The 126,268-nt window shown below is 44.1% G+C and overlaps 1 protein-coding gene across 1 annotated transcript; it reads left to right on the plus strand.

Moving 5' to 3' along the window:
* The first annotated feature begins 31,628 nt into the window (after positions 1–31,628).
* Positions 31,629–121,636, plus strand: ABCA12 (ATP binding cassette subfamily A member 12). Its single transcript, XM_014951949.1, has 54 exons — positions 31,629–31,697; positions 35,936–36,029; positions 50,304–50,451; positions 52,990–53,078; positions 54,502–54,611; positions 55,354–55,539; positions 56,853–57,031; positions 60,218–60,330; positions 61,440–61,536; positions 61,665–65,819; positions 66,450–66,565; positions 67,242–67,348; positions 68,813–69,066; positions 69,175–69,287; positions 69,703–69,827; positions 70,771–70,944; positions 71,839–72,003; positions 73,224–73,425; positions 74,015–74,154; positions 74,733–74,852; positions 76,017–76,107; positions 77,426–77,605; positions 79,118–79,433; positions 82,268–82,382; positions 83,707–84,036; positions 85,019–85,088; positions 85,190–85,324; positions 86,030–86,185; positions 86,914–87,091; positions 88,654–88,872; positions 89,533–89,729; positions 90,111–90,271; positions 92,239–92,463; positions 93,728–93,866; positions 95,381–95,633; positions 97,008–97,094; positions 98,408–98,501; positions 99,999–100,126; positions 100,958–101,045; positions 102,435–102,540; positions 106,070–106,124; positions 106,569–106,746; positions 109,101–109,216; positions 109,846–110,005; positions 111,207–111,475; positions 112,122–112,332; positions 114,277–114,386; positions 115,516–115,660; positions 115,807–115,941; positions 117,322–117,425; positions 117,690–117,782; positions 118,228–118,333; positions 119,072–119,209; positions 120,873–121,636. The coding sequence occupies exons 1-54, from the start codon at positions 31,629–31,631 to the stop codon at positions 120,990–120,992; spliced, it is 11,964 nt and encodes a 3,987-aa protein (XP_014807435.1). The 3' UTR covers positions 120,993–121,636.
* Positions 121,637–126,268: the final 4,632 nt, after the last annotated feature.

A 126,268-nucleotide genomic window follows, 5' to 3' on the forward strand; every position in this document is an offset into this window, starting at 1 on the left:
TTCTGTTTGCACAGGGGCTTGCGTGGCCGGAGGGTGGTCAGGGTTTATGTTGTGTCCTCTCTTGGATTGGAGTCCAAGAAGAGGTGTTCTGGCTGTGTGCTAGAGGGGTGTATGGATTTGGATGTGCAGATAATATCCCGGTTTGGGGATGGCCACACAGGGAAAAACAAACAGTCTGCCTCCCCAAATGTTTAGTTTTGCTTTACAGAGCTTAACTAATTAACTAGTCTTGGTGATGTTTAGAGGATATTCAAATATCCTGTGCTCTACTCTTGTCCCATCATTTATCCAATAGGATTGAGGTGTCACTGGAGTTTTAAACCATTGCAGAAGCTCATCTTGAGTCAAGAATGCAGTAACATTATATTGATAATCATGGGAAGAGGTAAATACTAGGATTATGAATACCAGATAAGGATTGTTTTTAAATCATACCAGGGCCTACATCCAAGAAAGAAAATTCAGGCTTAATTAGCACTGTACTCTGCTGCATTAGTAAAGAGAATTAAAAGGGGGTGAAGCTGAATAGAGACATACAAAAGGGATGGCGTTCCTGGTTTTGCTGTTGTCAAGAGAATACCCTAGATTCCCTTCTCTTGACACCGTAGGGAGTAATAGCAGTGCTTTCTAGCTTGGCTGTGAGTGCCTATTGTAAGTTTGTTCTCTTGTTCTTTTTTTTTTTCCATGTAGCACACCAAGAGGAGTGTAGAGAAAGCAGGTTAATTTGGCTGTGTATTAATTTGTTAGGGTAGGAAGTCAACAAGCTAGGTGCTTGCAGCTCATAGTGCAGCTGCTTGGGGTCTAGCAGAGGGGTGAGCTGGGCCTGGCAGTTGACCAAGTCGACCAATTTAAGCCTTGCAGCTGAAATGTAGAAAACTAAAGTGCAAGTCCCTGTTTGGTCTGGTTTGAGGCAGCCTTGGCTTAAGAAATGAAGTGTCATTGGCAGTGAGTGTTACAGCAGTGGGCTGATCTGGATCTGCCCTACCCTACTGAATGGCATCTCATTGCCATGAGGCTGCTTTGGAAAAGCATGATTTTTGTGGGCATCTCTGCCTGTATAAAAACAATCTTCAGCTTTGAAATTCTTCTTCATTCTTCATATCAATTTGATTTTCCTTAACCAGGCCCCCATATACCTCCACATGCCCTATTCATATACAAACATCCCTCAGTATGCTGAAATTTAGCATTATGTAAGATAAATACATACATTGCTGTCCTACACGAACTCCTGTTTTCTTTAGTGACAGTTATTTAAATGGGAGGCAAGGAATTATAAGTGAGAAACACATTACATTCACATGGGGCACTGCTGTCATCTGCGTTGTGCTGCTATTGGCCATCTTCCTTCAGGATGCTATTTACTAGACACTGGGCCTCAATTTCTCCAGTCTTACAGAGACTACAGTCTTGCCAGTGTTGTATATACCCCTATGCTTACTATTTTGGCATGACTTACTGCAAAGTTGAGTATTCATGAAGGTGCATGCTCGAGCAGGCTTCAAATGCCCTGTCTCAAATGCTACACAACAGTAGAGAAGGGAGTGAAATTTAATGCAGGCTATTTCTCAATCGATAGTGCTGTATCCAGTCTTTGGGTTTATCTGCTTTTTTGCTTTAAGAGTTCCTGAGAGCTGCAGGGTGAAGTCTTTTTGGTGTATTCCAGGAGAAAAACAGCTGCTAAGTATTGCTGTGTTGAACCTTGTTTGAAAGCTGCGTCGCACTGCCCATGCCACTTGCCACCAGTTACCAAATCTCTGGGGTAGCTCCAGCAGCTGAGCTGATGAACAGGCTAGCTGTGAGTACTCCACAATAACTGAGACACTCAAGAGCTCGAATGCATTTTGAGTTTCTTTGTCAACCCTTATCAGCTTGGAGCAGGCTTTTGTTTTACTGTGTTCCTTGGAGGTCCCGTTTGGATCACGTTCGTGGGGCTGGCATGCTGTCTGTCAGCTGTCCTTGTAAATCCATGATCAGGGTCCCATGTAACAGCAGAAGCCTATTAGCTAAGGTTCAGAGACACCAGAACATGTACAATTTGACTGGGGGTTTGAAAGTTACGTCCCCTGTTCAAACACCAACATAAGCGGTCAGTTTCCCCAAACCTTTGATATCACTGACTAATGCTTTTCCTGTGAAAGAAACAATTTCCATGTAATAGAATAAATATTGCAGATTTCAACCTGAGTTATTCTCGTAAAGCTCTGGATTATGAATGAGACCCAAAGGTGCATAAAGCGAACGACAATTTATTTTCTGAATGTTCCCGTTCCTTTCCTCACAGAGGCTTGTTCCTATCCAAGCATAGAAAGAATAATAATAATAAAAAGGTAAGAAATAGGTTCTCCTGTTGGCGAATTGGTGCCTACTCTATTGTCTGAACCCCCGTGCAGTGAGACAAGGAATCCCAGAGAATGAAGCCCTGTATTGGTGGGTGAGGAAGCAGCCTGTGACCTGTAACAAAAGGGGTGTCTTACAGAAAGGTTGGGTGCCCTCAGAGTAGCCTCAGCTGAGCAAGGTGGAGGCAGTGGTGGTGGTATGTTACTCGTGAAGGGGATGCAGGTATGGGAGGAAGATGATGCTTGAAGGGTGTGACTGAACCAGTCTGTTTGTACTTGCAAATATGGGTTTTGCAGTTTAAAAAAAAAAATCTCACCCACTTTGATTTTCTTCTGGTGCTGGGAGAGCAGCCCTGCGGGGATGCTGCTGCCGAGCTGTGCAGGGGACGGGCTCCCACTAGAGCGCGCTAGGACAGTTAAAATGGGGATGTTTTTCTTCTGGCATCAGAGCAGAACCATCAAAATGCCTATGTAAGACATGGCACCTTTGTTTTTAAAGCAGGGAATCTGGCTAGCTTCCCCGTCTTTTGGCCACGGTTTCCTCGCGTGAGGCTGAACAGCTGTAGCTGCCTGAGTGTGCTGGGGCTTCGACTGAGCCATGTGCTCTGAAAGACCCTGTGGAGGGCTCTAGCCTGGGTACAGAGGTCAGGGAGAAGCTTTGTTCTGAAGCCTTTTATTTCACAAATCACAGAATGGTTAGAGTTGGAAGGGACCTTAAAGATCATCCAGTTCCAATCCCCCTGCCCTGGGCAGGGACACCTCCCACCAGACCAGGTTGCTCCAAGCCCCATCCAGCCTGGCCTTGAACTCCTCCAGGGATGGGGCAGCCACAGCTTCTCTGGGCAACCTGTTCCAGTGCCTCAGCACCCTCACAGCAAAGAATTTCTTTCTGGTGTCTAATCTAAATCTCCCCTCTTCCAATTTAAAACTGTTCCCCCTTGTCCTGTCACTGCACTCCCTGACAAAGAGTCCCTCCCCAGCTCTCCTGGAGCTCCCTTCAGATATTGGTAGGCTGGACTTGTCTCATCTCACTTCTCACTTTGTATTATCTCATATCTCCCTTGTTTTAGCTTATTGCTCTGTATGACAGGGGAAGGGCGCGTGCTGGGTGAGTGTGAGGGGAGGCGCGAGGGGAGCGCGGGTGGGGCTGGGCTTCGCTGATGGGAAAGAGAACATACCAATCAGGAGGCGGAGGGGGCGTGGCCAGAAGCCGCGCGGGAATTTAAAGACGGGAAAAGGAGACACTCGCTTTGTCGCTGGGGCGCCGCCATTTTAGAGGGTCGACGCCATTTTAGAGGGTCGACGCCATTTTAGAGGGTCGACGCCATTTTAGAGGGCGGCGCGTGCTGGGTGAGTGTGAGGGGAGGCGCGAGGGGAGGGTGGGCTGACTGGAAGGAAAACACCCAGAGGAGGTCTGTACTCCATCTGTAGCCACAATGAAAAGGAAATAAAGTGCTGGAGCATTTCCAGAGGAGAGCCACCAAGCTGGTTGAGAGGTCTAGAGAACAAGTCATATGAGGAGAGGCTGAGGGAACTAGGTGTGTTTAGTTTGGAGAAGAGGAGGCTGAGGGGAGACCTCGTTGCCCTCTACAACTTGCTGAAAAGCCTCTGGTAAGGCCTTTGACACCGTCCCCCATGGTGTTCTCCTGGAGAAACTGGTGAATCATGGCATAGATAAGTGTACCCTTCACTGGATAAAAACTGGCTGGATGGCTGTGCCCAGCGGGTTGTGATTGATGGGGTGAAATCCAGTTGGTGGATGGTCACTAGTGGTGTTCCCTCAGGGCTCAGGTTTGGGATGAGCTTGTTTAATATCCTTATTGATGATCTAGATAAGGGGATTGAGTGCACCTTCAGTAAGTTGGCAGATGACACTGAACTATCTGGGAGTGTTGATCTGTTTGAGGGATGGAAGGCTCTACAGAGGGGTCTGGGCAGACTGGATCAATGGGCCAAGGCCAATGGCATGAGGTTTAATAAGGCTAAGTGCTGGGTCCTGCATTTTGGTCACAACAACCCCAGGCAATGCTACAGGCTTGGGGCAGAGTGACTGGAGAGCTGCCCAGCAGAAAAGGACCTCTGATCACAGTTTGATTTATAGGATACCGGGCCTGTTCACAAAGGATGGGAAAACCCTATCCTGAAAGGGGGTGAGGGTAAGTTAGCAAGGCTCATGGACAGAGCTTTAAACTAGAATTTAAGGGCCCTCTGACAGGTCTGCCCTCTGACAGTTCTGTGATTCCATGATCTTGCAGGCAAAAAGCTGGGAAGTACAAAATGAGTGCACCTGGCAGGTCCAGAAACTTGGCTGTTTTGATTTGTGAATCTCTGGGCTTGGGCAGTATTGTCTGTGTAGGAAAGAGTCAAGCAAGGAATACTAAACACACTAAATAAACCCAGTATATGTATTAGTCTTAGTAGCAGCTAGTGACAAGCAGTAATAAATTACTGTTCAGAAGTGTGGCTGGGGCCAAATGAAAATATACTGTTAAGTGGTACATGAGCGCTATCATTATGAAAATACACACCTTTGAGAGAATAAAAGTTGTACAAAGAGTGCAGCTCTGTACAGCTGAGGTGGGCTTTGGGGATGATTAATGTATGTGAAAATGAAAAATTCGACAGACCTCTGCATATTTATCCAATGTTGGAGAGCAATTGTGTATTCTGGTACAGCGCCTGAGAAGCTAAGGCACAGCCTGCATGCTGTGTGTGAAAGCAGGGCCTTTTGGGATGCTGCAGAAGCTGTGTTGAGCACGGGTGGCCGTGTTGGCCTTGCCCAGGAGGACGGGGCCACTGCTGCTTTCAAACAGTCGGAGGGACATTATCCACGTAAATAGTGGTATTTGTTTTTTCAGCTTTTCCACAGTTTGTTGTCCCTTGGCGTGTGAGACGAGGATTCTGTTTGCACAGGGGCTTGCGTGGCCGGAGGGTGGTCAGGGTTTATGTTGTGTCCTCTCTTGGATTGGAGTCCAAGAAGAGGCGTTCTGGCTGTGTGCTAGAGGGGTGTATGGATTTGGATGTGCAGATAATGTCCCGGTTTGGGGATGGCCACACAGGGAAAAACAAACAGTCTGCCTCCCCAAATGTTTAGTTTTGCTTTACAGAGCTTAACTAATTAACTAGTCTTGGTGATGTTTAGAGGATATTCAAATATCCTGTGCTCTACTCTTGTCCCATCATTTATCCAATAGGATTGAGGTGTCACTGGAGTTTTAAACCATTGCAGAAGCTCATCTTGAGTCAAGAATGCAGTAACATTATATTGATAATCATGGGAAGAGGTAAATACTAGGATTATGAATACCAGATAAGGATTGTTTTTAAATCATACCAGGGCCTACATCCAAGAAAGAAAATTCAGGCTTAATTAGCACTGTACTCTGCTGCATTAGTAAAGAGAATTAAAAGGGGGTGAAGCTGAATAGAGACATACAAAAGGGATGGCGTTCCTGGTTTTGCTGTTGTCAAGAGAATACCCTAGATTCCCTTCTCTTGACACCGTAGGGAGTAATAGCAGTGCTTTCTAGCTTGGCTGTGAGTGCCTATTGTAAGTTTGTTCTCTTGTTCTTTTTTTTTTTCCATGTAGCACACCAAGAGGAGTGTAGAGAAAGCAGGTTAATTTGGCTGTGTATTAATTTGTTAGGGTAGGAAGTCAACAAGCTAGGTGCTTGCAGCTCATAGTGCAGCTGCTTGGGGTCTAGCAGAGGGGTGAGCTGGGCCTGGCAGTTGACCAAGTCGACCAATTTAAGCCTTGCAGCTGAAATGTAGAAAACTAAAGTGCAAGTCCCTGTTTGGTCTGGTTTGAGGCAGCCTTGGCTTAAGAAATGAAGTGTCATTGGCAGTGAGTGTTACAGCAGTGGGCTGATCTGGATCTGCCCTACCCCACTGAATGGCATCTCATTGCCATGAGGCTGCTTTGGAAAAGCATGATTTTTGTGGGCATCTCTGCCTGTATAAAAACAATCTTCAGCTTTGAAATTCTTCTTCATTCTTCATATCAATTTGATTTTCCTTAACCAGGCCCCCATATACCTCCACATGCCCTATTCATATACAAACATCCCTCAGTATGCTGAAATTTAGCATTATGTAAGATAAATACATACATTGCTGTCCTACACGAACTCCTGTTTTCTTTAGTGACAGTTATTTAAATGGGAGGCAAGGAATTATAAGTGAGAAACACATTACATTCACATGGGGCACTGCTGTCATCTGCGTTGTGCTGCTATTGGCCATCTTCCTTCAGGATGCTATTTACCAGACACTGGGCCTCAATTTCTCCAGTCTTACAGAGACTACAGTCTTGCCAGTGTTGTATATACCCCTATGCTTACTATTTTGGCATGACTTACTGCAAAGTTGAGTATTCATGAAGGTGCATGCTCGAGCAGGCTTCAAATGCCCTGTCTCAAATGCTACACAACAGTAGAGAAGGGAGTGAAATTTAATGCAGGCTATTTCTCAATCAATAGTGCTGTATCCAGTCTTTGGGTTTATCTGCTTTTTTGCTTTAAGAGTTCCTGAGAGCTGCAGGGTGAAGTCTTTTTGGTGTATTCCAGGAGAAAAACAGCTGCTAAGTATTGCTGTGTTGAACCTTGTTTGAAAGCTGCGTCGCACTGCCCATGCCACTTGCCACCAGTTACCAAATCTCTGGGGTAGCTCCAGCAGCTGAGCTGATGAACAGGCTAGCTGTGAGTACTCCACAATAACTGAGACACTCAAGAGCTCGAATGCATTTTGAGTTTCTTTGTCAACCCTTATCAGCTTGGAGCAGGCTTTTGTTTTACTGTGTTCCTTGGAGGTCCCGTTTGGATCACGTTCGTGGGGCTGGCATGCTGTCTGTCAGCTGTCCTTGTAAATCCATGATCAGGGTCCCATGTAACAGCAGAAGCCTATTAGCTAAGGTTCAGAGACACCAGAACATGTACAATTTGACTGGGGGTTTGAAAGTTACGTCCCCTGTTCAAACACCAACATAAGCGGTCAGTTTCCCCAAACCTTTGATATCACTGACTAATGCTTTTCCTGTGAAAGAAACAATTTCCATGTAATAGAATAAATATTGCAGATTTCAACCTGAGTTATTCTCGTAAAGCTCTGGATTATGAATGAGACCCAAAGGTGCATAAAGCGAACGACAATTTATTTTCTGAATGTTCCCGTTCCTTTCCTCACAGAGGCTTGTTCCTATCCAAGCATAGAAAGAATAATAATAATAAAAAGGTAAGAAATAGGTTCTCCTGTTGGCGAATTGGTGCCTACTCTATTGTCTGAACCCCCGTGCAGTGAGACAAGGAATCCCAGAGAATGAAGCCCTGTATTGGTGGGTGAGGAAGCAGCCTGTGACCTGTAACAAAAGGGGTGTCTTACAGAAAGGTTGGGTGCCCTCAGAGTAGCCTCAGCTGAGCAAGGTGGAGGCAGTGGTGGTGGTATGTTACTCGTGAAGGGGATGCAGGTATGGGAGGAAGATGATGCTTGAAGGGTGTGACTGAACCAGTCTGTTTGTACTTGCAAATATGGGTTTTGCAGTTTAAAAAAAAAAATCTCACCCACTTTGATTTTCTTCTGGTGCTGGGAGAGCAGCCCTGCGGGGATGCTGCTGCCGAGCTGTGCAGGGGACGGGCTCCCACTAGAGCGCGCTAGGACAGTTAAAATGGGGATGTTTTTCTTCTGGCATCAGAGCAGAACCATCAAAATGCCTATGTAAGACATGGCACCTTTGTTTTTAAAGCAGGGAATCTGGCTAGCTTCCCCGTCTTTTGGCCACGGTTTCCTCGCGTGAGGCTGAACAGCTGTAGCTGCCTGAGTGTGCTGGGGCTTCGACTGAGCCATGTGCTCTGAAAGACCCTGTGGAGGGCTCTAGCCTGGGTACAGAGGTCAGGGAGAAGCTTTGTTCTGAAGCCTTTTATTTCACAATTCACAGAATGTTTAGAGGTGGAAGAGACCTTAAACATCATCATGTTCACCCCCCCTCCCTTGGGCAGGGACACCTCCCCCCAGACCCAGGTTGCTCCAAGCGCCATCCAGCCTGGCCTTGAACTCCTCCAGGGATGGGGCAGCCACAGCTTCTCTGGGCAACCTGTTCCAGTGCCTCAGCACCCTCACAGCAAAGAATTTCTTTCTGGTGTCTAATCTAAATCTCCCCTCTTCCAATTTAAAACTGTTCCCCCTTGTCCTGTCACTGCACTCCCTGACAAAGAGTCCCTCCCCAGCTCTCCTGGAGCTCCCTTCAGATATTGGTAGGCTGGACTTGTCTCATCTCACTTCTCACTTTGTATTATCTCATATCTCCCTTGTTTTAGCTTATTGCTCTGTATGACAGGGGAAGTGGAAATCTGTAAAGCCCTGTGTTGCACTTCAACATGGACAGGAGTCCATCTCGAGGTCCTGTTAATGGCTTTCTACTATCCTTTGTGCATTTCAAAATGACCCCTAACAAAATTACCCATTGTCACACAAGAATTTTCTGCCTCAGCCAGCACTTGAACCCAGGCTCCCAGACCCTAGCCCTTGTCTACTATCCTCCTTTGCTTCATGTTTACTTAATTAGCCAGCTGGAGTGTAACTCCTTTCATGATCTACAGCCTAATACATAAAGATGACAGTGACATGAATCTTGGCTTAGGATTCAATTTGCATGTTAATTCTTTGTGGTTCCCCAGATATTTGGAATTTGCTCCGACAGGATCTGAGAGATGCTGAAATGCTGCCCGGATGGGTGTTCTCCTGTCTCCCAGCGAGGGCCTGGAGGGATAGGTGACATAGTTTTGCTGTCCACCAGGCATCATCTGCTGTGGAGCATGGGGCGTCAGCAGTAAAAAGGAAAGCAGATTGTCATCGAGGAGTTCTTTTTACTACACGATACAAAGAGAGTCAAGGCTGATTGTAGAGTCAAGAAGCATCTGGAAGTCAGTGAAGCCTGGCGAGAGAGCCTGCAACAGATTGAGTGCAGGCATTTTGTATAGCAACTCAGCCTCAGTCTTCTTTGGTTCACAAAGCCCCTGGGACACTTGTCTGGGCAAGAGAGAGGCTCTGGAGACAGGGAGCAAAAAGTAATTCCCTGAGTGGAAGGCTAGAGCATGTTGGCTCTGAAGGGTTCAGGCACAAACCCCATCACTCAGTTCCATCAGACTTTCTGCTCATTTTTGTATCTAACATCCCGGGGCTGGCTTACAGGGAAGGGCAAATGCTGTGAGGTGTGTATTCATTTCCAGCTCCTTGGGGGACCAGCCTCAGAGGAGACCTGATGGCAAATGTGGGCAGAGATGCCATTTTGCAACTTGCCAAAGATAGCACAAGGAGGCTCTCCTGGAAAGACAGTCAGAAGTGGTTATTTATGGGTGTTGCAATAGAGATCACTGTGATCCAGACCCCAGAGAGCCAGGATATAGGATAAAAATGGATCTTGCCACAGGACCTGTGAACTTAATAGAAATCTTGGCCAAATAGGAGCATGGAAAAAGATGGAGAAGTTGTGTGAAGAGACATGTCCAGCATCCTCGAGCAGTCTGTGCCACAGCCAGTGAAGGCTTGGAGCAGCCTCTAACTGGCAGATATTTTTATTCTAATAGATGTTATTAGTTGAAGAAAATAATCCATTTTCAGATTTTGCTGATTTTACACATGGTCTAATTTTAACAACAGCATCAAAAAAAAAAACCAACCCACAAACAAAAAACAAGGAAAGAGAGAGTGAAATATTTTTTCATAAATCACTTCTTTTTTTTTTTTCTTTTTTTTGTTCCCCTCCCGAGAAACTGGCCTAGGTCACTTTATTTTGGCCTTAGAAACATGGATAACATTTTAATGAAGAATTGTGAAGGGGGGGAAAAAAAAGAAAAGTTGTTTCTTTTCTGTGTTCAAAACTCGATGGCTTTGGAATCCCCAGGAGTTTCTTGTGCTTTCTGAAAGGCTGTTGTCCTGTATGCCCTGCATTCATAATCACTTGTGGCTCCTTCTTTCTGTTCTGACCTTTCTCTTTCTCAGAGTCTCCAGTTGCAACAGGACAAATTCTGGCTTTTCAGAATAATCTCACTGAAGTTCTGAGGCTAGGGATGACTGGAAATGGAAGGGGTTTAGTCCTCAGAAAACAGCATAAAATCAAACCCTTTTATTTTTCACCTCGATCAAAGCCAAGTTTTTCAGCTTTTCTTTAAAAAACAAGTATTTGAAATTGATCAGGAGGCCTTAAAATGAACACTTCCAAGTTCTAGAATAAACAATGTCATTTTTCCAGCTAATATTTTTCAGGCAGATAGGATTTAGTCCATTTAGTTCCATTAACCGGGGTCCCCAGGAAAACTTTGGAGCAGGTTTTTGCCCAGCTCCGGACTTGGGAAATGCAAGTTCTGCTTCCTGCATGATAATGGTGTGCAAATTAAGCGTGGGGTGTTTGTGTTTCCCTGGATGCAAACAGGGCAACACCGTGTATGTGCAGTGCAGTTGAGAGCTATTGATGAAAAGCCCCGGGCAGGACTGAGTTACATTAATCGTAGGCGCAGACTCTGCCTGTGTGGATGTGGCAAATCCACCTGTAAGAGGGAGGGAGCCTTCAGGATGAGGATGACAAATACCACCCTTCATTAGGCAGAGCTGAGGCAGGTACTAATTACCCCAGAGCTGCTCGTGTTTCCTGCCAGCGTGCAGGCTGTGTCCTGACTTGCTTGTTGGTTCCTGCGGATCGGCAGCGAAGAGGGGGGGCTGGGTCTGACCCCTCTGGGGTGAGAGCAGGATTAGCGTTGGCTTTGCAGTATTGCACCTTTCCTCCACGCTAGCTTTCAGTTGTCTCTGTGCATTTCAGGTATTGAAACTGTGACTCTGTGGCCGTCTTGGCTCAGTGGCTCTTGTTCTGGAATCACTGGAGCTGTCAGGCATACTTAAATTGTGTGGAGAGTGTGGGGGGGGAAGCTTTATAATATTCATTTAAAGAATATTTGTTATGTTTTTCAAAGCGAATTTGTCTTTGCTTTTCTAGAACCTGATTTCTGTACTTTGTGTATCAACAGGCTGTTGTAGATCAAATTTTGTGGGCGTAGGCACTCGAAATTCCAGTGGCAAGGAGGAACAAGAGGGGGACAGAGTGGAAAACGGGGCTCTCAGAAAACAGCCATTATCATCCAGTTTTATTTTGGCGTGGATCAGATCATGGGAAATGTACATGTCAGCCCTCAGCCTCAGCAGCAGTCCTTTGGCAGGGTTCAGGGCAGTCACCTTATGGCTCCCCATGGACTCTGTCTCTCAAGCAAGAGAGTCTCTTAATGAGACTTCCTGCACAACACAACTACAGACTTTCAGCTGTGTTCTTCAATTTACCTAATGTTTTCTCCAGCCCTGTATTTTAATTAATGATAATATCGTTAATCGCATAACTATGGACTCATCCTATTGTCTTATAAGACTTGGGTGACTAATAAGAACAGGGTAACACTTCAGTTTATTTTGCTGTGTTTCATTAACTAATTTGATGTAGTTGAAAAGAAGCAAACATACTGGGGACAGAATTCCCAAAACATAAAATTTTGCTGATGATTAGCAATTATCCCTGGAGATTAGGATTTATTTTTTTAGTTTACACTGTTTTTGACATACACACCTTATCAGAACCTGGAAAAAGACTTGCTTGGGTCTGATCAAGTCCATTTAACTCATCTTACAAGCACACATCGGCATTATAACAAACATATTAGAGAATAACAATTTCTCCAGGCAAGAGGCAGTTTAATCACAATGGGTCAGATAAAAATCTTATAAATGTAACATGGGGAGTTCTTAGGTTATAGATTAATTCCTGCAAGGGGCTGAAATCCCAGTGTTAGGCAGCATCAAATCCCACTGATGCCATAAACCGTAGCAAGAATCACACTGAGACTAGGAGTTAAGAATACATGTGATGGAATCATGTGAAATGTGTTTCACTCCTGGCTTAATGTTAGAGACTGGGGTCTAATGTTATAGTTTGGGGAAAGGATGGTTAATTCTTCACATCCTGTCTTTTTGTTCGGTTTTGACATTCCTCTGCCAAAGTCCTCCTTTACTGATCCACTGTTCCTAATTCTACTGGCTCATCAGCATCATCCCATCTGGAAAGAAGGCAGCTCTTTTCTTCAGAGATTTTTAGGCTAAAGAGATCCTCTTCTAAGCCTTTTGGGCATAGGGAAGGCCCTGAATGCTGAACTTCATGGGCTTCCTTCTATTCCTAAAGAAGCAGGGATAAATGACAAGGTTGCAGTTAAGTCCAGCGTTTGAAGTTTGATCTCCAAGAAAATACACTCTGTTGGTTTTCTTCCCCGCAGGCCAGTCTGCCAGTCTGAGTTGGGCAGAAAAGGATCCTGCTTAACGAGGTGTCTCAAAACTGCTGATCTATGCACATCTGCACCAGCCACCACTAGATGAGTTCCTTCCAGTGCTTTCCCATCTTGAGATTTCACTTTCACTGCCATCAATATTTATGGCCTCCTCCGTCCAAAGATGGAGTTGTTACTTGGTTTGCAGCTGGCTTTTGCTGATTTGCACCAGCCACCACTAGATGAATTCCTTCCAGGGCTTTCCCATCTTGAGATTTCACTTTTTCACTGCCATCAGTATTTATGGCCTCCGCCGTCCAAAGTTACTTGGTTTGCAGCTGGCTTTTGCTGATTGCATGATTTCACTGCAGATCTTGCAATAATTGGTGGTTTGGATTTTTTTCTGAGGATGATGACTCTTTTGGTATGTCTTTTGGAATTTATTTTTTTGTCCAGAAAACAAAGCTCTAGTTCGGTTACTGCAGAAAATTGAAAGTTGCAAGTGAAAGTTGCATGGAGGTTGTAAAGTAGAAGGCAGACATTCAGAATATATGGAGTGTTATTTATAAATCTGTTAATTTTCAAGCCAGTTTCACAGTTTCCAAGCCTAACTTGAAAGTTTTGAGTGTTTGGGGTTGGCAGTGCTACACAAACAATATCCATTTCAACTACATGTGCAGTCCCAAGCTTCTCATTGTTGGCACTGTGAAAACAGTTCTCCTACAGCAGTACCATGTAGTATTATTTTTGCTAGTTTGAGCTGTGTTGTGCAGTGCACCAGTTCTGTTTTCATCTTGCTACTCATTTCTTTTACTTCCATCTAGTAGTTGAGATACTACAGCCCTCTGAGCTTGCTTTACCATTTTCCCCAGATTTTCAGTTGTGCTCTGTCAGCTTTGCAATCCTTGCCTTTCCCTCTTGTTCTCTTCTCTACGACATCATCATAATTTGTTTGCACAGGATATTTATGAACTTCTGCATTCACTAATGATGGGCCAACTTGTATTTTGATATTTTCCTCATCAATTTTCCACTTTGACGTCTTTTGCAGCCTGCCATTCCTTAGCATCAATTTCTTTCACTTCCCCTGAGTCTCCAGGAGGAAATTCTGATTAAGGAATAATTGCTGGGCTATCCATCATTTTATGCCAGTCAGAAGTTACCTGGTGCTTCTCAGCTTATAAGGCACAGATTGTTCTTAATCAACTGAAGTGAGCCACTGGTAAAAGAGCTAAAGACCTCATTTCCATTGCCATCCCTTCTCGATCCTATCTAACACTACAGAAGAATGGCAGAGCCATTGTAAGTGCCATGTAAGGGTGCAGCACGGCAGATTAAAAACCTGCAAAGCTGAGGTGGTTTCACAAAAGTCCTGTCAGTCAGCCTTTATTTGATTTCAGGTCTTATTTTCATTTATTTACAGTATCGCCCATTATGTGTAGAGTGTTTGCTAAACACTGAAGAGTAATGGTCCTGTCCCACGTAGGTGACAGCAGAAGGGCTGACAAAGGGAAGGAATGCAGTAAAAGTGGTAATTTATGTATGAATCATGCTTCCCAGCCAGCTGTGCTGATAAAAAATGGCCAGTTTTATGGGAAGGCTGGAAAACAACAACAACAAAATTACCTTTATGAAAAAAACCCACCCCAAAATATTTGGACCAGCGCTTTGATTAAAGATGACTTATTGCTGACAGCACAGGGAAGGGAGTCCTGGAGAGATGTTTAGATTTATCAGATACAAGCCTTGTAGGGGAAGATGTTTCTGGCATAGACACCTGCATTTAAGACAATGTGGAGACGGCAGCAGCAGATCTTGCCTACGGCACAGAAAAAGCTGATAAGGAAGCAGGAAAAGAGGAGATACTAAGCGTGAGAGATGAGAATTAATAAGGCAGGAGCGGAGTTATGAGCTGAGGGAAGCTGGTGAGGCAGGGGATGAAGTTATTTGAGGTAGTTTTGGGACAAATTGCTAAGTAGTCCCATATCCTCCTGTCACAGAATTCTGCAGGAAGGTTTGTGTTTTCATCCCCCAGCATGATTTGGGGGATGGCTTTGCTCCGCTTAGAGGCAATGACAGACTCCTATTGATTCATGGGAGCCGTAGAAATCAAAGAAAACTTGCCGTAGCGACTGGCTAATTCAATAAAAGTATTGATTTCTCTGGCTGGACAATTAAAAAGCACGAATGCAGTGTAGCTGATTTCTGTCTCTGAATTAATGTAACAAATGATCATTGATTGAAGTGAGAGGGAGCTTCCCAAAGGAAAGGACCTTCCATACTGAAAAATTCCCCAGCCTATGTGAATTGTTCCTCAATGTGCCACAGATAGAGCTCTAGTTACTGTTCACGGGGAACCCTTTGCCTGCATTTCCCTACAAAACCTGTCGCTCTGTTGTATAACACCCTTGGGTTCTGCATCGACAGCCAGGGAAGAGCCTGGGGTTTGTCTGAAGCACTGACTTCAGCAGCCAGCATTCCTGTGGAGAGTTTGAGAGTCGCTCTCTTGTACCTGCAGAGCAAAAGGCAGCTTAGAGCCATGCTTGTCTGTACTTGGCACAGCTAAGCTGTCTGTGCCTGATGTTTATTGTAAAACAAAACCAGTCTTCACGTTCATACTTTCATTCTTTTAATTCTCCAGCAACTGAGAAAGGGTTTCCCTCAGCCACAGCACAGCAGCACCAGTCTACAGGGTTTTTTTCAACCACTTCAGAAAACGGGGGGAGAAAAACCTCTGCATCTTCTCTCTCTTTCCATCTTACACAGTGCCTGGTTTCTCATGCATGTAAAAACAAATACTGTATCTGCATCCCTACTGCAGCTAATGTGACCAGGCACCTGGACACATTTGTCCCGGGGCAAATCTGAAGGTGACTCATCTCTGCTCTTTGCAGTATGCACCTGTGTTGGTTAGTGGGACTTAGGGGTTGGTTGTCTGGATCCTCCTCGCAGAGCAGCTGAGGTAAAGGCAGGCACATAGGGACAAAGATGACCCCAGAAAGGGGATGCAGGAACCCATGGAGTTCAAAACAGGTAGTGGGAGTGGGGAAGATGCTTTGACCCCCACATCAAAGCCATAAAAAAGGAGCTTTTAAAAGCACTCATGGTACCAGAGAATGGGCCCTGATATTTTCAGGGCTGCTAAGCAGTTGCAAGCTTAGGTTACAGCTTCATGCTTTGCTGCACTGACTCAGAAGTCAGTGTCTGATGCAGTCTGATGACACTTCTGTCTTAGACAACTGATTTGCCACTGTCCACTTGTAAACCCTTTTTTCCTGTTGAGATTAGCTTTAATGGTTTTGAGGCACGTGGCTACAATTTGAACTAACTGCAGCGCAGAAGCCCTGGCAGATCAGACTGCAGGCATCTCACCCACCAAGGGTGACTACCCTCCCAGCAGGGAACGCATCCCGGTGTCCCCAGCTCCAAATTTGCAGGCTGGCTAGTGTATATGGGCTGCCAGTGGAGGTGGGTGCCATGGGTATGCTGTGGCACTGGCACAGAGGCACAGTTGCTTCTGCTGTTCCCTGCTGGGGATAGTCCCTTGGAGTGCAGAGGTAGGATATTTTGTGCAGGCAGTGATATTTTAACAGCTACCCTTGTTTGCGTCAGCGTACGAGAGTCAGGGCACTGACCTGGGCAATGTCTCTTTTTCACATTGATCCATGGACTTTGATGTAGAGCAGACTCCCAACACACACTGACCTGCCAGAGATAAACATCACCTTGCAACAATAGGCCACTGCTTCTGTGCTTGATGTCCTGTTTTTCTTTTTTTTTCTTTGTAGCTTGCACCTGCAATAGAGATGTTCTGAGAGGCCCCAGAAGACACAGTGCTCCTTCTGCTCTTCACCCCAGGAACAGGACTTAAGAGGTGTGCTAAGAGTTGTGGAGCATTAATGGAGCAGGATGCTCAATGCTAGAGGGGAGGAGGGATGTTTTGATCAGCCACCAGGATACAAGTTCAGGTGGTTTGCAACACAGTCTGATAGAAAGTAGCTGTTAGAAAAATGTGGCCATTTAAAGGTTAGGTGTGGTCTTGTGTTCTGCTCTGCTCAAGCCGGTAAATGATACATAATGAATACCTTATTAGGTTAATTTTGTCTATTTGGGGTCACCATGAACAGCCCACTATAAAATCACCGTTTTCTCAGAGGATGCCAAATTGGTGGTTGTTAGTATTTCTGCAAATAACACTGAATCTGTAACATATTTGGAAGAAGCTTATTGCAATATCAGGCGGTCAAATGTGGATTGTTAACTGGATAGATAGCTACATATTATGCTCCTCTTCACTGATCATGGGAGCATAACCCTTAGAACCCTTGCACAAGCCGGTAAATGATACATAATGAATACCTTATTAGGTTAATTTTGTCTATTTGGGGTCACCATGAACAGCCCACTATAAAATCACCGTTTTCTCAGAGGATGCCAAATTGGTGGTTGTTAGTATTTCTGCAAATAACACTGAATCTGTAACATATTTGGAAGAAGCTTATTGCAATATCAGGCGGTCAAATGTGGATTGTTAACTGGATAGATAGCTACATATTATGCTCCTCTTCACTGATCATGGGAGCATAACCCTTAGAATCAAATTTCTCATGTGCAATGGGCAGAGGAAAAACCACAAGTTCAGTTTCACTATTCCAAACCATTAAAAAATTGTGACATCTTTGCATTATGTGGTCTTTCTGATACCTGTCTTTTTAGGATTAATGCTTTTCAGCATTTGTTGCAGTTGTGAGGGCTGAAAATGGTTCTTTTGCTTTAAGGAAAGACACTTAAACCCCAGATCCTGGAACCAGGAACATTAGGGAAAAATGAAATACCTGAGAGCACCAAACCACAAATGTTCTTTCAGAATAAAACACAGGATTTTCTACCAGTAAACTGTCAGTGCATCTGCTGAAAGTGTAGAGTGCTTGCTGAAAAGCTCTATGAAAAGTGCCAAACAGACTTCTTTAAAATTTCAGATACACATTTACAGACTTAGAACTTTTTCCCCAGTAGTAACGTAGCTCCACTCTTGTAACTGCTGGTAGCTGTCACAGAAGCTTTTTGTTTCCTAGGAAAAAGTACCAGAGGCAACAGTGGTACGTTGAAGAAAGCTTTGATGCAGAATGTTCAAAGGCGAAAACCACAAGGTCAGTTTCACTACTCCAAACCATTAAAAGATTGTGACATCTTTGCATTATGTGGTCTTTCTGATATCTATGTCTTTTTAGGATTAATGCTTTTCAGCATTTGTTGCAGTTGTGAGGGCTGAAAATGGTTCTTTTGCTTTAAGGAAAGACACTTAAACCCCAGATCCTGGAACCAGGAACATTAGGGAAAAATGAAATACCTGAGAGCACCAAACCACAAATGTTCTTTCAGAATAAAACACAGGATTTTCTACCAGTAAACTGTCAGTGCATCTGCTGAAAGTGTAGAGTGCTTGCTGAAAAGCTCTATGAAAAGTGCCAAACAGACTTCTTTAAAATTTCAGATACACATTTACAGACTTAGAACTTTTTCCCCAGTAGTAACGTAGCTCCACTCTTGTAACTGCTGGTAGCTGTCACAGAAGCTTTTTGTTTCCTAGGAAAAAGTACCAGAGGCAACAGTGGTACGTTGAAGAAAGCTTTGATGCAGAATGTTCAAAGGCATGATTTCTATTCCTCTCCAAAGCCTGGGCCCCAGAAGCCTTCCTTGACCTCTTCCAGGTATGAAACAGTCCCTTGTGGGCTTTGGTGCTCTTCTTCATAGGATTCTTCCATGTCCTCCCCACATGCTCTTTGCCAAACAGAGAGCTGAAATGTTACCAGCAAGGCTTTGTTCTGTGGATGGGTTTGTTATTATTAATGAGATGGTCCGGAAGAATGGGACTATTTCACGTCTTGTCAAAACAGCACAAGTAGGATGCTGCTTTTATGAGACTTGCCACTGTCCCTCCCTCCTCTAGATCATCTCTTTCATGTGCCTGAGCAGGACTGAGGTGATACTCAACATCATGGAAAACAGCTCAGGAAGCAGTTTACGAACAGCAAAGAGAAAACTCAGAATGAAAAAGATCAGAAAAAAGAGCTGATTGCTCTTTTAAGTTGAATTTCCACTAACTTCCAAGTGGGCATTCCAGTAGGAGTACATTAAATTCACATATTACTCAACAGCCAGGGCTATTTAGCAATAAAGACCTCTGGCACTGAAAGAGACTCAAAACAAATCTTCCCAGCCAGCAATAAAACGCAAGGAGTGTCAGGCTTAAGATCACTGGGTCGCATAACTTGTTAAGGCAAGAGGCTGAAGGCTGATTTGTGCAATCGCTGCAAATGATGTTGTCCTGTGACACACTCACTGTCATAGATAACTGCTTTGGAGATTAAATACAGTCCTACAAATGCAGTTCTGTAGCCACAGTAAATTTAATTGTGCACGCACACACAGAGAACACGGGTGCTTTTTGAAACTTGATCCAGGCTACGTTTGCAATTGGTTTTATAGCTGTTGATTGGTGTCTGTGGAAAAAAAATAACTGCAAGCAAAGCTTGTTGTGCATCCCAGAAAATGAGAAAAGGAAGGCTCAAAGCCAATGCATGCAACAGAGTCTTGTCTGGAAGTCCCCAATTTCCAGTCCAGGGCAAAGGAAGAAGGCAGTGTGGGGTTTTCACATTTTCTCATATAAAAATGAGAACCTGCTGAGAAGCTTGCCCAAGATTTGAATAATGAAATAGCTCTAACTAATGTTTATATTAAGGTTTGACTTCTGTGGTGCTTTGCATTGCATCCATAGCATGCAAAGTGCCTTCCTGTCATCAAGGAGAGGCCTCTGGATCCATAATCTTGGAGCCCCAGGCTTGCAAGGATGCCATCACAGCCTTTTCTTACTCTATATGGGTAGCTATTCCACATTAAAGTTGTCTGTGGAGTTAAGTATGTGTATAAATGATTGTCCAGCTTTGGAGTCCTCATCACAGGAAGAACATGGACCTGTTAGGAGTCCAGAGGAGGGCCACAAAGATGCTGAGGGGGCTGGAGCACCTCTCCTATGAGGAAAGGCTGAAAGAGTTGGGTTGGTTATCCAGTAGAAGAAAAGGCTTCAGGGAGACCTTATAGCAGCCTTCCAGTCTCTAAAGGGGGCTACAGGAGAGCTGGGGAGGGACTCTTTATCAGGGGGTGTAGTGATAGGACGAGGGGTAATGCTTTTAAACTGAAAGAGGAGAGATTTAGATTAGATATCAAAATCTATCTCCCTTTCCCAAAACATTGTTAACATTAAAAAACATTGTTTAACAAGGATTTTTTTTAAATTAAGATTTGAATCGTTTTTTCCATGAAATTTAAGATACTTCATTGTCAAAAAGCAGTGGACCACTTGTAAGAAATTGCATCAAAATGTCATGAATACATTGGGACTGAGCGAGTCTCTGTAAATACCAGTGGTGTAGGAACACTGTGTTTTACATTAATGGAGCCCCAAGGCTCTTGCCTGTCTCAAAATGATGCATTCTTGGGCAACCCTTGCGCCCCAAAGCAATGTGAAAATAGCCATGCAGCTCAGAATTGCTTGCAATATTTTATTCCATTGCTGGCCCAGCCTTTTTCTAAATTAATCTGTGCCTAACTCGCTTTGTGTAAATGCAAGAGACAATGTTTGTTCTGCAATAGCTGGAGTAGTCATGCAAGCCAGAGTGTAGATATCCCAGACTCCTCAATACTACTGCTTTTGTGCTGAGGGGAGAAATTTTTCCTGTGGGAGATGGCTGATCTGTTGGTTGATGATTTCTGCTATTACATGTTATGTTATTTGCGCACTCCATGAACCTGTTAGGAGGAGTCCAGAGGAGGGCCACAAAGATGCTGAGGGGGCTGGAGCACCTCTCCTATGAGGAAAGGCTGAAAGAGTTGGGTTGGTTATCCAGTAGAAGAAAAGGCTTCAGGGAGACCTTATAGCAGCCTTCCAGTCTCTAAAGGGGGCTACAGGAGAGCTGGGGAGGGACTCTTTATCAGGGGGTGTAGTGATAGGACGAGGGGTAATGCTTTTAAACTGAAAGAGGAGAGATTTAGATTAGATATCAAAATCTATCTCCCTTTCCCAAAACATTGTTAACATTAAAAAACATTGTTTAACAAGGATTTTTTTTAAATTAAGATTTGAATCGTTTTTTCCATGAAATTTAAGATACTTCACTGTCAAAAAGCATTCATCTGGACCACTTGTAAGAAATTGTATGAATACCTGGGACCGAGCGAGTCTCTGTAAATACCAGTGGTGTAGGAACACTGTGTTTTACATTAATGGCGACTCAAGGCTCTTGCCTGTCTCAAAATGACGCATTCTTGGGCAACCTTTGCGCCCCAAAGCAATGTGAAAATAGCCATGCAGCTCAGAATTGCTTGCAATATTTTATTCCATTGCTAGCCCAGCCTTTTTCTAAATTAATCTGTGCGCTTTGTGTAAATGCAAGAGACAAAATGTGTGTTCTGCAATAGCTGGAGTAGTCATGCAAGTTGTCAAAAAGCAGTGGACCACTTGTAAGAAATTGCATCAAAATGTCATGAATACATTGGGACTGAGCGAGTCTCTGTAAATACCAGTGGTGTAGCTGTCAAAAAGCATTCATCTGGACCACTTGTAAGAAATTGTATGAATACCTGGGACCGAGCGAGTCTCTGTAAATACCAGTGGTGTAGGAACACTGTATTTTACATTAATGGAGCCCCAAGGCTCTTGCCTGTCTCAAAATGATGCATTCTTGGGCAACCCTTGCGCCCCAAAGCAATGTGAAAATAGCCATGCAGCTCAGAATTGCTTGCAATATTTTATTCCATTGCTAGCCCAGCCTTTTTCTAAATTAATCTGTGCGCTTTGTGTAAATGCAAGAGACAAAATGTGTGTTCTGCAATAGCTGGAGTAGTCATGCAAGCCAGACTGTAGATATCACGGACTCCTCAATACTGCTATTTTTGTGCTGAGGGGAGAAATTTTTCCTGTGGGAGATGGCTGATCTGTTGGTTGATGATTTCTGCTATTACATGTTATGTTATTTGCGCACTCTAGTGCGCCTACAAGTTAAACAGCCTGCACTGGTGAGAAGGTTAATGCCTTGCTATGTCATCCGACTGACACTGGGTATTATCTCCACGTTCATCCTCTGATTTAACTTCTAGGAAGGAGTTATATCCCAGATAAATACCATTCTCCAGTTTCCCCTCAGAAATCCTTACTGCTGCCTTAGAGAATGGCACAAACTGGGGCTTGTTCATCCATTTCTAGTGAGATACATGTATATATGTATGTGTATTATAGTTTGTCTTGAAACTAGTTTTGGAAAAGGTGGCATCAGCTAGTTCCTTTCAAAGGGTTACGTCGGTGAGTCTCTATGGAGAATGCATTCTTTCATGGTACTTTTTCCTCAAGCAGACATCTGGTGCTACTTCTGTTTTCTTGGAGGCCATGAATGTTGCTTCCAGTGCATCATGAAATGTCTCATTATTAAGTAATTAGAGAATGGTTTTTATAAGCATTTTTTTTTTACTGTAAAGAGCCCCAATTAATATTATTATTATTACTACTACCTTCTGGCAACGGAGGGGAAGACACTGATGAATCCTCCTTTGATGTCTGTTGAAACAAGCTGAAGAAAAAGGGTAGACCTTTTGACTCTAAACAATAATACAATCCATAAATAATAAAGCTCTTCAGGGCCCTTTGCAGACAGACTGTCACTTCCTGCCAAAAGGTATTCATCTTCATGCACAGGCACAGTGTCTGTCCTGTGCTCCTTTCTTACCAGTGGTTCAGCTGCATTTCATGGCTATAAATTTCATACAGAACACATTTCCTACTCTGGTAGTTGTAATGGCATCCGAAAGGACACACACTTGGGGTTTTTTTCTAGACAGAAATTTTGTTCAGGCAAGGAAAAAATCCAAGAAGCAACAAACAAGGTCATTTGTTTGCAATTTCCAGACGTCTAGACTCCAGAGATGACTACAATCCTGCCCCAGTTCTGCAACTTGGTAGCTGTGAAACCCAGCATGTCATTTGGGATGTCTTGGACTTTGGACTAAGGAGCCCAGACTATAGCCACCAAAGAACCTTGCTAACGGTCAGAGGGATCTGCCAGACATCCAGAGGTCCTGGACTAATGTCTCTAGAGAACTTGCTTCTCAGCTTTGTGGTGCACATACAGTAGGACCAGTACAACCAGGACCTGTCTGACCTGCTGAGCAGGTTCTGCATGGTGGATCACTGTATGCCCACCAAGCATGGTCTGTTTTGGATGTGATGGAGTATCTGTGGCTGTCCAGAAGATGCTGGACTTGCTGTGCCCTTAGTGCAAGGCTGTCCAACACTACTTGAGTTTGACTTCTCTTCTTTTTCTATTCCATACCCAAGAAAACATCCCTGTGAAGGAAGCAAAGTCACAATATCAACTCTAGACTTGGTCTTGCTGTCATTTCTCTATGAAAAATGAAACTGCAGCACGGTGTTAGGTAATTCAAGTGGTGAAAACTCTCTGAGGTATAAATCTAGAGCGGGGTCTTGCCCATTTGGTCACCCAGGGATGGGCACATCACAGCTAAAGACCTCTGTGTGTATCAAGGGCAACTCCCAAGATAAGGGCACATCACGCAATCACTGCTGGTGGCAGACAGCTGGGTAGCAGCAAACTCTAGGTGTGCAGTTGTTGAGGCCCAGGTACACAGCAGCACATCTTACAGCAACTCCCAAGGAGCTGCTGTCTTCCTCAACACGTGTTCCACACCTGCTCCCCAGCTCTCCAAGGTCCACCCTGCGTGCCTTGTGCTCGAGCACATACAGATTTTGAAATACGGGCCATAAACTCAGAGCGTGCCTTATAATAAGCCCTTCTCATGTGCACTGTGCTGCTTCCAGCTCAGTGAATCAGATCAGAAACCTTCCTGAAGGACCACATTGTTTTCTCCCAGGAAGGGTGCCGGGATGCTAGTCATTAGGGAAAGGAGGGGTGAGCACTCTCTCCCAGGCTGATTACTGAGCCTCGGGTTGAGCCACCCTCCCTCACCCATTCAATGAAGATTGCCCATCTCTATTGTGTCAGTCAGAGAATCAAACCCTTTTTTGGGACACCTGTCTGTTATCAATGACCTGAAGAGGGAGAGGGGTTCTTTAAGCTGTTCTTTGCTAGAAATTAAGGAGCTTTCCAAAACAGCCTGTAGGTGAGCAAGCTTCTCTCTGTGCTTCTCCATCACTGCAGTGCTTGTATGGGATTGTTACAACACATATTTTTCTTCTACAGCAAGCGAGTTCCCAGCTACAGGAGGCTGACAGGCCTTGTGTAACTTGTCATTACTCATCAGCACTCCCTATGCTCGTTTAGATCTCAGGGTGTGGCTTTAATTAGCTGATTTTGTAATAACATCCAGGTGACTTGGTGATGGATAGACACCCTAGAAACCTATTAAATAGGAGTGTAGAGACTCTATGTCCTTAGAGTATTCTCTCAGATTGTTATTTGCTTCTAGAAATTGAGTCTGGGATGTTGTTTGTCCATCCTTCTCCATAGCTTCCAAAACTGCTGGCTGATTTCTATCAGGTTACGCTGGTGGATAAATCCTACAGAAATTGTAAGACCTGTAGGTATTTCATAGAAATGCACAACCTGGTGGAAGAGAAAGAATAGGTCAAGTGCCTGGACTAGGAATCCTGTGCTTATTTAGGTAACAGAAAATCCATCTGGGAAGGAGCATTTATGAATGCCCCAGTTATGGGGGGGGATGATTGGAAACTTTGCTTACAACTCAGTTACTGAATCTGAGCAAACCAGACTGTAAATAGATTTTATTATCCTATAATAACCTTAGTTTATGCATTCTTCTGTTGCTATTTTTAAGTTCTCTTATCTCAGTAGCTTAGTGATGTCTTCCATTTTGCTAGGCTTCTGTGGTCCTCAGCATGTGTCAACCAAGTCTCATGGGTTTTTGCTGAAGCTGCCTGAGGCTTTGAAGTGGTCTGCCATCAAAGTATGTTGGCCAAGGACTTTTTAGTATTTGATATCAGATACAGTCAGCTTTGCATATCCAAAGACTCTATATTGTTTGGAGCTAAACAAAGTTGTGCTTTGGTTTTCTTTATAACACTGGGTGGGTTTTTGGTCTAGTTGGCTGCCTTTTGAAAAACTTGTAAAATACCCTTTGTACAAGTTGAACTTTTGCTTTACCTCTGTTTTGGTGGGGTTTTATTTGATTGATTTTTCAGTGGTATCCTTAGATCTGAAATAGCAAGCTCTTCTCTAACCTTATGCAGTCAAGACCATCAAGTACCTTCCTAAGAATGTCTTGCCCTGTGTTCTGCAAGTTAGACAGCTGTTTGGTTACCTGCACTCATCTATACTTGACCTAGACACATATTTTGGGTCTTTCAAGCCCACTCTTTCAGGCTCTGTGGAAAGATGTCTGTCCCAACATATGCTACCTGGTCCCATTTTAATATGGGAGAAGCAAGATGAGGTTTCTTTTTCAGTGCTGGTGATCACTGCTCTGTTGATGCTGGCTTCATGTTCTGTGTTGCAATATCTATAAGAATATGTGCTCTTGGTGCTACTTCTTTCTAGTTTTTCAAGGCAACCCGTGTGAAACCAATCTTGCATTTATTACGTAACAAAGAAAAAAACCTCATTTCTAAATCCCCATGTTTGAGGGTTTATCTTCCCATTGTGTGCAGATGACTATAGTTAATTTTGACCTTAATATAATTTTAATCTTTCAGAAAATGTGTTTCCATTGCATACAGAACAGCACACTCATGATACAGCCTGTTGTCAGAAGTGGATCTTGCCTCTGCTGTTTCCTTATCCTTGCAGTCTGGGTTTAATTCTTAAATTAATTCTTAATTCTGCAGTCTCTTAATTTGGAAGCTGGTTTGTTGGGAGTTTTTTTGGCAGCTCTGCTGTCAGTTTCATTTGGAAAGCATGGTTGTCCCCAGCCTTGGAAATACTCATTGTTCTTTGCAAAGTCAAATCCATTTTTCGCAGTGGCCTTGCTTTGACCTTGTTATCAGTCTTACCATAAATAGTGTGATCTCCAATTAGTCCATCTGTCAGCTGTCCAGGTTCACGTGACAGGACGCGAGCGTTGCCACGCGGATTGGAAACTACCTGAATGCACAGAGAATGATATATGTCAGAGGGTTTGGATGCTGGTAGCTGTCTCATGTCTCGTTGCAAGCTTTGGCATTAGATCTGGACTCAACATTGTAAAAAATCTGGAGGAGGGGCTAAAGGACACACTAATGAAACTTGCAATGATACCATCTGCTTGCTCTTGAGCAAAGTTTGCATTGCAAGAGGCATGCCAGTTGTCACATCAGGTGATGCCCACTTGAAAGATTCAGTGGGTTTGTGTGGATTGAAAGTTAGGCCCTGGCCCCAAGAATAAGGATATTGAGAAAGGGTGTTGATTCAGGGGGGCATTACACATAACTGAGCAAGTAAGACCCCAAATTAGTGGGCTTGAATACGCACTCTGAAGATCTATACATTGCTGGGCTTATTTGATGAACAAGAGGGTGGAATATAAGGGGTGCGTGGCTCTGCTGGTGAACTTTTACTTTACCAGGGAGAGACTAAAATGGGTTTATTGATGGCTGCCAGGATCTATCAGGAGTAGCTGCCTTTCACTGTCCATCACTTGTGCCCACAGCTCTTTTCTGACTTATCATTCACACACAACACTGAATCAGGACAAAAAGTTATCCCAGGATTTTGTAACTGGTGGAAAAGGGGCAGTGTGAAGCCTGCAAGCAGCCTGTGGCAAGGTAGGTGTGCATGTGGGAGCCTCACAAATAAAACCCTCAGCTGCTGGGCGTGGTGGGAAATGATTCATGGACCTGTAGGTTTGCTAAAACCAGATGTAGATGAAGGTGACCTTACAAGCACATGAGTAGGGTAAAGGGCTGGATGGTTAAGACTCTGCTTCTGAGCAGACACCATGGCTTTAAAGACAGAAGTTGCCCTTCTCTAAATCTGCTCCTGCAGAATGTTGTTGACATTAAGAGGAAAAAAATCCAACAGTGAGCTCTTCTGAAAATCCTATCCCAAATGTTTTCAGCTTGTGGCACCTTAAATTCACTTGCAGGAAGCTCAGACATTTTGATTTTGGTGCTTGACTTCTCTGATATCAGAGTATCACAAAACTCGTACTTTATTTGGGAGCTTGTGCCTGGAAACAAGGCTGCTCTGTACAAATAAGCAGTTAATATCCAATGGCTTTGAGCCAAAAATCAGCAGCACAGTTCTCCTTGAACAACATCCTTGTATTTCCAAGCTCACTGATGACTGTGGACCACCGGAAGGAAAACTGTTTCCAGTAGAAGCTGTTTTGTAAATGCATTTTAATGGGGGGTAGGAATTGCCAGTAAATTGTGAAAGTGTCTTTGCTGGTGGCAGAGTGGTACAGTGGTGATGCCACATCACCTGCATTTTCCATAGTGGCTAAAAATATTGCTGCCCGTTTTAGGTTTTTTGAGGGCTCTGATTTATTTTTTTTTTCAAAAATGCTGAGTGAGCATCTCTCTAAAAACTATGCCTTGTTCAGGTGCCTGAAATTACGCACCCCGGAAACGTGGGGGAATTTACATTTATAGGCTCCTGCTGTGCCTTTGGAAGGAATTTGGAGCAACCCAGGGTGTATGTGCAGTCTCTCACTGGGGAATGCTGTGGGCTGCTCAACAAAAGCCTTTTTTATCATTTAGCAAACGGTGTTCCCGTTTGCACAAGTGTCTTATGCCATATCAGCATCATCCAGCACTGTGCAGCATGTTGCCTAATGCTGTCAAATCCTCAGGCAACTGCTTCTCTACCTGTGAGGAAGGCAGTTTTTTAAGTTGGCTGTAGACTTTTAACTTTTACCTTCCGTGGTGCTGCAAGGGCTTGTGAATTTCTGTGATTCCTACTCATTCTGGTTTCAGAACATCCTAAAACTTAGACTTGATTTGAATGCCTGCCCTTTGATAGAGGGCTACTCCGTTAAACTGAGCAGCTAGGGGCTTTGAGCTGAAAATCAGTTGGACCTATTGCATGAAGATTTTTTTTCTTGCTCTGTTCTGCACCCGTGTCTCTGTTCTGGTAGAAATGGTGACACTGGTATTTTGTTGTGCCTTACTGGTGTGTGTGACCTTAGCAAAATGCTGTCTGACAGTAGATGCAAGCGTGCACTTACCTTAGAGCAGATAGATCTGCTCAGCACTGGTCTGCCAGTGCCCTACAGCCTGCAGATAGGAGCGTGGGGCTGAAGTCTGCTCACTCAGCAGTCCTTGGCCTGGCTTGGTTTGGGGATAAGAGATGACAGCTAAAGTCTACGCGTAGCTTCTCTGAGATCTACAAGGAGAGCCTGTCAAACATTTAGTCAGTATTATCTTACACAAGCCATGAGGAAAGCCCAACTCTTGTACAGTCCGGACTTGCTCCTGAGCTAAGTTTGGTAACTGAAGACACTGCAAACTCTGTAAGAGGAAAGTACCAAATTGAGAGTCCTGCCTCCTCATGAGTCACGGCGTTACCCCATCGCTCCCCTTGCAGATCTCCTTCGGCTCATTCCGCTTTGCCTGTGGTTCTCTGGTATAGCAGCTAATCTGGTTCTGCTTCTTTGCTCACTGCTGGTGTGATCTCTCCTCCTCCAGGCCCCTGAGGGCACCTAACCACCCTTCACCTAGGTACCTCTGGAAGTCTCTCCTGTGGGTTAGTCTTAGCATGCACAGTCACTGCAAGATTAGTGTTTTGGTTTGTTGGTTTTTTTTCCCTCATAGCCAGCAGAATAAGTTTTGTCTGTCTTGTCTGGCACTGACTTCAAGGGGGGTAAATATTCTGCCCTGTCAGATTTGATCCAGCAACCCCTGCATTTAAAAGCCAAGTCAAGAGTGCTAATGAGCAGACAGCTGCTGACTTTTTATGGTGCTGTTAGCTTTCTGGTGTGCGAACTGGTTGTTTTGAGGAAGAAACAGGTGAAACATTAACTGTAAGGCTGGCCATTTCTTCTCATCCTCCCGGTGTGTTAGATCTGGAGAGAGTTCCTCGTGCCCCTGGCGTGTCCCTGTGCAGCAGTTGCTCCACAGGACACTTTTCTCAACTCGTGGGTCCCTTCCTTGCATTGCACAGTGTTGCTGCCTGCGGCACACACAGCTGCTGGCCCTGATACATCAGGACCTATGAGGGCATTTCCTCCTGCAAACATGTTCCCAGCACTCTTGGCAGGTCCTTCCACTCATGGACTTCATCCTGTTCTCTTACCGCTTCTGTCTTGCATCACTTCCCTAAGCTTTAATTTCTCATAGAGGTAACTCAGCACACCTGGGAGGCATGAGTGCATGCATATTTTTTTTACTGAAGTAAAATCTCATCTACTTGAAAGAACATCCCAAGGAAAGGTCTCAGTTTGTGAGTTCTTGGTGCGCGGAAGGAGTTTTGTTTGCCCTGGAGGGTGCAGCCCCTGGGGTTTTTGTGAGCTACAACCACCACTGCAGTGCATGCCATGAGTCGTGTCTCTAAAGACCTGCATTGAATGAAATCACAGTTCAGAGCTCCCCTGAGGGTTTCCTCAGCTTCACGGTCACAGCAGCAGATTCTGCTTTTCTTCCCTGTGATCTGAACCAACAATTTGCCCTTCAGCCCAGAAGAGTCCTAGTTCTTCAACCAGAGGAATAAACCGAGGATTTACTGGAGAAGAAAGAATTTGGCCTTTCCCTCCTCTTCTCCTCTGTCCCTGGGACATATGTCCATTCTGGTCACTTTGTCCAGGAGTGGCCATGTAGTTGCACAGCCTCCTGTGCCATCTGCAGGAATTGTTAAGTAAAGGAATTAAAAAACAAAAAGGTATAATGGCTTTATAAAGTTCTCATCTTGTTCTCGAACTGGAACAGTATAGTGGTTGGGGATTTGAGTGCAGGTGCTCTGAGAGCCAACTGACATAGAGTTATTCTGGTTTTACAGTGGTGAACTCGAACAAATTACCCTTTGGGTACTTCCTAAGGGGAATGTTTGTTGACTCAGTTCACAAAGGAAGTAAGGATGTGCATTTGCTTGGGAAAATTATTATCCAAATCACAATGTTCTTTTGAAACAGTTGTTTGACTGAATACCAAAAAGCAATCAGACGCTTGCCTTAAAAGACCTTGGCAAAGCAGTGAATGGTGAAATTATAAATTTCTTCTCTCTTACCCCCTCAGAGCAGAATTATCTATATTTGGATTTCTTTTTTCAGCCACAGAGAGGAAGTGAATCAAGTTTGCAAATGCTGTTTGGACCAAATGCAAAAAATCCGGCTGTGCCTCTTACATAGAGCTGAACTGGAGCAGTGACCCGAGGAGCAGGGCTTGTTCTCAACTCAGACCCAAATGAGATCCTTCTCTCTCCTAAGGACATTAAGTAGAAAAAAATGTGAATGTAGAGCTAGGAGGTTAGCTGTTTGGGTTTCTTCCCATCACCAGGGAAGCATTTTAGGTTCATTTTAGCTCCAGCTCCTCTCCCTCCATTGGAATGTCCAGTCTATTTAGGCTGAAGTTATGTGGGGCAGCATCTCTGCTGCTCTTCCCACCTTTGAAGTATTTCTTCACCAATCCAGAGAAGCCCTTTCTCTTCACAGAGTACCACATCTCTCCCTTCCCCTTTCTTTTACTCTCAGTGCTTTTCACAACCCTTAGATTGAAGCTCCTCTGTTCCAAGATCATTCTGGATGGCAGGGGTGTGGCCTCCCCTTTTGTCCCTGGGTGAAGTTTGACAAGGCCTCATTCAAGATGTTTTTCATTTTTGAGGCACAAAGCTTATGGCTGGAAGAAATGCCATGAAGGAGAATCTTTTTTGATCTCTTCTTTGAAATATGCTGAGAGCAGTGAAATCTTCCGTGGCTTGCCTAGGTACTTTGGAGATGATCTCAGTGTTAGCAGATGGGATACCTGAGTGTATGTGCTGCTCTCCCAAGGGGGACCAGAGCACTTCTGGATGACCAGAGCTCATTAAACAAGTCTGTATCTGGTTTCAAAAATCAAATTTATTATAGTCCTTGCTGCAATGGGCAGTCCTCTCTGCTGTCATTGCTTCCCTCTGTACCTGCAGTTTACTCTTTCCTTTCATCCCTAGCTGGTTTCTTTAGATATTTAACTTGAAAAATTCAATGATCAGTTGAATAATAACAGTGTTCAAGCTACGCTAGTGCTCTGAAATCTTTGGGGGGGGTCTGATCCTGCAATCCCATTCCCAGTGGATTTGATGTGATACATTGAATTGGTGAGAACCCTAGAACTGATGTCCTGGAGGGAAGGGAAGATGCAGGAAGCTGAGCAATTAGATCAATCTCTGAAATTTTCATATATATTTTTTTAAAACTTTTTTTTTTAAGCTCTGGATGGGTGTAGGTTTAATTGAGACATTCAGAAGTGTTAAAAAACCCCCTAATTCCAAATCAGGAATGCCAGGAAGATGCATGCTGTGGATACTTTCTTCTTCCCAGCTGTTCCCTGTGAACTTGGGGAAGTTGGACTGGCCTGGCAGGTGGCCTAACTCCTCACTGTTGATGACACCTCTCCAGCAGAAGCGGTGTGTGGGCAGCCAGGTAGTTTCATCATGGGGAGGAGGAGGAGGCATGCATCACCTTTTGTTTAAGCAGAAGCATCTTTTTGGAATGCTATCCATTTTATCGGTTAGGGCTTGAACGGCGAGCAGCCAGGAGAGGCTGGATATTGTAATTAGCACAAGTGGAGGCAGGCTTCTGCGTCTGCCTGCCTGCCTGCCTGCCTGGAGAAGAAGAACCTGTTGAATTTGCTAGGAGCTATTGCTGTGAGGACAAGAGCTACAGTTCCTGGGAGTACAGCAGCCACAAGTGGATGAAGTAGCTGCTTCAGAGCTATGCTGTGGGGAAGAGGCAGAGGCTTGGATATCGGACACTGGATGCCCCTTTGGGTTAGAGCCTCTGCTTTTGCTTCCTAAGCCTGGGGAGGAAGGACACGCAGCCCCTTCGTTTTTGGTTGGGTGAGCCAAGGATGGCTGCGCTCTCTCAGCACTTGAGGATCCTGCTGTGGAAGAACTGGCTGAGTGTCAAGAGGCAGCCGGTGAGTGTGAAAACGAAGTGGTAGAGGAGGGGGAAATCCTGGAAATCACAGGAGCTGAGGAGCAAGAGGGGGCACTGCAGGAGAGGAAGGTCACAGTGTTGAAATAGAAATATTTGGAAGGCTGATGATAGAGGCAGAGGGAAGGAAGGGAATGGCATGGAAGTGAAGGTGGGTCTTTTTAATCCAAAGCGATTGGGTCTTGCATTGGAGCTCATGCATGAGGGCTTAGGAATCCAGACTGAGTACCAAGGATGCCACTGTTGTTCCCTCGGGGCAGTGGTCTGTGCAGACAAAGCTATGCACAAACTGATGGGCAGATCTGAATTAAGGCTGCAGTTCTGGATCTGCTCCCATGGGAGCAGACCCCATGGTCAGTTTTACAGCCTCCAAGGGGGTCCCTGGGGGACCAGGAGGGTGCTCTGGTATAGAGCCTTTTGTAAAGGATGGACAAAGAAAAAAGTAGCTCTCAGAGATGTAGGTAGGAGAGATTTCCAGTGCAGTCCAGTGTGTTGCAAATCAGACACCCCACGTAGTCTTTTTCCAAAAGATAAACCATTGTCATCAACGTCCGGAGAGCAGTCTGAACTGCAGCAGCATCAGGGAGGCAAATGTTCTTTTGGGTGGCATTGCATGTACAGGCAAAGCATTCTCAGAGGTTTGTCCCAGGCTGGTTTCAGCTGCACTGTAATTTTGGCAGAAGCATGCTGCCGGTCATGGACTTGTGTTTCAACCTATCTTGCTAGGAATCCAAATACAATGTTTTTTCAACTCTTGTGTTGAATGGAAGCTTTGGCAGGTACAGAAAATGCCGACAGAAGAGAGATGGTGACAGAGGGTGTGATATGAGGATGGAGTGAAACGCCTCGTATCACCACGTGCTTCTGCAAGCTCTGTCCTGCCTCATAGTTTTGGAGCCTGATGATGGGTTCATCTGACTCCTTGTGATCCTCTATGGGAGCTGTGGATATGCTGTGCAGTTTAGAATAGTGTATCCTTCACTGGTGCTGAAGATACAGGAGACTTTTTCTGAGATGCAGAGGAATCCAAATAAATTATCTCTGATTTCTCAAGAGAAATTCTAGCAGCCTTGTTAAAAGCAGAAAGCTTGGGTCTCTTCCAGCTCTTCTGTACCCAGAGTAAATGGTAACGTAAACCCTGCCTGTACTCCTGACCATACAGTCTCACTTGCTTTAATCCTGGTTTCCTGTGGAGTTGAAATATCAGTTCTGTCAAATTGAAATGTCCATTAAATTGATGATGATGACCACAGACATCCCCTGCTACCCTCCTTCATTTTCCTCTCTTGCTCCAAACTGGGAAGCTTGCTCAGTCTGGAGAAGGGTGTGAGGAGGAAAACAAACCCAGATCTCTGCTCACAAACACCTCCTGATTTCCCTGTCCCCCTGCTTGTGGTTTTTCACCTGTGTAATCTGACTTCATTTATGGACCAGGCATTTAAAAAGCTTTTTTCTTTTTTTTTTTTTTAGTGTTCTTGTTTTGTGAGGGAAGCATTCTGTTGTGCTTCTCAGTTTTTGATAACCTATGAAGGTGGTTCCTGCCACCGCAGTGGTGTTGGCTGTCCTTGCTGGGCCTGATTGCGATGTCACCGAACGGCCTGACACCGGGCAGCCCCCATCCTCCCCCCTGCAGACCCCACTGCTTTCCTGCTGTTTATCAGCCTCTCCAGGGCTGGTAAACAGATTTGCTTCTGCCGTTTTGCTTTACACTTTATTTCCTCTGTGAGCTTTCTGCAGAGCCCCTGGAGAGACTGCCTCTACCTGCGCAGCGTGGGGAGAGCTACAGCTTGCTTGGCTGTCAGTTTGTTGAAATCAGCTGAAGCTCTGCATCGAGGCATCCTGTGTGCCTCAGAACAGGTTATGAGGAAGGAATGGTCATGAGTTTAGGTGGCAGCCTTCTCAGGAGCAAGGTTTGGCCTGTGTGCCAAGGGGTACCAAAAGGGGAACTGGAGAAATTGGTGCCTCTTGCACTTCCATTGCTTTCCATCTGTCACTTCCAGGCAGCTTGATTATTTAAACAGAGGCAGGGGGGAGAGAAGGTGCCTGCATCCAGAGATACTAAGTAAGGTCTGAGCAATTAAATGTGCTTTTAGCAGTGAAATAATCCAACAACCAAAGGATTTTGTACTTAATGTCCCAAGAGCCAAACTGAGGTTGGTTTTTGCTCCATTCAAGTCACCATGTTCCACCTCCAATCAGGTTGGCCAGGGTGGTTGTCTTGTTTTTGTTAACTAGAAATGCCTGGGAGAGTGGGAATGCTGTTATGTTGCAACTGATGTACCCAGCTACTATTAAATCCAATTAAGTCAAAGGACAGAGATACTAAGGGAAGAGCTGTCTGGAAAGCGTGGAGTAGAAGCACCATTTTAGATCCAAATGGAGAGCTACAAAAATTTCCCTAAGTAGAGACAATCAGTATTCATTTCTTCCCCAAGAATATGACAGATCTCTTGCCCTTCCTTTAGGCAGCCTCTGACTAATATCGGTTTCTGTGCTGTTACCCCATAATTTTACTTTAGCCTACGTGGTACCAAACAAGGAGTATATGTTAATAATACCGTTTGCATGTGAATTAATCAGAGTTAAATAGAGTGTTTGGGGACTGATTATAGGGAAAGCATGTGATATAAAAAAAATTACAAAAAGGTGTTAGTTTCAGCGATGAATCTTGTTACAAGTTGGCCGTGTATATATAAAAGGCAGGAAGAGTACTGTCTGTAAAAGCTAAAATGCTGCTGAATGCTGAAATTATAGGAGTACCCTCTCTGAAAGGATGCGTGGGGAGGTGCCTTGTGGTTTGATGTCTGTCAGTTTCCCATTTTGGGGCATGAATGTTGCTCCTGCTTTCACGGCTGTGTCATCTCATCAGGGCTGATGGGGATGGAGTTGCTGTAAAACAACCATCTTTAAGCTGAATTGCTCTCAGGGATTTGTTTGTCTGTCTGTTTGTTTGTTTTTATGTTCCAGTAAGAGTTACAGGAAATGAAAACCCTGTTACGGGCTTGGAATTACTTTGGGAAAAATAGGTTTGGGTAATACGTGCTGATCTGAAAAAAATAGCAACACAACGATGAAAAATGGGACGATTTTGAAGAAAGACATCTTTGCGGTTTCAAAAATTGGCATGAAGATAGCACAGCAATTTTGCAGCCCAGAGTAGTTTGAGCTTAACTACTGATGGATGGAAAACTCTAATCTAGTAAGCACAGTAGCAAGCTAGCCAGCTGGTGCAAAAGCAGGTGATTAATAGAATAATTGCATTTTCCTAGCTTACAAAACTCCAAGGCTTGTCATTTTAAGATTGACTTTGGGCCTCCTACCTAGATTGGTTTACTATACTAGATGATTAGCAGATATTTTCTTAATTCTCATCCATTGAGACGGTCAACCCTCATGTCAGAGACAAAAGGTCTATAATACTGAGCTCTATATTCATGTTTTTTCCACTGTGCTAGGCCAATTTTACATCAGCTCTCTTTCATCTCAGCTCATCTACATGGACTGCTAAAGTCTGGAAGTGGAAAGGTGCCAGAGGGTTAGGTTGCTGGGGTCAGAAGCCCACATGATGGATCCTGGTGACTGGTGTTCAAATGTGATTTCTCCAGCTGACTGGTTTCATAACTCCATAAACCCCTTCCTTCACCGTGCTTGAGCTGCAAATCATGCAAATTATTGCAATGAAAATCCTTTCTTTCAGCTCTACCGTGAACAGCTGAACTACTGTTTGTGAAGAACAGTGAAACTTTTTTGGCTTCTCAATTCACTTGTCAAACACTTTAATTTTGGGGGTATAATTAAATTGAAGTCATCTTTAGCCATTGTTTCAGCAGTACGGTTCACTGAAAGTGAAACCAGCTTTTCACACTTCAGCTCTTATCTCATGATCAGGATATCCAAAAGTCTTGTCCTTCTCAGCGTGCTTTTACTATTACCTAGCAGTGTCTCAAAGCAGTGTAAACACTGTCCCCCATAATTATCAGCCAAACTGAAGCACAGGAAGGCTTGTGTTATTTTCAGCCTTGTTATTTGCTCTTCAAATCTTACGTAGTTTTTCTTCCTGTGTAGATAATACTTGGGTTTTAATAGTATGCATACCAAGACAGGCATGATTTACAGTACATCCTATAACTTATTTTGGGTAATACCTCTACATTCCAGACAAACTCTGGGACACATCAGTACAACAAACGTAACCAATATATTTTCATTGCTGTTTTATAGGTATGGTCGTTCATTTTAATTTCCTGGCCTGTGGTTGTTTTCATAATCCTGGCCATTATCCGTCTCAAATTCCCTCCAGAACCACAGCCAAACTGTAAGTAACTGGGTTTTTTTTACATCTTTGGGGTTTAGTTCTCATTTCAGTGACTGATGTGTTAATCTGCTGCGTTTTGTTACTTTTACAAATTTGGTTCTTTGTAGTTTCCAGTGGAGATTTCCTGGGATGCAGCATGCTGTAAATAAAATGTCTGTGCTCCTCTGAGGTTGCTTCTGTTTATGTTTTGGTTTTTCATTTCAAATTAGTTTTATAATTAGAAAACAACTTTAAAGAACTGTCTCATCAAGATGCACTCAGATGCTGCTGTTCTAGGCAGCAATATACATCTACGTGATAAACTGAGGGATGAGAGAGCAGCTGGGGGGGATCTTGTTCAGTGAAGTGAGTAAAAGCATAGGCTTCAAGTGGGATTATGAAGGTGAGGTAAGAAACATGAGATTGGTCAACATGAAAGATTTTGCCTTGTGTGTGCTCCAGGAAAAAAGCACCTATTCAGGCAGCTAAAGAGTGGTAACTTGTTTGGCTCCTGTAATGTGATGGTGTATGTGAGCCCTTTCTAGCATGTCAATGAGCAGCTCTTTGGGTGGGTGAATATTTGGTGGTGGTGAAATGGGTGAAGAGTTTGCACAAGTTGGCTTTTACTTGCAAGCTTTATTTCTTGGGTCAGGAGAAGGTGTCTGTGTGTCAGAGCATGGGTGCACTTGAGCTTGCTATTAAAAATCTTACACTGACTTAGTAAGTCCTTATCACCATCAGAAGCAGCGTGCCCCCAACCCTGGTCACAGTTGTTCAGGAAGTTATGTGGTAAAAAAGAGCAAGGAGTTTATCCAGTTGGAAGACTTTTTCTCTTCCACAGTGGTAATCTTGAGTTGGATAAAATCCCTAATTCTGCTCTCTGTGGCCTCACAAGAGCAGTCCCAGGGGAGGGAAGTGGGTGAAAGGGCTGGGCCCCTCTTTTCTGTGATAGCCTACCTTTGAGTTGGGAGAAATCAATCATGGAGTTCCACTGTCTTTATTATCTACTCATTTAGAGGGGTTCCTTGGCATTATTGCAGAGACCCCGATAGGGTTTGCAAGACCATTGCTTCATGTTGCCCACCTGCTCTGTTGAATTACATCCATGTGCTACAGCACAAAGCTGTGCTGAAAGCTGTTATTAAGACCCATAGTTTCGCAGCACAGGGTAGGAATAGGACCTCAAAAATTACTTTACTAAAAGATTTACAACACCTGATTCACAGGAGAGACACAACCTTGGGTGACCTGCATCAGGCTGTCATCAACTTGCTAAGAACAAAGCCCTGGCAGGAGCAATGTTGGATTTGGGGCAGGGAGACTGATGCAGGGGGAGAGGAGACATACTCTGACAGCAGTCAGGACAAGCAGTTGGTTTCCAGTGTTTGTAGCTAGCTATCAATCAGATGTGTAAAATGTGGCTGTGAGGGATCTGTACCTGGCTGACGTGTGTGTGCACTGGAAATGTTCAACCCAGTTAGTGACGTGTGTGATTCTCTGATTAAAAAGTCTATTTCTGTATGAAGAAGGGATAGATTGTGACAAATACTAGATATACAGTTAGAAAAACCATCGTCCCAGAGAGCTTGCATCCTAATCTGACTAATGGTTTGTGTACCTCATTTTGTAGCAGGGATGGAAAGCCTGAGTTAGTGACTTTTGGAAAGTGTCATACGAAGTTTTTAATGGATAAGGACATTTTTGGTGGTTTAGGGTGGTCTTTTAACCTCAGGCTCATCTGCTGTCAGCAAAAGGCACCTTTAGGCATGTTACATGTTTTACGTTCTGCCCAAATTCCTTTGAACCAGTTGGAGCAGGCAAGACAGAACATGTTGTACTTTGTGAAAACCCCAAGATTTTGCCAAGTGTGGAAATGGCAGTCCTCCCACGCTGCTCCAGTGGTTGTACTTCCTGTCCCTGATAAGCCAGGTAAGATAAATGCCAAGAGAGCCAGCTGGATGGTAAAATATCTATTCTTGTACTTCACATGGCTATTAGTTTGAATGTGTATTTATTTGGAGCATGTTTGCTCTGGATGGTTGCATCTATAAATTAATGGATTGGAAGGAACGTTCTTAGGAACAGCAAGTAGCTCCATCAGTTGTGCTTTGCAAGAGAGGAGAAGATTGGGCATTAGCTTTGGACTAGTTCCTTCTTCTTCCATAGATGAATTCTATTTTGGGACAAGTCTTATTAAGTATTCAGGTAGGTGTCTGTCTCTCTTAGAAGTGGATGATAGGAACTCCCTATTGCAAGAGAGGTTTTTATGCTGGAAAGTAATGGTTGTGGTGAATTCTCGTGCTCCAGACGTTCAGAGACCACCTAAGAAACCCAAGGAGATTAAGAACATTAACCAGAGCATCAAACAGCTGGTTTCTGCTGCTTTTCTACTTAAACAAGAATAGCCACTTGACAATTACCCTCTCTTTTTGACAGTTGGAAAAAATGTATCAACATTTTGATTGAAAAGCAAAAGAGAAATCATTTGGGAACTTTGTTTTCTGATAGGGGAAAAAAAAGCGCAGGTGGACACATCTGGGAAAACTATTGCAGGAGGGGTTTTTTGTTTGTTTTGAACAGAATCAAATTCACTTTATGCTGAATTCCAGTGCCTGCCTTAAAAGACACAGTTGTTAAGTAGTGACAAGAAGCTGTTTCTGCTTCTGCTGTCAAGAGATTATTGCAGGTGGACAAAAGTCAGGGAGCACAGAATCAATGGCACAGAGATAGAATAAGCCACTCAGATGCTGAGTTTTGAAACCTTAGAGATAACCCCACGGAAGATCTCAGTCTGTACCCTTATCTCATGTATTCAGGGCCACAGAAATACTATGAAATTGATTATTTGCTCAATTAAAACAGCTCAGACAGTTGGTTCTTCTGAAGGATGTCTAATACACATTCAATAAATTGAGGATTATGTAGAGAAATTACCTAGCAAATATCAGTCAAGAATGAACAAGTGGCAAGAGCTTCCTGCAAGAGCAAGTTGCTTGCTTTGAATTATGTTGTGTGGCACCTAATGCAATGGGAGCTTGTGCCAGACTGAACTCTGAAGGGAAATGACTTGCCAAAGAAATGTCACCAGTCAGGAGGATGCTTAAAGGAAAATTAAGAACTGAGGAAAACAAGGAGCTGAAATTCATCTGATATATAGTTTTCCTCACAACTAAATCACCTAGTGTCTAAGAGTCAAAAAACCACCTCTCTCTCTTCCAGGCATCTGTTTGATGATGTATTTCCAGGTCAGCAGAGATTATTGTCAGGAGAAATGAAAACGAGATTTCTCTTTCTCTGCATATACAGTTCCTGTGATGATCTGGGAATCTAACCACGCAAAATCCCCATCCAAATTACTGTGCACATTGCAGTTGTGCCTTTTGACCTTTTTATTATAGCCCTTGCATTTGCTAGAAGGTATTGGGGTATGCTTTGTGGCATACATATGGAATAGGAAGCTCTGGATTGGAAGCCTACATCGTGAAATCCGGTGAACTGGGTTTGATGGAATCTTCCAGGTTTTTGTGCCTGTATCACCTGTTTTCTAGACTGAGTAGGGACAAAAGTCCCTTTCCATCACTGAAGTTTTTTTGCAAGGTATGGGAATTGTGTGTGAGATACAATCTGTCCCTCGGGGCTCAACCCACTCAGTCTACAGAGAAGCCCAATTACACTCCTTGCTTTAACTAGCACTGTCACACCCTGTCACGCCCTCCCCACCCCATTTCTTCCTTTTCTGTTCTCCTTCTCTCCCCTTCTGTTGGTTTGACCTCATCATTATTTTCTGTAGAAGCTCTCTTGGGTGTGGTTAGTTGTCCACTCATTGAGAAACCTTGCTCTTCAGTGCCGTGGAGGAGATGTGGTAGAAACCTTGCTCTCCTGTTAGACCCAGGGCTCTGCTTCCCCTGGCTTTCCAAGGGACAACCAGTGGGCTGCAAAAGCCATGCCTCATTCACAGATATTTATCCTTCTTCATGGAAGGAAACTGTGCTTTTGGGTCTGGTCTTAAAATCCACCAGATTCTTTCTGCCAGGGAATTTGGTGGCTGAACACTTCTTGGTGAAGCACATCTGAAGGGTACTTCACCTCAGAATTTTCACCCAGATTTCAGCACCCCCATGGAGATGCCTGCAGGGTGTATTGCCTTCACTCAGAGATAGTCGTGATGGAATCTGCAGCAGAGTCTCTGAACAGCACTGTATAGGAACAAATATTCATGGTCTGCTCTCATTTTTGGCTCCACAGGGCCCAGGATAGGAGAGTCTCTGACCTCTGACTGTACTCCATTCAGTCTTACTGTGATGGGTAGCTAGGACTTCAACAGCTCCAGAATTAATTGGAAAAAATCAGTGTGAGTCACAGAGCACAGATCTGAGGTGCCTTAGGAGAGAGGCTGTGGCTTCTACCTGCAGATAACATGTTGCTCTGGTGCAAAAGCCCTTAAATTTTCTCCCACAGTAACAGAGAAGACCTTGATCTGGGCTAATTCTCGATGTGGGTGATGACCATGGGCTGCTAGAACCCGTGTTGAGGGCAGGTGGCATGGAGCAAGGTGGGCCACAGCGCTGTCCTTCCTCTGAGATACCATCCTGGAGATGAGAAAGCTCTGAAAATACGTTTGCACTTCAAAGGAATTTGCTTCGTAGTTGGAGGGACCTGAACTCATCTCTTCCCAGTAGCGTGGAAAAATTAATAGGTTCCCATGCTAATTACAGGGAGTTGAGATGGTGGCTTAGCTACAGGGGCCACTCCATTCTTTTGGATAGGTCATGGGTATTTATGCAAGGCCTAATTCACCCCAGGGGTTCAACCTGCTCTGTGTACAGACAAGAACACATCAGGCTTCAGCTCTCCATCACCATTTGCCTGTGGTGGAGCAGCGCCACTCCTCATGTTCCTTTACATTGCTTCATTTTCCTCCTCCTCCTCTTTTCTGGCAGTTTCCTACTCTTTTCTAGACAACCCAACACCAGATTTTTGTCTGCAGTGTGATGGGCAAAATAGCCTCATTAGGTCCCTCCTTGCTTTGGTATGAACTTCGTTTTGTTGTGTTGCTGCTGTGCCAGGGAGCAGCCTGCTCCATAATGCTCTGTTTCATTGAAACAATGCTGAAGGGGGCTGTGAATTATATACATTATCCCCACATTTGCTGGAATAGACATATACATTGATTTCCTTACGTACACAAGCAGTGCCCAGCCATATGGTTTCCTGTGACCAGCCCAAGTTTCCACTTGGCTTGGAGACCCATAGCCTGTGATGTTTATAATGCCTCCCTTTTCATAAGTCTCCACATCTCCATTTCCTTCTCCCGACTCTTACGCCTCGTGAGGTGTGACTGAAGGATGTTTAGAGTTGAAGATGGGAATTCCTGGCGTTACCAGTGTTTTTTCATCCTCACTGAATTACAACAGGGCCTTGGGGCAGTCATTTAATTCTAATTGACTTCCTGAACCATCTGAATCCAGATGCTGGGACCTAGAAGCGCAGAAGTATTTTTCCAAAGGTACTGAGCAGTTTGGCTTGCGCTGAAGTTAGCAGTTGTTGATGTCTGTGTTTCTGGAAGGCAGGTCACTTCTGGTTAAAGAATCTAGACCTGGGCTCAGGAGGCTCTCAGCATTGTACAATGTTGGTTTAGTAAACACAGCTTTTGTACGGATTTATTTCCAGAGTCTAGATATGGATTTAGGCTTTTAGGTTCCAACTTCTAGCTGGGAGATGTTCCCACTCTCTTCTTAGGTCCTGTTTGCAGTGCCCAGCTGCTCGTACATAAAAGAGCAAGTTAGCTGTATTACAACAAGACCAAGTTAGCCTTCTTGGCATTAAATATTGCTTAAAAAAGGGCTGTTGTGCAGCTCCCACTCTCTCTTGATGTGTTTGTGCTTCGGGTGGTGGGGTATCCCTCCACAACACAGTCAACCTCCAGTGTGATGCCTCCCCATCAGCTCTGCTCTGTGGTGCATCAGCTCTGTAATTTCCCCATTTTGACCTGAATTTGTGATACCTCTTAGAGGGTTTCTATTTCCCTCCCTTTGTTCTTTGTTTTTGGTTTGGGTGTTCTTTCTCCTCCCTTTAAAACTGCTTTTTCTCCTGCTTCTTTGCAATTTTTATGCTCTCTGGTCGTTATGATCTATCACCCTGATCAGTATGTGAACCCAATATGTTCATATTCAAGTGCTGATTTTTAATTTATTAAATAAGGGGGCGGAAGGTGAAGGTCTGTGGGCGAGCAAAACTAGCTTGCCTGGTCTTAATAAGCATGGAAGTAGGTGCTGTCTGCTTTGGGCTGGTCATCTTATTTGCACAGCCTGAAATGTTAGAGGGAAGAATTAGGCAATGAAAGGCCACCAACACAGGGAGGAGGCTTGTAGTGAGTTGTCTGCTCCTTGGATCTTGCTGTCGTAGGCAGGCAACCGAGGACGTCGTGTTGTTGGGACACTTGAGAAAACAAGGGTGCTATTGCTGCAAAGATGAAAAATGTGAGCTCTTGTATCTCATCCAGCCACACTGGATTTCTGGGGGCTTGAATGAGTTTTTTGGGGTCCTGCTGAGCTTACGTTTAGAAAAATAGGAGCTAGGTAAATCAAGGTGGGCTATGTGGTCTGGAGACATTCAAACCCTGCCTGGACAAGTTCCTGTGCAACCTGGTCTGGGTGGACCTGCTTTGGCAGGGGGGTTGGACTAGATGGTCTCCAGAGGTCCCTTCCAACCCCATGTGATTCTGTGACCTGTGCTGGTTTGGGCAGGTTTGGGTTTTTTGGGTGTTTTGGTTTTGGTTTTTTTTTTTGCAACAGGTGTAGGACTTGTGTGGGCTTGATCTTGCAGGTGTAAAAAAGCAAAAGGAAAGGCCCAGCTGGCATTTCTGTCGTGGTCCTGCTCCCACTAAGCTAGGCAATGAGGAACATGCAGGCCCCCTTCTCCACCTTCAAGATGTGAATTTCAGAGTGCATAAATGTCACAATGTCCCAGCAATACACGTGCCATGGCAATTAAATATTTCTTTTTTTTTTTTTTTTAATAGACATCAAGGGATAGGCTAGGCTGCTATTTGGACCATTGTCCATGTCTGTAAAATAAAATAAATAAATAAAAAAACCTTCAAAATTAGTCTGATCCCATAGATTCAGTGATTGAGTTTAGATTTTGGAGCAAGATCAAATGTCCTGGCATTATTATAAAGCTCTCTACAAAAAATAGGCAGTGTAAGTTGTTACTTATAAACAGATTTGAACAAAGATGGAATAGATGTTTGACTTTTTGACTGTTTAATGGAATAAAGCTTAAAGCAATGCTGTGTGACTATGGAGGAGACTAGAAAGGAAGCAAAAAGGTTTTGTGTACACAATATAGCTAAACATTTTGCTTAGAAAACCGGGAGGAGATCACCGTAGCAGTAAATGTTTTCATTATATGTTTTGTGACTGCTTAGATAAATATAAATCACAGCTGATAACCAGTCAGAATTGTCACTTTGGGTTAGACCCCCTGCTGCTGCTCGGGTTTGATTGAGGAACCCAAAGGAACACAAAGCACAGCGTGTTCCCTCCGCTAGAAAAAAATCTTCAAAGGTTTAAGATTTCTTCAGCCAGAAGCTGAAGAGGTTGAATACACGTGATTGTATTTAAGAGCTGCTGACAAATCTATTTTTGTGAATTTGTCTAATTCTTTTTTGAACTAATGTCTGCTTTTCAGCATATACCACCCTGTGGCAGTGAATTCCACAACATTTTGATATTTGTTAAAAAAGGTACTTTCTGTCTCTTTTGGCTCCTACCTCATTATCTCATTGTTTCTTTGTCCCCATGTTGAGAGGAATGATCATTTACTCATCCTTTTCACTGCTGATCAGGATCTTATGTATTACTCTATCAAACCACTTTTTGGCCATCTTTTTCTTTGTTTAAGAGTCGCAGTTATTAACTCTCTTTGTATGATTTAGCAGTGATTGAATGCATTTTCAATTAAACACAATACTTCCTAATGAAGTCATTTGCTCATTAATGCCTCTAATTCACCAGTGGGGGAGTTAAGATTTGTATGGATTTTTTATGAACTATGGAAGGAATATGGAAGGACTTAATGCATAAGGTATATGCAGTATCAGAGTGTGAAATGTGAAGCCAAGAGGATTTTTTTCATGCCCAAGGAGGGGTAATGATACGACACTAAACTATGGATGGATAGAAAACAGAAAAAGTCAGTGTGCCTTTTTAATTTAATGGGAAAGGAGGAAGAAAGGACAGTTAATGTACCTAAATGTATTTAAGAAGTAGCCATTCGTAATGGAAATCCTGCATGTTTAATATGAATAAAATGGAATATAGATTTTGTCTGTTTTTACAGGATGGATGGCAGAGCAAGGTAGGAAGCCCTGAAACCAGAAATACAGTGTGGGCAGAAAAGGGAGAAGGAACGCATGGGTGATATTTTGAAAGCAAAAATGATGGTCTGTGTAGCTCCATCCTATTTAAGGGGCTTTGCATGTTCAAATGAGGGGGCTGTGGTATAGTCAGCATCTTGCAGAGTAGCAGAGCTGAGACTGGGGAATTGAGGGAAAGGAACTGGTTGCTGGTTTACAAGAGAGAACCGTTGGCTGATAGAAACCAGAGCATAGCCTGAACTGAACTGATAAGATGAAAATACTGCCTATTTACTTTCCTTTGCTCTGGTGTGGCTAATAATGGCAGTTATCCTCCCAGCACTCTCCTGCTTTGGGGTGAGGCAGCCCCACTGCCTCTGGCTGAAGCTGGTGGGGACACACCGGGGGCTGCCTTTATGGCGCTGTGCCTGCGGTCAGCTGAAATTCCTTGAAATGAATGGTTGGACTCAGCTAATGCAAATGCCTGAAACCTCAGTGCAATAAAAGAAGCAAAAATCAATGTGGCAACCTAAAACATGGTCCATTTAGATTTAAACGTTTCAGTCAATTTCAATTAATCTTAGAGATTGTAGTGAAATAGTAATTTTCATCTTTCTTGTGTGACATTTATTATTGCTCTGACATTTTTCACCATTATTACACCGAGCACCATTACCTGAAGAAAACAAAACGTCTTGCTTGTGTTGAAGGGAAGTATGTTGGAATTTACAACGTTCAGGACCGTAAAAGAAATTAATTTTCTTAATTTTATTCTGCATGAAAGCAAATGCCAGGATTTCCAGTGGCATGCATGTAATAATTAGATGCGTTCTTGTATTTGTTATTACTGCTGTGCATGCCTTCTTTTCAGCTCTTGGAGATGTGGCTGGCCTAGCTAGATGCTACTGAGGAGGGAGAACCCAGCACTGAGCCCTTGGCCTCCTTCTGCCCTTTGGGATGCCTGTCTTATTTTCTTCAGATTCGGTGCCCTTCTTTCAACGGTGACAGAAAATCAAAGCTCTCAGTGAGAGGGGACAGCAAAAGCCTCCGTGCTTGGGATTCTACATCTGGCAAGCCCAAAAATCGGTCTTTACTAACACGACACAGATCTGGGCTCAGATTTTCGTTGCAGACAAGTCCATTTGACAAAAGATGTGCTAATGACCTCTCAGCTCAGATGTGGGGCAGCAGTGGGTGCAGTGGTGTCTTCCCGCTTGGCTCATAGGCGGTGTGGTAGGGCCCTCCAAAGGTAATTGCAGTTTTAGGAAATTAAGAGATTAAAAGCTAAAGGCAGGGAGGAGAATGAAAAACTATGTCGTGTTGTGTATCTGCTGTATTGTGTGACGTGGTATCATAAAGCTGGGGACGATGGGACTAGGGAAATCCACATTCCTTGGATATGGCATTGCCATAGACTTTGGCGGAAGACAGAGCTGCCTTGTGCAGCGTGTGGAAGACTGAAGGGATTCCCAACAATAGAAATACTATAAAAGCCACTAATGGTGATAAGTGCTATGTTTCAGATTGCAAAACGGTCTCTCTTGAAACACTGTACTTTAAAATTTGCAGAACGTTTACAATTTTCCATCAATAAGGTTTTGTAGCTAGTGCTTACATTGAGTACTAATGTAGCTGACGTGCTGGCTAAATCTCAGCCAAGGAGGGACAAGAAGTTATGAATGTCTCTTGGAGCACCAAAGGGAGTCAGGAACTGTCCTTGCAGTGGTGTATGGGGCTGACACACGTCATGAATTCATGTGTGTGGGCAGAGCAGCCCCTGTGGCTCCGTGGAGTCACGTCTCCTGACCACGAGCAAGTGGATGGGAGGGCAGGAGGATGGAGCAGGGAGCGCATTAATCTCTTGACTCACCTTCTCATCAGTAAATTCCTCCCTTTTCAGGGTGAGGGGGAGTTACAGGAAATAGCTCTGAGGCTCATATGCCTGGACTCCCAAATCAGCTGTGTTTCCTGCACAGGAATCACAGAAACTTATGCTGTGGCTCTGCTCTGATCTCAGGCACGCTGGCCAAGGAGGCAGCAGAGTCAGAAGCTGAGCTTCCTGTGGCTGCGCTGCTCAGCTTCTATTAAATTAAGTCCTCTGTGGCCCCTGAAGGACATGATTTATAAGGCAGTATGAACAGGGGGCCAAGTTGCTTGGCGGTTCTGATGGTGGTGAGGTTGACTGCTTGTTATCTGGGAGAGACAGACCTGTCGCACCAGCCTGGCCACCATGGTTTTGGCTTGGTGGGGCTGATGCATAAAGAAGGCAGCGTGCACGGTGTGGCTCCTTCAGGACCATCAGCTTGCCACACGAGAAAGCAAGGGTGGGATTCATCTCCCAGCAATAGTGTCTGTGGAAAGGGTCCCTGCATCCAAACCAGGGCTTTAAACTCTTTTTTGGAGTAGATGGAGATCTCATCAATGCAGGCAGCAGGGTCAACGTAACGATTCATTTTATCCTGGCAGGTGGAATATGTTATATTTGTCTGCTTGACAGTAGATACTGAGTTAAGAACCAGCGTAGGTCTAACTCACACCACATGGAAATTTGGCCCAGGGATTTCAGACTTTTCTGTGTCATGGTCTCTCTTGAAAAACTTCTTTAATTCTCTAACTGCTGTCAGAGTTCAGGCCTCTTCCAGAAAAGTCCTCTTTGCCATCACCACTGCTTTTGTGCCCAGAGCATCATGGGGTTGTTCACCATGTTGGACCAGTTCACGTCTGCAGTGACTCAGTGATGGATCGGGCCCCGTGGTTGTAACCAGGTGCCAGCAAACTGCTCAACATCTGATGCCAGTTGGCAGAGCCTCGCTGAATACCTCAATCGTGTTGGGCCAGTGACGTCTTCACAAGGCTTTGTGCCACCACCATGATGAGCAGCACTTCCAAACTTCAGGTCATGAATTCCTGTCTCTTCATTTTTTCAGCCTGCTGTTTCAAAAGAAAAGAAAAAAAAAGCTGATGTCATCACCTTAGTCTTACGCTGTAAACTTCACTTGTGATACAGCAACTGACTGTTTAATTGTCCACTTAGTTCAAAGTGTACCACCTTTTGAGCCCAATTTTAAAATTTGTTATTGCTACTTACATCTCAAGGAAGTGTCTTCCCCTGCTCTGGGTTCAGCAGGATCTCTTGCATAATTGACTCTGTAAACCTGTCGCTTCTCTCCAGAGGAGACCAGCTCCCAGCCACATCCTTGTGTTTCCAGCTCTGCTGTCCAGCTTGCAGTTGCACAGCTTTAGCTGTTCCAGGTTTCCTAAGAGACATGAGCTTAATTCCTGGCCCTGGTTGTTGTTGGTAGATGTGAAAGGCAGCAGAGGCTGTAGCCATTTCCCTTCTAGCTCCTACCTGTCTCGCTTCATTGTGGTTAGGCTCTTCATCCTAAATTCATGGCTTCCCAGGTCTTTGAAGCTGCGTTTTGGTAGAGACACTGATAAAGTGAGGTCTGTGGTGTGCATTTTTGGATTGGGGTGTGAGTCCATTTCCTTCATGGGAATGAGGGTGCGGGAGATCAGAAGGAAGATGAGAGAGAAATGCCAGTGTGTGCAAAATGCCATTTTGCAGGGTTATAATTGGTGATCTCAAAGGGCAAACGTCCCAAACACGGCAGGAATATTCACATAAGGAATGCTTCCAGATTAAAGTGCCCTACTCTAAAGTTTCCCTTGTGGGCAGCAGACTTCATTACACTTCAAAACCTTTAGAGTGGCATATGTTTGGTCCTTTGGCCCCAACACCAGAAGGGCTGCCTGTAGGGATAAGAGAGATCTTTTACTCTCCCTGGTGCTCTGTGATTACTGGGAGCTGGCTCAGCCTGCTGTGTAACGCCTGGGGGGATGCAGGGAGTGTTGGGGGAGCTTTCCACAGCAGGTAGCCTTCTCCTCTGGGAGGGTATCTCCTTTAATTTTCTAGGGCAGTTCTCTGCTGAGCTACAGAATCACATGGGGTTGGAAGGGACCCCTGGAGACCATCTAGTCCACCCCCTTGCCAAAGCAGGGCCACCCAGAGCAGGTTGCACAGGTATGTGTCCAGGTGGGGTTTGAATGTCTCCAGAGAAGGAGACTCCACCACCTCCCTGGGCAGCCTCTTCCAGGGCTCTACCACCCTCACAGGAAAGAAGTTCCTCCTCATGTTGAGGTGGAACTTCTTCTATTCAAGTTTGTGCCCATTTCCTCTTGTCCTGTCACTGGAAAAAGACTGGCCCCATCCTCTTGACACCCTGCCTTTTAAATATTTATCAGCATTGATCAGATCCCCCCTCAGCCTTCTCTTCTGCAGACTCAAAAGACTCAAGTCCCTCAGCTTCTCCTCGTAAGGGAGATGCTCCAGGCCCCTCATCATCTTTGTAGCCCTCTGCTGGACCCTCTCCAGCAGTTCCCTGTCCTTCTTGAACTGGGGAGCCCAGAACTGGACACAGTACTCACACCACCACTCAAAATGGGTGCCTTTGACCCTGGAGGTCTCAGCAGTCCTCTGTGCCAGTTGCTATCTGGCTTGAAACAGTGGGAACTCCTGTGCTAAATGATGAGCTTTTTGCATTTTGATGCTAAAATGACCAACTGTGCTGAGGAAAGCTCAGGAAAGTCAAGTCTCCTTCAAGGAGACAGCCAGCTGTGTAGTGCACTCAGCACTGCCCTCCCCTTTGCGAACTTCTGTTTTTGACCACTGCTATAATTAATAAATGTAGTACAAATGTAGTACACAGTGCACGCTCATGGGTTGTGACCAACAGTGCTGAGGAAAGCTCAGGAAAGTCAAGTCTCCTTCAAGGAGACAGCCAGCTGTGTAGTGCACCCAGCACTGCCCTCCCCTTTGCGAACTTCTGTTTTTGACCACTGCTATAATTAATAAATGTAGTACAAATGTAGTACAGTGTCCTTGTTGGAAGGGTTAGAGATCAAGCTGTGCCTGGGAGAGTGTCACAGGTTGTCTTTGGAGACTAAAGAGGAAGGTAATCAATTACCACAAGCCTGCCTGCGAGCCTTTTGTAAATCTGGCACCTTTCCATGGTAGAAATAATAGCAATGTCTTTTGCCAGGTAATTTTCCAAATTATTATTTTAAATAATACGTTGCTGGGATCCAGCAAAAAGAGTTCTGAGATTTATTAGAGCATTTGTCACTGTGAGGGAAAGCAGCCGGTGAACTCTGCGGGCTGGCAGTAAGCAGGATGGGGCAAGTGGCACATTAAATACTAAAGTCTCTAATTGCTCAGGTCCACTCTGTGTTTGCAGAAGTGGGAGATGGGGACGTACATCTCACCCCTCAGTGCTGGCTGCCAGCATCACGGGTCACCAAGCAGATGGTACAGGAGCTGCTCTGGGGATGGCAGAAGACACAGAGGGGGTGGTGGTGGTGGTGATAGATTGTTCATCTGCCTTCCCTGGGCAGGTCTGCACAAAAAGCAAAGGAGGCTGTCTGAGCCTGGGTCTGTTGTCCCTTCCTGTGGTAAAAGCTGAGACAGAGCCCTGTTTTAACAACCTGGCTTGAAACTGAAGCTTGTGGTATTGCATAGAAACTGATCCAACCAAGTCTTGGAGAACATGCTCTTGTGGGTGCTTCAGGTTACTCTGGCCATGTGCCTGCTTTGATCTTATTTTTTAAAGGCGGAATTAGAATATCATAAACCTAGGGTGCTTTTGTAATTTCTGGCCTGTTTGTTGCATTTTGGGGTGGAGGGAGAAAATCTGCAGTTGCTTCGGGACCAACAAATAGCTTGACTCATTTTCCTATTAATTAGCCTGTCATGGCTTTGTCGGTGTTGAGGAGGGACTTCTATTGGGCTTTGGCAGATAGTGCTGCCAGGGTGGAGTAAAAGAGCCTCAGCAAAAATGAGAATCAAGTCCATGGTTTAGAAAGAGAAAATAGCACATACATAGGACACGTGGCCTGTCTGCATCATCATAATGGCATTTTCTTTCTCTTCCTTCTTCCAGGTTATCTTGCACCCCGAAACCTTCCTAGTGCTGGCTTCTTCCCGTTCCTGCAAACCGTGCTGTGTGATTCAGATGCCAGATGTAAAGGCACGCCGTACACACCAGAAGATCTGCTGCCAAGACTTGATGATATCTCATCTCTCAGACTGTAAGGGAATCTAAATACTATCTGGGTGTTAAAATCTGTAAAGCAAAACTTGCTTTGAGGTGAGGGGAGCAGCCATGCATGTGTGTATGTGCAAGCGTGCCCACAACAGATATATCTCAGATATCTGAACACTTAGAAATGAGAATATGGGCTGCAACATGGCACGCTTTAAAAATGTCCATATTAGGGACAGCTATCAGTAAAATGTCATTTGATCCAGGCTTGAGAGTAGAAGGGAATTTTACTCGCTGAGAAAAATGCTTCTGCTTATGCAGATCAAAGTGAAGGCACTTTTTTTGCATGATTGTGGGTCAGGTCCTGCAGGGTGTCAGTGGAGAGGACTTGGACCAAGAGCAGACCAGCGTGTGGATCTCCCACTGTGGTGACTGGCTCGGGGGGAAGTGGCAAATGTTCCTCAGCAGCCCTAGTTTGAGGTACACTTGTTCTGGAGCGACTGCTCTTCAGTAAATCCTCCGTGTGACAACCAGAATGGGTGTTCTCTCTGCAAGCCATCGAACCTATTGGGAAACAAATGCAAATTAGGAAACAATTTTTGCCCGCAAAAACGTGTAGGTTTGCAGCGTGGAGCTGGCTGGGCATGTTTTGTTGGAATGTCAGTTTGTTGAAATTGAAATGTTCAGTGGAGGCATTTCAATTTCATTGATGTTCCAGTTGAAGCCAAGTAGCATTTTGCTTTGAGATATGCCAGCCGGGGTTGTTTCTACATCTTGGCTGCCTGGTTCTGGCACACTCCTGGGGAACGTGCTACTCTGAGCCCTGACTGGCTGATTGAGAGCTGAAAATATGGGCATTTTGGGTACAAGGTCCCTGGTTGCTCGCCTTTACTTTCAGGTGAGAGGCTGCTCCATAGTGGCTATGTCAGACCCTCAAAATCCCCCTTGGTCAGACCTTGAGGTTCTAAAGAGCTAAGGTGGGCTCCATGCCTTCCACCAGAGAGCCCATCAGGCAGGTTGTGGGATCCTGGGGGCTGGGGACTCCTCAAGGGTCCTCCTTAGTCAATGCAGAGGGACTGTGATTTCCTGGGCCAAGTCAATGGTCAGGATCTCTCCAATGGTAAGAGGTCTGGCTGGCTAAATATGTGGATGACAAGTTACACAAGGTGAATCCTAATCAAATTCAAGGTCACACAGCAGAAGAGGGCAGAGCCACACAGCAACTGGATGTCTGGATTCACAGCTCTTCACTCATTTCCTCAGTGGTGTTGTTTTTCCCTGGGCATGTTAAACAATGGTTAATTTGGGGCATTGAAATGAAGAAATGGGAACTTCTAGTGCCAAAGCTGGAGGTCTTCCATGAGTTTCAACGGCTACAAATCCTCCTTGTTTTCTGTTTTTGATTTCTCTACAGCTGTTTAGGAAATAACTGATTTTTTCCTGCCAACTGAAAAACCAAGGATTTGGCCAAACTCTAGCTCAAGTCACATGAGTCATCAATAAGCATCTTGACCACTATTGATGCTAGAAGTTGGCTGTGTGAAGTATCATACAGCTCTGTGGGTATACCTACCCTTGTGTGGTCAATGTCAGCTTTAGAAATGTATTGTTTTCTACCAGAAAACACACCAACTGTTAAGTAGCCACAGCAAAACTAGCTGGATACAGCAGAGTATGAAACCTCAACAGAAGGGTGACTGGGTAGGAGAAAGCTCCAGAAGCCAACGTGAAGAGATGGAGCTCTGCCTCAAGGAGCAGAATCACTGTGTGTGGGTTTTTCACAAGGGCACAGTATTTAAGCTGTGACCCTTCACTCTCTGAGTATATTGTGTAATATTCTAGAGCTTGTAATATTCAGGTAATCCAGACTGGTTTTTTTCTCCTCCCATTGTGCAACTCACTGAAACTCTTATTAAACTTGCCTTAAAACCGTGTCTTACCAGTGGCCAGCTGAGAAAATGGGCAAGGTTCTCATCTTTGATTCACTTAATGAAAGGGAACTAAGTACAACGTTTTCTACCCTTTTCTTTTTCCCCCGTAGTGAAATGTTTGGGAAGGATGAAGTAAGGTCCTGATGTCTTCAAGGATTCCTTGGTAGGGGCGTGTGACCTCATGTTACAGTTTAGAGCTGTTCCAGCTTACATCAAGGCCTCTGCTCAGTCAGTGTCCTTAACAGTGCCATGAAGTTCTGCACCGTTTCTTCTGCTGAGCAGATGTTGCTGGAGGACAGAGTAGGACTTGAAACAATGAGACCTTCTTTCCAGAAGTGGGAATTTGTTTAAGATCATACCAAATACATCTGTCAAACCTTGCCTGTCATTAGTGTTCCTGTAGAGCAGGCGTGAATGTAGTCCCTTCCATCTGCTTGGTGTCTGAGAGCGCTGCAGTGTGCTTCCCCAAAAGAGATGCCAAGCCTCTAGAAGGAGCCAGACTTTTGCACAACCTGGATTTCAACACACCTGCGGTGAAATCTGGCTATAGACCCATTCTGAGTCACACCGTGGTTAGGTGTACCCTTAACCATAAGAAAATCTGTGAGTTGTTACAAATGTTGTCTCTTTTTTTTATCCTTTTCTTTCCCCAGTAAGCGGAGGAGCTCATCCAGTGTGGCCAAGGACAACCAGCCATCACCATGGAGTGCAGAGGTTCCTAAAAGCAGGAATGCTTCACTGGGTAGGTTATTCGCTGCCCTGCAAAGTTCTGGTCTTCAAAGGGTGATCTTTTGAAGCTCTCTGGACAGAGATGGAATTCTGAGAGCGCTGCTAAAATTATTTATGTATTCTATACAGGCACGTGACTATGGCCATGACATTAGTGTTAATTCTTGGGAATAATTACAAGTAACTGTCTGTAGAAAATGCTTTGGGAATTTGACCATGAAACCAGGATTAAATTGTTGCGCTTCACAGGAGCAACGCGAGATCCCAGACTGTTTGGACATAATTTAAAGACCTGACCTTTTATGGAATATTGCTCTTTTACTTCCCACAAATTGTCCATAAACAGCATATTCTTTTTTTCAAATGTATTTCTTATTCACAGTTACCCAGCAAATAAGTCTTCTTCTGTGCCCCAGTGGGTATTTATTGTTGGTGATGTTCTCCTCTGATGCGATTCCCTTTCCTGAAGGAACTCTCAGGCTTAAATTTTCCATAAAATCATTACAATTATTATTTACTGATAACCAGTACTATCCACAAGCCATCATGATGGATAGTCCTTTCTCCAGGGAGCTCACGATCAAATGAACGATTGCAGATTTGCATTCTGTGACTGTTGTGCTCCAGCCATTCTCTGTTCCAATTAGCATTCCTGCCAATGTGCTCGCTCTGGTGTACGGGCAGAAAAAGGCAGAATGCAAAAGGGACTGAATGCAGGGGCATGGGGAAAAAATAAAATAAAATCAATGACCAGTTATGGGATCTATCAACTCATGTTGATGGCCACGGATGGTCAGGTAGGAACTCAGTTCCACGTCTTATTTTAAAGAATAAAATAAAAGTCATAGGTCATAGCTTCTGCTGGTGTAAGCTGGTGTAGCTCCTTTGGTTGCAGTGAGCTGTGTTGTTTGAGAGCGTAGCTCTGTGCAAGTGTTGGCTTTGGTGTGTGTCAGCTGGGCACCTGGCAGTGGGCCACCACCTATTGTGGGCAGCAGTGCTCCAAGTGTGTGTTGGAGCCATTTCTGAATAACAACTACCACCCACTGGTGCCAGAGACAACCTGGAGAGGGCTGTTGCCTTGAGCTGATGTGGGGCTTCCTCCTAAGGCTCTACCCATCTCTCTCTTTGCATGGGGGAGCTGCAGGACTGGAGAAAAGGACTGGTGGATATTAAAGTTTAGCTGCAAGCAGATAGTTAAATGCATTTAATTTAAAAAAAGAAAAAAAAGTTACAGAAGGAAACAATGTAATCCACAATTTAATTACATCAGAAACAAAACTTACGTAATTACAGGATGCCACTGGCTGTACCTTTGGAAAGAGATTAATAATGATGGCATGCCCAAAGCTTAGTCAGCTATCCTGTGGGGTGGTTTGGTGTAGCAAAGAGGTTAAAGGATATTAAGTAAAATCCAGTGTTTCAAATTGTTACTGCAGCGTTCGGGGATTTGGTATCTCATGGAGAAAAAGTCCTTGGGAATATTTCGTCACCATCCGACTTGACTTCCAGCATCAACATGTTCAACAAAATCCTCAATTTTGGGAAGGTAAGTTTGTATTTGCATAATAGCTGAGCGTGAGCATTTATGTATAGTCATATTTAAAGAGTTAGAAGCTCAAAGAACCAACATACAGTTTCTATTGCTTTTGGGTCTCCCCTGTTACGTGGATGTGCTTTATTTTGGGAAGAGAAAGACAGTTATTGCGGGTGGATTTTTAAACTCTGTGGTAAATTTATTACTTTCTAAGCAGAAACCAGATAAACCAGACACCTTGGGACATAATACCTTGAATTAACAAATATGGTCACACAAAATACCCTGAGATATTTTGCTCAAAACTTGTGTGAGTTAAGGAGTGTAGAGGGTGTTTTCTTTTACACGAAATTAAAGAGATGATGTGACAGGCTTTGCCATTGAGTTTATCTGCCCACTATACTCCTGCATCAGAGACACTGTGTCTTTATTATGTAGGTATTGACTATGTATAGGAACAACTGTGTAACAGAAATATGGTACCATGGACACCAATATGGGTATGTTTTTGTATTAAGGCCTCCAAACACTTATGCATACGTTCCTCTTTGCCTGTATGAGGAGTTTGAAGGATTTCAGTGACACTCTTCACCTGTTAGAGTTCTAAGTACTTTTAATGACAGTGCTTTTCAGATGTCACGACCACCCCCTAAAAAAAGTTTCATCACGGTGCTTAAAACCATCGCAAATAGAATATTGCTTTAAAGCTTTGACATTACATCTTTAAACCTTTAACATTACATCTTGCTTTTAGAGCCAGAGCCGATATTCAACTGCAGCAAATCTCAGAGTCATTCTGTGTGAGGTCTTGTCGCGATACGTAGCACGTCCCGATCTCACTGAAGTGAAGATGGCAGCCAATATCCACCGGACATTCTGCTTTACTGACTCATCGCTTCTAGAGGCATTTACCCAAGAGTTCAGAAGTCAGCTCTCTCAGGTGGGTGCCTGGGACTTTTCCTGATGCCTGCAACCAGTAGCTGTGTTAGTTCACATGTTCTTGCGGTGTTTTGGAGATAGAATGTTACTCTACCTGGCTAGAAGTTGCTCCCCTCTCTACCAAAGTGCGTATACTGCATGAGGAGGCTGAGCTCATTTTTGTGAGCAGGTGTTGTAGTTGAACCCCAAACAGCATGTAGAACCATGCAGCTGCTCACTCACTCCCTCCCCCTTTTCCCCTTTCCAGAAAGGTACGGGGAAAAGAGGGGGGGTGGAAAAAGAATGGGGTAAGGAAGAGAAAAAAACTTGTGGGTTGAGATAAAGTTTAATAGAAACAATAACAGAAAAGGAAAAATAACAATAATAATGACATGGGTCATGGGTCACTGTCACCGCCCAGTGAATTGGTACCATCTTGAGCAGGGATTGTGGATTCCTGTCCTCCTTGCTAACCCCCCCCATTTATATACTGAGCGTGACATCTGGTGTGGTATGGAATATTTAATTGGCCCTTCCGTCCATTCTGTCTATGCCTACATGGGAAGTTATAAAAAAAAGTCCTTGAATAGTGTAAACTTCACTTAACAACAACTAAAACCAATAGGTGTTATTGACATTCTTTTCACAGCCATCACTAGAAAGAAAAATTAACTATTTCCCAGCTGAAACCAGGATAACGGGATTAGCTCAAAGACCTTAGAGTTGAGTATCCAGCTTGGAAAAGCAAGGACATCCAGACATCAGCCAGTGGCCAGTAAAGGTTCTCATCATGGCTAGGTCTTGTTTCTCCTCTTTATTTACCTTGCTGCAGTGACAGGTAGATAGAGCAGTGTGACAATATGGTGTAAATAAGAATATTTAAAGCTAAGGGAGGCAATAAATTTAATCCTGTATTACCTCAGCCCTACAACTTCATCCAATAACTACTGCATCTGATCCAACTATTTATGATTGAAGGAGTACTTGTCTTTGGGAAAGCTATATCATTTAAGGAAATAAATCCTTTAAAGGTAGTGCCTTCTCTTTTTTTGCCAGGGTGAGGATTGATACTAATTTTTGTTGTATTCCTAGTCTTTGGACTGTTTGGGACATTGTGAATCGTAGTACTTGTCTAAACAGAAAATTTATTATACAATCTGGGGTGTGAAGGTAAAGCACAGTCACTCTCTCAGTTACTGCCTGTCACTAGAGTCCTTTGAATGTATTGTTTGTAGGCTTGTGTACAAGTGCAGTGCAAGCTGAAAAACATAAAAAGACCCACGGGCAACAAGGATTCTTGTTCTTAAATAATTTCTTGCATTGTTATTTGTTAAGGTGCAACATAACCCGCAGTACCAGGCAGCGTTCGTCAATGAAATGGTCTCGTTTCTAATGCTCATCTCCCAAGTGCAGAATGACACCTCCCTGTGGCATCTCCTTTTGCTGGCCCCAGATGTGTTTCAGGGCAGCATGAAACTGCAAGACATGATTGATTTCCTTCAGAATCCAAGCAGGTAAAAATACAGAAAATGCCAGGAGTGGCACTGAAAGTCGGTGGGTTTGTGTATTGAACTCTGTCACCTCTCATCTTGAAGGAAGGGTCTTAGTTTAAGAGCATGATTTCTTTGGGGTATGATATGGCTCCAAACTGATGCATCTCTAAAAGTCTCTACAGCCAGTGAGCAGTGTTTTGATTTTCAGTGACACTTGTGTCACTTTTTTAGATGGGAGCTTGATACGAACTCTTAGTTTTCTTCCAATACTGTGTTCCAGCACTGTCAATTCCATGTGCGGATAGAAAGGATGGTGAATAACAGACACGGCCTTAGTCTCTACAGCCAGTGAGCAGTGTTTTGATTTTCAGTGACACTTGTGTCACTTTTTTAGATGGGAGCTTGATACAAACTCTTAGTTTTCTTCCAACGCTGTCTTCCAGCACTGTCAGTTCCATGTGCAGATAGAAAGGATGGTGAATAACAGACACGGCCTTTGGTTGAAGAAGAGCTCTTCTGGCTGGATAGTTGTTCTGCCAAAGACAGCAGCTAGCTGCTTCTGTCCAGAAAAGCTTAGAGCAAATTCAAGTGCTTTGGAACACCTCAAGCATTTGTAGAGGAGCTATACATTCATTAAAAAAAAAAAAAAAAAAATATATATATATATATTGGTTACCCAATTTACCGCTATTTTATCTTTCAAGATTGGTCCCAAGAAAGTAGAGGAGAGAGGGAGTCTGGTTCTTAGCACATGGGGCTTTGAATACATGTGACTTTAAGAAGAAAGTACCAGTTATGTTCTTGCTCAATGGTTATTGGAAAAACAGAAGTGGCTTAACTGTATTAATTAACTGTGCTGAAATATTTGATGTTGTGTGCAGCTAGGACAATAAAAACTCCTCTAAAATGGGCTTAGCCTTGAAATCCCCTTCCTGATCTGTAGTTGGGCTAAACTCTCACTGGTCTCTAGAAGACTTGAGTTACTCAAGAGATTAAGGGACTCTTCCAAATGATCTACTGGATATGTGACTGACATTGCTATAAATTACTCTGTATGGTCTACTTGCACATAGAGATCAGTGAGCAACTGTGTATCTTCAGATATTTTATTTATTTATTTTTGTCTTGGGTACATGAGCAGTTGGGTAAGGTTGCCAAAAGAGGTTGTAGAAACTTTGCCACTTTGATTGCACCCAGACTTAGAGGGACTCGCTTTTCATCGCTGGCCTGTTGCCAAGGCACTTAAAAAAACTGTACATTTAATATCTGGGTAATTTGCCATACTGAATTGTGAGAACTATTTGTAAGTCATCATGTCCTTATCCTTAAAGGAGTCAGCAGCAGTGCGGCAAGAATTTTAATTTTATTCAGAGGTATTTTGTCCGTGCTGCTGTTTCAAGTCATATTTGTTTGTGTTTACTGGCTTGCAGAATCAAGGCTGGGAAGCAGCACTGTTTGGGGGCCCAGAAAGAATTAATATTTACTGCACTGCTCTGCTTTGCTGTACAGCTGCAGAGCTGGGTGAAGTTATCATAGGCACAACAAAGAGGCACAGAGAATTTCATCACCAGAACGGTGCAGTGCTTTTATGCCCAGCATCTGGCAGTGTAAATGCATGAGTAAAGAGTTATTGCAAAGAGATTAAACGAGTAGTATTTTTAATGATGCTTACAGAAGCACATCTTAGCTAGCCTGGTTGTGTCTCTTACTCAGGCAGTACTGACCTCCTAATGAAATGTTGTACTGGGATTTTTTTTGTGGTATAAATATGAAGATACAAAAGAAAAGGACTTTTGCTCTTTGTGGCGTCGGTATTAACCGTGTGATAAACAACAGTAACTTCAAAGGTGTGAATTCTGCAGAAAGTTTAGGAACAAATGTTATTACCCTCACAAAGCTGGTTTACAGACTGAATTCACAAATGCTCCTGTCATTGTTTTAAAACAGCTTTTGAGATAAGCACGTAAGCTGAACTTTTTCTCTAAAGCCAATGTCTGCAAAAGCCCTGCAAGACTGAAATAAAAGGGCAACACCACCACTTGTTTTCATGTTTGCTACCTTCTGATCCATGTGAAATGAATCCACTTTTAGCGAGCCTATGCCTCCCTCCTCCTTGGCTCTGCCATTGCTCAACTAAATATGTCACTTATAAATGCAGATTATTTTTTTTTCCCCCTATAAGACTCTTGCTAACAAGCACCTCTGGTGTCACTTATAACTGCAGATTTATTTTTTTTCCCCTCCTATAAGACTCTTGCTAACAAGCACCTCTGCAGAATGGAAATGGTGAGCACCATAGGCCACGGAACCTGCATGGAGGCATTACGTTAAATGAGGAGAAGAGAGATCCCTGGTGCTCTCTTCTCACTAGCGGTCTGATCCCACCAATCAGTATGCATTTATTCATGCTGCTGAAATCAGCTCAGCGAGGTTCTTTGTGTATCACCTGCAGAACTTCAGGCAGGCAGGAGATTATGCATTTCACGGTGACCCTGTGCCTACAGTGAAGAGCTGCTCTTTATACAGGAGAAGCAAAAAGGACTAATAATCACCGTGAAGTTTTCAGTAACCTGCACACATTGAACAAGAGTGGCTTTTAAATGACTTCCTCTGTGATACAATGTGCCTGATTATCAGCTTGTTCTTTCCCAAGACTGAAAAACATTCCTTGCTTCCCTGTCAGCCTGGTTATTACTGTATAAAAGAGGAAAGAAGGAGAATTGGAAATGGTAACCGTTATTTGTGATTGCTTCTTCCATCTGCAGATGTTGTCCCCTAGGGATCCCTGCTCTCCCTGGAGCCCTGTCTGCTCACTTCTTGGTTTCTTTTAGGAGGAGATTCACCCCTAGCAGTGAATCACTGGGCTGGCATATCACCTGAGTGTTTTCTAAACCCTATTGTGAGGATTTAAGTGGTCTATAGATTTTGCATAACCCTTCGAATAAGTACATCTAACGAGTGCAACACATATGTTTGTGCTAATATACTGCCATGGCTTTCCCATCAAAGCCCTTTGCATTTGTATTTTGTGCATGATCAAACAAATAATTAAAAATAAGGGCAATTTCTTCTCTGCCAGACATTTTAAGAATGATAGGCTGTACACCAGCTGTTTCCTATTTGAGCACTTGTTTTATTTCTTCTCATAAACCTGTAACCACAATTCATTTTCCTTTCTTTTTTTTTTTTTTTCCCTCCTTCCTTTAGTGTTGTGCTGGCAGCTCAGAATGACTCTGCGTCACTTGTGACTGATGATAAATTCAAAACTGTTCAGAATGGGGTTACAGATCCTCCATATTCCCTGAACTGCTTGGAGCAAGGTAAGACTCCTCCGAATAGTTGTATCTCTGCTGAAAACCTGGGGTGCTGAAGAGAAGCAAAACAAACTGCAGGCTAATAAGTAGCCATACAGATTGCATACTGTTCAGGGCTCAGCATAATGAATTCTTCTTTCAACTTTTTACAAATGTGAATGAAATACATCATTTCAAATAGAAAAGTGAAAAGCTGGGTTTTGTCAGTAGACAATGAATTAACATGAGTTTGCACTCTCGGTGGAAAAATGGGGAGTGGTAATATTTTACCTTGATTTTTTTGTGGGGTGTGTTTTGGTTTTTTTTTTTGGTCAAAGTCTACCTGTAGTTGTGGGCTCTGTCAAACTCCTCTCAGTGTATCAGGGTAGGGGCTGGGCTGCACAACAAGCTGTATATGTCAAGATACCAAGATTAGCCATTCCTCTAAACCCCTGTTGGCTTGAAGCAGAGGCAGGGTCCTCGACATCCACCTCTTAATTGAGGTTATGTGAAAGGGCAAGGGAAAGCTGCAGCATCTAAATGCTACGAGGGACAGATCTGTAAATGCCATCCATTCTCTACTTCTTGTTTGATGGAGATTGTGGAAGTTGGGGTGGGTAAGAAGAAAGCAGGTTCATGAAGTGCTAGTAGGGAAAACATGGGGATGTGGCTGCTGAGAGAACTGGACACACGGGGATATCAAGATGAGTGTAAATGGCTATAGGAGACATAAATGATGCTGCAGACAAAGCCTACGTGTGGGTGGTAAAAAAGCATTCCCAAATGAAGGGAAAGAAAGGATGATAAATATTAGGCCGGCTTGTGCTGCATCGCTGATGGCAAAGTGCTCCTAAAGCAGGAGGAGAGCTCCATTAGCACCCAGATCTCAGGAGCATTGAGCTGTTCCTGAGATGGAAAATCGTTTCTACGATGACAAGTAGCATCCTGACTTCCTTTGGAAGGCCAGGAAGAGTTACACCCCAAAAGAGCAGTCAAATTTCTAAACAGGATGATGTGTCTTCTAGGAGCCTCACTTTGTATATGTGTGTTATCCTTAACAGATTTGCCACGCGGCTCTTCTCAGTTTCCAAACTAATATGGTCTTTACTAATGTACTCTTTATGTGTTTGTTGCAGATAAAGAAAAAAGTTTGGTGACCAGATATATTTGTACTCACTTTGTTAACTGGAAAGATAATCGGAGTTTAGTATCTGAACTGGAAGAAGTTCTGAGGTAAGACATTAGTTAAAGGGATATTACTAACAGTATAATTCAAATCTGTGATCTTTGCTCTAAATCACTTTACATTCCACTTGCATTGATTTCATATTCACTAAAATGCTTTTTTTTTTCCCCTCCAGAAAAATAAAGTCACCAGGGATTGGTGGAAAAGACTCCAAGAGGTCCATTAATTCAGATGATTTAGAAGCCATACAAAAGTCTCTACATCGTTTAAAAGGCTTTGAGAAAAAAATGAATAGAAGTGAATTAAAAAGCTTAAATCTATTCAGAAATTTGAAGAATGAAACATTACAGAAATTGTATGCAATTCTTGAGCTGGGAATGTATCCATATCATGATTATAAATTAAAGGAACCATATAATAAGGAAATAATTGATGAAATCTATAACTTCACATCACTGCAATTACAGAGTGACTTTAATGGGACTTCCATTTTCAATATAATGACCCAGTGGAAAGAAATTCAGAGTGCTTTAAAATTAGCTACAACGATTTGGAATCCAGTTCTGTTAAATAATTCTAATTTTAGTACAGTGCAAACTGAGGATGCTCTCAAAATGTTGCTCTCCACTAGCATGCCATCATCGCTGGAAGACTTCGGAGAGCGTTTAAATGGAATGCAAGAAATACCATCTTTGTTTTCCGATTACCTGCTGAAACCTGTGTCCTACAGAAACTTTCCAGACCAGCTCCTTGCTCTCCAGAAGATATTTTTTATACTGACAGACACAAGCATAGGTTATCAGTACCTACTGATGCCCGTGTTTGAACTGATGCGGACAGTAGAAAGCTCCATGGGTGAAGCCTGGTGGGATGAGTTGAATGCCTATTGGCGCGTTGGGGAAAAACTGAGATCAATGAAGTGGAATAATACAGGCATCGTAGCCTATGGGCAGTTTTTAGAGGTATTAAACAGCCATTTACAAAAGCTGAATAATAATTCAACTGGCGTCTTCAGTGAGCAGTTGGATCAGCTGTCAGAATTTATAACAGCCGTGTTTAAAGAGTTTGGGAAAAACTCTGAAGTAGCCAACATCTCACTAGTCACTCAAGCCATACAAAAGACCTTGTATGTATTAAAAGACTTACAGCTGAATTATAATGTCAGTAAATTAAAATCTATAGATCTTTTCTTTAATTTTGACAACAAAACCTTAGAGAGCTTGTCTGAACTTCTGAGGACAGGAATGAAAATCCTTCATTATACAAGTGCCAGTGAAGCTTCCAGTGAAGAAATAATTAGCCCTGTCTATAACTTAACATGTCTTCTACTGCAGGAGTTCAGTGAGACTTCCTTACTGCACAATACTTCACTGGAGGCAAAAATTTGGGAGTTCTTGCATTCAGTCCTGAGTCCTTTCCTTGAGAATGGCGACAACGATCGTGGGACACCCCAGAACTGCTCCGCTCAGGATGTGCTCCACATAACCCTTGAGATGCTGTTTGAAAACACCACTCTAAGCGAGTCCTTAGCTGGGAGCCCCTGCAAGCCCCTCTTTGATTCCATGGACATGGAGGGTGGAACAACACACAACACCACCTTTGCAAAAACGTTCCAGCTTGCCATAACCAACCTGAAACTGTCTCCAGAGTTTGCTGTTGTCTACAAGAACGGCAGCGAAGGCTTTTCCAAGGAGCTGTCTTGCATCATCCAGTCTCTGCAGTTTTCTCTGAGTTTCCTTTCCAAATTGAATGTTGCCTCCGAGCTGGAAAACTCTTGGGTACAGGAGAAGGCGAGAGCTCTGAGTGCTCTGATGGAGGGGCTGCTGCAGAGTAATGCCTCCTGCCCCATCGCAGTGCAAGATGTGAGTGGTGTGCTCCCACCTCAGCTTTTGAACCTGCTCATTCCTTTCATGGTGAACGAAACAGTACTCAACTCCCTAAATTTCTCTGACAGCTTAGCAGGCTGGCATCAGCTACCTGTGTTTTCCCATCTGTTACCAACTCTTTCCATGAGGAACGGCAGTATATATGAACTGCTACAGGTGGGCAGAAATGCCACCAACCAGTCTGAGTGGGGACATTTCTCCCAGCTGTGGCACGCCACTGGCAACATGTTGACCACCAAATGGAACCTGACGAAAGTGGATGAATATGTGAAACTCCTGGAAATTATGAAGAAAGCTCTAATTCTTGTGGATTTTGGAGTAGCTCCTGGGCAAACGTTGGTACATCAGATCTTTCATAATTCTAGCGGAGGAATTAAATTGTCAGATTGGAATGATTTGGATAGTTCATTAAAACTCTTTTTCAATTCAACGTCTGCCACAAACAGCACGCTAGTTTTGGAAAGAATATTTCAAGAAATACTTCCACTGTATGAAGCTGGCAGTGAAGGATTGTTCTACCCGAACCCCTACGGAAAAGAAAACCAAGATATTCTGACTATGGCTGCAGTGATTTGGAATCGGATAATTTTAAACGGGACGCATTTTAATACAGAAAAAGCATGGGAGGTTATAGAAATGATTGCACTTCATGCAATCTCACTTGAAGACATTGAAAATTATCTCAGCACAAATGGAAAAGTGTCATCATTATTTTCTGACTTTTTGTTGACCCCTGTAACTTCTGAAAATTTTGCGGAACAGCTCTTGTCCCTTGAGCAGCTTCTTGCTGCCATGGCAAAGGTGAATACCAGTGATCATTATCTGCTGATCTCTTCTTTGTCTAAGCTAATGCAGAAACTCCAAAGTTCTCTTCATGGAAAGCAGGGAAATGAACTTCATGCTTTCTGGCAGATTGCAGAAGTACTCCAGTCCATGAACTGGAGTAGTACAGAGAGTCCCACTTCCCAGTCACTTCTAAACCTACTGCAAAATCAGTTCACTACCATGAAAAATTACTCCAGTCCTTATTTCAGTAAGGAACTGAAGCAGCTGATAAACTTTGCATCCTCCATATTTGAGCTGTATGGCGAAGAAGATTCCAGAGGAACCAACATCTCCATATACTCACAAGCCATGCAAAGGAGTCTTTTCATGTTAAAAAGTTTGCAGAAAAGTTACAATATCAGTGAGCTTGAAACTATCAACCTATTATTTGATTCTTACAATAACTATACTCGGAGACTGACTGAAATATGGGGAGCAGGAATGAAAGTCCTTCATGACACCAAATTAAACAAAACATTTGAAGAAAAAATGGACGTTGTCTATAATTTCTCACGTTTGTTGCTGCAGAAGGAGTTCAGTGAGACTTCCTTACTGCACAATACTTCACTGGAGGCAAAAATTTGTGACTTCTTGCATTCAGTCCTGAGTCCTTTCCTTGAGAATGGCGACAACGATCGTGGGACACCCCAGAACTGCTCCGCTCAGGATGTGCTCCACATAACCCTTGAGATGCTGTTTGAAAACACCACTCTAAGCGAGTCCTTAGCTGGGAGCCCCTGCAAGCCCCTCTTTGATTCCATGGACATGGAGGGTGGAACAACACACAACACCACCTTTGCAAAAACGTTCCAGCTTGCCATAACCAACCTGAAACTGTCTCCAGAGTTTGCTGTTGTCTACAAGAACGGCAGCGAAGGCTTTTCCAAGGAGCTGTCTTGCATCATCCAGTCTCTGCAGTTTTCTCTGAGTTTCCTTTCCAAATTGAACGTTGTGTCCGAGCTGGAAAACTCTTGGGTGCAGGAGAAGGCGAGAGCTCTGAGTGCTCTGACGGAGGGGCTGCTGCAGAGTAATGCCTCCTGCCCCATCGCAGTGCAAGATGTGAGTGGTGTGCTCCCATCTCAGCTTTTGAACCTGCTCATTCCTTTCATGGTGAATGAAACACTACTCAACTCCCTAAATTTCTCTGACAGCTTAGCAGGCTGGAATAACATGTCAGTGCTCTTCAGTGTGGTACAGGATGGACTCCATGTGAATGACCTGCTGCAGAGACTCCAAGGTGCCTTCAACCTCACCAAATGGAGTTATTACTCAAGTGTCTGGAATGTGGTAGACAGTTTGCTAAACACCAAAAGGAATCTAACCGATGTGGCTGCCTTTGCAAAGTTGTTGGAAGCACTGGCAAACAGCTCTGCCAATGATGTGTCAGCTCTAGAGTTCATAGAAGGCAGTCGCTACGTTCTCCAGAGGCTGAGCTCTGATCTGCTAAATGAATTCAACATAAGTTCCATTTCGGCTTTTCTCTCCAATAAAACTAGTCTTGACAGCGTGATTGATATTGTTGCTCATCACTTTGTTGTCAAGGCAGAAACCCTGTACAACAAGACCCTACCTTGGACTCAGAGTGACCAAACTCTGTCACCAACCAGTTTGATCACACGGTGAGTTCGTTTTTTGGGTATTGTAATTGCACTTATGCGTAGTGACCACCATTCTCATTCTAGCAGAAGAAGTATGTAATTTTCTTCCAGTGGAGCAACTTAAGCTTGAAATCACCATAATTTAGGACACTAGGTGTAATGTGGGTTACAATGAAGAGGAGGAAGCTTCTCCTTTAACTGAACATACAGCTAAAAGTTAGACTTTCAAAAGTTTTCTGAGTTGGCATGTATCAGTTCACAGTGGAAGCAGGGTCCTGTAGGAGACTTGCCACCAGTGATAAACTCTTTGGAAACCCCTTCTTTGTGGTATGACTCTAATTTTTGATTCTCAGTCTCCTCTAGGTTGTGTCTTTCCATCTATATCTTGCATCCACAGTGAACCTTTCAAGTGGGTTTTCTTATACATATGTTTTGAGGGTGAATGACAGCTTTGGGAGATAACAGCAAAAGAATTGATAAAACAAAATTGGGAGGGTACCCACTTAGGAGATGTCACGGGAGACAAACGACTTCATCTGGAATTCTTATTTGTGCTGCCAAGGAACAGCGTCTACACAGCTGACAGGTTGCTCACTGATATACCTCATTTCTGAAAAAGAAGCTGATTTAAAATCCTATCTTATTTTTCAGATTTCTGTTTTTAGAATTTGAAAACACCATCTTACAGGTGACAGTGAATAACAGCTATAACCCTTACCTGATGTGTTTAATAAATGCCACTGAAGTCGAAGACAGCAAACTGACAGGTAATCATGATTTCATTAATGTTGTGGGACCTCAGCTGGAATATGTTGTGCCTGTCTTTTCAAAGTATTTTCTCTAATGGAGGGAGGAGTGGTGCTACATGATTTCATCCCCTAGCAATTAACTGGAGCTGTGAGACCTTGGGAAGCAGACTTCTTTTTGTTCGAGTTATGTCACATTGCAGATACAAGTTTTCCATCCAACTCTATCCAAAATGCACATCTATTCTTTGCTATGTGATGACAGGTTCCTGACACTCAGATAAAGAAATCTTACAAACAGAAACCTATATTCCCTTCACAGCTTTATATACCTGTAAGATGACACCAGTTATTTTTGAGAGTTAATGTGGTATTTTACATTCATCATACGAGCCTACTGTAAAACCCAAGAGGTTTGTCTGTTCCCAGAATGTTGCTTGTGCTCTGAAGGGCACTGTCAGAAGACCTCTTACCAGTGTGGGGTGGATTTCTTTAGGACCAGAGCACCTGAATCCAATATAATCCAGATTACAACCTAGGTTTTGATCTGTGATCTGAGGTCCTGAGCCAGGTGATATTGGTGGAAAATAGCAATACTCAGTAGGCCTCAAAATAAAAGTACTGATATTCCCATATATTCCTTTCTGCCAGTCTGGCATTTTTGTCTCGAGTAACTTCTGTTTTCTTCCTTGCACAGAAAACATCACACTGCTTTTGAAGCAAACTCATCTGAAAATGAACTCTTTTATGCAAAATAATACCTCTGAGAAACATTCATCCATACCAGAGCTCCTGAAGCTAAAAGTAAGTCTGCTTAAAATGCTGACTTGAAGGACATCCTACAGTGATACATGAATGTGCAATAGGGGTTTTGAAAAACAGCATATGGAAAAAAAGAGTTTCTTAAAAGAACAGCTGATTAAAAGCTAGGACCGAAACTGTGTTTTCTGCCAGTTGCTTATATTTAAAAGTTGCCATTAAACTGAGCTGAGGAACTTGTTATTTATAAGAGTCTCTACTTAGTGTACACTCATTTTTCTGTGAAGGTAGAGGTGTTCCTGTCCTCCCAGTCTGTTGGTAGAATCCCCTGTCTTTTCCACCAGTCATCCCAAAAGGATAGGCAATGCATAGGTGGCAGCATGTTCCTCATAAATTGGTGCACCGGTACTTTTAAAGCTCAGTACATTGAGACTTAGCAAAGCACCTTGAAGGGCTGGGATCATTCTGGGATGCTTCAGCTTCATTTGAGAAGAATGTAGGGCACAAATAGCAGTTGGACACTTCTGCCCTGCTGAAAATCAGTGGAATTGTGCATACCCAGTTGGGAGTTTTAAGCACAACTAACTTGGTTCCTTAGGCATAGTGGTAATTATACCAACACCAGTGTGATGGGAGTCCAAAGTTCCCACATGCTCCCTTAGCCCTAAATGTCTCACAACACCTTAATGGTTTCTGAGATTAAGCACTTAAGCAATATTAATTCATGGATTTCCCTCACCAGCTTTGGATTTGGCAGTGCCTCATTGGGATAAAATGCTTCTTACACCACACATACACGATTGCACTAAGAGCTTGTGTGCACTTTATTCTATTTCTCTGTATGAGAAATAGAATTAAAAAGTCTTTTAAAAAAAGATAACACTATGAAATGCTGTTGCTGCTTACTCTATCTGTAACAGTAATACAATGAGCCTCGGTGTGACAGGTGTACTTGTAGGAACAAAACAGAAAGCAGTTCTTGCCATGAGACTGGTGGTGTAAATAATGATGTCAGGCAAGAGGGAAACCCATAATAGCAGAGCGGGCAAAGAACTATAATTTTACACTGTTTGGCAGATGCACAAGTCCTGACTTTTAGCCAACTCAGTTTTGTATGCTGTAGTAGAGATGACCAGGTGGTATCTGAAAGGCTAAGCCTGTTGCACAAGTTAGATTTATTTGGTCTCGGGGAAGATTAATTTGTCAACAGGTAAGTCCAAGTGGAGTATTGCTGTGTGTGCATGTCGGGTTGGGGAAATGATATGTTGAGGCTTGCAAGGTTTATTAGGTCACGTGCAACGTCGTGTAGCCAGGTCTGCCCCAAGCTCACGTAGGAATGATTGTTATGAACTCTTCCATTGTGTAGACCTTTTGAAGGAATTAGAAGTATAAACTTACATGTTAATCCTAAAGGAAAATGGGAAGGAACTCTTTCAAATTTGTCTCTTATAATTCTGTCATCTAACTGTGTTTGTGCATTTATCTTTCTTTTCAAAATTTCCTCTGTAGATATCTCAGCTCCGGAGTCTGACAACACTTCTTTGTGACTATGAGAGCTTTAAGTCAATGCAGCGTATTTGCCACCTCCCCGATGTTAGCTTTGAAGAAGTGTGTGAACAAAGTCACTCTCGTGAGCAGCTCCTCCGTGCTGTTGAACTGAGCAATCAAGTTGTGACCAATCTACTGAATCAAAGAAGAATCTCCCAAGAACTTCAAAATGTACTGATTGGGGATGTCACAAACATCCAGACACAAATGAAGTGGTGAGGCTCTCCCTCTGATTTACTATTCTATTTATGAAATGATGAAATAGCTTCTTACCTTCTTTTCATATTCCCATTTTTTTTGGTTGGTTTGTTTTTCTGATTTAGGTTTCAAGAAAATGTACCCGAAATTGCTTTCTTTCAAGAGATTCCTCAGTATATGACTACTTTGAATTCCGTGTTGAACATCACTGAGAATTCAACAGATTCTAGAAAGCAAGGTAGTTTTCTGTATTTACTTTAAACGTTGGTAAACATCATCACTGGTACCACACTTTCTGCTGGAAATCCCAAGACACTCTTAGCTGCCAGGAAGATGTGATATTAATGAAATAACCATACATCATATCTCATGACCTTAGGATCCTTTATCTAGGGTAATTGTAGAGGCTATTCTAGACCACCCTTTGTTTTCTGTACAACCCAAATAGTCCTATGTGCTTAAAGTCTCAAGTCTTTGTGTTTGAGCAATTTTGTCTTATCTGTGTGCTTGAGATTGCTGCATGTTTGGAGCCCAAATAGCTGAAAGTCTCGAGTCTTTGTGTTTGAGCAATTTTGTCTTCTCTGTGTGCTTGAGATTGCTGCATGTTTGGAAAAAAGCTGTTACATCAATTGTTCCTTGATTGTTCTTTACAGAAAAGCTAAGAGATGTGTTTAAAAATGTGGACCAGCTCAAAGAGGAGCTCAAAAACACAACAAGAATGTCCACAGCCAGTATTGATGCTCTTCTGGAAGCATCTCTCCCAGAAAACAGCAGTCAGGTAAGTTTGCTGCCATCCTGGTGGGAGATCTTGTTGCTTTCTAGCTCTTAGACCATTAAAACCAGAATGTGCTAGTGAATGCAGCTAAGCAGGTCACACTGCATGTGTGACAGCACGCGGAGACGTGTGATTCTACAGGGATAGACAGCATAGCATGTTATAGATCAGAAATGCAGCCAGAAATGCAGCCAGAGCAGTCATTGACATCATCTCAGCCGCTGGAGACCAAGAGCCATATGGTCTCTTTGGCTGTCACCAGCAGCTGGTAAGCGGGATAGACAGCATAGCATGTTATAGATCAAAATAGCCATCAGAAATGCAGCCAGAGCAGTCATTGACATCATCTCAGCCGCTGGAGACCAAGAGCCATATGGTCTCTTTGGCTGTCACCAGCAGCTGGTAAGCAGCCACGCGCTGCCTGGGGAGTGATTGCTCTTGTCCACAGCAAGGGCACAGTTCACTGTAAGAGACTAAGGAGGACTGAGTGGGGTCCTCAGTAGGGTCCTGAGGAGTTGCTGCAGTCCAGATGGAAAAGCACACTTCTAACCACAACTCGTGAGAGCACTCAGGGGCCAAAAATAGCCTCCCATCATGAGAGATGAGCTTGCTTTCCTCAGCCTCCTGTGCAAGCAGAGCTCCAGATGCTTTTCCCCTTCCCAGCCGTCTCGTCTGGACTGAGCCCCAAAGAGCGCGCTCTTTTCCAAACTCCATATGCATCAGTCAATGGGAAATTGAAGCCACAAAAACTTTTACCACTGTGCAAGCAAAATACAATCCTTAGGATTTGTCCCTTGGAGCAGGAGTAATGGATAGGCATTTGCTGTTTCTCTGGGTTGAAATATGACGCTGTGGAAAGAACAACAGCAAGGTGAGATTAATCCACCCATACTGGAGCGAGCAGTCTACCCCCTAACAAATCTTTTCTTCCTTTGTGCAAACACAGCTCATTTCTCAGATCCTCCAGCTGGAGTCTTGTAGCATCCGTCCTGCTGACCCACAGCTGCAAACAGTAGCAGAGGAGTTCTGCAATCTCTCTCTTTCAGAGAGAACTCGTGAGACATACGTCCTGGGGGTCACTCTGTTACGACACTTAGACATTTACAATTTCTTATACAAGGTTAGTGCTGGATTTGTAGAGTGCTTTCTGTAGTCTTTGCTGCATGTAGTACCTGAAAGGTCATAAAATATCATTGCGGTGGCCAGAAGCTATGCTGATTTACACAAGTCAAAGATCAGGCTTTGCTCATGCAGTAATTTTTATTGCATATCCATGCTGTGACAGTGGGGATATAAACGAGGATCCCAGCTGGTGTCAACCAGCAAACCTCATTTAAAGGCATTGGACCTACTCTAAATGCCTCCCGATCTGCTAGTATTGTTTATATGCTGTCACAACCTCTTGAACATTCCCAGCTGAGTTCAGGCTCCCCAAAAATAAAGCACTGGGCTAAATTTTTGTTTTTTTTAATTCCTTGAAAAGGGGAGCCCCGGAAAGAGCCCTGTAAAATCGGCACTGCCGAGTTAATAAATGATTCAAGTATCCCCCATGTAAAAATACCAATCACAGAAAAGTGTGTATGGAATACATATTTTAAAATGCTATAGAAGTAATCCTGGGGGGAAAAAAGTTATAAAATTGAGAATGCCAATGAATTTGCCTCAGGTCAAAAGTCACTCATAGTGTTTGTGACACATGTTGTATGAAATGCTGCCTCTTAGAGATTTGGGTTGTACCCCAGCCAATATCTGATGCACATTTCCCAACTGTAGGTGTTTGGAAACATACAGTGCTCAGAGTATGTAATATCCAGGGGAGTGGTTTGCAAAAGCACTTGGGGATTTAGGAATACAAATCCCATTCATTTCCCATGGGATATCTGCTCCCTAAACCTCCTAACGGTTTTGAAAATCCCACAATCTTTGTCTTGGAATTAACGCAATATGGTCTTGTACATGCATGTGTGCACAGATTCCTGCTAATCATAATTGATTTCCTTCCTGCCTCCTGCAGATGCTTTTCCCTAAGGAACTTCAGCAATCCGTGGACAAGATGTTAGGCCTTCTGACAAAAATGAAATATTTCAGACACCAGGTTGAGTCTGGCGTTGATCCATTGCTGCAAGCCATTCATTCACTGAAAAAGCTCCGGCGGTCCAGAAATACGCCAGTGACTAAGGTATGTGTGGTCTGCAATGTACTTTGGAAGCAAAACTAGTGGAAGAGTTTCCACAGCAATATCTTACCTTAGAAGCCAAAGGTGCATTAAATCATAGATGGCGGATTCTCTTTTAAAGCAGCAGTGTTCTAAGAAGAATCTCTATCAAGCTTACATGTTGCCTTCCTGCAAAGATTTGGAGCAGCAGGACCATCAGGGAGGATGCTAGGAACATGTGCTGTGGGAGGGACACTAGGAACAAAAATGCAGGGGATGAGCAACTGCCTTGAAGGAGGGTAGACTTCCAACAAAATATTAGAAGGGGTCAGCTTGTGAAAACAGCTGGAGAACTGCACACTAAAGGCTATCCAAAACCATGTAGGTCAACAGCAAAAATCTGCTCTAGCTTTAGTGTGTGTAAGACCCCATCTGAAGATGTTCAGTGCAAACCTAGTCCTGCTCTGACAGCTGCAGTAACATCAGCTTGTGCTGACTTCATCCAGCACTGGATCCCATTCCTCTCCGATCCGTAGTCAATGACAGCATAGATCACAGGGATCATTTCTAGTAATCACTTTGCCTGCACCTTGCAGAACCACATGAAGCCATGGACCAGATGGGGATAGGGGATGTGCACATCTCTGTGACAAACTCTGTGTATAAGTGTCACCAGACACACATTATAGGCAATTTAAGTACACACATTATAGGCAATTCCCACACTGGATCTTATAGCTGGGAATTTATCACCTCTGTCATAGCAAAGGTTAGCCAAAAAAGCACAATTTCCATGGAAAGTCCATTCCCACACTGGATCTTATAGCTGGGAATTTATCACCTCTGTCATAGCAAAGGTTAGCCAAAAAAGCACAATTTCCATGGAAAGTCCATTTTATTTTTTGTAGAGACAAACTTCTTGTAAGAAACCAGTGTAAAAATGCTCAATTTTTGCCTTCTAATTTTGTTATTTCTTTTTTTTCTCTCAGAATGGGATGCTTTTAGTATGCAGGATTTATTTGCATTTTGTCTTTTCTGCAGGCCTTATTTAAACCAAACGACTTTAAGATAACACGTGGCACATTCAAGTCCATGTCAAAAGTTCTCTGCAACCAGGAGAACTTGTAAGAAACCAGTGTAAAAATGCTCAATTTTTGCCTTCTAATTTTGTTATTTCTTTTTTTTCTCTCAGAATGGGATGCTTTTAGTATGCAGGATTTATTTGCATTTTGTCTTTTCTGCAGGCCTTATTTAAACCAAACGACTTTAAGATAACACGTGGCACATTCAAGTCCATGTCAAAAGTTCTCTGCAACCAGGAGATCACACCTCTGTTTTTTGAGTCATTGCTTCCAGATTTTGGAGACCCCGTAAGCAACAGTTCTTCTGTGGAGGATGTCCATGTTCAAAAGATGATGAGGAAATACGGAATTCCTCATGATTCCAGTAAGTCTGGCTTTTCCTTAATGCAAAATCATTTCAGAACCAAACTGCTTTTTCCAGAGAGATCCAGTTCTGAGCTTTTCCCCGACGTGTCTCTGGAGGGCTGTAAGAGCTCGTGATTTATGCTTGCTGAAGATCTGCACTGCTCTGATTATTGGTGGCTTATTTCCATAAATATTAAAAGGAAAACAGCCTGTGTAGCAGAGCAGCGCTTGACGCTGCACTTTTTCCCATTTTTTGATGATCTGGTCTTAGGGTTTGATAGGTCACTGCTTTTTCTTGATGTGTAGTTTTTCCGACTGTTCTGACATTATTAGCTCCTCTGAGTTCACGAAACTCCGTTTAACCTTCAAACAGAGAATCTTGGTTTAAACACTGAGACTCTTGTTGTCTTGAGTTCAGCAACAGGAGATCTTGGGGGTTGGATTGCTTTTGTCAAGACACATTATATCAGTCAGCAAAGAGGGCCCTGAAGTCATTCACTGGACACAGCAACAAACTGAGCCCATGGGGAAATAAATAACACTGGTAGCTTTCTTGTGTCTGATCTATTTGTGCTCTGGGCAATTTGTTTGTTTTTCTTCCCTTGCAGCACCGTTTTGTTTATCCTTTTACCTGGACCTGGTCAAGACCCCAACTGGAGCTTTAATTTGGTCTTTTTTGAAACCGATGGTGCTTGGGAAGATCCTTTATACACCAGATACTGCAGGAACTCGAGCAATCATGCACAGGGTATGGCTCTGTTTGCAGTACCTCAGAATGTGCCCACTCAAAAGGATTTTAATTTATCTAGCACCCGCTGTTTTCTTTGAGAAGCAGAAGTCTTTTTCCTGACTGTTTGGAGTATTAGTCAAATTATCTTTTCCCAGTTGCATTGCTGGCCATATGAGTCATCTGTTGTCTTTGAATGAGTCTTACCTCCATGAAATTGCTGCTGGTCTAATATTTATAATATGATTTTTTTAAGGCCTTCAGTTTATGAAGTTTCACCCCCATATTTTCAGCCAGTAATAGATAGATGTTTCCCAGGACAAATGCTATAATCAGTACTTGGTTGCAAGCAGACCAGTGGTAGAAGGAAAACCCATATCCAAGGCATGCTCCAAATGTCATGTATGAGACCATAATTTTTAAGTACTTGCTTCCAAATACAGTGTTTTAAGGGATATTTTGCCAAACAGTGATAGGGTGCTGAGAAAGATCCAAAGGAACCCAAATTTGGTCTTAGATGTTTTATTGATTTGTTTATTTTATAAAGCTTTAAAGTAATGAATAAATGAAATCTTACATGTTGTGGGCCTTTTTTATAGTCTAATGCAACCCTGAAGCAGATGGCTGATCTAGCCCTGAAGTCCCAGGAGTGGCTGGACAAATCTCCTGTCATCATGAATTCACTGACTAAGTTAAACCAGACAGTTCCAATGATCAAGGTATGAGATCTTACCTCCCCTGTGTCTCTCACGAGAGAGGACTGGGGGAGTGGATTAATAAATAATAAATAAACTGGGGTTCCAGGGATCTCAGGGACATCTTAGGTCAGCTGGGAAAACAAGCTTTTGTGAGCTTCTCAGGCTTTTGTCCTGGATTTCACAGTTTCTGTGCCTGCCTGTTTCTGTAACAGAAAGACTTCTGACACACCTTTCCATGCAAATCCTCTTTCTGAAATGATCTGTTTGTAATATGTTCCCTGACACTGGTCATGCTGAGGCCTGCTGGAGGCCTGAGCTGAGCAGGGAATGCTCTTCAGTTTGTAAATTAACTTTCTGCTTGATGGAGTGATCCAGCCAGCCAAGACCAGGCAAGAAATGACTTTTTCAGAAAATGAAACGGTATCTATAATAAGCATGTAGCTCTGGGTACACACATAAGAGCTAGAAGATGTCTTTGTACCTCAGTGACTGTAAATAAAATTTCTTTTTCCCCTCCTAAGGAGCCTAGCCTTGCTTGGGTACAGAAAGCAGTAGGCTGTAACATTTCCCATATCTGCTTGCTGTTCTCCACAGTAAAAATTGTGTCCTTTCCTTACAAGGCTATGAAAATGAGGTCTCTGGAACCTTAAAGCGTTAGAAGTTTATTTCAGTGGCTGGAATTCATTGTCATTTCCATGGCACTGAGAGAAAATCCGGAGTGGAATATGCAAAAGTGAAAGGGGGTATTCTCTGCTGACTGCACTCGTTAGTGGAATAATGAACTGTTCAGCCAAACAAGATCTGCTGTCTCCAAGCTAAATTTTGATCGCCTACCCGTTGTGCTCTGGCTGTGTTCGCAGGACTTAGACACAAATGAAATTTACTGCACTTTTAGAATAACAGAGATTCTCCATGATTTTTCCATGGGACTCTAGTGCCTGGTGGAGACTCAGTAGGCATCTTCTGTTGACTCCAAAGAAACGCTGGCTTGGATTCACAGGGCTCCATATGATGTTTTCATTGCTAACATTTCCCCGTCCTGAGTCAGAGTGAAATACTGAAGGTCAGGAAAGGAGTAGGAGGGGGTTGTACAAATGTGAAGGTCTGTTGAATTTTAGAAATACACTGAGTAAACTCAAGGGACTTCTGGTCAAACTGATGCTTCTTCTTTTTGCTTGTTGATAGAACACGCTGCAGAATCCCTTTGTGCAGGTTTTTATCAAGCTGATGGTGGATTTGGATGCAGCTGAACTGCTGAGTCAAATAAACAAACTGGGTAAGTTGATCCACCTGTGCTGCCCTCTTAATTGTCTTCAGGTCTGGGAGTTCCAGAGTCACCAAACTGGTCCTTCTGGTCCTCTGGTCCTTTTCTCTGGCCAGTATCAGCTGCTTTTGTGCAAGGCTATTTCAACTGTGATTCAGAAATCTTGTGGTCTATGGGAAAAGAGTCTGAGAAAGCAAAGGGCTTGTGTGAAGAGATGCTTCTTGTGAGTGATGAAGGGATAGTAGGATGGGAGTCTCTGCAGCTGAGTGTGGCCACTGGAGGACACTGTTTAGCCGTAATTATCACTTCAAATGAGCTACCTGGGACTCTGCTGGGAAATGTTGTGGAGAGCTCACTGGCATCACATCAGGGTTCAACTTAAAAGTTTTCCAGAGCAGAAAAGCAATGTATCAGATAAAGGTACCCAGGCTGATGAAGCCAGAGGCATTGTTACAGGAGATGCTCTGCTGGAATTGGCTGTTCTCTGGTGGTCTTGCATGGTTCTTCAAGATGAGAGTTGCTGATCTGCACTGTGGGAATCATCAGCTAACAGCAGTGGTGGATACAGCTCCTGTTAGTGCACAGCATGGTGATCACGGTCCCTTCTGCTGTCCCTCCCCACTTTTTCAATCAGTGGCCATACACGTCAACATAAATCTGGGTTATGCCAGCAAAACCCAGCATAATCCAAGAACGGTTGTGGTCTGTTTCAGCCAGAAGGATATTTACATACTGTTTGTGATGACCCCTGTGTTATTTCATAAGTAGCAGCTCCTGTCCTGTCTTAACTCTCCATAAAATCATCCTGCCTGCAGCAGCTGTTCCGTATTAGTTACACTACATTATTCAGTCACCTTTTAAAACAGCCAGGAAACAGCAGTGGCTTTATTAAACTGCATTATCAGGTTTAGTACCCGCATCAGCACAACAGACATCACTTTTTCTTGATGCTCTTGGATAAAGCACGTTCTCCCCCGAGACAGATAAGTTGATTACATCAAAAACCATAAGATTGGGGCTGAATGGCCAGCATCCTATGCGAGTCTAAAAACCTCAGCAGGTTGGTAGCAACTTGTGATTTGGGATGGCTGTCACATCCCGTTGCTGGCATCCTCCCAAAGGCAAACTCACGAGCGTATTACAAATGATTAACATAAAAATTGGGTCAACAACATGCCTTCATTCCACTGCTAAGTGCAGAAATCTATTTTACGCTTCGTGTTTAGTATGACGGGGTTTTTTCTTCCTTTCTGATGTCATTGCTAGTGATGATTTTTTTTGCTGCGTGCAGCGATGTTACTCATTTTGTTTGGTTTTGGTTTTTTTCCAGATGATATCCGGCTGGAATTGCAGAACAACGCCGACGTTGTGGATCAGCTGAATACATTAGCTACCCTTGCTGTGAATGTGTCCTCCTGCGTCTCGTTTAATCGCGTTCGAGCAGTCAAAAACTTAGAGGAAATGGAAATGGTGGCTAAAGAGCTCTTTCTGAAGAATGAGCTTTTTGCAAGTATGTGACAGTCTTGAATCCCCCTGTAAATTAAAGTTAGCCTGGCACGGGGTGGGAGTCCAGCATAAGAAATTTGGCTTTCCACCAGCAGCTGTTGTGATCCCAGCTCCCACCACACAGCAATTGATTTTCACCTGGTGTGTGAGGGACCTGCACACTCAGACCTCCTTATGGCAGTGTTTTACCCTCTCCTTTTTATATCTGCTCTTCTCTCTACACGTCTGCTGCCTCTATAGAAAGCCTTTGGTCAACTAGTGTTTTCTCTTGGTTAATTCTCAGTTTGAGCAAAATTTCACTGCACTTAAATCTTCGTGACAACTGCCTTCTTTCAGGTTCCCCTGGGAAATGATGCTTTAATAGAGAAAGGTATCACAGAATCGTTGAATCATTTAGGTTGGAAAAGACCTTTAAGGTTATTGAGTCCAAATATGAGACAGTTCAATTTATTAGAAGGTCATGGAGCTCTTGAGGTGTTCCAGCCAAACACTGCAATATTATATTGGGTCGTCTTGGTCACACGTCTCACATTTGTGGGATCCGAATGCAGGTTTGGATCAGACTGCAGGGGGAAGTAGAGAATAGGAACTTATATTAATTTGAATGATACAAATGTGTCTTAATTTTTAAGAATGACCAAGTTCTCCTCAATTCGGATTTACTTATAAGTCCTGTGGCCTGTTTGATTTTATACCTTGTAATCGAGCGATGGATAGAAACTTTTTATTTCCTTGAAACTTCAGACCCTGATAATATTTGTCTATTCCTATAAAAGCAGTTTTCTTCTGTGTTTGTCCTCCATTCCATTGTATGCTTTATGTGTGGAATAATCAGGAAAAATATTCTGGAGAGAAAAACTTTTGGGGTCTTTTCCTCTCCTCAAACAGACATTTTAAAGGAAAAGAACAAGACCTGTCTGGCAAACTGTTTGTGCACCATGCCATTTCCTAAAAGGAACTTGCAAAGCTTTTGTGTTCTTAGATGTCTTTGGCTTTGCAGGAATTTGTGTGGGCACAAAAATGCATGTATAGGTCATGAATAATTTTCAACACTGCCTTCCTGAGGCTTTTATGTTACAGCATCACTATGTGAGCTGCATTGATAGAGCACCTTTGGACACGTTCATGAGAGGTGTGTGTGCTGAGTGATGGACCTAACAGATATGTGACAGTCCATGTTAACAGCAAGATTTTTTCCAAATACAGCTGCTTATTTTAAGAGCCTTTTGGTTTTTGAATGCTCAGTGGAAAAGATTTAAGGGGTCTGGGGGTGTATTTCACACCCAGAATCGTTGGTCACATTTGAAATTACAAGTAGCTGCAGTGATATATAGTTTCCCCTTCCAGACCCTCGATAAGCAGCCTGCCCATCTGAGCATTATTTGTGCAGCAAAGAAATGAAAGGAAGGATTATAATGCAGAAAAGGCTTATAAAAAATGAGGAGTGCCTCCATATCTGTGTGTACTGCTCGCGTGCTACTGACTGAAGGAGAGCCTTTTCCCTTTCTTTTCCAAGGTATCATTTTCAAGCTGCCTTCAAACCAGAGCAGCCCTGGACACTCTGCTGGTGGGGACTCGATCCTCCCTCCTGTGCTCAACTACACCATCCGAATGAGCAGCAGGATCACACAAACCACCAACAGAATAAGGGAGCGCATCTGGACGGTGGGCCCGCACAATTCCACTTCGCAGAGCCAGATCTACAGCCGGGCGTTTATTTATATCCAGGACAGCATTGAAAGAGCCATTATTGAGCTGCAGACTGGCAAGAAACCAGAGGAAATAGCTGTTCAAGTCCAGGCCATGCCTTACCCCTGCTACAATAAGGATATGTAAGTCTGTGGGGCTTTTGTCCTCATGCTTTGTGTAAGCTCCTCTTGTCTGACTGGTGGAGTTCACCAGCTGCTCTGGTCTCTTCAATGCCATGTTCACATGGCATAGAAATAATTTCATTTTGTGTTGGTTTATTATTTTTTTTCAAGGGTCTGAACAAAAGAAGGAATTTTGGACTCTGGTATAAATGGTCTCTGTTTAGTTTGCTTAATTTTTATTTTTCCAATGCTCTGTATGTACCTGAATTGTCACGACAACTTTAGGTTTTACAGCAGGTAAAATTTGCTGTCCCTGTTTTGCTATAATGGTGGAACTCAGACTGGGGTTGGCAGGACTTGGATTAAATATGAGTGTTGGCTTGTTCTGCAGGTGTTTACATGCAGACAATGCAGCAGAACTCAGAAAATTTATTTATTGGGGAAAAAAAGAGAATCCCTAGGTTTATGAGTTTTGTTCCTTGAGATTGCTGTCCAGCTGCGGTGCTTGTTATTGACATCAGTGATTCTAGCTAATGTTCAGTCTAGTGAATAGTTCCCAATACAGGTGCCTCTCAGATGCTTTAAGGATAAGAGGGAAGATGAAATGGTACCATTCATCTCTACAGTAATGATGGAAAACGGAGAAGCTTGTGATGCACTGAGTTGCCAGGGTTAACAGCCCGCTATACAGAGCGGTGCAGTGTGAACTGTGTGTCCTCTACAGTAACGATGGAAAAGTTACTGTTTTTGAAGAGAAGTTTTTGATGCTCTGAGTTGCCAGGGTTAACAGGTATACAGAGCGGTGCAGTGTGAACTGTGTGTGGACCAGGATAAGTTTTGAATGCTGAAGCAGACCAAAAAGTTTTGGGTCATCTTCCTTTCTGCTCATCTTGAGCCAGATCTGCAGCTTGTGTAAACTAGCATCTCTGCCAAACACAACAGAGAGGAGAGAATCTCTCACAGCTGAGGACCTGCCCCTCGGCCAAGGCGATTTTGGTCTAGCGTTTGGAAAGCTGGCAACGTGGTACTTCCTCAGAGTTATTACCCTGATCACAGCTGGTGGCCAAACCGAGTGGAAAACACAGGGAAGGGACTTCAGTGTCCACTAGAAAGCACTGAAGGATGTTTGGCAAATAGCATTGGTAGGTGGGATGGTCGCTGCCCCCTGACGTGAGGGTCTCCCTTGGACCGAAACGACTAGACCTAGGAGCTCTTTTTGATGAAAAGCTTTCATGTTTGCTGCAGGAGCTAAAAGACTATCTGGAGCTATATAGCTATAGGAACTATAGCAGACTCATTAATCTGCCTGTCACTTAAGAGAGCTGGGGACCTATAATCTCTTCTCAAGGTACCAGCATGCAAAGAGCCTGCAAGTACGCAGGCGGTAAGCAAGCATTCAAACCAAGTGTCAACTTCTTGTAGCAAATACATGGATTATTGCTGTGAGATAGTTTTGTACAATGATTAACTGACTGCTGGAGGCACTTACTACAGTGTTACCTGCTTTTCTTGTTCTTGGGCTGCTGGGAAAACCGCTTGCCTTCAGGTTTTCCTCCCCCCCCCAGGTTCAGAGGGACACGAGTTTGCTCAATTATTAAAAAAACCTAAAGGCTTTGGATTTGGATGCAGTAGAAGTCATCGTAAAATGACTGTTTAAGAAAACCGCTTGCCTTCAGGTTTTCCTCTCCCCTCCAGGTTCAGAGGGACATGAGTTTGCTCAATTATTAAAAAAACCTAAAGGCTTTGGATTTGGATGCAGTAGAAGTCATCGTAAAATGACTGTTTATTGATTGTTAGTGCATAGTTACAATCTTGTAGGGAAACGGAGGGAATATATATACCAGGGAGGGAATATATACACACAGAAGGTGTTAGGAAATGCTGCATTTATAATAGCCTATGGATCACACACAAGGTAGTAGCCAAAAAAAACCTCAAGTAACAAAGAGCTAGTAGAGGTACTGAAATGCCTTTTCATTGTTCTTTATAAATATGACTTCATTTGCATGGAAGCATTTCCTGAAAGCACTGGTGGATGGGAAGTTTTCAGCTTTACAGGAAAAAAATTAAAACCAAATGCAATCGTATTAATTTCTTACTGTTATTGTACATTAAACTTTTCCTAGGAATAACACTGATTATTGATTTTTGTTAAGCCAGGTTTAGAAATGAGGGAGGAAATCATTAGCCCTGTAGATACAACAAAGTGAATCTCCTGCTCTAAAAACTTGCTTTTCATCACAAAAGGAGAAATTTACTGTTGGCCATTGTTGTCCTTTCTCCGCACACATTTGGCACAGGAAGAAGGTTTTAACTAAAGCGAGGAGCCAAGAATTGTGAAGTCCACATTGGAAGCCTGGATCTGCAATACCTGTCCTGTGGGGTAACAGGACAGACACTCTGCACCTATATTCAGACTGTGGCACCAGGAAATATTACCCAATAACAAAATTTGGCCATTATATCTATTAACGGAAATGAGGATTATGGCTGGCTGCTGTGATGTTTCAAATGGGGTGGAACCCATCAGAGAGCCAGGAGATGCCAGTGCCCATGCTGGTTTCTACTCCTGCCAATGGTGTTGCTGAGCAAAACTTCCAGAATGCATCTGGAAATCCCTCTGTGATTTATAAAAAGAAAAAAAGATTTTGAAGGATCAGGAGTTTCGTGAATAAAAAAAGCCGATGCAATGGCAAAATAGCCTTTTTTGTAATTATTAATTATACTCTAAGTTTTGAAATGTTAGCATGTCTTTTCCTGAGCCAAAAGTATTATTCTGAAAAATATATTCTATATAAAGCCTTAATCCCCAGAACATTTCATATTCAGCTGAAGCCTGCGTTTGCCTTTTACAGGTTCTTAACCAGCGTGACCTACTCTCTTCCATTTGCTCTGATGGCTGCCTGGGTGCTGTTTATAGCTGATTTTGTTAAAACACTTGTTCAAGAGAAAGATCTGAGGCTTTATGAGGTATGGTGAAACTTTCTGGAGCGTGCAAAATTATAAACAGATTTTCCTTATTAGCAGGTAGTGTGTCTTGTGTGCAATATTAAATGGAGCAAAACAAGCATTTAGGAAAATAATACTCCAAATGCCTCTTCTTTGACCTGCAGTGTTTGAGTTCTGACATTGTAACCAAAAACCTCAAAACCATAGAAGTGCAGGGCATTTGCCCTTCAAGTGGTGAGAATATTGCTTTGCCGTTCTGAACACTGGAAACGTGGGGACCTCACAAAATTACAAGTTTTGTGGAGATTTAAAGCTCACTAAAAATTGACTTTGAGTTATACCTATTGGGGGCAAAGACATGAAAAATGACTTATTTTCCATCCTTGGAAGTTGTTATACTTAATATTTCAGCAGGTGCTGCATATTACATCAGCTCCGCTGAAATGAAGTTCTTCATTCAGGTTGCCTATTGGAAAAGAAATGACATTGAGACATAGGGAATTTAGGAAATTAACTCAGATTTTCAGTGTGAACAGAGTCAACAGAGATGAGCAGCACGGAACTTTTTTGTAAAACTAAGCTTTAGTAAGCAACAAAAGCTCGAGTAGATTTGTTTTTTATCCGGTACCATGGAAACAAATACCGATTCATCAAAAACATTTCCAAGAAAGGGCGCTCTGTGAACTGTGATGAGACTCAAAATGAGTGAGCCCTGGTGGCTAGGTGACAGTTTCACTGTCCCTAAGAGCAGGGGGTCAGTAATCTTTTTAGGTGTATAGTAATCTACAAGAAGACACTTGCACCTGTAGTTTCTTCTGGATTTAGCAACACAAACTTACAGTTTTATAGAAGTCTTGTGGAACTTGATCGTCAGCTAATATAATTTAATATTGCTTCCTTATAACCATGGTAATTTATCTATTATTTGTTGTCTTGGGGATGTATGAGAAATGGTTTGGTTTCAAAGATATTTAAGAGTTTTTACACTCAGACCAGTTGGTAATTAGCATTCTTTTTAAAAATAACCAAAACGCTTTAGAAAAGCTACAAATCTAAGGCCAGAAGTTGCATTGGAGCTTGTGAGTTGTGATGCTTCGTGCTTGCAGATCCTGGCTGTGCTGTTCTTTTGTAATAGGCTGCTTTGCAAACCTAGGGCATTCCAGGGAAGTGAGGGCATGGTTTCTGCCTGGTTATCAACATGCAGTATGCCAAAGTATGAAAGAGCATGTTTTGGATGTATGCCTTGTCCAGAAACTGAAAAAAGAAATAGTTCAATATCAGCAGAAAGATCTCTTAATAAACACTTGACCCTCTGTGATTCTTTTTTTCACTTTTCTCTCTGCAGTACATGAAAATGATGGGTGTTAATGCCAGCAGCCATTTCATCGCCTGGTTCATAGAGTGTGCCATCTTCCTTCTAATTACTGTCACCTTCCTCATCATTGTTCTAAAAGTGGGTGACATCCTTCCCAAAACAAACACAGCACTCTTGTTCCTGTACCTTATGGACTACAGCCTGTCCATTATAGCCATGAGCTACTTCATTAGTGTTTTCTTCAATAACACCAACATAGCAGCCTTGGTGGGCAGTCTTGTGTACATCCTCACCTTCTTCCCCTTCATCGTGTTGCTCGTCATCGAGAATCATTTGAGCTTCTCTGTGAAGAGCCTGCTGGTAAGTTCTGCTTTTCAATAACAAGAACCACATGTGTGGGAGCAGACACTCCCCTTCAATAAACTTCAGCTCTTATTATATCTTGTGTCACAAATATATGTGAGTTGGGTGCCTTCCTAGATTCCATTGGTGGGTGTTGTATGACAGCACAACAGGAGAGGTGGCTATGGCCTGTTTTGGAATTAGTTGTGTCCCGTGACTGAAAGCAATATTTGTGGAATTTTAGTGTGTGAGTTCCCACCTGCCAGCTGAATCAGAGTAGTCTGAGCTATGTCCTTTGCCCTTTTAAAATGCAAAGAAAAATGGGTTACTCTCAACCACCACAAAAAACTGAATCAGAGTAGTCTGAGCTACATACTTTGCCCTTTTAAACTGCAAAGAAAAATGGGTTACTCTCAACCACCACGAAAAACAAGGCTGTCTCAGTGAGGAGTTTAGGTAGCAGGGCTGTGAAGGAGGGCTGGCTCTGCTCATTGCTGGCTCTGCTCATCCTTTGGTTTCATGCATCTCAAATTCCTTGCCATGGAAATAGATGTAAAGCCTTGTTTCTTACCAAGGGTAGAAATAAGTAGGTATTAAGTTCCGGAAGCCAGACTTGTTTTCTTTGAGTCACCAAATTCAGGAAAGGACATCCATTAATGCAAGTGGTAAAATTATTAACCACATGGCAGGTAATTCTCAAGTACTGCTGTATTTGAAAAGCCTAAAATAAAGCCCTGTGTGATGGAGGAGGTTGTGAGCTGGGTGTGGAAGCAGAATTTAGGCAGCCTCTAAGGAGTCAGTACAGCCCATCACCAGAAGCGCTGCCCATCGTAAGCCTGGCCCAGTGCTCTTTGTGACTGTTGGAAAAAACCCACCCAAACCCCACTCATTTTTCTGGCTATTGGACCAAGCCAGGGAGGTACCTGATAGGTTGACTGACTTGATTTCTCTTTGAGACTAATTCCTAAGTTCTTTGTTTTCAATTTTGTTTATTCCACAGAGTCTGTTGTCCCCAACTGCGTTCAGTTATGCAAGTCAATACATTGCTCGATATGAGGCGCAGGGCATAGGTATGTTCATTGTAGACAAAATTTGGCTTTGAGCTGCTGTGGCTGTGACATTTCACTCACTAATACAAATTCTGTTTGTGTTTCTAAATTCCCTTCTGCAGGTCTACAGTGGGACAACATGTATAAGTCCCCGATGATTGGAGACAACACTTCCTTTGGCTGGATGTGCTGGCTCATTCTGATAGACTCTTTGATTTACTTCATCCTGGGATGGTATATAAGGAATGTTTTCCCAGGTAAGGATGTGAAGCATCGAGGCTGGTGGTGGAAAACACCTTTTGGTGTTTTGGTTTCTCTTTTGGAAAACAACACTGGCTGATTCAGCGGTTCAGGCAGTGAGACAGTCTGCACACACAGGGTACCTCTGCTTCTAGATCAAAGGGAGCTTGACTTTGTGGATGTCTGAGAGTATTAATGAAACTGAGACAGAACAGAGCAAGGGAGAATTAGAGTTCCTCTGCTTATCAAATGGGGAGGTGGGTCTCCTGAGGAAGCTGAAGCCAAGGACACGGGGAAGATGTGTTTGCGGTCTGGTGGGTGAAAATGAGAACAGAGCGTGTTAGCCTGCATTTGTCAGTTGAGTGATTTTTGTGTTGTGTTACTTGTATCATTTGATTTCAAAAAGTAATTCCTGCCTTGGGCAAGAGCCAGTACATTTGTCTTTTGCTTTTCTTCCCCACCTAATGAAGCAGTCCACTGGCATACAGAAATCTACCCAGTGGAAAATGTAAAGTACTCCTGCCCTCCGGCTATGAAGTTACTCAGAATAACAAATTAGCGAATGCTTCCTATTGTGTCAATCAGGCAATTTCTCTACCAAGTGTCACTAGTACATGAGCACATCAAGAGGGGAAAGATTTCAGTGTTTATTTTTGCTATTTTGAGTGCACCTCAGTAGTGACAGTTACTCAGAAACAGACAGATTCCTCTTCTCCTTGCAGGTAGATACGGCATGGCTGCTCCCTGGTATTTCCCCTTGCTTCCATCTTACTGGATCGAATACAACAGTTACCTCCCCTTCTGGAATGAGAAACGAGGAGGCCTTCTCTTCACCAAGTTGATGTTAAGGAAAGAAGCGACCCTCAACAACAAGATATGTATGTGAATACTTACGTTTTGGGTAAAAGAAGCCAAATTTGCGAAGGGGCACCGTGCTCAGAAAGCACATGTCTCTATTGAATCCTTCTTTTGTAGCACAGGAGAAAATGGAAGCTGTTACATATGTGGAGATTTAGCTTTTTAATTGTACTTGTTGTTCCTATTTGATGTGGAAATCCAGTACTGGTTTTCACTTGCATATTTGTGTATGTTGTAGTTTGGCAGTTACCTTAGATGCATATACCTCAGTCTACAGTGCTCTGTGTAGAAGTACGCTTTTGTTTGGGCAAGCAAATGCAGGTTTCCACTTGGCAAAAGGGATGTGTGCCTCTTTGTTCATCTCTTTAAATATTTAGCCTGTGAAATATTGTGAGATCACACATAAAAGCTTGCTGATTCTACCTAACGGAAAATAACTCAGTAGTTTTACTGTATGTACTCTAATTTTCTGTGCTTGCTTAGTATAAATTAAGTGCTCGGAAACGTCTAAATATGGTACCTTTTCCAAAGTAATTAATGCTGATTGTCAGGAGTTATTAGAAGCTGCAGAAGTAAAAAGGAGAAATCCCAGAGGGCTCAAAATGATACAGATCCTGTGAACTCTTCTCTACATTCCTAGTTGAAAGGCACCTACTTTTGCTGTATTTTGTTCTTTAAAAGCCCTGCTTATTTCTGAGGTGAACAAAGCAGCACAGACCTGCAGTAACTGTCCTCTGACCCTTCAAAGGTGCCCCCCCTCCTCACCTGGAACCAGAGCCCACAGATCTCACCTTGGGAGTCTCCCTCCATGGCATAACGAAGGTTTATGGATCCAAAGCTGCAGTGAACAACCTCAACCTCAACTTCTATGAAGGGAACATCACTTCCCTGCTGGGCCACAACGGAGCTGGGAAAACTACGACCATGTGCGTATCCTTAAAAGCTGTTTGGTTTGGTTTGTTTTTTTTCATACTGTGGGGCATGATTGGGTGAACAAGAGACCAAGTGGGGCTGTGCAGTGTTAGGAGACTGAATATAAGATGATTTATTAGGCTAAATCTTTCTAGTAGTTTTATCTTGCTCGTGGATGACCTCAGCATCCCTTCATCTATTAGAATGGAAGTTTTTTTTTTTCTGCTTAGGAACATGCTTTTTAATCTAGTAGGATACCTGAAATACAGAGCCCAGCAGCTGCTCTAGCATTTTGTTCCATGGCACTTTGGTGCCTGGGGTGAGGTTGTTCTGAGAGCTGTGGGTAGCTTGTGCACACACCGAAGCTGAAGTGATATTAGCAGGAAAGCTTAATAAAGGTGTATTTCAGCTGTACAAACTCATGTGTTGGCTGGGCTGGGACGGCAGTGGGTTAATACATTGGCCTTTCAGCCCTTCCCACCTCGCCATTTATAAATTATTATTTGAGTTATTAGATAACAGCAGTAAAACAGACTTGTAGAACTTGATTTCTCCGCTGATATATATGTGCCTCGCTCTGAAAGCAACATTAAGATGATAAATAGAAGCCTCAGAAGAGCCAAAAAACACTAAGACAGATGTGTGCTTCATCTCAGCTTATTATCAATTCATCTCATATCTTGTTTGCAAAGGGTAGGCAATGGTGATACGCAGAAAACTATAATAGCTTCTTGAACCTCAGTGCAGGCTTCAAATCCTGAGTAAGGTCACGGGTTACTTCTTTCCTTTTTAACGATGGTTAAAAGTCCCAGAAGAGAGAGAAGCTCTGGGAAGGTGCAAGACAGTCTGAGACACATCTTCTCCCTTTAGTCCCTGCAGGACAGCACCAAAAATGACCAATAATGTGCAAACAGTTACTCTGAGCAGAGGGTGTTTGACTTAGGTCTGTTGGGTATTGCTAGGTAGATAGTTATTTGCTTGAACTAGATGAAAGTGCTGCCCACTGTGAGATGTTTTGTCTGGAAGTCCTCTCCCATCTCTTTTTTTTTTAATAATGGCAGTGAAATCAGGTTTCCATGCACTGATGTGGTTAGTAAGATGAAGATGTGGTTTTCAGTCTCTGTTGTGGTTAGCAATATGAGGCTGTCTGGATCCTGCAGATCAACCTCAAAGAATGAAAAGTAACTGCATTATGTGAATTCCCAGTGATTAAATTGGAAGTGGAGGGCATTCATGAGTATTGATGTATGGGGTATGCAGTGGTCTGACTTAAGGAGGGGGGGGGAAGGCTGAAGAGGATAAAAGTACATGAGAAAAGCAGCCAGAGTTCAGTGTGTGAGCTTGGTACTTGCCCTCATGTTCCTGCAGAGGGGTAAGGGGATGTCCTTTGATGTTAATTAGCTACTGCTCTGCCAAAGCATGGACAGACAGCAGAGACAGCAGTGCTCAGTGGCCTTAGGCTGGAAGAAGTGTGGGAGTGATGTAAGGAAACTTTTAAAGTGGTAATATGTACAAAAAATTACTTAAGGCTTTCCCCTTTTTCTAACTTCCTTTTCTATTTATGTTTCCCTTTCAGATCTATTTTGACCGGGTTGTTCCCCACGTCATCAGGTACTATCTTTGTGTATGGCAAAGACATCAGGACTGACCAGGAGGTTATCAGGAAGAACATGGGTGTGTGTATGCAGCACAACGTGCTTTTTAACTACCTCACCACGAAGGAACACCTACTGCTCTATGGGTACATCAAAGTCCCTCACTGGAGTAAACAGGAGCTCTACCAAGAAGTGAAGAGGTAAGAAAACAGCAGGATTGGAGAAGGGAGAGGGGGCTGTAAAAATTGTTGTGTTCTGGTGCCATTGCCACTGCAAAGCTCAAATGAATGGTTTTGAGGACTGTTGCAGACCCAGTGTAGAGTTCAATTAACACCTTAGTCGGACTAGAGGAGTATATTGAGTGTTGATATCAGTATCTGTAAGAAAACAACATCTCTTCTCCAAGGGGTTCACGAGCTTCTGTGGCAATCCTTTGGAAATGAATTTATAGGCCTAAGGGTCTAGTCCTTGCTGCTTTACCATTTCCCACAGAAAGAGATTTAATCAACCAGTCAGAAAGATGATGTCGGCTTTATTGTTTCTGCAGAGAAGTGAAGCAGTCAGAACATTCCAGGAAGTTTGGATCTTGGTGTTCTCAGTTGATGAGGTTGAGCCTTTAACCTTGACTTGTCAGATGGAAACTTTGAAAACATCCTAAAAAAAATGTTTTAAATTAAAATCCCAGTGACTGAGCTACAGGGTGAATCATTTCCCTGCACTGTGACCACTCAGTAGAGCAGTCCATACTTGAGCAATTTTTCATTTGCAGTTATGTTTTTTTTGGGGCGTTTTCAGATTCCCTGCTTCTAAATGGTGGCTGAAGGACAACCTTTGGGGGTTGTTTTTGCTTTGTTTTCAAGGACTTTGAAGGAGACTGGACTGTACAGCCATCGTCACAAGCTAGCTGGCTCCCTGTCTGGGGGGATGAAGAGGAAGTTATCTATAGCTATTGCTCTCCTGGGTGGATCAAGGGTGGTGATACTAGATGAACCAACCACAGGAGTGGATCCATGCTCTCGGAGAAGTATTTGGGAAATCATCTCCAAGAATAAAAAAGGTACCGTGATGAGATGAGATGCTGCCCAGTGGCAAAGGTGATCCGTGTCACTTTTGCAAATATGGTATCAGTGGCTTTGAACTGTGGGTTTTGGGGACCACAGAGACTGGAATTTTGCAGGTCTTCTGGGTGCATCCTGGTTGGTTTCTGTAAATTCAGTGTAAATTTAAAAGTAACTTTACCTTAATACACAATTTACAATACAGTAACTTTCAGCTTCTCACTAATGTTGCCTTTCATCCAATTTCACTAATAATTACAAAAAGGATCGTTGATTTTTCACCTGATACTCTGTCTCCTCATTCAGCATAGCTTTCACCTATCTCATGGAGTCATGGGTGTTTGTTCTGTGGTGGCTGACATCAGCTTTGTATTTTGCAGGCAGAACCATCATTCTCTCAACACATCACTTGGATGAAGCAGAAGTTCTGAGCGACCGAATTGCCTTCCTAGAGCATGGAGGGCTCAAATGTTGTGGTTCACCGTTCTATCTCAAGGAAACGTTTGGTGATGGATACCACCTGACACTCACCAAAAAGAAGGTTTGTGTCTGAGTTGGTCCTGAATTTTCAGCATCCTAGATGGGAAACTGGGTCAGTCCTATGACAGGAAGGAAGAAGGCAAGCTATAGTGTCCCACAGGAATTAAACATGCTGCAGAACCTTCTTCTCAGTCTTGGGCACCTGCAGTGGGATGGGTGTTGCAGTATAAATTCACTTGCATGGAATAACTTCTTTATGCGACCACTTTATGCCTGAGGGAAACTGGGATGTGTTTTGGGTTGAATCCCTTGGTTTTGGCCACACAGGTTCAAGAATGTGCTAGATTGTTTCCTTGGGCTGCCAGTAAGATCATTTTTTCGTATGCCCCAACCATTGAGATACCTGGGTTACAGTGCACTCTGCTCTGCAGCTCGCTCTGCCTGTCCTGTGTTGGTATTCACATGCTCTTTTTTTTTTAGTAAATAAGGCTGTCTTTCTGAAGGAAACTATGTGAAGAGCTCACTGAAACAAAGGAGTCTTAGCTTCAGCCCCTTGACACAAAGTCTTGCGGCATTAGTAGACAAGGCAGAGGTCTGAACTTGTGCCTTCTGTATCCTAGGTGCATGATGCAGTCCTTTTTATCCTCCCTTCCCTGCTGGACCTTAGCTTCCTTTTGTGTCCCATGAGCATGGTCACCACAGCAGGCACTCTTGGGGGCAGAGATTTGCCTGTCTGGGAGCCAGCAGGAAGCTGAGCTGGAGCTCTCAGCAGCTTCATCTCTGAGGGGGCCATCAAGGCTTGTTCAGGGATGCAGGCACTTATGGCTATATCGGCAGGAGCTGAGTGGCAGATCCAAGGACCGTGGTGGTACCAAAGAACTATTGAGGATCCAGATGTGTGGCCACCACTTCCCTGAAGCAGAGGGAGAAATAAAGCAGATGGGAAGAGTCCATCGATGGTAGCTGGCCTGAGGAAAAATATTCTTCTTCCAAGGAGAGGGAACTTCTGCCCTTGAAAGCATGTATTTATTACAGCGCAGGCCCTATTTTTTCATGGGAAAAGAGTGTATTTGTGCTGGCAGCTGAGTTCATGTGTCAGCTCTCTTATGGTTAGGCTTTTTGTCTGTTCCACTACAACCCCTCCATCTCGTGCAATGTGGTCAATTCAGCCCAGCCCGAGTATCTCTGTAGACAGATGGAGCCCAGCGAGGTCTTGGATGGACCAAGATGGGCACACCACAGCCTCTTGAAGGGCCAGAAACCCACTTTCATCTGCTTTTCATATTTAATCTGAGATGTTGCATCTCTGGACTGACACCACCTACTTATTGTTCTATGGGACAGGATTTGGGCTAAATCCTGTGGTAGGAAGTCTGACCTCGCGGTCTTCGGTGACCACGGTGTTTTCTTCCTTCTTCAGAAGCCCAGCCCCAGTATCTCTGTAGACAGATGGAGCCCAGCGAAGTCTTGGATGGACCAAGATGGGCACACCCCAGCCTCTTGAAGGGCCAGAAACCCACTTTCATCTGCTTTTGATATTTAATCTGAAATGTTGCATTTCTGGACTGACACTACTTACTGTTCTATGGGACAGGATTTGGGCTAAATCCTGTGGTAGGAAGTTTGACCTCGCGGTCTTCGGTGACCAGAGTGTTTTCTTTCTTCTTCAGAACATGATAGAGGAGTGTGATACCACAGCAGTGACCTCTCTCTTATGGTTAGGCTTTTTGTCTGTTCCACTACAACCCCTCCATCTCGTGCAATGTGGTCAATTCAGCCCAGCCCCAGTATCTCTGTAGACAGATGGAGCCCAGCGAAGTCTTGGATGGACCAAGATGGGCACACCCCAGCCTCTTGAAGGGCCAGAAACCCACTTTCATCTGCTTTTCATATTTAATCTGAGATGTTGCATCTCTGGACTGACACCACCTACTTATTGTTCTATGGGACAGGATTTGGGCTAAATCCTGTGGTAGGAAGTCTGACCTCGCGGTCTTCGGTGACCACGGTGTTTTCTTCCTTCTTCAGAACATGATAGAGGAGTGTGATACCACAGCAGTGACCTCCTTGATCCAGTCCCACCTGCCGGAGGCTTATCTCAAGGAGGATATTGGTGGAGAGCTGGTGTATGTGCTTCCCCCCTTCAAGTCCACAGTCTCTGGGGCCTACCAGGCGCTCCTCAGAGCCCTCGATACCAGCTTGAGCGATCTCAACCTTGGTTGCTACGGGATTTCAAACACAACTGTGGAAGAGGTATGAGCTCAGGTTCTGCTCAATGTAATGAAGTGTTATGGAGATTCACTTCACAGCCCTGCGTAGCTCTGCTTCCTGTGCTAGATGGTGGCATGTTTTCCATGTGAGAGTTGCAGGCAGGGGGGAAAAGTTGTTTGATTGTTCACTGTGTTACACATACAAACGTGTGAGTGTGTAGCTGTATTCAAAAATCCAAGGGGAAACGGTTTTAAATTGGAATTTAAAAGATTCAGATTAGATATCAGGAAGAAATTGTTTACTATGAGGGTGGTGAGGCACTGGAACAGGTTGCCCAGGGAAGTTGTGGATGCCCCATCCCTGGAAGTGTTCAAGGCCAGGCTGGATGGGGCCTTGAGCAACCTGCTCTGGTGGGAGGTGTCCCTGCCCATGGCAGGGGGGTTGGAACTGGATGATCTTTGAGGTCCCTTCCAACCCAAACCATTCTATGATTCCATACTGATACACAAAGCTGTCTCACCTTGCTTTCTGGCATTTTACCCAGAAAATGAGATGCTGGAGTTGGACTAAGGAGAGAGGGCAACGATGTGTTTCTCTTTGAACTCTTCTCCCGCCCTCCACAAATCTGGGTTTGTCAAAGCTGCAGTCAGCAGGCAGGGAGTTAGCAAACTGTCCAAGTGATAAACTTCATTGTGGGGGCTGTATTGTGTGAATGAGTCACCTGTGCATCTCATGCACCTTCCTGCCCATGGGGAACCTCTGGTCAAATAAACACAAACATTTAGTTGCGTCAGAAACAAAAAGTAACTTTACATGATGAGCAGTGATGGTCTTCGTGTTGCAGAAGGGAGGGAGGGAGATTTTTTTGCCTTTCTGCTTGGAAATCCTTGCTTGCTTTTAAGGTGGCATGCAGGGAGAGCTGCCCGTGCGCTGCTCTGGCTGTGGGTGTGGAGGGAGTAGAGTTATGCAGGGTCTGACCTGAAATGCAGCTCTGTTTACACCTACTCAGTCACGTAGCAGGTGGTACGAGGACAAGATAGGTCCAAAGGGAAGCTGGAAAGGTTGAAGGATCCACTGCTGCAGCAGGAGAGAGACAGGACGTGACAGGGAGCCGGGCAGCGGTAATTTTATACTGGGGAAAAAAAAGTTAATTTCTCTTGCAGAGCACAAAAAGAACAGAAAGAGGACTGTAATTCACAATTGATACACCAACTACAGCTACAAAGTAGGAGAGTGGATTCTGATTATTGTTTTGGCAAATTGAGTCATTTGGACCAATTTTCCTTCGTATTTCCTTGCTTTCTAGGTGTTTCTCAATCTCACAAAAGAGCTAGGGAGGGACCAGCAAGAAGATGCTGAACTGCCTCAACAGCTGCCTGGAGCCAGTGGTCAAAGTGGCACTGAGGAGACGTCTATGAGCACGGATACCTTCACAGAAAGAGATGGTAAATTATCTCCAGGTTTTATTCCAGATTTGTCGCAGATGCAGACGGTGACAGATGGACTGATTTGAGCTCCCTGTCCTCTTTCTTTGTTGAAAACCACGTTTCAGCCAACCAGGAATCACAAAACCAATAAATCACTAGAAGTACGACACTCAACAGTTGTTTAGATCCACTGGTTTGGAAAAGTCTGAATCACAGAATAAATTAAAGAGGGGTTCTGTTTGCATCTGCCTTCCTTTAAATTGATCCAGATTTTAATCTAATCAAAATACTACATGTGGGTGAAAGAGCAAATGTATACCTCTGAAAGTAATTGCTGTAGAGGATTATTTCTACATAACTAATAGAATTGGAGAGAAACTTTCTGGAATCTCCTTAGCCTGCTGCAGAAGCAACACAGCCCTGAGGTGGGTCCTTCTCTGCTTGTGGCTGTGTCCCAGCAGTTGGAGTTCGGTCAAACAGCTCAAAGGGCCAGACAGTGGGATAAATTCATGTTCAGAAAACAGTGAAGCTACACCAGTATCCCTGAGGGTTTGAGAGCTGCAAAAGGTGACGTGGCCCAAAAATGAGTGAATACGTGGCTGAACAACCTTTCCCACAGAGTGGAAACACGGTTTTACTTATGAATATACCATTTATAGTTAGGGAAGCAGATGAGGGACAACACACAGGTATTTAGGACAAGAGGAAATAGCCTCAAGTTGTACCAGGGGAGGTTCAGATTGGATATTAGGACAGAATTTTACATGGAAAGGGTTATCAAGCCTTGGAATGGGCTGCCCAGGGAAGTGGTTGAGGCACCATCCCTGGAGGTGTTCAAAAGATGTGTTGACATAGTGCTTAGAGACATGGTTTAGTGATGTGGTTTTTTGTGGGTTTTGTTTTTCTTTATCAGAGCTAGGTTGGTGGTTAGACTAGATGACCTTAAAGGTCCTTTCCAACCTTGATGATTCTATGATTCTATTTCCATACTCATTTCTCAAAGCTGGTCTGTACTATACATGTTACTGTAAACAGTAACTCTTATGTGTAGAGTGTAGGGGTTTGTGTCACCCCTAATGACAGCACTGAAAAGGATTTGCTTCATCTTGTGTTATATAGGTTAATATTTCAAAAAGAGGAATAGGTTGCAGAGGGTTTGGCTTTGCTTTTAGTATATCACAACCCTGTCCATGCAATGATCAATTCATTTGCGTGACTGCTTTTCTTGTTTCAGAATGAATTCTCTTATTGATTTGCCTGAGGACCTGCTTTCTCAATTATGAAAATTTTTAGTTTACAAATACAAAAGAGTAATACCTTTTCCCTGTAATTTGCAGCTGGGTAGGTAGGACGTAGATAACTTGTTGCATCTAGAAGCCTGTATTCTTCTTGCAAGATCTCAAAATGATTTCACTAGATGTATGTGTTTGAAATTAAGCAGTAAGTGGTGTTATATGAGCTTAAGACTCAAAAGCATTTCACAAATACTGATCCATGACAAAACATGGATTGTTTTTTTCTTTTGTAACCAGATCAGCTCCTGATTAGATCGAAAAGCCTGCAGGGTTTGCCGTTGCTGCTCAAGAAGACCTCAGCTCTGTTCATTAAGAGGTTCCACCATACCCGGCGGGATGTCAGAGGCTTCATTGCTCAGGTCATCCTCCCAGTCCTCTTTGTCATGGCTGCGATGGGACTGGGGACACTGAGAACTAAGGAGACTGAATATCCTGAGCTGATTCTTTCCCCCTCTCTGTATGGCACATCCGACCAGGCAGACTTCTTTGGGTGAGTGGTGTTCTTTGCAATCCTTAAACCTCTTTGTTTATAAAGAGCCAGTTTACCATCAGGATAATTTCTAAGCAGACCCAGTGGAAAAGTATTATGCATATAATATGTAGCTGGTTTATCTGTGTAGCTGTTATGCAGATAACATATAGAAATCCTGTTCCTAAGAGGTCTCTTGGGGGGATGGCTTGGCTCAGACCAGCGATCAGAAAGCTTTAGAAAAACAACCTCTGAGTTGGAATTAACTGTGAAACGTAAGGAATACTCTTTCTGTTTGCCATTGGAGTCCTCCTGTGAGGAACCATACTGCCCCAAAGGGATTTTCTTAATATATATATACTCTTCCCCCAAAGTGAGATGGACATCAGTTGTCTCCAACATTACAACTCTGGGATCAGATTCTATCCATCTAGTGAACTGTCCCCCACCAGTCCCAGGCATGCAGCCATGTGAAGGGGACACACTTTTTCAGTGAGATTAAGATGTCACCACGGCGATCTGTCTGCATTGTCCTCTCCTGCCCAGGCCCCACCAGTCCCAGGCATGCAGCCATTTGAAGGGGATGCACTTTTTCAGTGAGATTAAGATGTCACCACTGAATTATTTCATTGTGCTTAAAAATCTTGTTATAAAAATGATTATAACTTATATCATTCCGATTTCCATGATGTGAACTGCTGTCTTTCTCCAGTGGTTCTCAGCTTTAAGTGAGAAATATAAAATTTAGGTCTCAAGCAAGCAAGCACACATCTGCTCTTAGGTGTTTTTTCCCAGGATTGCTCAAGCCTTTCCACTCCAGTCCTGCTAGATGAGGAATGAGCCAGAACTGCATATCTGAGTCCTCTATTTCTAATGTCATCTGCTTCTCCTGATGGGTCTTTGCTAGAGAGCTGGGCCAGAAGCAAAAAGCATCTTATTGAAAAACCAAAACAAAAAAAAAAAAACCAACAAATGGACTTCACAAATGAGAGAGCTGACTGAGCCGAGACTGGACCAAACACAAATGGACTTCAAAAATGAGAGAGCTGACTGAGCCGAGACTGGAAGTAGTGCCTGAAAATTGCAGTAGATGCCTTTTCCCTGGAAAACAGAATCTTGATTGTCCGAAAGTTCATCGTGTCTTGCTTAGCTCTAGAGACAGCAAATGACTGGAGTAGCTGGGCAGCTCTAAGCGATGCGCAGTCCTTTTAAACCTGTGTGACTGCCCTTATGTACTGCATGTCCTTAAGTGGTTTGCAGGGCTAGCACCACGAATAACCATTTATTTAGCATCTTAAATAAATCCTGTTTCATTCGGACCCAGTTTTTGTCTGGTAGTGGAAGCAGCTTGAACACTTTTCGTTTTTCTTTTTTCTTTTCTTTGTTAAATCTTAGGAATTTTAATGAAACCACAGATGCTTTAGTTGCTTCCATGCTTGCTTTCCCTGGGACGGATAACACGTGCATGAATGAAAGCAATTCGTAAGTAGTTCTTGCTTTTCTTCCATTTGAATTCTGAATCCGCAAGAGAATCGACATAGCGCTATTAGCCGTTAGATCTTAATGACCACCTTTGGTCATCTGCAGAATTTTCATACATTGGTGCCACATGCAGAGAAAACAAAACCCCTCTCCTGCCTCTCTTCAGATTGACTTGCAGGCTCTCTCAGCTCATTAGGAGGTGCCCGACTGGCCTTTGCCGGGCAGGCACAAGCTCGTGCCGCTCGCAGGCTTGAACTGGTGGGATGGAAGTCAGTGCTGAGCAGGGAGCTGTGCTGTTGTGACTGGTGTGAAGCAGAGCTCAGCCCTGCCAAGAGCCTGTGTGGCTCCCGTGTGGCTTGGAGCTCCCACCATCAGAACTGTAGATATTCTTGAAGATGGGAAACTATACTGAGCTTTAAAAGGCTGAGACTTGAGAGCCTGCATGGCTCCCTTGCAACTTGGAGGAAAAGCTTGCATCTCCCACCATCAGAACTTTAGATGTTCTTGAAGATGGGAAAACTATACTGAGCTTTAAAAGGCTGAGACTGGGACTTCCACACAGCCCCAGAGCCTTGACACTGGTGTTCTTTGCTTGCCTCAAGGAGTATTCACCACCTCAAGTGGACTTCTTTATTACTTTGAGTAGTAAGGGAGCTGCTTTGGTGGTGGCAGGACGAGAGCAAACAATTCTTGACTCTAGGAAGTAGTCCTTCTCTCCTCAGAAACCCCAGCTATAACATTGATCCCACCTGCAATGTTCTTAGCATAGCTTTTGTTACCTGTATCTAAATGCTGTGCCATGAGGGGTGGTTTGTTCTGGGCTCTGCAGAGAAATTTTCAAGGAATTGGCAGTAAAATCCTGGGTGGGCTTGCATCCTCATGCATGCCCCATATCTGCAGGCAGATATTTCTGCTGAGTAGTTACAGTGACTCCCTACTCAATGCAGTCCACCCCAGGGCTCCCCAGTTATTGGGGTGGCAGTAGCCCTTATTTCTACATTCTAAAATGATTTTGGCCTCTGCGTGCTGCCTCCTTCCACTGTCTACCAGGGGAATGAAGTGGTGTCGGGGTTCCTTTTAATCAGCCAAACAAATCTGGGCGCAGAGAGCGGTAGCAAGGGCTCTCTGCCCACAGGCACTAAAGGCAGGGGGAGGATGGGGTATTCCCTGAAGCACCCGGAGCTGACAAGAAGGTCTGCTTTTCTGCTGAAGCTGCTCGCTGCCATCCTTGCTGTCATTAAACATGACAGCAATTAGCATCGTTTGCACACCTGAGCGCAGAGAACCTCAGAGGAAAATGTGTTCATTTTCAGGCAGTGTTTAAATGAGGACATGCTTGGCCCGTGGATTATCAGTGGAAACCCCACAACTAAGTATTCTGCCTGCAACTGCACAGATGGCATCCAGGTAATTTAAATAAATCCAAAAGAGAGGGAGTTTGGGGGGGTATCTGGGGGGGAAGGCTACTAAGGGGGACTCAGTGTTCAGATTCCTCCTCTCTCTTTTTGGCCTTGTTGATTTTGTACACTGGTTAACCACTGTCTGCACCAGTTTGGGGACAGGAAAGGAAAACACCATCCTCAGAAGATTCGCATGCTAATTTATCTGCCTTCTTCCTCACAGTGGGAAAAGGTTTAACGGTGCTTTTGAATGTTGTATGATTGTCCATTTAGCAGAGGTGAAACGTATTCAAGAGGAAAATTGCCTTTTATACAAGCACTGTCATTATATGAAAGCACAGCTATTATTGCTGTTTGCTCTTCAGAATTTAACTTTACGCAAAGTCTAGATCCATCTGCTTTTATTCTGCTCCTTCTTATAAATAGTAATGATTAATCACATTCGTTATTTGCATTATGGTGGTACATACAGAACTAGATGTGGGCACTGCTGGGCTTCGTGTCTTTATATGCACATGGGGAAAAGGCAAATTCCCCCCCAATGATGTTACAGTTTTACAGTCCAGTTTGAAGTTGAGCTCACCTCCTTCCAGTGCTCTTCACCTATCTTCAGCTTTTTTCTGGTGGGAAATCAAATTCAAGGTGCAACATGGTGACATTTGTAAGATAAAGCATGTAGTTGGTTGAATGTTTCCTATTCATTCCTTAAAATGCAGCTATTTTATGGGAGTTTCTGGACAGACACTTAATTTCACATCATTAAAAGTGTTGGCATCGTATCTCCAGTAGGTCAGGGTAATGTTCAAAGCTGATCTTCACCTCTACACAGAGGTGTTCCTCAGCATGTAGGGAGCTATTTTGTGTGTTCTGATGCAAAGGTATGAACAGATACACAGTGGGGGAGGCCAGGGTTTTTGTGATGGATGAGTTGGAAGAAATAGCCAGCAAACTGTCTGGTAGGACACTTCAACATCATGATGTGACTTTGACCCTCAGCATGTTAAATGATATATTCAGGACTAATCCAAGGTTTATCTGAAGCTCTGGAAAATATTCCCAATGACTGGCAGTAAAGCAAAAATGTAATGTGTAGCTGCTGTGAAATGCAAGATGAGAGTTTGAGGTTACCACGATGTTTTCTGCTCCGTGGGTTGTTTTGCCCTCTGCTGTTGTCTGTGCAGTCGCTCTGACGCTCTGCTAAGTAGGATCAGCCTTAATTCAGCAAAAATCTTCCTGCATAGCGTGAAGCGCATTTCAAGGTCTCACTGCTGTCAGTAGAACTGAAGTGTAGATTTAAGCAAAGGTTGTTTTTGAGCACCTCACTAAGTATGTTCAGGGATGTAGGCCGCGTGTCTTTGCATCCTGATCTGCAAATAATCAGCTCCTGTAGGAATCAGTCCCAGGACCAGAATGTTGCCGTTGCCTGCTCTCAATCTTGTCCAGATATGCTAGTTTTCAGTTAAAACGTGGACACTAACTTCTTTTTTCGTTTGTCTCCGCTCAGACGTGTCCACAGACAAACTACACCCCCCCTCACAGAAGGACCTTCTCCACACGGACACTTTACAACGTCACAGGGCACAACGTGGAGACCTACATTTTGGCAACCACCAAAGACTTCCTGCAAAAACGGTACGGCGTAAATCTCCAGTCCTTCTCTGAATTGTACTGGGAGCAGACTTTGATACGTGTCACATCCACTGGGCTCAAAGTGGTGACAGAGCAGTAGGGGTTTAGAAGGGTGCCTCTGCATCTGGTGAAAAGAGGTGGAATGTCCTGCAATTATGGAGGTAAAGGTCTATGTAGGTGCTCTGCTGGGTTTTAGCAGAGTTAGCCTAGGGATAACACGTCCTTCATCTCATAGACTGATGGTTGCATCCACAGATAAGTCTTTCTCTGACTCAGACATGCTTGAAAAGAGGAAAGTCTGACACAGTCTGTCATGAAGTAAACCCCGAGGAGAGACTTGCCTCCAAGTTTGATTCTCTACAGAGTCTCAGGGTGTGCTTCACTTAAAAAGTGCATCCGTTCCAGTGAAATTAGAGGCTGGACATTTTCTTGCACCATGGGGTTGTTAGAGCTATTAGTGTGACTCTGCAACACAGCTGTGCAGCGTGTCTTGGGGCAAAAATAGCCTGCCATTAAGGTTGTCAAGGAACACGTTCATCTGCCATAGATCTAAACTGAGCTGCTCTTCTTCTGGGTAAGAAGCTGTCATTGTATTCCAATGTGGTAGGTGAGCAAGTTTGGAGTCCACATGGCTCCAAAATGTTTCTCAAGTGGAGGCTTTCAGCACAGTCTTTTGATATTCCTGTCAAGTTGGCTTGGCCACACATTGGGTACTGGGATAAGTTCTTTTAAGTAAAGCTAGAATTAACTGGGGTGACAGTGGTGTGCACCAACCAAAGGTATTAAAGCTTTTGAATGAGGGTGGCAATGCATTTCCCTCTGGTTTTCACTCAGGTATGGTGGCTGGAGCTTCGGGCTGCCTTTGACAAGAGATCTCCAGTTTGATATCAAACCAGTGCCCCCCAACAGAACATTGACTAAGGTAACTAACCTCCACCTGCTTGTCCTCACACGGGAGGCATGGAACCCAGGAGAAGTGGTGGTGGATTCAGGGCTATTTCAGAAAATAAAGCAAAACCCTCTGAAATCTGCAGCTTGGCGTGGGAGAGTCTTGCAATTCATTTCCTTTCTTTTCCCTATTCTTCTTTATTGGTCTGACTTCTCTTGCTAGCAGGAGAGAATTTTTCTGCTGTCATAATTTTATTATCCAGGGGTGAAAAGATCAATTAGTAGCACCTTTATCTCATGAAGGAATGTATGTACCTTAAACTAGGGCTGGCTGGTGGATTCTGATATACCTGTTTCTCTGTTTCTGCCCAGTGAAAATGTTGTAAAGCATCAGCATTAAAAGCACCCAGGCTAAAATCTGCAGGGAAATGCCAGAGAGTTGACAAGATCCTGTGAGCTCATTGCAAAACCCAGCTACCAGGAGAGCATTCCTGCAAGAGCAGTCTTGTTTTCAGAGGTGGCTCCAACAAGAGGGAATCACAGGGTTTACTGTTTCAATGAATTTGCAGATATTTTCACTGCTCCAATCTTACAGCTTCGTTTGAGACCTGAAAACATTGCTGTTTGCTTATCACGTGTCAGATTTAATACCTGGAAACCTTGGTAGTGTTCAGAGCAGGGCAGACTCTAGTCCTTGCTGTGCTAGGGCAAGGAGAATGAAATTCTCCTGAATCACACATAGGATTTGGGGATATGCAAAGGTGGATGCTGGGGGCTGTGTTAAAGCCTCTAACCTTGATAGCCTAACCTCTCTGTCCTTTGGTAGGTAACTTACACCTCCAGCCTGGGTGCTGTGAGTTGTGCCTAAAGTAGGGGATAGTAAATTCCCCCAAAGTACATGTCCTGGGATCTGATTTTTTTTCCCCCCTCAGTCCTCAGGGTTTAGCACAATATAGGTAAGAAAAGTTATCGTGGGGAGGGAAAGGCTGTTGCTGAATGAGGAAGTGACAACTGGCTATTTTCTGCCCAAAAGTAACCTTTCCCCCCCTGGCTTTCAAGGGATATTAGACATTTGACTGCTCTTCTTTGGGAAGACTCCACTACTGGTGTTCATCGGATCTGACCAGCTTATTACAGAGAAGAAAACAAATGTCTGTATGCTTTATGTCACATATCCAGCTAGTGCTTCTTTCTTCTCTCCCAGAAGGCAAATGAAGCTGATGGGACTGCTTGTGCTGGAAGTGAAATGTGCTTTTATACTCTTTCAGTACTTGATGTGCTTTAATCATTGCACATTAACTTGTAGAGCTTATGACTTTAGATACCGACCATGGGATGATTAATTTGTGCAAGCAGAACAAACCAAAATGTTATCAGTAACAATTTCTCTCCCAAATTGTTTCAATTTCTCAATTCTCTGCAGGTGTGGTATAATCCTGAAGGTTATCACAGCCTTCCAGCCTATCTCAACAGCTTGAACAACTTCATCCTTCGAGCTAACTTGCCAAAAAATGAGACTTCCAAATATGGTAAGTGTCCTTTTACATGAGCAGACAATTTCTCCCCTTTGAGGGGAATAGCCTGGTTCTGTTGGAATCGATGACACCACTTACCGTGACTTCAATAAGGCCATTTCTTTATTCCCAATGATGCAATTCCTTTTAAAACAGAATTGAAAAAACATGAATAAATCACATATTTCATTTGTCTTTGTCAAAGACCCGGGGGAGCTGGGCAGGGAAGACCCCAGCTCCTATATAAAAAGCTTCCTTCATCCAAAAAATGCCAATGTTGGCTATTTGATTTATTGCCTGTCATCATGGTACTGAAATAGCCGTCTCTTGATAGGTGCCCATTAGTTATGCGTAGGAAGGCTACTTTAGATCATCTCTGGGGGTGGTTTAGATTAGTAAATTTTAATATGTCAGCCTTCTGCTGAGAGCAGCCCAGGATGTGTAGGTATGTGTATGTTTGTGTTTCAGAGAGAGAGAATATTAAGTGAGAAACATAATTTTCAGCTATATTTTTCCTCTGACATGCGATTTACAGATTCCAAGGAGTGTTAGTAGCCCATTTGGGCGTTGCAGTTCTCATACCTTCTCATAACATAATGCAGCAACCCAAATTCCTGACCAGGGCACCCTATCTTTACCATTTATGGCTCAGGCTACATTTAGGGTCCAGCGTGGGCACAAATATGCCTACGTATAAGTATGCCTGTCTCTAGAGGTGTAGGGGATGCAGGGAGAAGAGAAAGATTTATGCTGATACCACGTTGAGAATTCTTATACAGAGATTTATGGGATCTGACAAGAGTAGCAATTGTGTGCAGAAATGCCCTACCAATTGATTTTTTTCTTTGAAAAATAGTGTCCTTCCAGCCGTGTCCTGGTCACGCCTAGCCCCCCTCGCCTCGGAGGCTCGGCGCTCCAGGTGGCAGTGAAATAGGTGACAGTGTCTCTTTGCTCTTAAGACACTTCCTCACTGATGTGTCTGAATTTAACTGTAATGGAAAAGGCATCTGGGCTGAAGCTTTGAGTGTCAGGCCATGAATTAAAGAAACAGCAGAATGCTGATTACAAGTCAAAACAGCCTGTCTGTCTTCCCATCTCCACTTCTGATGCACCCAAACTCCCCTTACAAGGAGCTCAGCTCACAACAAGCGAAATCAGTGCCTCGTCCCCACGTCCCCATCCTAAAATGCCTGCTGGCTGGTGCCTTTGAGGTTTGCAGCGTGCCCTGCAGGTCAGAAGGTTCAAGCTTTTTGGTGTGCGCCTCACGAGCGTATCACAAAGCTGCGGCCCCTGTCCGGGTGCGGAGAGAGGAGACCTGAGCCAGGCACTTCCAGCGGCAGGAACATCCCAGAGCAGCTGAATTATTAAGCAGTGAAGCTTCTTGCTCTGTCTCTGTATTCCCAACACATGCTGCAGCGAGAGCAAAGGCAAGAAGTTCGTGTGAACAGTCAGAAAGTTTTCACAGGGAAAGTTTTATACCAGGAAAAGAACAATTTTCAGTGGGGAAGAACGGCAGCAGTTTTTATTCCATCTGTCCTGCTGCTTAGGCGTTTTTTGGAAAGAAATGCTTAGTAGTAAATGACCAGACAGATATTTCTCTACTTCCCACTAATAATCCAAGCCGTAGAATGGGGGAAATAAAATGAATGGATGAGGATAGCTCCCCCGGGGTAGTGTAAATCCTGTTTGATATACAATTGAACAGACGTTCTGCGTGCTATGTTCCTGGCAGCTAAATCTATTTGTTGTTGTGACAAATAAATGACAGTTTAAGAACCATTGAAATGGCCAGATAAAAGTGTGTTGTCATTTCAACAGTTTGAAAGAGGTGCCAGTCCTGCTTTAAAGGTTTGACTTAGATTGTGTATATTTAAAAAAAAAATACATAAAAAGCTTTTTACCCTGTCACTAAGCAAGTCATAATAGCTTTTGACTTATGTATATTGTGCTTTCTCTTCTCTCAATCCCAACCAACAAAAAAGAGAAGGCATTGAAATGGAAATTTTGACTTCTAGCCTAAGCTTCAGTAAAGGGAAATGGCTTTATAGTGAAGTATTAACAGATTAGACAGACGGTATCTCTCTCCTCTCTCTCTATTTTAGAGAAGGGGAACATTTCCTGGCTGTTTGTGTGGCTTTATCAGCAGCCCAAGATTTTAATTCCATTTCTCTCCCTGATGACAAGAATGAGTTTTTCTTCCCCCTCCTATGAAATCTTCCCTTTCACATTTATTTGCTCAGTATGGCATTTGGTCAGCTAAACCCACAAGTCTCCTCCTTTATGGCTCCCATGTCAAAATGCTCATTCTTAGGGAAAATAGCCCAGAATAGTTCTTCCTCATATAACTGCTGAAAGTCAGGCGCTTGGCTGTAAGGAGCTTAAATTCCAGAGGTGGCGTGTTCTAGCAAATCTCTCTGGATTTAATAGCAGCTAGAGGTCCTCTGGCACTCCCTGAGGACCGAGGCATTTACTTAGTGCCCTAAATACTGATTGAGAACCTCTTTTTTAGGCACATTAACACCTTAGCCTAAACCCTTTCACAGGTGCCCAGGAGTCTGGGCTGTTGTTTTGGTGGGACGGAGGTGTCCTTCACCAGAGGTTGGAACTGGCTCAGCAAAGCCCCTCAGGTTCCTCCTTTTATTAGAAAACTCTGGTTTTGTAGGCACAAATTGCCTCCAGACAGCAAATGCACTGTGATGAATAAGAGTAGTATACTTTGGGCTAGATGTTCTCCTTGGAAAATAAATACTTAAACCAAATCTTCTGAACATAACGCGTGTGAGCAGAAAATTTCTCTCTTGCAGCTTGTGCCTGATACAAACCCATTTTTAAGGGATCTTTTTGCAAAACATCACACAGGGCTTATAAACACAGTAACTAGATTTTTGCTAGTTCCTTTGGACAAAATGATCTCTTTTTTTTTTTTTTTTTTTTTTTCCCTAGCTGCCTAAGACAGAATAGTTCATAATTAACTCGTTGCCAAACTGGGAACAAAAGTGTCTGTACCTGACTTGGGTTTATGGTACCTTCTCAACAGATGCCCGTATTGAAACAGACATATATCATAGGTAGATACTACTTGCAGAGAAAGCCAATAGGGAATGATTTGTTTCTGGTGATAAAAGAACAAATGAAATGCAGTGAGATCATCAAGCAGCAACTTTAAAATGAAACATCTTCACTGGTTTTGAATGTGTTCGTGTCCAGGAACCCAGCTTAAAATGCATGGACCCAGGAGCCTGTGCCTAATTTTAGGTGTGGATGTGCTCTTTCTGTAGCGAATGATGCTATCAGCCAGACAGATGCAGAAACACAGCCTAGGGTTTGCATTTCAGATCTGCTGTACTTTGAAGTGAAGCCATAGAAAAAATGGGGATGCTCCAAATTCTGCCCAAGATCACACCAAGATACAGAACAAAACCCAGCTTTTGATCTGCTTCTCTTCTTTACTCACAGTTTTCTGTATTACTGTCAATCTCAGGGACTGGGGAAGGAAGGTTTAAGTTAGCCACGCTTTCAATTCCTTTTCTTTTTGTGTTTGTAGGTATTTTCTTATCAGCTCACCCATACCCTGGAGGACAGAGTCAAGAACAAGTAATGTAAGAAGATTCATTTGGCTGATGTCTGAATTGTTTGGCTTCAAAAGGAGCAAACCAGCTTCTTGGAAACGAGAAAGCAGCCTAAATGACTGAATATCTTTCTCTAAATGATGAAACTGCTCTCGTCCTTGTCTTCATTCCCTCTATGCATGAATAGCATCCTGCTTGCTACAGAGCTGCAGATTCCTATTAGGGTTTCTTCACAGAATTTGGCACAATAATAATAATTACATAATTTTCTCTTTGGCCTTTCCAATCAGTGCTATGGCACAGTGTTGTGACTCAGTGCTGTGAGTCCTTTTTGCTAGGCCTAATTACCATCAGCAGAAGATGCTGGTGCAGAATCAGGGCCTCTTTGCTTCAGAGCCCTAAACTGTGCCTCTGCCATGAGGAAAACCTGCCTCTTTGACTCACCATGTCCATCTTTCTCCACTTTCTCCCCAGGCTCAACAGCTTACTGGATATCATCATTTCGATGTCTGTTTTGGTTGGCTACTCTATCACGACGGCGAGCTTCGTGCTCTATGTGGTAAAAGAACATCAAACCAAAGCCAAACAACTGCAGCATATTTCAGGCCTTGGGATGACAAGCTATTGGGTGACGAACTTCGTTTATGACCTGGTAAATAATTCACATTCTTAAATGCACCAAGAGGTACTGAGGGATATGCTGTAGGGGAGGACTTTGTAGAGTAGGGTGGATGGTTGGACTCAATGATCCCAAGGGTCCCTTCCAACCTGAATGATTCTATGATTCTAAGAGTAGCAATACGTAGCAGAGGGAAGAAAAAAAAAAGTTCTTTAGTCAAAGTTGGTTGTTTAGACTTCTTAATATTATTACTACCAAGAGTGTTACGTAGTAATCGTTCTCCAAGATATTGAAGGCTGTTAAATGTGAACTGCAACACTGGATTTTGCTAAGGGAAGGCATTCCTTCTCTCTTGAGTGTGTGCAAAACACTCAGCACATCTATATGAGAGCACCACAGACCAGGCCAGAGCTTGATTTCAATTTTAACATGCCAGCAGCAGCAGCAAACTGCTTTGCTGTTAGCTTGCAGGGCTGGGTTAGTTGTCATGCAGGCTTTATCCATCTGGGGTAAGGATTTGGGGCTTGAGGCTACAGGCATTTTGGAAACCCTGGGAGTACGGGGTGTGACATTAGCAGACATCTCACAGCTGACAGGCCCCTGTTGGGCAAAAATCCATTGCTGGGTTGAATGCTCTCTCTAAGATTACATATTATAAAGGATTCTTGGGCCCATTGCTGGGTTGAGTACTCTCTCTAAGATTACATATTATAAAGGATTTTAAGCCAGGGAAAGCTACTAATGCAGCTATGTGCCTTCCAAGACCTCAGCAAGTTCTGCACTGCGCTGTATAGATTTACCACCTTGTTCCTATAGATAGTTGAGCTCCCCAGCACCGTGCTGCATTACGTGGTGTAGGCGTGCCCTTCTTCTCCCTGAAGTTAAGGTTCCTCATGGTAAAGAGGGTTAATAGCACTGCTGGAAAGCATCATTGGCCAAGAGGATAAATAAGCACAGTGTCTGTGGACTAAAGTGCTTTGTGTCTTATGAATTACCTTCAGTGCAGGATGTCAAAGCCTCTCGTAGTTAGAGATCTGCAAGGGCAGACTTTCTCTGCTTGTGAGCTTTGGAGTTGCCAGCTGTGCTGTAATGGTGATGAGCTCTACGTAGCCGACCAATTTCTATTGATGCAGTTCTGCTAGTGCCTAAAATCCCAGTGATATCATCACTTCCTGAAAATAGGAGATCTTTAGAGCCTGTTTAGAAAGGCCTGCAGTAACAGGACAAGGGGCAATGGCCTCAAGCAGGAGGGGAACAGATTTAGACTGGAGATTAGGAACAAGTTCTTCACTGTGAGGGTTGTGGAGCACTGGAACAGGTTGCCCAGGGAGGTGGTTGAGGCCCCTTCCCTGGAGATATTCAAGGTGAGGCTCGACGAGGCCCTGGGCAACCTGGTCTAGTTGGGGGTGTCCCTGCTGACTGCGGGGAGGTCGGACTAGATGGCCTTTGGAGGTCCCTTCCGGCCTGGGCAATTCTATGATTCTATGATTTAAGGGCATTTGGGTGGCCAGCCCCCTTTGATGCAGTGGGAGATAAGGGCTGAAATGGGGAATGTGAGCCTTGACTCATTCTGCAGAGCACAGCCTAAGCTTCTAGGTGTTTTGCTGACACGGCTGCACACTTACAAAGCAGTCCTAACAACAGGGTGCTCACCACCCAACAGCCTAAACTGCCTGCTTAAAGGGGATGCTGTGATTTGGCAGCAGGGCAAGTATCTCCTGCCTTGCACCAAGGGGCTTGGAAGGGGTCTGAAGGCAGCCTGGCTGCTGGCTGGCTCGGCTGAGTCGCAGCGCAGGGCTGAGGATGCATCTGCTTCCCCGATCTGGGCCCTCGCTCCAGCACTGCATATTTGTAAATCAGCCTGTGGAAAAATCCCCAGAGCCCTTGCCACAATCAGGATTCAGCGGGCTGAAACTAATCCAGCGCTCTCGGCAACTTGATATTTCTCCCTGAACCCCTGCCAGTAAATTCTGTTAAATCCCAAAGCTGGGGAAGAGAGGAACCTCTCGAGGCAAACATTCAGTAGGTCCCTGGCTCGACCCAACGTTATAAAGACCAGATTTACAGGGCACGATGAAGTGGTCTGACTGCAAGTCTAACAGAAAACCCAAAGGGGTGATTTTCACTCACCTTTTTTCAAGGCACTTTCTGCCTACAGTCCTGAATGTTGAGGCTTTGCCTATTCGAAGTGGCTTTGGGGAATTCATTTGTAAGATTCCCAAAAGTCTCTGGGGGATGGAGACCCCACCTGTATTTGGTTTCCCTTAAAAAACCCAAGCTGCACTTGTGGGACCAGATTCAGAGCTGACGTTGTTGCCTCTGTATAGTTCTAGAAAAGTGTTTAAGAATTATCATCCTAATAACATCTTTTTAATATCATTTTGCAGGTACTTTTTATGGTCCCTATTGGACTCTCAATAGGAGTTATTTCATCCTTCCAGATACCAGCTTTCTGCAACAACAATAACTTACTGGCAGTATTTCTTCTGCTGTTACTGTTTGGGTAAGTGTGGAGCTTAGTTATTTAAATATCATTGCACAGAGTGAAGAGCTGGATATTGCAGGCTGCTGCAATTTGAGATCCAAGGGAGGAATATGCAGGTTTCTTTCTTCAACATACACTTTACAAATGGTGACTAGTTGCTCCTTCCAGGGGCAATGAGCTAAAACTACTGTTGTCATGTCTGCTTTATTCAAAGCAAACTCTTTGTCAGGGTATGAAATATCCAAGGTCACAGTGACAGCCCAAGCTGTAAGTGGACACTTACTGAACTGTTGTAAAGTTTAAGATATAGAAGCATTTCAAAACCAGAGAGGGGGGAAAAAGCCCAGTAGCACAATTAAGGAAAACTTAGCAGAACTGCCTCCCTAGCTCTGAATCCTCCAGGCCCAGCCCGACTGTTTTAAGTTGGGGCTCCATGTTCAATGTATGTATCATAAACTTTTTCTTCAGATACAAACTGAACTTTACTAACAGATACAAAGCCATTTTTCCTCCCTTAAGCTCCTGTAACATGGAAGCCTAGTCACATGCCAATACAGAACTGTTAGCTTGTTGGAGATTTTTAGTTGTTTGTTTTCAGTTGCTCTTTGAGTTACTGTAGCATTCTCTGCGCTGTTGACAATTTATAGATACGCCACATTTTCATGGATGTACCTGCTGGCTGGGGTTTTCAAGGAAACAGGAATGGCCTTCATCGTTTATGTCTGCGTCAACTTGTTCTTTGGCATCAACACCATCATTACTCACTCGGTTGTATTTCTGCTCTCCCAGGAAAAGGCCACGGATCAGGTAGGAATCCTATTAATACTAAATCCTCGCTGAAACAACAGGAGGCTCCTTGTTGAGTTTGGGGGGTTCTATCAGGTTCTTAGCAGCTGGCTGGCTTCAAGGTATTTGAGGCAGACCAAGCAGTGGACACTAGCCACAGGATTGTGCCCTATAGACAGGACATAAGCCAAATGCGCACTAGCCACAGGATTTAATAGGGTGCCCTATAGACAGGACATAAGCCAAATGCAAATCTTGCTTGTCTGTAAATCTGCACCCCAAGCAAAGAAAGAAAAGATGGTGACAGAGGGGAGGATGTAAAAAGAGAGGTAGAAAACTGCCCGAGCAGAGAAGGGCAGGTGTAGATGTTTGATAAAAAGTTGATGGAAACTTTGAACCATTGTGAAGCTCTTGTAGCACGAACTGTGGAGTGACAACTGGATGTCGTTGCCCCGAGTCTGACATGTGCAGCATGAAGCCTAGTGCTGCTGCCTGTCATCTGGATCTGTAATGCAATCATCTTCTCCCTGCGAGGATGAAAAATGACTCAGAGAGTGACGATTCCCTAAAGTAAAGCCTTCTCTTAAACTGAGATATACTTGGGAATCCCTGGGATAAAATGTACACCTTACATTTAGTTTTCTTTTTCATTTTTTTTTTTTATAAAGGGCAATAGTTTTGTAAAACAATAGCACTGACATAAAATCCAACCCAGCTTGTTTAGCAACCCCCTGGATTTTAGGGAGGTGGAACTGTGACCATCATCTATCCCTCGGTACCCCAGTGGTGGGGAGTCAGTCTCTTTCCACGCTAATTTCCTGCCTCTCAGCTTTGCTGTGTGCACTAATCCTTTCTTCTGCTAGAAATGTGCCTGATCTTTATGTTGCAGGAATTCATAAGCATGAGACTGTGCAGGGTTCAGCTGGGGCTTGCAGGCTGGGGGGCCGGGGTGAGGCTGGGGCAGCAGCGAGGGGCTGCGCTGGGAGCTGGCTGCTGTTTACTATGGGTGATCACAACCTCTGAGCCGCCTCTTGACTTTCCTGACCTTGTGCCTTCGAAACGAGCCGTCTCCAGAGCTCTTTGCTCTCAATTTATCTCTGCTCTGAGACACAAGCAAATCCCAATGTAATTGTTACACTTTGGTCCCACGGTAAAACCTATGAATTTATTCTATGAATAAAAACAGTGCTTGACTGTGTGGCTTTTTCTTTTTTTTTTTCAGGGCTTGCGTGATCTCGCTGAAAACTTGAGGCACGCGTTCCTTCTGTTTCCACAATTCTGCTTTGGCTATGGCTTGATTGAACTGTCGCAGGATCAGGCACTGCTGGGCTTCTTAAAAGCCTACGGGGTGGACTACCCTGACAAAACCTTTGAGCTGGACAAGACCACCTCCAAGCTGCTCGCCATGTTTATCCAGGGCACCGTGTTTTTTGCCATCCGTCTTACGGTTCACGACAGGATGATTCAGAGAGTCTGGAACAACACACTGGAGTAAGTAGCATCTGGAGTCTCAAAACGAAAACGGACCGGTGCTCAGTGCTTTAATTCTGGGCTCTGGCACCATCAGTGGCAATTATGAAGCCCATAAATTTCCAAGACACTTTGCAAACATGGAGTAAGTTTTCTCTGGCAGCAGTCCCAGTACCTGCCAGTAATTAGATTATTAACTAATGGTGATACAGGTTACCAGAGTCCCTTGGTGGTCCTTGCTGGGTGAGATCATGGCCCTCGTTTCAAGGCTCTGGGTTTGGTGGGCTGATGTTCAGCTGGTTGGGAAGAGGAGTCAGTCCATTGACAGCTTCCTGTGTTTGAACCTCACCATCTCCTCCGGCTCGGGTGCACACAGGGAGGAGCAAGAACAGTCCTGTCACCTGCATTACAAGTGTGTCCACGAGGCAGGACCTCCTCCAGCTCAGAATATTTGCTGAAAAAGAGTAAAAAAAATAGAAAGAGAACATTGGGTTTTTTAATTCCCTAAATAGCTCAACTATCAGGAGAGAATAGAAACTATCTGTATATCTGTGTTTGTTTGCACACCCTGGGATCTCACAGGAATGCTCCTTAGTGTCTCAAGCAGACAGGCCCACTTCTGTCTGCTGGGCAGAAGGTGAGGTTCCCCTCTCTGCCCTCCCCGTAGGTTCCTGTTTGACAGAGTACATGGCAAAGCATCGCTTCTGCCGCCTGCGGCCGAAGAGGACGGGGACGTCCAGGCAGAGAGGAGCAGGGTGGAGTCTGGCAAAGCTGACTTCGACGTGGTGCAGCTCCAGAATCTCACAAAGATCTACCACCTTCCTCACAAACGCATCGTGGCCGTGAAAAATATCAGTCTTGGCATTCCTGCTGGAGAGGTAAGTGAGAAGAAAAGGCTGCAGGCACCTTCCACCCTGGGGAGGGAAACTGGAACAGATCCACAGTCCCACTGTCATCTTCTCTCCCAGCCCTTGCCACTGTTCCAGCGTGACAGTAATGGTTTGTTCTGCCCTCACCTCCTCCTTCCTTCCTTTGCCTTATTTGTTGATTCTTGAGGTTGCAGTAGTGACTAAAGGCTCTTGGTGGATTTGGGACACCAAGTGACAGTTTGAAGGCCCTAGAAAGAGGGATGGGAAAGTGATGGAGCTATATTCAGAGCGAAATGTCTGCATGTTGTGTTTGTATAGCACCGAGCACGGTGCAGTCTCGGGGAGTCACTCACATTTCCCATATGGTAAATGAAGACAGCAGAATTTGTCCAGTTGCAATTATTTACCTAAACTGCGTGGGAGACAGTGAGTCAGGCTTCTCTGCTTGTATTTTCCCATTAGGGAAAGACAAATCACTTCAGCTGAACGTGAGTTTTCATGAATCAGGACTTCAATCGAACTCTGAAGAAAAAGAATCATTCTTTGGTCACGTCAGTGCAGTTACCTTTAAAAACACTGACTTATGAGAAAAGACAGGAGCACATGGAGAACCTCTGAGACACAGAGGAAAGTTCATGGGGCCTGTGGAGACCAGATCCTACCTCAGGCTGAGCCCCTGACTTGTGGGGAAGCTTGGAAGTAATCCTTGGTAACTGCTTTTTTTCATTGTCTGGGTCCCACTGAGATACTGGGCGCATGAAAGGATGCAGGGTGCTGGGCTGGAGGTCAGCAGCCTCGTATCGAGGCTGTGGCACTGATTTTTCTGGCTTTTCTGGCAGAGGATTTCTTTTTTCAAGCCACAACTGGCATTGAGGGTTCTGACTTCTGGCAAAAGTCAGCCCGATGCTGGTGTCAGCAGAGTGTCCCTGAAGACTGGACGTGGGCCTGACATGTTGGGGATTTTCACATAGAATCACAGAATGGTTAGAGTTGGAAGGGACCTTAAAGATCATTGAGTTCCAACCCCCCTGCCCTGGGCAGGGACACCTCCCACCAGACCAGGTTGCTCCAAGCCCCATCCAGCCTGGCCTTGAACCCCTCCAGGGATGGGGCAGCTTCTCTGGGCAACCTGTTCCAGTGTCTCACCACCCTCACAGGAATTAATTTCTTTCTGGTATCTAATCTAAATCTCCTCTCTTCCAATTTAAAACCGTTCCCCCATGTCCTGTCACTACCCTTCCTGACAAAGAGTCCCTCCCCAGCTCTCCTGTAGCCCCCTTCAGATATTGGAAGGCTGCTCTGAGGTCTCCACGGAGCCTCCTCTTCTCCAGGCTGAACAACCCCAGCTCTCTCAGCCTGTCTTCATAACCTGATCAAAATAATAGTCGTTATGAGCCCAGTGGTGATTGCTTATGCAACACACAACTACACATCTCCAACCTTAGCAATAAAACATAGATTTTTAGCCTGAGCTACTGAACTGCACTACAGGGAGCCAGTTCTTAATCTTATTAATGTAGTGCATTAGTGAGATTATTTGACAAAAATCTGGTGTCGCATTAAGGTTTTACCAATGACAGCACAAACCTCGCTCGCCTCATTCCTATGAATAGCTCTTTTCCTGTCAACGGGAGGCTTTTGCACAAAAGAGATGCTCAGGATTTGGCCCGTCAGACGAGCTTGCTGCGAAAACACACCTTGCAGTAAAAGGGATGACTCTATTAGAGACACATCCTTGATTCTTCACCGTATTAAACAAACGGCCCTAATACAACCTGCGGTATATTGCACTATAAACAACCTCCATTATAACCTCCATATACCTCCTTCCTTGCAATTCCTCTTGCTCAAGGGCCCAAAGAGAAGAAGGGACAAGATGTGCTGAGCAGTATTTCTTCTGAGTTTATAAATACGGTGTGGTTCCGTTTCTGCTCTTCTTCCCCCCGAACACAGTGCTTCGGCTTGCTTGGTGTGAACGGAGCGGGGAAGACGACCATCTTCAAGATGTTGACGGGCGATATCGGAGCATCCAGCGGAAGGTTGCGGGTCCAGGATCATTCTGGGTATGGAGGATGGGATTTCTGGGGGAGGCGTGTGAGGACATCAGCCTGGGAGTGTTTTTTTTAAGGCTGGGTGGCAGAGGAAAAAAATGTAAAAGTCTGAAACAAAACAAAACAAAAATAAATAAGGGAGGGAATTTCATAGAATCATAGAATTGCCCAGGCCGGAAGGGACCTCCAAAGGTCATCTAGTCCGACCTCCCCACAGTCAGCAGGGACACCCCCAACTAGACCAGGTTGCCCAGGGCCTCGTCAAGCCTCTCCTTGAATATCTCCAGGGATGGGGCCTCAACCACCTCCCTGGGCAACCTGTTCCAGTGCTCCACCACCCTCACAGTAAAGAACCCTCTCCTAATCTCCAGTCTAAATCTGTTCCCCTCCAGCTTGAAGCCATTGCCCCTCGTCCTGTCACTGCAGGCCTTTCTAAACAGGCTCTCCCCAGCCTTCCTGTAGGCTCCCTTCAGGTACTGGAAGGCTGCTATTAGGTCTCCCCGGAGCCTCCTCTTCTCCAGGCTGAACAACCCCAGCTCCCTCAGCCTGTCCTCGTAGCAGAGGTGCTCCATCCCCCTGATCATCCTTGTGGCCCTCCTCTGGACCCTCTCCATCAGGTCCATGTCCTTCTTATATTGAGGGCTCTATATATATTTCATCCTTTGAAGATCATAAGGTTGCTTCCCTGGGGGTCTGCGTTCTGCTGTTGCACCTCTGCTGGTCTCAGTGGTGTTTCTTCCATTCCATTACAAATGGGATCAGACTCTCATCCCACTCTGAGCTACCTTCTGGAGACCTGCAGGACTCATCTCCAAGTGCTCTTTAACAGGAGTGGGCTTGGTGGCAGCCGTGCCATCTGAAGGTGCTGGTGGGAGCTGGAGAACTACGTACCAGACATCGTGGCCATCAGACACCGCAAATACAATTCCTCCCCTGCAGAACTGAGGGCCTAAAAGCTGAAAATCTGCAAATTCATAGCATTTTCCTAAGAGCTGAAAATCTGCAAATTCATAGCATTTTCTTTCAAGGGTTGGGGAAAGGGGTAGGAAGCAGGAGAAGGGGGTTTTCTCCCTCCTGTGTAACTCCAGAGTGTGTCGACGATTCGGTCTGTTCTAAATGACTTGCCAACCTCCTTACGCAGGTCCTTGAATGACATTAGTGAGGCACACTGGTCACTCTTTGGCTACTGTCCTCAAGAAGATGCCTTGGATGACTTGCTGACAGTGGAAGAGCACATGTATTACTATGCCAGGCTCCATGGCATCCCGGAGAGAGAAATCAAAGGGGTGAGTAACACCGGGGCTTGACTTAAAGCATTTTTCCAGTTACTGAGAGCCTCTGCAGTGATTTAATTAGTCTTTGGCTAAACAGACACGTGCACGGCTGTATATGCCTGGATGCTGTTGTGAAAGCAGTGCTTTTGCTCCCATAGGTGGTACTCCAGCTTCTCTACCGGCTGAATCTGATGGCCTACAAAGACAGAGTCACCTCCATGTGCAGTTATGGCACCAACAGAAAATTGTCAACTGCCCTGGCGCTCATCGGGAATCCATCCATCCTGCTGCTGGTGAGCAATGGGGGTCTTCTTGGGGGAAAGCTGAGCAGATCTTTGGGCTGGCAGGGGTACTTAGACAGCCTAGCAAAACGTCCTTGGGCGTCCTTCTCCAAATGCCTGTGCTTAGCCTGACAGCACGAGCATCAGAGGAAAGTTTAGATTCCAACAAGCACCCGAATTTTCTTTGAGGGCATAAGAGAGTGGCGAGTCTACCAGTTTCTCTGTTAGCATCTTTTAGAGGTCAAAAACAGACCCTGTATTTGCCAGTTGGACTATCCTTGTTCCCTGTTTTTTATCGGATTTTTTTGTGTGTTGACAAACCTGCAGAGTCTTCCAAGAAAAGTGGCATCCAGGGCTCCAAATCTGTAGGAAAGCAAATGAGCAATTTCCCTCAGGATTAGAACAAAAACCTATTTTTCTAGGTTTGGTTTCCCCTTTTGTCTTTCAATTTGAATTTTCCAGTTCGTCTGTGAGATATGCTGTTGCTAAAATACACCTTTTTGCACAGTTTTACCACTTGCTGTTTTTGGAATGTGTGCAGTGCTCTGTGAGCAGGTTTCCTGATATTAAATTTGATACCTAGTGCACATAAATCTCCCTTGCCCCAACTAATATTAAGCCCAGCGCTGCCGCCTTTACTTCTGACCACACACACCTGCACTCTAGCTGCTTTTGTGAGAGGAAAAAAAAAAAATCTCAATAAAAATAGAAGGTGGGGAAATTTCCTCTGTGCTGGCTGCTGCCTGAACCCAAGGGGGTTTATTTCTGCCTTATGTAAGGCGTTGTCTTCAACTGGTGACGATTTATTGATTGGAAATTGGCTGAGAATTTTATCAGCAATGCCTAAAATGGGATTATAGCATCTCTCAGCTCTGGCTTCCCATCTTTCTCTAAATGGAGGAAGGCAGCACTCACTTTGTCAGCGTATGAGAAGGAGGCAAAACGTAGGTGCATGTGGGAACCACGTGCCAGCTGATAGTTCCTTGTCCAACATTATGTCTGTGGTGTTTATGGGTAGTTAAAACACCATGGTATAAAATGGACAGTAGGGTTGATCTTAGTGCTATCGCAGCCAGTCAGTTCCTCTAGAGTCCAGTGAAGGTTGAGAGTTTCCAGTAGTCACCAGAAGGTCTGTCCAGTTCCAAAGGGCAGCGAGGACGGAGCTTTTGGTCAAGCCAACTTATTTCTGCTTGAAGGGAGTGTAGGGTGTCTCAGTCAAATCCATAATGCCATAGAAAATAATCCTTCTCCCCTATCTGTCCCAGTTTAAGCTCTCCTTTTGGGTCCTTATTAGCAAACATAACACTAATGATGAACCTAAAAAGAGCACGAGTGTTGGGAAGATCAGATTTTTGAGTGCAAGTTTACATTCCGCCCTGTCTTTCCCAATAGGATGAACCCAGCTCTGGAATGGATCCCAATGCTAAACGCCACCTTTGGAAGATCATCAGTGAGGAAGTGCAGAACAAGTGCTCGGTGATACTCACGTCCCACAGGTAGGGCTGGTTTGGCTCTGTCTCAGGGTCTGCAGGAGGTATGGAGAGGCCTCTCCTTCACGCTCCACTTTGGTCCTTGCAGAGTTTCAGGGCACGGAGCTATGACAGCTTTGGGGGTTTGTTGTGAATGAGTGTGGGTGCCCCCAGAGTCCCACAACACTTTAGTACTCAAGGGAAGGCAACGGTCTCTGATGACTAAAATAACTATTTATATTTTTTATACGTTCTCACTGACTGACTGGAGTTTCTTGGTTGGTTTTCCAGCATGGAAGAATGCGAAGCCCTCTGTACCAGGCTGGCTATTATGGTGAACGGGAGTTTTCACTGCATTGGCTCTTTGCAGCACATCAAGAGCAGGTCAGTAAAACCTTCCTCTTCGCTGTTACCGAACTGGCACGTGGAGTTACCAACCGACAGCTCTGAGGGCTCAGAACACGAGACCTTTGTTAACAGGGCATCAAAACAACATCATTTTCTGGTTTATTTCTCACTACGCCATGGAAATTCTGCGTTAACTCATGCACTTTCCACTCTCTCACAGCCTTTTTTCCCCGAGATGTGTTCCCCAAAGTAATCTGTTCACCGCTGGAAATGTGAAATGCGCGTTAGGGTTGAGCTTCGATTTTATTAGTAATCACAATAGCTCGGCTGCTTATTAAGATTCACTCCAGGTTAACGTCCCTGACCCCATTCTAGCTTGGATTAGATTTCCCCAAAGAGGCTGTGCAGCGCTCTCAAAGGATTTGCTTTACCTGCTTCTCTTTCCTACTGTGTTAATTGTGATTTTTCTTTCCCCCCCTAGGTTTGGAAGAGGATTCACTGTGAAGATGCACTTAAATAGCAACACAGTTAACACTGAGATGCTGACAGAGTTCATGAAGTCACACTTTCCAAACACATGCCTGAAGGTAAGCAGGACAAATGCTTTCAGGAGAGGCCCTCTCAATCCCTTCAAATTAAGCAAAAGGATCCCTGTTTTGTAACGCACGGTGCAGGTGGATCCGTGCTCTCAGAGCCTAAGGGATTCGTACACACACACTTGTCAGTGCTATCAGCAGTGTTGTCCAAGGAAGCGTTGGAGCACCCAAGTTCCTTGGTGGCTTAAATAACTTCAGCCAAACAGCTGCAGTGATCCTACAAGGCAGGTGTTAGGTGACACTCTGTGAAATCCCAGCTTCATGGAGATGCACTTCAGAGGGTAATGGGATGGTTGGGTGCTTCTAGTAACTGAGTAACTGTAAAACGCGTGGAGACGCACTTCAGAGGGTAATGGGATGGTTGGTGCTTCTAGTAACTGAGTAACTGTAAAACAGAGTAACTGAGTCACAAATCCCATCCATTTTCCATAAGCCCATCTCTGCATTAATCAAATCAACCTGCTTGGAGCTGGAAGATGCGATGTTCTACCCTCAAGCTTCCAGCTCTGGGGCTTAGTATCATCTCCCAGTCACAAAAACAACAAAAGCTTCCAATGGGGAAACACCAATCAATGCCAGACAATAACACTCCTCGCTTTTGGGAGCTGGTAGGAGAGTTCCTGGCTCAGTTCTTCTCTGCTTTTGTTCTCAGCCAAACAACCATCAGGTTGGTTGGCTCTTTATAGGCAGCAACCTCTTAACTTTACCCCATTGTTCCTATTCCCCCAGGATCGGCATTTCAACATGGTGGAGTACCACGTTCCTGTCTCTGCAGGAGGGGTAGCAAATATATTTGATCTCCTGGAAGCCAGCAAAGCAGCCTTCAACATCAGGCACTTCTCAGTGAGTCAGACGACGTTAGAGGAGGTAAGGAATGAAAGATGTGTGGCCATCCATTTCAAACCGTTACCAGGGGAGCAGACTGATGGTTACACATAATGGACCGCTGCACACAATAGACTACATTTTGAAAGGGATTTCCATCTATGTTCCTCCTGGGGTTACTTTATCAGTACTGCTGCCTCCAGATACCCGGGCTGGCGCTAGGAAAACGCTCATAGGAAGCTGCCTGTAGCATAAAGGGTCTGTTCTTCCCTCTGTGACTGCGGCCTCCTGGGTGTGGATGAAGGGCCAGGATCACAGAATATTCATGGTTTGAAGGATTATGTGAATCACCCCCAAGTCCAGTGCTAGGCTTCCTAGTGGTGGACTTTATGTGAATCACCCCCGAGTCCAGTGCTAGGCTTCCTAGTGGTGGACTTTTCCCACCAATCCTGGCAATTTGCTTGATTTTGCTCTTTCTTGTACTGTATTTGGGTTGTAAGTTCATTTCGCCTTACTCCCAACCTGGCTTCATGGTTAAGTTGGAAGAACGTTCCCTCTGGCATTAAAATCTTGTAGGAAACAACATCAGCTGAAGGGATGCCGCAAGGGCTGCCCAGAAGAAATCATCCTGTTTGAGCATCAGCATCTGAAAGGAGGGTGTAGAGAGATGGGGGTCGGTCTCTTCTCTCAAGTCACAGGCGACAGGACTAGAGGAAATGGCCTCAAGTTGCGCCAGGGGAGGTTCAGGCTGGATATTAGGAAAAATTTTTTCACTGAAAGGGTTATCAGCCATTGGAATGGGCTGCCCAGGGAGGTGGTTGAGGCACCATCCCTGGAGGTGTTCAAAAGATGGGTTGACATCTGGGGGACATGGTTTAGTGATGGTGGTGCTTTTTGTTTGTTGTGTGGGTGTTTATTTTTGTCAAAATTAGGTTGACGGTTGGACAAGATGATCTTTAAGGTCCCTTCCAACCTAGAAGATTCTGTGATTCTGTGATCTGGTACATTAGGTCTGTCCCAGAGAGGGGAGCTGCAGCCCTGTAATCCTGGTACGTTAGGTCTTTCCCAGAGAGGGGAGCTGCAGCCCTGTAATCCTACGAGTGGTTAAAGGGAGATGTGGGGGAGGAGGTCCTCAGTAGTGTTCAATAAAGGGCAGGGGGGAGAGAAACGGGCAGAGAAACCACAGGAAACCCCAAGTCGTGTTTTGTGGGAGGACAGCTTGGATTTGTGTATATGCAAATGTGATTGCAGGTAGCGTTCTAGTAAGAGCATTTTATGTATTCATTAGATACTGTTGAAACAAAGACCGTTATGTGTGATTATATATACCTGTCTGTAAAATACGCGGTTGTGCGTGCCTGGGTGTCAATTATATATAGACAGATGGGTTTATAAAGTAATAATATAGCTGTATTACACTGCCATCAAAATGAGCTACCACACGGGTATTACCTCGCTAGTACTTTTGAAACATGAGCTGCAGGACAATTAGGTTTTGTACCAGAATGGCTGCCTCCACGTGCCCGCTGTCGATCCAGCAGCGCAGGAGTGAGGATCCATTTATTTATGTTATAGGAGCCCCAACATTTGCAGCTCTCAAAGCTCCTGGTCTCAAAGGACCCGCGGTCAAACGAGCGGCGATTCCTTTTATATATTAATTCATTTATAAATTCTTTATGCTGAGTGTTTTCCCTTAAACTTCTAGGTTTTCATCAACTTTGCTAAAGACCAAGCAGATCCCGATGGCACAGATGCAGATCCCGATGTGACACTGGACAGCTCTGAGACCAGCAGCCAAGCTAGCACCATAAGCTCCATCTACTGAAGGGACCCCACCACAGGGAGTCGTAGAAGCTGGGGAAAAGATCTGAGGACTCCCTTGGGGTTCCTCCAGCCCTGTTCTCTACGATTCTGGGATGGTGGGGATAAAAAGTCACATTTTCTTAGAGTACTACTGTTTTTGGGGTTTTTTTTGATATGCGCTTACTTTGTTACTAGGATCATGGTAAGCATTTAAGACTGGCATTTGGTTACAAATCAGGTTGGTCTTGCCACAGGTTATTGTTTTGGTTTTTTTTTACCCAGTTCTTGTTTTATGATCATTTTAATGCCTGTCAGGACTTAGTTGACATCATCAGGCGCTGCTTTTCAGCAGAAAAGGCCGTGATGGAGGAGAGGAGCTGTCGGCAGCGCAGGGTGTTTGACAAAAAAGCTGCCCTCTCTGAACGCCCACGCTCCACTCCTTGCTCAGCGATGGATTTTTGGGGACCGTGAGGAAGTTGTTTGGTTTTGAGAGGTTCCCCAGGGTGCAGTAGGGTTCACGGCCTTTCCCTGCCTCACGGGGGTGTTGTGAGGTGTCGTGTACCGAGAGTCACGTACGCCGTTGGTGGGGGGCCGTCTTTGGTAGTGACATAAAGCTTCTCTGTACCTGTGGGTTATTTCACTACAAATATATAATTATTTTAAAAGTCAGCACTTCCAGTGGTTTTGGTTTGTTCCTGTAGCTCTCTGGAACTCCTTGAGTAAGTTCACCAGTCCCGGGCTTGTGGTACCCAATGGAAGATGATGCCACCAACCAGTTCCTTTCTTCTTCAGGTCTTCTCCGTTGCAGCAGAAGAACGGTAGGAGGCAGGTATATTGGTTGAATCCTCTTGATAGGAAGTTTGCTCTATAAAGGTTGTGTTTCCCTGAGCAGGGTGAAAGCAACGAGCTCAAAGATAGGTTGACGGTTGGGCAAGATGATCTTTAAGGTCCCTTCCAACCTAGAAGATTCTGTGATTCTCCCTTCCTCAGAAATCTTTACATCCACCCCTGCCAACCTCCCTCCCCCCGGGGGGCTCTGCCTCTGCTTCCTTTTCAGTGACCTTCCTCCTCCACACCCGAGTGGTGGCTGCCCCTGGAACTCCAGAGCTGTGCTCTCCCTCATAATAAGGCATAATTAGCTTCTGCCAGCTGGCTTTAAATGAGACCTCTGCCCGCCTTTCAGCAGCAGCCCCCCAGTAGCCAAGCTCAGCACACCAGCACACACATCCCTTTCCCCACCACCCCCCCCAGAATCATTAATAAGTAGAATAGTTTAATATGACTCTTTATTGTACAGCATAAGGCCTCAAAGACTCAGTTTTGGGTCAGGGCATTGATGTACGTGGTGCTATTCAAGCCCATCATGAACTTAAAACTCTTTGAGCTCAACAAACTTACGGTTGCTGGTAAAAGAGATTTTTTTTTTCTTCCCCTCTCTTTCCCCACCCCCAAGCTAATTAAAGGAAAATTTAGATGAGAGCTTCCACGACACATCGTTCTCACCCTGACCATCAGGGGAGTTGTACTAGTTCGGTCCCCATTTGAGGCTGAGGCTTGCTGAGGTGTAACCACGCGGGGAATAAGTACTTTAAATACCAAGGGCGTGGGGGATTGATTTTACAGTGGGATACTCAAGTTCAGAGTTTAGCTACGGCGAGGAGGTCATGTTTTCTCCTTGATCTTGGTGCCAACTTCTTACTTGATAGCAGGAAGAGCTTTGTCACGGATGGAAGGTATTATCAAGCCCTGAATTATGCCTCAACCTGCTGGCTGTAATTAAAACTGGAAATTCAGCTTCTTTCCAGAACGCGTTTGACACCTGCAGTTTATAAGTAACGGAAAAAGCTGCCCAGACATTCATTGTAGCTTCTATTATTATGTCTCCAGCTCTGCAAAAGCTCTTTTTTTTCTTTTTTTTCCCTCATTTTCATTGCATATCTTATACAGATCGCAGTATAAAATTAAGCTTTCCTCTAATGGAGGGCTTGCGCTCCCTGCAAAGGACTCGGAGCATGAATGCCAATGATTTAAATGCAGCCTTGTAATACCAATCAGAGTATTATTTTATTATGTCGATGGCTTTGCAACTGCCAGTGAAAGATGGATCTTCAGACTCTGTCCAGATGTACTTTACATTTAATTGAGGGAGACTGATACAAAGCTATTCTTTTGTCCCTTTAGAGCCTACTAATCCAAAAAAATAGGAAGTGATTCATCGCAATACTTCAGTAAGTTGCAGTTTAATTGGGTAAAATAGACTTTTCAAACAAAAAAAAAAAGTGAAAAGCATCCTTTGAATTTCCACCCGATTCTGGCATTAATAGGAACATCTGCTTCATGCGAAACGTGTCACGGCCGTGATATACGCTCCCATTTTCACTCGCAGGTAAAAATAAAACATCTGCTACTGCCATCAAGTCGGTGGGTATTGGTCCAAACAAGCCAAAGTTTACATACTTTAAGGGAATTTAATTGAAACCTGTGGAGAAGCAGTTACAACTGTTTAGGGGATTGGAGCACCTGGCAAGGAGATTGTATAGAACGTCAGCAGGGGCTGAATTAACCTCTTGTGCCACGTTACTCCCTGCAGAGCCCCCCCAGACTGAACCTGTCCCTTCCAGAGGTAGGACCCCCCCCTCAAGGCTCAATGCTGGGAGGATGAACATGGAGGCTGATGGAACACCAGCTCCAGGTTTCTCATTGCCCCTTCGTCCTCCCTCCGAGGAGTGTTGATTCTGGTTCCAGGGGTGACCAGAAATCCTAAGAAAATGGATAAAATCTGTCTTAAAGATTACGAGCAGGTTGTACACGTTCAGGGAAAGGATGGGGACGCTTCCCTCTTTGGTGCTTGCGCTGGTCTTGGCCCTGCTGATGTGTGGCTGCAACAGCAGGTGCCCTCTGTTGTCACCCCCCCTCTGAAATTTTTGCTCTACATGACTCTGCTTTCAAAAAAAAATAAAAAAAAAAAAATCCAGGCAGCCAACAAGCTCAGTGCTTTCTTTGGTCTGAGCAGGGAGGTCAGATCATTGACAACGTTGACCCTGGTGTCCCTGGAAGGGCTGGAGGAGCTCTGTGTACCCCCACACATCACCTCGCCAGGGGCGAGAGACGAACGCCGCAGGCTGGGGGTGGGGAAAGGATCTTTTCATCTCGCTTCCATGCCATCTCACTTCAGCTGCCCTAATAACCCTTGTTGGAGGCAACAGGGAGCAAACGGCACCGGGCAGGCCCTGCCGGAGCGATCAGGCAGCCCGGAGGTGTTAATTGGAATTGTGGGGGCCTCAGCTGAGCGCGATTTAAAAATGCTCTGAAACATGACAGACACGAGGTGTGTACACAGCGCAATGGCTAAACAACTCCGGGGCCGGGGAGTCAAGGAGGAATTTCATAATTGGTTTATGTGGATTGTGAGAATGATTCAAATCAGTTTCCTAAGTGGAGCTGTGGACTTGGAGACAACGGTTCCAATCTCCATCCTGCCTCTCCTTCATTTACTGCTTTGTGCTGCTGATGAGAGCCCAACGTTACTCCCTGCAGAGCCCCCCCAGATTGAACCTGTCCCTTCCAGAAGTAGGACCCCCACCCCACCCCAAGGCTCAATGCTGGGAGGATGAATGTGGAGGCTGATGCTATCCTGTCCCTGAACACCAGCTCCAGGTTCCTCATTGCCCTTTCATCCCTCCGAGGAGCGTTGATTCCGGTTCCAGGGGTGACCAGAAATACTAAGAAAATGGATAAAATCTGTCTTAAAGATTACGAGCAGGTTGTACACGTTCAGGGAAAGGATGGGGACGCTTCCCTCTTTGGTGTTTGCGCTGGTCTTGGCCCTGCTGATGTGTGGCTGCAACAGCAGGTGCCCTCTGTTGTCACCCCCCCTCTGAAATTTTTGCTCTACATGACTCTGCTTTCAAAAAAAAATAAAAAAAAAAAAATCCAGGCAGCCAACAAGCTCAGTGCTTTCTTTGGTCTGAGCAGGGAGGTCAGATCATTGACAACGTTGACCCTGGTGTCCCTGGAAGGGCTGGAGGAGCTCTGTGTACCCCCACACATCACCTCGCCGGGGGCGAGAGACGAACGCCGCAGGCTGGGGGTGGGGAAAGGATCTTTTCATCTCGCTTCCATGCAATCTCACTTCAGCTGCCCTAATAACCCTTGTTGGAGGCAACAGGGAGCAAACGGCACTGGGCAGGCCCTGCCGGAGCGATCAGGCAGCCTGGAGGTGTTAATTGGAACGGTGGGGGCCTCAGCTGAGTGCAATTTAAAAATGTTCTGAAACATGACAGACACGAGGTGTGTACACAGCGCCATCGCTAAACAACGCCGGGGCCGGGGAGTCAAGGAGGAATTTCATAATTGGTTTATGTGGATTGTGAGAATGATTCAAATCGGTTTCCTAAGTGGAGCTGTGGACTTGGAGACAATGGTTCCAATCTCCATCCTGCCTCTCCTTCATTTACTGCTTTGTGCTGCTGATGAGAGCCCAGGGCTTCTCCAGCCCCATCCTTGCTTCACAGCGCAATGGCTAAACAACTCCGGGGCCGGGGAGTCAAGGAGGAATTTCATAATTGGTTTATGTGGATTGTGAGAATGATTCAAATCAGTTTCCTAAGTGGAGCTGTGGACTTGGAGACAATGGTTCCAATCTCCATCCTGCCTCTCCTTCATTTACTGCTTTGTGCTGCTGATGAGAGCCCAGGGCTTCTCCAGCCCCATCCTTGCTTGGCTTCGGGCTCGATGCAAATGGCCACCGAGGGTCAGAAAAGGACCAGCAGCAGCCAAGGACAGCTCTCCAGAAAGGCCAGCGTTAAGCAGCAGTCCCCTCAGCCCAGATCACTATCCTAAATATAAATTCAGGGTCTAATAGGATTATTGGGTTTTTTTGATCCTTTCGTAAGAACCGCAGGAGCGGTTTTGTTACTGGATTGAATCAGAAAAAGAAATGTTTATGGGTCAAATGGACACATCCAGGACAACAAAACTCAGTGACCAGTGAAGCGGAGGAGCGGGTGATGCCCACAGACCTGCCACCTTGTGGGGTCCCTCCTGGGATCCGGGATTTGCAGGATCTGACCTCGAAACAGGCTCAGGACGGGGTCTTTTCGGTGTCCTTACATCTCTGCGACTTCACTGAAGCTGCTGTGAGGCTTTTTTGGGCTTTTTTACAAGCCAAGAAAAATGTATGCTCCTGCGCTTAATAGGGGAAGGTTTTTTTTCTTGTGAGCTGGTGGAGGAAGAAAAATGGTTGTTGGATGGCAACAGCACATCGCATGATTTTACTCTCTCTCTATTTTTTTTTTT

This window comes from Calidris pugnax, unplaced genomic scaffold (genome assembly GCF_001431845.1).
Source record: "Calidris pugnax isolate Ruff unplaced genomic scaffold, ASM143184v1 scaffold179, whole genome shotgun sequence".
NCBI classification, from domain to species: domain Eukaryota; kingdom Metazoa; phylum Chordata; class Aves; order Charadriiformes; family Scolopacidae; genus Calidris; species Calidris pugnax.

Excerpts from the sequence above, each read along its gene's own strand:
- ABCA12 (XM_014951949.1), top strand. The coding sequence starts at position 31,629 with ATGGCTGCGCTCTCTCAGCACTTGAGGATCCTGCTGTGGAAGAACTGG. Across the intron at positions 115,942-117,321 it reads ATCCATCCATCCTGCTGCTG|GATGAACCCAGCTCTGGAAT; the intron begins GTGAGCAATGGG and ends CTTTCCCAATAG. Across the intron at positions 117,783-118,227 it reads TTGCAGCACATCAAGAGCAG|GTTTGGAAGAGGATTCACTG; the intron begins GTCAGTAAAACC and ends TTCCCCCCCTAG.